The 144,179-nt window shown below is 44.3% G+C and overlaps 1 protein-coding gene across 2 annotated transcripts; it reads left to right on the top strand.

Moving 5' to 3' along the window:
• The first annotated feature begins 56,022 nt into the window (after positions 1–56,022).
• GMFG (glia maturation factor gamma) lies at positions 56,023–116,073 on the top strand. Of its 2 annotated transcripts, none has more exons than XM_086938874.1 (8): positions 56,023–56,122; positions 56,575–56,677; positions 76,098–76,194; positions 77,597–77,646; positions 97,002–97,051; positions 98,228–98,310; positions 106,014–106,087; positions 115,378–116,073. In XM_086938874.1, the coding sequence occupies exons 2-8, from the start codon at positions 56,675–56,677 to the stop codon at positions 115,447–115,449; spliced, it is 429 nt and encodes a 142-aa protein (XP_086795000.1). In that variant the 5' UTR covers positions 56,023–56,122; positions 56,575–56,674; the 3' UTR covers positions 115,450–116,073. The 2 variants fall into 2 exon arrangements, with proteins under 2 accessions (XP_086795000.1, XP_086795001.1); XM_086938875.1 differs by lacking the exon at positions 56,023–56,122 and adding an exon at positions 56,239–56,376.
• Positions 116,074–144,179: the final 28,106 nt, after the last annotated feature.

A 144,179-nucleotide genomic window follows, 5' to 3' on the forward strand; every position in this document is an offset into this window, starting at 1 on the left:
TGCCAGGGGTAGTGAGTCTTGCATGGGCCTAGTATTTCTGTGGGTTGTCTTGAATTTAAACATCATGGAGGCCATGGATGGAATGGGATTGTGCTGATTTTGCAGTGTTTTTCGATTTTTGGGGGTGTTCATGGGGAGGGACATGCCATGTGGCTGGTGGCCATTTTGAGTGCAGCTACAGGCACTTGCCATGTGCTGGCAGGCAAGTGGCCATTTTGAATGCAGGCTTTGTTGTTAGGCCTCCAACCATTTTCCCTACTTTTCAACCTTTATTTATGCCAGGGGTAGTGAGTCTTGCATGGGCCTAGTATTTCTGTGGGTTGTCTTGAATTTAAACATCATGGAGGCCATAGATGAATTGGGATTGTGCTGATTTTTCTGTGTTTTTCGATTTTTTTTTTTTTGTAAAATTTTGTGTTTTTCGATTTTTGACCTGTTGTTGGGGCCTTGACCAGGGGTAGTGAGTGGTGCATGGGGCCTAGTCTTTCTGTGGGCTGTCTTGAATTTAAACATCATGGATGGAATGGGATTGTGCTGATTTTGCAGTGTTTTTCGATTTTTGGGGGTGTTCATGGGGAGGGACATGCCATGTGGCTGGTGGCCATTTTGAGTGCAGCTACAGGCACTTGCCATGTGCTGGCAGGCAAGTGGCCATTTTGAATGCAGGCTTTGTTGTTAGGCCTCCAACCATTTTGCCTACTTTTCAACCTTTATTTATGCCAGGGGTAGTGAGTCTTGCATGGGCCTAGTATTTCTGTGGGTTGTCTTGAATTTAAACATCATGGAGGCCATAGATGAATTGGGATTGTGCTGATTTTTCTGTGTTTTTCGATTTTTTTTTTTTGTAAAATTTTGTGTTTTTCGATTTTTGACCTGTTGTTGGGGCCTTGACCAGGGGTAGTGAGTGGTGCATGGGGCCTAGTCTTTCTGTGGGCTGTCTTGAATTTAAACATCATGGATGGAATGGGATTGTGCTGATTTTGCAGTGTTTTTCGATTTTTGGGGGTGTTCATGGGGAGGGACATGCCATGTGGCTGGTGGCCATTTTGAGTGCAGCTACAGGCACTGGCCATGTGCTTGGCAGGCAAGTGGCCATTTTGAATGCAGGCTTTGTTGTTAGGCCTCCAACCATTTTGCCTACTTTTCAACCTTTATTTATGCCCAGGGGTAGTGAGTCTTGCATGGGCCTAGTCTTTCTGTGGGTTGTCTTGAATTTAAACATTATGGAGGGCATGGATGTATTGGGATTGTGCTGATTTTGCAGTGTTTTTCGATTTTTTTGTGCTCTATAACTGAACTGATGTTCCTCTGTCTTCCATTTTTTTTAGGTGCACAAGACTCAAGAGAACCACCAGTGCCAGGAAGAAGTCCTGCAGCGGTGTGTGTGTGCAGCATAACGTCACGCGACGTCACGTCTGGCCTCAGACAACTCTACAATTCGTGCAACTGCGGCCTGCTGTCTGACCTGCTCTGAAGAAGATGGCCCCAAAAAAAGGTCTCCGTAGCTCCTCTAGCAAGAAAGTTGCTAGTAAGGAGCAGAAGAAGCAAGTTACCAAGGAGGCTGGTGTGCCAACCGCCACGTTTTTTGGGAGCAAAAAAAAAAGTACGCCTGCAGCAGCAGGATCTGCTGGGGACCAAGCTGGGAGCAGCACCCCCGCTCCATTGGGTTCAGTGCCTCCACCACCACGCCAACTTAAGTCAAAGCCCTTGAGTGCTTCAGAGGCAGTCAGTGTACTTCTCCAATCACCATCGACCAGTGATGTTGGCTCATCGCAAGAAAGTAGCAGCAATGTCCCTGAATCAACACAGGTTGTTGTAACTCATCTGACAAGTGTTGAACAACCACAGCCGCAACAACAACACCATGTGCAAGTACACGCCCAAGTACATGTGGAAGGAGAGGCAGCAAAAGGAGATGCGCAAGCAAAGGTGCATGGACGTTCACAAGTGCCCACAATAGTTGTTCCTCCCGAAGTAGGGGCACATTTGGAAATCGACAATGAAGCTGAGGTATCATTGGAAGCCACTCCTCCTGATGATCATTCATTGTCTTCCACATCCCTAGCAAGGAAAAGATCAAGGGGGGTGTCTACATCTTCTTCAAGCCCACCTCGTTCTGGTGCAAGTGATCTGTCTTGGGAACCACGACAACTGCGGTCTGACAGTGAGGCAGAGGCACACCATGATCTGCCACCGGTACCTAAGCGTAAAAGGAAGGTCGTCCAAAAACTCAAACCTATGGAGTGTGATGAGGCTCAACAAGAAGTGACAGATACTGCTGGTGATGAAGCCTCTCACGATGACGACGAGGCAGTCATCACAAAGGTCACTGCAGCCCCACCGGGCATGCAGCAAAGAGACATTTTGACCCTATCCCGAGAAGCTGCTGAGCGTGATGATGATGTCGGCGAGGAGGCAATGGAAATGGAATCATTAGATTTGGAGTTAAGTAGTACACCAAAACCTACCGCTTCCATATTTCTTCCTCGCAAGAAGGTACCCACCTCGTCCTCGACCTCAATTCGTGGTGGTGAAAGTGCAAAACGTACTGAAGTTCGGCAATCCACATCCTCCACTTCATCTGTCATTAGCAGCAGGACCACCACCACCAGTATCGCCGCCTCCTCCGGCCCCCGAAGACATTTCAAGTCTCCAGTTTGGGACTTCTTTAGTGTTTGCCCAAAAAAGGAAAACGTAGCCATTTGTAGCCTTTGTAAGCTTCGATATAGTCGTGGTAAGCTTGGTTCTAACTATGGTACCGGAGGCCAGAGAGGTCATCTTGAGAGAAGGCACCCTGTCGAATGGTTTCCGCACCTAGAGGCGGTCAAGAAAGCCGGAATTGCACGTAATGAAAACGTTGATTTGTCATCTGCTGATGACGAGGAGGTAGAAGAAGACGATTCAAACACTTCACTTACACCCAGTTCCCATGTCAGCAGCACACCCCATGGGAGCCACACTAAGAGTGTGGGAGAGAGTGAGACATCAATGCGGAAAAGTTCATCAGCGAGCGTAACTGGGTCGAAGAGATCATCATCATCCCGTAAATCATTGGTCCAGGGCAACATTAAAAAGATGTTGTTTACAGAAGCGCAATATGAACGCAACCACCCAATGACCCGTCTGTATAACACTAAGCTGGCTAAAATGCTAGCTCTGGACCTTCTCCCTTTTTCTTTTGTAGAAGGGGTTGGTTTTCTAGAATTAGTGACAGTGCTCTGCCCTAAATGGAAGGTTCCTAGCCGGTTCTATTTTGCCCGAGTTGCGGTTCCAGCACTACATGAAGATGTTCTGAAGGTGATTGGGGCAGCTTTGCAGAAGAGTGCTGTTCACACTATACATCTGACAACAGACATGTGGACCAGTGGCGCAGGCGCAGATTACATGTGCATCACTGCACACTGGGTCTCTTTTTCAGGGGCTAAAGCAAAGCTAAACTCAGGTGTTGACACTAACATTGTTTTTAAAGGTGCTCGGAAACATGCAACACTAGCCATGTTTGGTTTGGAGAAACGTCACACAGCAGAAAACATTTTGGATGTCTTTAACACAAAGGTCCTTAACTGTCTGTCCCCACTAAAACGCAAGGTTGGTTATGTTTCCACAGACAATGGCTCCAATATAGTTAAGGCCATGAGGGACGGTTACTATTTCAGAGTGCCGTGTTTGGCGCACTGTATAAACCTGGTTGTCCAAAAATTCTTGGGTAATAAACGCAGTGCAGCGTACAGTGTATTGGAGAACTGCCGAAAAATTTGCAAGCATTTCAGGCATTCTTTTAAGGCCCGCAAGCAGCTGAGGAGCATGCTATATCAAAGTCAAATGCCAGTGAAAGCACTCATCCAGGAGGTGGTAACACGTTGGAACTCAACCTTCTACATGCTTGAGCGTCTGTATGAGCAGTATACGCAACTCGATCAATTTTTCTTGAAAGAGGGTATAGAGGAGCTGAGGATGGGTGGGCCGCAATGGAACATAGTTGAAAGCCTAACACGCATGCTTCGTCCTTTTGAGGTCTTCACACGTGCAGTCAGCAAGGAGGACTCTAATTTGGGAAAAGCTATCCCATTGTTGTACATGCTGGAGGACCAACTGAAGGAGGTGTGTTCTGTGTTTCGAAAAGATGACAAAAAGAAAGACTCTTTGCTTCTGGCTGAGACATTATTAGAGCTCCTACAAGGTGATGAACGTCTTCAAAAGATCCACTCAGAACAGCATTACATTTGTGCTACTATTCTGGATCCACGCTACAAAAAGGCGCTGGCAGGCAGAGCATTCTTTCCTTTTGCTGATGAAGATGTTACAAAGTACAAACGTTGGCTAGCCTTGTCAGCCAAGAAGTTTGAAACAGAACGGCTGGAAATTGAAGGAAATGGCAGTACATCAGCAGGCCATCCCCAGTCAAAACAATCCACTTCTGCACCTGTGGCTGTGGCACAAGTGACCTCTCAGCCGTTAAAGACACCGGCAACCGCATCATCTGCACGAAAGGCAGCAGAAACATTGGAGGCTGAAGAGGATTGGCTAGCTCTGCGTGGGTTTGGTTCTCAAAAGGCCAGAGGCACAGCAAGAGCTACGCAAAGTGGAGGAACCTTGGAGGAGGACCTTGAGTCGATGGTGAAGGACTATCTGAATGACTCCACAGAGGTCTATGTTAATTCTGACCCATTGGCGTATTGGCATGGGAAAAAAGAATTGTGGCCACAGCTCACCAACCTGGCTTTAAACTACTTGTCTTGCCCACTCGCAAGTGTGTCTTCTGAACGGGTTTTCAGTGCGGCTGGTGGGATTGTAACTCCCAAACGGAGCCGCCTCTCGCCCAAAAATGTGGAGAGGTTAACAATGATCAAGATGAATCAGCACCTCATACCACCAGATATAAGAGTACGAGAGAGCGTGCCGGATGAAGAGGAGGTGGCCAGCACCATAGATGAGGGAATTTCTACTCTGTCAGGTGGCACTGACCTCACCCGGGCTGAATTCGCAGAGTATGATGACGAAGCCTTATTCTTATTCCTGGACCGTGATTCCGACTTCGAGCCCTGAAAATGAGACAACGAATCAATAACTTTCTTTTTCATCCTTATTCACTTTTATTCCTGTGTGTCTGTCTTTCTTTGTTGTGCACAGTTAATATAATTCAAACTTTAATCAGATAATCACAAAGACAAGCCCATCAGCAGAACTGTCTTCACTTGTTTGCTAATTTATTTGAAGGTGCCGCAGTCTGCATTCCTCAGGTTCACAAGTTCAGAAGAACATGCTCCTCTATCCTCCTCCTCCAGACTCCTATTTCCATCAAAGCAGAGGGCTGGTTTACGCCCAATGAAGAAAGACTCAGCACTTGTGGGGGTGTTGTTCTACCTCTTTGCAGGTGAGTTGACGGGTCTGGGGCCATTGCTGGGAAGCACTAAAAGTGGTTTGTGCCAAATCCGAGGCGGAAATTTTTTGTGTTTTTGATGACTTGCTTGCCTTTGAGGTGCTCTTAGGGGGGGTTCCGTCTGTTTGTGGGTGAGTTTCATGGTCTGAGAGCATTGCTGGGACACTCTAATCTTGATTGCATTTGCTTTTCAGGAAATCCGTCGTGCCAACCCCGACTTATGGCCCAGCTACGCAGCGCGTTTGGACCGAAGGCCCAGAAATATTGCAAGTATTAGAGTTTGCTTTTGGCCTGTTTGGGGGTGTTATACTTCTTGGCGGGTGGGTTGCCGGGTCTTGGGGCATTCCTGGGAAGGTCTAATACCGGGTAGAAGTGGTTGGGACTAAATCCAGGCCGATTTTTTTTTGGGCTATTTCTGACATTTTGCTCTATGTAGCGTTTTCGGGGGCCTGTTTGGGGGGCTTCCTGGTGTTTGCGGGTGAGTTTCGTGGTCTGGGAGCACTGCTGGGACACTCTAATCTTGATTGCATTTGCTTTTCAGGAAATCCGTCGTGCCAACCCCGACTTATGGCCCAGCTACGCAGCGCGTTTGGACCGAAGGCCCAGAAATATTGCAAGTATGAGAGTTTGCTTTTGGCCTGTTTGGGGGTGTTATACTTCTTGGCGGGTGGGTTGCCGGGTCTTGGGGCATTCCTGGGAAGGTCTAATACCGGGTAGAAGTGGTTGGGACTAAATCCAGGCCGATTTTTTTTTGGGCTATTTCTGACATTTTGCTCTATGTAGCGTTTTCGGGGGCCTGTTTGGGGGGCTTCCTGGTGTTTGCGGGTGAGTTTCGTGGTCTGGGAGCACTGCTGGGACACTCTAATCTTGATTGCATTTGCTTTTCAGGAAATCCGTCGTGCCAACCCCGACTTATGGCCCAGCTACGCAGCGCGTTTGGACCGAAGGCCCAGAAATATTGCAAGTATGAGAGTTTGCTTTTGGCCTGTTTGGGGGTGTTATACTTCTTGGCGGGTGGGTTGCCGGGTCTTGGGGCATTCCTGGGAAGGTCTAATACCGGGTAGAAGTGGTTGGGACTAAATCCAGGCCGATTTTTTTTTGGGCTATTTCTGACATTTTGCTCTATGTAGCGTTTTCGGGGGCCTGTTTGGGGGGCTTCCTGGTGTTTGCGGGTGAGTTTCGTGGTCTGGGAGCACTGCTGGGACACTCTAATCTTGATTGCATTTGCTTTTCAGGAAATCCGTCGTGCCAACCCCGACTTATGGCCCAGCTACGCAGCGCGTTTGGACCGAAGGCCCAGAAATATTGCAAGTATGAGAGTTTGCTTTTGGCCTGTTTGGGGGTGTTATACTTCTTGGCGGGTGGGTTGCCGGGTCTTGGGGCATTCCTGGGAAGGTCTAATACCGGGTAGAAGTGGTTGGGACAAAATCCAGGCCGATTTTTTTTTGGGCTATTTCTGACATTTTGCTCTATGTAGCGTTTTCGGGGGCCTGTTTGGGGGGCTTCCTGGTGTTTCTGGGTGAGTTTCGTGGTCTGGGAGCACTGCTGGGACACTCTAATCTTGATTGCATTTGCTTTTCAGGAAATCCGTCGTGCCAACCCCGACTTATGGCCTAGCTACGCAGCGCGTTTGGACCGAAGGCCCAGAAATATTGCAAGTATGAGATTTTGCTTTTGGCCTGTTTGGGGGTGTTATGCTTCTTGGCGGGTGGGTTGCCGGGTCTTGGGGCATTCCTGGGAAGGTCTAATACCGGGTAGAAGTGGTTGGGACTAAATCCAGGCCGATTTTTTTTTGGGCTATTTCTGACATTTTGCTCTATGTAGCGTTTTCGGGGGCCTGTTTGGGGGGCTTCCTGGTGTTTGCGGGTGAGTTTCGTGGTCTGGGAGCACTGCTGGGACACTCTAATCTTGATTGCATTTGCTTTTCAGGAAATCCGTCGTGCCAACCCCGACTTATGGCCTAGCTACGCAGCGCGTTTGGACCGAAGGCCCAGAAATATTGCAAGTATGAGATTTTGCTTTTGGCCTGTTTGGGGGTGTTATGCTTCTTGGCGGGTGGGTTGCCGGGTCTTGGGGCATTCCTGGGAAGGTCTAATACCGGGTAGAAGTGGTTGGGACAAAATCCAGGCCGATTTTTTTTTGGGCTATTTCTGACATTTTGCTCTATGTAGCGTTTTCGGGGGCCTGTTTGGGGGGCTTCCTGGTGTTTGCGGGTGAGTTTCGTGGTGTGGGAGCACTGCTGGCTATATATACTTTACTTTGCAAGAGGTTTGAAGCAAATCCATGGTGGCTGAGGGGACTTAGGGCCTAGCTGCAGAGCGCGCGCGGAGTGATTAGGGAAATTTGTGAAAAAGTGACTAAGTCCCCATTTTTGTACTTTTGCTCTTTGGCTGTTTGGGGGTCTTCTACTCGTTTTCTCCTGGGTTGACGGCTCTGGGGCCATTGCTGGGAAGCTCTAATACCGGATAAAAGTGTTTTGGACCAAATCCCAGGCGGAATTTTTTTTGTGTTTTTGATGACTTGCTTGCCTTTGAGGTGCTCTTAGGGGGGGTTCCGTCTGTTTGCGGGTGAGTTTCGTGGTCTGGGAGCACTGCTGGGACACTCTAATCTTGATTGCATTTGCTTTTCAGGAAATCCGTCGTGCCAACCCCGACTTATGGCCCAGCTACGCAGCGCGTTTGGACCGAAGGCCCAGAAATATTGCAAGTATGAGAGTTTGCTTTTGGCCTGTTTGGGGGTGTTATACTTCTTGGCGGGTGGGTTGCCGGGTCTTGGGGCATTCCTGGGAAGGTCTAATACCGGGTAGAAGTGGTTGGGACAAAATCCAGGCCGATTTTTTTTTGGGCTATTTCTGACATTTTGCTCTATGTAGCGTTTTCGGGGGCCTGTTTGGGGGGCTTCCTGGTGTTTGCGGGTGAGTTTTGTGGTCTGGGAGCACTGCTGGCTATATATACTTTACTTTGCAAGAGGTTTGAAGCAAATCCATGGTGGCTGAGGGGACTTAGGGCCTAGCTGCAGAGCGCGCGCGGAGTGATTAGGGAAATTTGTGAAAAAGTGACTAAGTCCCCATTTTTGTACTTTTGCTCTTTGGCTGTTTGGGGGTCTTCTACTCGTTTTCTCCTGGGTTGACGGCTCTGGGGCCATTGCTGGGAAGCTCTAATACCGGATAAAAGTGTTTTGGACCAAATCCCAGGCGGAATTTTTTTTGTGTTTTTGATGACTTGCTTGCCTTTGAGGTGCTCTTAGGGGGGGTTCCGTCTGTTTGCGGGTGAGTTTCGTGGTCTGGGAGCACTGCTGGGACACTCTAATCTTGATTGCATTTGCTTTTCAGGAAATCCGTCGTGCCAACCCCGACTTATGGCCTAGCTACGCAGCGCGTTTGGACCGAAGGCCCAGAAATATTGCAAGTATGAGATTTTGCTTTTGGCCTGTTTGGGGGTGTTACGCTTCTTGGCGGGTGGGTTGCCGGGTCTTGGGGCATTCCTGGGAAGGTCTTATACCGGGTAGAAGTGGTTGGGACAAAATCCGCGCGGAAAAGCCTTTAGTTTTGGCACTTTTTGTAACTTAGGGTTCGTTAGGGTTAGCCCTAGCAGCAGGATTGCATGTGTTTCGGGGTGTTCTAGATTTTTCAAACTGAGTTCTGGGGTCTTAGAGCACTCGTGAGAATGTGTAATTTTGGTTGCAAGTCATTTGAAGAAAATCCATGGTGGGAAAGGGGGGATTTGGCATAGTTAAAGAAAGCCTTTGCCACTATTCTTAACTTAGGGTTCGTTAGGGTTAGCAGTATTTCTATTGCATGTGTTTGAGTGGGGGGGATTTCGAGTCTTGGAGCGATGCTGGCTATGGCTACTTTTGCTTGGTTGCTTGCAAGTGGTTTGAATGCAATCCACGGTGGGTAATGGGTAATTAGGGTACTTCGGCCTACTTTTACTTTCAAAGTAAGTTTTGTCACCAGTTTTCTGCTAGGCCTCGTTTTTTGAGATTTGATTGGGGGTCTTCTACATTTTTGCGACTGGCTTTAGTAAGGGTCTGGGTGGGAGCACTGCTAGGAAGATCTAATTTTGTTCTAAAACACAGTTTACAGTACACCTAGCTTGAGGGGCAAGATCCGATACATTAATTTGCCCATACATCCTTCAAAAGGTGACTCAGAGTACGCACTTTCAAAAACATTGTACTGTCTACTAGGAAAAACAAATTGTGACTTTTTGCACTCCACAGCCTACATGCCTTATATTTATTTATCAGTGGTGTTGTAATATTATATCACTTCCTGTTTTTCGTTGAATAATTACAGGCCGGGTTTCAGTCTCTGCAATGGGGAAAAAAGGATGGAGTCAGGCTTCACAGTAGCGAGCCACAATTCAGCATCAGGCAGGCAGTGGACAGGGTGTCTTCTGGTGACCAACATCGATGGACGAAGCGTCGGCTGCAATGGAGGAGTGCCGCTAATAGGAGGATTTTTTTTCTGCGGGCAACTTACTTACCACTTCCAACAGGACCACTACAACCACATAGATACAGTATCCCTTGCCTTTTTCTCTGACTGTGACTGCATTTCTTGGCTCTCTCTCTGCTTCTACATTGATCCCTTAACACATCACTTAGTCCACTCCACTATCACATCTGCACCACACATAGTCATTTGTAAGTGCTCCTACGTAATTCGCAAGTCGCAGCACGCCCCAGGCCGTAGAGGACTGGGATGGCCCCAATGATGAAGCATGTCACCAAGGGGCAACCCTGGTGAGTGAGGGGACACCTAGAAAAAAAGCAATTTCTCCTTTTCTATCTACTATACCTTCTGTCAGGTTACGCAGCCCCTAAGCGCCTACCGTACTATGAAACTACATTTCCCATGAGTAGGCGGGAGACTTGCAGACTATTTAGTGAGACTATATGAGAGTACCCTTGTATGTTAGGACAGCACTTCACTGATGCCTGTCTTGTCTTCTGTTACAGGTATCCTTTCCCTGCTGACCCTACCTTTACCCATCCCACATTTTTTATTTTAGTTTGTTATTTTTCTCCCCCGCCTAATGCCTCGAACACCCTGTGTTTACACTTCTGGGTGTTGGTGACATTTGGAAGTGGAACCATATTTGCATCGACTGGATCACGGGGAGTAAACCTGACACCTTCCAGACCAACCCCATTGAGTGTTGTTGTGAATGGATTTATAGTGACCAGCAAGGCTCTCAGGTATCTGGCTACAGAGACCTTATGTTGAATATAGTTATCAATATTTCCACCCACGCCCTGTACTGTCGCATTCTTTCTTCCACAGTTGTCGAAAGTACTAATTACTTTTAACTGACATGCATGCAGTTACAGTAGTGTATGCACTTTCAAAGATTGATGGATAGGTTTGTACCCAAAGATTTGTTTATGTTCACAATTGTTCGTCCATGCTGTGCTACTTTTTCTTGTCTCCCAAAACCTTTCCCAAAAACCCCCGTACCCATCCATTTTTCAAACCCTAACCCTCTTCCCCCGGGCTGTGTGGTTTTGATTGATGTGTGACTAAATTACAGCAATAAATCCACACACTTGCTGGGGAGGATAAGGTGATAGCAACAGGCTGGTGAAGAAATCCGATGATATATTCTTACTCTGCTTGACAAAGACCCATGGCTAATGTCAAAGAACTTCAACCGAATTAGTTATACTTTAACATTTGTTAGGCTACAACGTGGCACTGTTCTAGTGTACTTCTGTCACCTGCTATATTCTGTATTGTACCTTTGTATTGCTCAGGAGCACAAACCAGATTTCATTTTCTTTTTTTCATAGGCAAGCAACTGCCACTGTGTCACACCACAAGTACCACCGCTATGAGGAAATTTTATCCGCCCAGGATTGCCAACCTTATTTGCTGTTTCCCGTGGAGCCAGCCCTGGGCCTAGCCCTACTTGCAAACAGAAATTACAGGTAAGATAGGCGTTTGGTTGGAGGTAGTATAATGGAGTATTAGGAGAGACGAGAGATTTGATTGACGGTAGTACTACTAAAGTCCTAGGACTATTCAGGAAAACAAACTTACTGTTATGTTAAACCCCCACCCACCAGACTCAAAAGCAGTAAAAAACAGGTATGGTCAGATAAAGTTTCAAAAAGTATATTTTTATAGCCCTAACAAAAGAATCTCCCGCAAGACCCTCCCTAACCCCAACGATTGTCCTTCAAAAGTCCCCAAAAATCACAACTCCCAATTCCCACCCCCCAAAAGTCTCTAAAAAAGGGGCAAGGGACACTATGGCAGGGTGCTGTTGGAATTAGCAGCCAGGGCATCATGCTCCTTGCGGAGGGTGGCAAGTTCGAAGCGGAGGCCCTCCACCACGTTCTTATAATTATGGACCTCCTGCTCCAGGTAGGACAGTCTGAGGGATAAGCGGCGCCGGTGTGCCTTGCAATTCCTGTGAGGGGCAGCTGCTTTCTTTGCTGCTGGGCGGTGGCGTTTGGCTTTGGTAGCCCGGCTCCGTACCGCTGGAGCACTGCGCTGGCTGGCAGCCCGCACGGAGGAGGAGGCAGCTGTCCCAGTGGACGTTGTTGTTGTTCCAGACTGCGTCTCCTCCTCCTCCAGGGCCACCAGCCGCCGATATTCAGCAACAGTGGCATCCAGCCTCCGTTGCCGGGCCATTCGAGCCTGCTCCTTCCTCCTTGATGGTGTCTTGGATTTGGAAGGAGCAACTACATGAAAAAAGAAAGACATAGTCTGTAACCAATGCTCCTTAAGATTAACACAAAATGATTGAGCAGAAAGTTGTCACAGTACAAGTAGCAAATTGAAAGCACAGTGCATAACTATTGAGGACAGTATCTATGTAACCTCCGACTTCTTCATCCTTGCTCTAACATTAGTGGGAGTTTAAGGAACAAATTCTACGAGCACTATGGACTTCTATTACAGTCGACTATGACAGTACACCACTCTTATTCTTCTTCTTCTCTTGTTTAGGACAATTGGTACGTTATCTTATGCAAGCCGGCATAATGCCAGCGCAGTGAACTTGCACCCGAGAAAAACAGACGCACACCATGGTGAGTGAGACAGACTTGCGTTACTGTACCGGTCCAGTACATGCAGGTGGTGAAGCTCTTACTTTTCTATTACGGGTGGCACTGAGAATACTCTGTTAAAAGGGCTAATGCTTAATTAATTTAGCTTTCACCCTACAGTGCAAATGAGTATTAGAAAAGGAAAATGAAGAAGCTAAATTATCTGATTATCTATCACTTCACATGGGATGTATTTGATGACATATGGGATGACTTTAGGTGCTTTGCTTATTATTGAGTGAACAGTGATACCCCCACACATGAATGACGTACTACTACTAAACTAAAGTTATTAAGGGAGGTAGGGAGTGCCCACCGTAATAACTGGATATATGCTGTGCTTGCAGTTGCAATACAAACTACTGCTACTATTCATGGTAGTCTTTGGACAACGTTACAACTTCTTTTCCTTGCCTTTCCTACACTGGAACGGACGTGCGGGTGCGGTGTTACATGCTCTTCAAAGTAACACTTAGTTCATCCAGTGACCGTCTACTCTCTCTAGATTCACATATGCTATCTAAGAGTCAGATAGTACCATGAATGATCCAGGCATCCATCCATTCAAAGTATATTGCACACATACAGTTTCTGTCTCACCCACCCAGGCTGTTCTCCTTCCACCCATCCTTGCTTCATCATTCACCCAGCCATGCACCATACCATTTTCTTACCTTCCCAGCCACCTCGGGGACCAAGCAAACACATATCATTCTTCTTTGCCAGTCATCATTACATTTCTCGTGCTTCCACACTTACTTACACCCTTCTTTCGCTTTTCGTTCATCCCATCCATCAAGTTCACCTCAGATCTGATTGGGATTCTTCTCGCCAAAAACTTCACAGCTAAGTCGAAGTACATTTAGAGGAGGCTACTACCTGCTTTTTTTATAATACACCCGTGCAGAAAGCACACTCTGCAGTCTTCAATCTCAATGACTAAGGAATGTATAGCTTACCTCTGCCCGCCACCACCGTGTGAACCCTCACAGGCATGTCCTTTTCCGGCACTTGCACCGCCTCCTCCCCAGAGTTGTCCTCCTCGTCCAATGCCACCACCTCCGCGCTGGCCCCGTCTCCAGATGTTCCACCTACAAAGTACATTTAATAATGTTAGAATACACCACTCACTACTATATAATATTTGGTCTAGGAGGAAGAAAGAAATGTGAAAAAAAGTGTACAATTTAATAATTTTTGACTGTCTACTCTAGAGTAAAAAGGTCCCTTTTTCCAGGGAAGGCTGTTGTCTTGCTGCACTTTTTGGCACAACTGATGAATGTTTGCTTTTTACTTTTTAACACGCACCACTTTTTCTCCTAACAGACAGAACCTTGACTTCTAAGAACACGAGCAGGATCAAGTTCAAACCAGGTGAGAGCTCGGCTCGACCACAAGAAATGTGTCCAATTAATCGTCAGCACTAAGCACTTTTCCATTTTCAGTTACACGTTCACTTTTATGACAAACTTGAATTTAATAAATGTGTTTACTTTTAATAAAGCTTTTAAACTTAAATAGAGTCTGTGGTTTTTGGTCCTCCAGACTAGAGTGGATGAGCTAAAGGTTTTCGAATTTTTGCAAGCATGAGTCCGTGCCTCTGCCATCGGTGACTTTGGGAGCTAAATGACTCTGCCACACTATCTAGTCAGTAAGGAGATTGGGGCCGGGGTTCAACTACAAAGTCTGTTATCACTGAGGTATGTGGAAAGTCTAACAGTTACAGCACCTATTATAATTGATAAGCTAAGGGATGCATTATTTAGTGTCCATAGTTCTGTTTGTGCAGATTTGTCCCTGCAACAGTAGTAGAATGGATTGTCCTATCCAAACCAAAAGTAAAGTAGTATCTTATTATTTCTTGGTGGTGGTCATTCACCTTTTTATTGTTGGCAATGGTCAAAGCATAAACATTTAGAATACTTGAAAAGACAATATGGACAATCCCAGAGGACTACACTCAGTGCATAGAGCTATTGCTGACTAGAATGGGAGTCCAATGGAAATGCCAAATGTGCAATCTTAGTTAGCTACACAGACAGACTAATAAGAATAATCTAGTAATACCACACGGAGTCATAGGGATAAGAATTTAGATCCTGTCTACAAGAAGATCAAAGACGATTTAGAAAAAATCGAATGAGGAACGCTAGGAAAAAATAAGTACTCTATATTAAAATTAAAACTTACTGGGGCCAGCAAAGGAGCCCTCGACTGCCCGGTCCTGGCCTGCATCGACAACAGCACCCTCCTCCTCCTCCTCCTGTGTCCTCCTCTTGCCCCTGGGGGAAGCTGATGTACAACATGAAAGAAAGAAAAACAGAAAACATGGATGATATTTATTTCTCAACCAAATCAAACATTTAAAAAAGAACTAACAAAGTAACAAAATATTTTTGCGAAATAGCAAATAGGGAACGACTCTACGGGATATATTATTGACCAATCTCATGTGGTCGACTACGTCATTACTTTAGTATTGCTTGATTTGCGGACCGTCGAATTGGAAACTACCCTATGTAACTCACTAAACAAAGTACTAAAAAGGTTTGCCTAGGATTGGCAGGCAGCAGTCCGCAGCACGCAAAGTGACAGCCAAAGTCCATTGTGATTGAAGATCAGCGACAACACTAAAGTTTCCTACTACATTCACCAGTCATTAAAATACTCAAACTATTAATCCACCACCACTATTTCTTCTTATCGCCATGTGTACAAAGGAAGGACTGGACTTGAGTCTGTAGGGGCTGATTTATAAGGCCCTTGCGGCTCTTTTGCTCCATTGTTGCGTGACTTTTGTGACGCAGCGACAGCACATAAGAGGCGCAATGGTGCGGCGTATATTAACAACGTGACGCATCTGGGAGATGCATCACGTTGTAAAGCCCTGCGCCAATAGGGGTGTTCCGGCGCAAGGGAGGGCGTTCCTGCGCAGGAACGCATCCTAAAAGTGGCTGAGGGAAATCTACAAGATTTCAATCAGTCACTTTGAGGACAATGATGCGTGACTCAAACCCTGCGCCTGCTTGAAGCAGACGTACGGCTTGACGCAGCATTGGGGAGATAGGGCACCCCAGAGAATTGATGGAGCTGCACCATCGTTGCGACGCAACTCCAGCAATGCGCCACCTTTACGGCACAGATGCGTAACGCTTTGGTGACGTTTTGGGCCCATGGCGCGCCGCATTGTAATACGGCGCACCATGGGTGATGGTGGCGTGACGCACAATTACTGGCGCATCCCTGCAACTTTGCAGGGATGCGCCGGTAATTAAAAATCTGAACCTTAGTGTGTAGCATTGCGCAGTTCTTTCAACTACACTCATACATAATTTCACAGGCCAATGAAATGAACACAAAATCTAAAACAAATAAGCATAGTAGCAACACTACTGAGAAGGAGAGCAGTGTACCTGAAATGCACAGAAGATTTTGAAATAAAATGTACCTACAATGTAATGAGCAGCATTATTGCTCTTGTAAAAAAAACAAAAATTTGCAATATAATAACACAGCAGGAGAAAACATAGTAGTAAAGACATAGCTACTACTACTCACCAAGCCCGGGGATCTCAAGGCCAAGGAGGTCGAGCAGATCTCGCTCACGGGTCAGGACATCCGTCCAGCGGTGGGTGGCCTGGTTGTAGGTGCGCCAGACCCGAGAGTGGTGGTAAATGGCCTGGCACACCTTCTCCCACCGCTTCCGGCGCTCCCGGGCCCCGTACCCGGCACTGATCTTGCCGCCTCCCATGATGGTCCTGGGGAGGCGGCGCTGAACATAAAAAATGAGCTGGCCCACCTCCTCCGGGGTAAAGATCTCCCGTGGCATCACTAGCTCCCCCCTCAAACGCCCGCACGGGAGCCGGACACGGGGTGCGGGACCCTTCCCCTTCTCGGGATGCTTCCCGGCTCCCTTCACCATGGTCTGGGCGGAAAGGAATAAAGAAAATAGAATAGGGAAGAGAAGAAAAGAAAAGAGTTTACAAAAGTAGTTTAAAATTAACCAAAAGTAGCAGTAAACACAAAAATATAGGGCTAGAAAAATAGAGGGATAGATAATAAGTAAAATAGATAAAAAAAAACTTCAAACAAGCAAAGGATGGCAGAGATTGACAGAGGATACAAAGACCATGCCCAGAACCATAGCAATGAATGAGAAACAAGATGGCCGCGCCCGTTCACGACCGCGCGGGTAAGTTCGCGCGAGATTTTCCTTGCGAACACGCGCGAGACTGTACTGGCAAACCGCGGACTTTGCGAGATTACACTTCGCGCCCGGAAACGGAAATACGTCAGGCAAACAAGATGGCTGCGCCCTTGCACGACCGCGAGGGTAACTTCGCGTCTTGCGCTACGAGCGGCTCGCAAAAACGCACAAAACCTTGCCAACTAACACGCTGCAAAAAAAACAAATTGCATATTCGCACGAATTTGCGGCTTCCGAATCCGATCTTGCGCGTGTTCGCACCCCGCGAACCCCGCGAAATTGCAGAAAAACGAGTTTTTCAAAAGTGAAAGCACTCGGCAGGGGCAAGAGTTCAAACTCATCATTAGTAACAATTCCCGGTAGTGCTTCCTGACTGGGGCCCCTCCAGAATTCAGTTGCTAGTTGCAACAATTGTATGACCCTGCTCTGACCCTCACAGCAGGCTCATACAATAGCTACAAGTAGGCCACAAAGAAGGTCCTGGGGAAAAAAAATGCACTGCAACAGAAAGCAAAATTACAGATAAGGAAGCAGGTGCCAGACTGGAATTTTAAAACAGTGACACATTAATAAACTAACCCCAAATTAATTCATCTGAGTTGAAGCAGGGATGGTGTGCTTGCTTTTCCCCCCCATAATCTACAGTAATGATGAACCAGAGGGTGGCATTGATGTAACAGAGGGTTGCAGTGGTGAAACAGAGGGTGCTGGGAACCTGTGATGATGAACCAGACGTAGAAACAACATAATTCGCGACCGTTGCGCGACGAAATGTAAGTTCGCAATTGCGAACTGGTACGAAACCCTCGCGAACTGGCAGAAATCCTTGCGAACACAAAAAAAAAAAAAATCCGCAAATTCGCAAGAATTCGCGGATTTTGCGGATTGCGAGTTCAAAAATCCGCAAATTCGCGAACGCGAGATCCGCAAAATTCGCTCATGCTTAGTCTCCAGACATTCAGCTGAAATAATAACCAAACTCAAAACCCTAAAATACCAATATAATAACTAATAAGCGAAAGAGCGCATGTTTGGCTACACACAAACAAGGTGAAAAAATATGAGAGTTCAACAAGACTCAGAATTTCCATGCCAACTACCTAAAAATGAAAAGCCAGAGCTCCTCAATGATGACAATCAAGAACAAATCAGGGAAAACAGTAACTGAGACTACGAAAAAAGCAAACTGTTTTGCACAATGCTGTAAAGAACTTTACAATCCAAATGTGCACCCCAATCTCGCAGATTGCAGAAAATACCTCAGAGACAAAAATCTACCTGCAAACAAAGAAGCAGACCAACTTCTCCTAAACAAACCTTTCAAAAGGGAAGAGATAGAGAAAGCTATCAAAACTCTTAAAAACAAATAAGCCCCAGGGCTGGACGGCTTCATAAGTATCTTCTACAAATCTTGTCAACCCTTACTTACTCCACACCTGATATCAGTCTTTGAATTTTTTGCATCCAAAGGCACAATGGGACCAAACTTCACAGAAGCGATAATAACAGTCATCCACAAAGATAACTTTAGACACAAACACACTACAGACCAATATCACTACTCAACGTAGATTGTAAATTATATGCAAAAGTTTTAGCCAGCAGATTAGAAAACGTCTCCCATCAATAATACATCCTTCCCAAACTGGCTTCCTAAAGGAAGACTAGCCGCTAACAACATCACAGTATTTGTGCATTCCCTAGAAAAAGCTCCTCTACTCCACTCTTCGACTATGGTCATGGCCTTAGACGTTGCAAAGGCATTTTGGTAAGGTGTCCTAGGCCTTTCTGAGAGCGGTAATCTGCAAATTCAACCTAGGATCCTCTTTTGAACAGATGGTTTTCGTATTATACGATAACCCCTCAGCCATAGTTAGAGTAAATGGTTCCCTCTCTGATACATTCAAGCTATCCCAAGGCAGGAGGCAAGGATGACCCCTTTCCCCACTACTCTATCTCTTAGATATAGAAGCCCTCCTCTTCAAACTAAGACACAACTCTATCACCAAAGGTATCCCATTTGCCCTTTCAAACCATAAGGTAGCAGCGTATGTGGACAATGTCCTCATCTTCATTGAGGATGCAGAATCAGCCATCCCTGAAATCCTTAACCTGATAAACACCTTTTCTAAGGTATTGGGCTACTCATTAAACTTCAATTAGGTAAGTCATTGTCTGAGTCGTGCACACACATCAAAAACACACTCCTCAAAAAAATACAAGACCTCATTGAGACATGGTCACCTAAACATATGACCTGGTGGAGCAGATTAGAATGCACCAAAATGCTAAAAGCTCCAGTGGGTAATTTCATAATCAGCATGTTCCCTCTCCAACTTCTCAACATAAACATTATCCAGTTCATCTGGTGTAGAAAAAACCCTGAATTGCAAGTAAAGTCTTACTGCTAGACAAAGAGAAAGGCGGAGTAGGTTTTCCTAATTCCAGAATACTTCAAATGGCTTTTATTTTTAGAAAAGCCATATAATGGTTTCACCCAAACGCACTGCTCCCACCGCCCATATGGACAGACATTGGGAGAAAAAAAAATTCCCCTTCACCCCCCTAGCTGCCATTTCAATAAATCATTTCAAGCCCCTACACTCCGCAACAATATTCAGAAACACAATACTATCAGTAAAATATCTAGAAAACAAACGCATCACTCTGGCACAATCCTCTAATAAAAATTTACAGTAAGACCATTAACTGATCATCCTGCTTGACACTCAAAGTCCTGTACATCAAGGAAGTAATTGATAGAACCAACCCCATTCCTTAATTCCTTTTACAAGCAGCCTTTAATCTGCCCAATTAAGAATTCTACAACATCCTAAAACTCAAAGTTGCAATCAATTCTTCCAGAACCCACAGATCCCAAGCATCCTAAAGAAAATAACCCTTCATGCAGCACAAGACCACCAAGCCTCTAGAATCTACAAAATCTGCCAGGAATACACTCCTAGCCCTACACAGAAACACCAAAATAAATGGACTGACTCAGGCATTAGGGAAGGTTATACTCACCTAACCAACATAAACTGGTCCCTTGTCTGGAAACACGCTACCAAGCTCAAAATTTCCCCGACATTTTACAATATAAATATTGGTTACTGTACAGATGCTTCTGGACTTTGGTAAGACTAGGCAAATTGGGGTTATCAGACTCAAACAAGAGTGATACTGCTTATCCGAGGTTGATGACCTTGAACACATCATCTTTCACTGCCCTAGGCTCTGTACCTACTAGGAAGCAATTAGCGATACCATTAACAACATCTTATACTGTAAAGTGATTTTGGACCCAGTGCTAATCTGCCATGGGCCCTGGATCCTTCCCACTCCTCCAACACTCAATGAAACAGAACTATTACTTCTCAAACTACTCCTTACACTAAGTGTCAAAAAGATCCTCTGTGATTGGTGAGGCTTCAAATCAATTTCTTTCAACACTTGGTGGGCCTGGGTGTGCTTCCTCAGAACTGCAGATAATACTATCTTTAATCTAAACTTCAACCATAATAAATCTAGATGACTTTGGTTACCTCTAGATACATACACACTACCTCCTCTCCTACAGATAAGGAGATAAGGCCACTGCTCCATAATATCCAGACTAATTAGGTTCTCCCCTTCACTAGATAGATGGGATACCCCTCCCCCATTACTAAATTAAAATGTCTTTCTCTCGTCTCTTTTCCTCTCTTTCCTCAATTTCCACGAGAAGCTGACCCCCATCTGACCATACTAGACAATGAACAGATGTAATACCCGATTACGTCGACATCCGGTCTCATTTACTGAACAATAATGTCTTCACTGCATACTGATGCCACACACTATTATACGAATCTTGCAATGTTGTTATCTATGGGACAAGATGTTGTCATATAAAAAATATCAATGTAATGCCTGTGCTTCTCGATTGCACTATTTTGTTTTCTTTTTTTATTCGCTGCTCTTTATTACCTCATTTTTCTTGTATTATGAAAGTACCTAATAAAATGTTTACAAAATAAAAGCTGATTGAACACTTTTTGGCAGATATATTTAAATTTGGTACACATTCCTGGACAACAAAATCTTACTCAGTTATATAATTATTAAATTGGAGAGCAAGGTATTCCAGATTTGTGGCGCAGATCAATCTTCCACCCAATTTATAAAGAGGGCCTTGCAATAAATTCACTAATCTATAGGCCTATTGCTTATTAGGTATAGAGGCAAAGTACTCCAAAAATGGGAAAGATGGCAGTAAGGGATGATTAAAGCTGCACTACCTAGCTATACAACGTTTCCAAAATTGCACAAAGTCACTGTTGCCCACCTCCCTGGTCCGCTGACAAAGGCCCACACCACTGTAATATACAACAAAAAGCACAGAGAGGCAACATAGGTGTTTTAAGATGCACAAATGCAAAACAAGAGAATCAATCCAGACTCTTCAGTGATATTATATCTGATCCTTTAATGGATACTCGAACCACACACGACGTAAGGTGATGAAATAATGCAGCCAAAGTGCAGCCGATGCGTTTTGCCCTGAATAGGGCTTCCTCGGGGCTGCAAGCATAACATAAGTACAATCATATAATCAATTGGTAACAAGATATACACACATCATAGACATTAACATAAACTATTTTTTTGAAACATGCCATGATTCTCATTGTTACCAATAGTGGAATTCATGTCTCCATGTGATATTTTTTAACAGTGATTTTTGAGTATGCCATTTGGTATTGTAACGTACTACATCCTAGATGCAATGTTCAGATTTTTCTATTAGTGACAAGAGCCGGAAATAAAAAAGAAAAAGTTCACAGACACCCATTGAAGTCTTGAAAGAATTCAAGGGAAAAGCCCAACAAGGAAACCAGTGTCATACAAGGACCTCAATTTCAAACCATCTAATAATGATCAGCAATTAACACACACAAATTAGGTCTTAATATATAAGAGATAAAAAATTACTACAAGAAAAAATCACACATAATATCAGTGATATGGCCTAAAGCCATACAGTAACTTTGCGATCAATTCCTATCCTTGAGGAAGCATCACTACACATTACCTTCAATTTAATGAAGTTTCGTTTCACAAATGAAAACACTCCCAGACACACGCTTTGCTTTGTACTCAAATGTTCACAAAATCCGTAATTGCTACAATAAAATACAACCAGTATCACTATTTCGTCCTAAATCATTAGAGAGGCTCAACTGGCAATCATTTATTAGCGAAACGGGCACCGACTATCATTACCTCAAAACGATGAAGTTGAATTCCAGGATACACGGTCAAATCCAATTTATGGTCTTTATATTCAAACAGACTGTCAAGTGCTCACTATGATAGGTGAGGCATCTATGGCTGTAAAAAGTAAGCATAACGTAATGCTATAAACATTTTTCTGATTGTCAACTGTTACCATAACCTGCATATTAAAAATGGTCGAAAACATTTACACCAGTATGCCCACATTACATCATCTCAACTATTTCAAGACATATCCGCAGAGTAGATTGGCGTAGAGTACAATGGCGTAGAGTACATTTGCTTTGAGTAAAGTGGTGTAAAGTACATTGGCATAGAGTGCAGAAATGCAGAGTAGACTGCAGTGGTGCAGAGTGGAGTGTCACAGAGTAGAGTGGAATGGCACTGAGTATATTGGAGATGAGTGTAGTGGCGTAGAATAGATTGTTCCAGAGTAGAGAAGAGTGGTGCATGGTAGAGTACAGTGGCGTAGAGTGCAGAATACATTAGAGTGGTGTAGAGTGCAATAACATAGAGTGCACTGGCGTAGAGTGGAGTGGTACAGAGTAGAGTGCATTGGCATACAGTTTAGTGGCATAAAGTGCAGTGGAGCATAGTGTTGTAGTATAGAGTGCACAGGAGTGTCATGGGGATGAGCCTTGCATTTACAATGTGTTAAGTTGGCATGAGCTTATTAGAAGTTTAAACAGCATTTTTCCTTTCTGCTGCCTTTGCACACGGCACACATTATTATAAATGTTTAGAGTTTAGCAGAGTGTTTTGCTTCACACAAGAATAATATGTATTTCTATATTAGCAGACTTGCTTGGTAAGCTTTGTCTGAACAGTGAGTGCGGAGAGCTTCAAGGTTATTTTAACACAGCGGTTGTTGTTCACACTGATCAGCGCACGTTCTAGACATAACATATATGCAGCTGTGGCCACCTCTGAGTTTGGTGCGTTTTAATAATGCACTGCGTAGGCACGATCACACACACTTGGAGAACATTTGCATGCAGAGAGCTGGTGCAGACACTGATGTGATCCATTTCTGCTAGGACCAGAGATATGGGGACGCCCTTGTAATCCCAAGAGACCTTCTGTAGATATAAAATAACCTACTAGCAAGAGAGGGTGAGATATAGGTATATTCTAACCTGTTTCTATTTTGCATTGTAACATGCTTCTCCCTTTGTATTTTATGGAATAGTAACTATGTTGATAATCTTGTTGATTATAATATGTAAAGATGTATTAGCTAAAATACTGCGCATGAGAACACGGCATTAGAAATAAATATTTCAAACTTGCACATGTCTCAATTTGCTCCCTGTTTTGGACTGGTATGAGAGTATAACGAAAGAGTGTTCATGTGTTCCACATTGCCTGAGGTATTCTAAGTTCCATGTTCTGGGTTGTCTAATCATTGGTGTTATGGAAGAACCAATGAGACACTTAAACTTACTACAGTTTTGGTATTCACAGAAGGCACTTACTCATTTTAGTATTCACACAAGGAACTTACTCATTTAGATATTCACAGAAGTTAGGAGTCCTAACTTTAGGACTTCTTAACTGAGAAAAATCCTAACTTTAAGACTTTCGGTATTCACAGAAGGCATTTAGGAGTCCTAACTTTAAAAGTGAGAAAAATCCTAACTTTAAGACCTTCGGTATTCACAGAAGGCATTTAGGAGTCCTAAAGTTAGGAGTCCTAACTTTACTACTCCTAAACTGAGAAAAATCCTAACTTTAAGACTTTTGGTATTCACTGAAGGCATTTAGGAGTCCTAAAGTTAGGAGTCCTAACTTCTGTGAATACTGAAATGAGTAAGTGCCTTCTGTGAATACGAAAATGGTAGTAAGTTTAGGATTTTGTCTTAAGTTAGTTCTGTGAATCGGGCCCTCAGACTTAGCATTGACATCTTGATTCAGCTAATTGTTACATGCACCAGTTATTTTCTATGCACAATAAAAACATCTAAAAGTCAATGTATTTTCATGCACAATTCAATATCCAAATGTTGAATCCAAAAGGAATCCGGATTGCTGATTATACAAGGCGTGGAAAAAAATCCCACAAAGATAGTCTTATTTTTAAGAGTTAAAACAAATCCATAAAGCAAAACATGCCCCGGAATATTCAAAAATGCAATAGGCACCACACTAAATTGTCCAAGAGTAGGTTACCGGTACCCGGCTCAACGTGCGGCAGATGCTGTTGGAAAACTAATATCCATTCAGAAACTGGAGGCATAGAGCATGTCTCTACAAGTTGGACAGAAACAATCCCAGAGTGGGCCGCCCTAGATTGACTCCACCATTGAGTTCTGAACAGCAAACCCACGTGTAAAACTCATCCAGCCTTTCTTCCTACCTGACTTTCAGTATTGTAAAAACAACTGAGGTGGCATGGTGGGCATAAAGGATGTATTGGGATGCGGCCAGAGCGGATGCTAGTGGCTAAGAATAATTCAAGCATTGCATCCATCAACTTGTTATTTTTGCATTTGATGCCCCGAGTACACCGGATATGCCAGGACATGGGTTTTAGGTTCACTGTGCCACTGGAACAGCCATGCCCGGCTGAAGAGCCCATAACAAGGGCCAAACCGATCCTGTGTTGCTTATGTTTCTGTTCAGGGAGGGGCTGGGGTGGCAGTTCGGGTGGACTATTCCCATGAGGAACAATGTAAAGACTGATTTGCATACAGCAGTGTCCAAACTGAGGTGGCATGGTGGGAGAAAAACAATGGCTTGGGATGCGGCCCAAGCAATTGCCAGTAGCTAAAATTAATTCAAGCATTCCATCTATCACCTTGTTGTTTTTTGCATTTGACTATCAGTATTGGCTGGCTTAAGCAGGACGCCACCCAAGTCCACATCTAACCAATCATGATCCAGCAATTGCTAAATTAATATTTTACATGCTGGTGCCCGAATGGAAGTAAAAAAGCCAGCATTAGCTGGCAGCTCATGACAGACAAGCTTATTTTGGTAAATATTTTTCTACCAATATAAAACTTAAGTTAATACATTACCGATTTGGCACTTTTCCTACAAAAGTCCAACCTCTACTGTGTGATCTGCCTTTTGCCACATTAACGTGATTATAAGTGTCATTTCATCTTGTGCATTTTCTGTGCTTGTCCTTCACTTTTGAAAGAACATAATAAGCTTACCCATAATCTCCTCCATTTATTAAAGATGTTGACATGTAGCCAAGCACGTTTTCACTCCATGGATGGTGAGTTCATACAGTTAAACTAGTTTAACTAAACCAAGCTCCAAGAAAACAACAGCAAATTACCTTTTGACAATTGATGACTCTGTTTTACCTTTTATCGTCTTAAATTGACCCTTTTATGTATGATTATATCTTTTCTCATTTTTAGGTCGAGCCTGGGCAGCGCATGAGCTGCTCTGCGACCCATGCTATATTGGAGTATATACTTGAATTCCGGGCCACTCTCCGCCCATTTTTGTCATTGGCTTGTGTCATTGTCCTTCGCAAAATGCTAGCTTCTGATTCGTTTTTGGGCTTATTAGACCCTCCTTAGTACCCCCTTGTCTTCATGGGTAACCTCCCATGAGTACAGGCCCTTTTACTTTGGTTGTTACATGGTACGTCTTCTTTAGAATGTAAGCACTATTTTCTTTAATGAGTTTCTCTTACTACAGGAGGGTCTCTCATGAGTACTTGTGACCACTGGCCTGTTTATTTAACTCTTAGCAAATGGGGAGCTCTTCAGGGGCCATGGGAGACAGAAGGGGCCAACTCAGCGATGCCTTCAAGCATTTGGAATGCAATTGGTCTCGCATTTGCGAGAGTTTAAGCTATTGGCATTGTAAATGACAATGCCTTTTATTTATGTTTTAAAAACTAAAACATAAATAAAAGGCATTGTCATTGCAGATGCTTGTTACTATTTGATACCACTACAGCTCTTTTTATGTATGATTTGTCAATTATAGTTTAAATTAACTTTGCAATTAAGATCATTATTATTGTTGTTACTATAATAACGGGTATACAAAATGGCTGCAATTAAAAAATATGGTGTTTGCATTAAAAGCAATAGAAATCAACAGAAATGAAAAGAGCAAAACAAGTTCTCAAACTCTGCCAATAATGGTTATTTACTTTGAAAAGTAAATATCATTTATCAAATTTAAAAACACATTTCTTATCCATTTTCATTGAAAACTATTAAAATCAGAAGTCTTTCCTAGCCCAAAACCATTGCTTTTAAATTTTCCTACCACACACCTCTTATGAAAATGAAGAACCTTTACTGCACTCACACCTACATGTAAACTTTTTGAAATTAACAAAATGTCTTAAATAAGACTATTGTTTCTTTTCCCTATTCCTAGACAATATGTTTTGACGAAAATGTTTACTGTTCACACCAATCCGAGTGGCACATGCTTCCCATTTCAAATGAGTTGTATGGGAAGGGCAGCTTGCAGGATCAAAAACTGAATATCAGAACCATCTAGAGCAATTAGAACTGATCCAGCGCCACTAAAGACATTCTGTCTCATTAACACTACCCAATACCACAATACTCACCTTTAATCATAAACTCTCACAAGGCCCATAAGAAACCGAGACAGATATTTAGCGACTGAATCATGTGACCTAATTAATCAAACCTAACTATATATTATATACACATTATATACAACTGCAGTTTATCATCATTAACCATGGTAAGATAACAGAAACATTTAATTAAGCTACACAGGTCGATAGAATCAAACTGATGGTAACTTACACAAATAATCAAGACCAGCTTGACATTTTAAAATCTATTTTATTTTTTTCAAAGAATGAGCATTTTAATAGGAATCTTTTTTATTAGCATTCGCTGTTTGCAGTTTTATTAAGAAAAGACACATGAACATGGCAATTCATAATCATCAGAAGCATGAATAATAATTAAATTATTTTCATTCCCTAAATCTATTTCCCTAACTGACTCACTTCACCTAGGAGGGGTAAATATAAAGTCATTAGCCCTGTTAATGCTTACATGAATAAAAAGTACATCAGCATGTCATTGTCTCTCAGGATTCTGGAAATGTGGACACGCTCACTTGTCAAGGGGTCAGTTTTTATACCTTTTCTAACTAACTAAGTAACTAAATTCTAAAAGACACCATAAATCCAGCTTCATAATTGGCTGTCCGGGGCACATCATAAGCCCTTATTGTTCTTAGATTCCATCCTTCCAGTTTCCTTAAGTTTGCAACAATAAACTAGGCAGAAAAACGTTTACTTCCTGAACTTGGCAAGCAAAGCAGGCTCACTGTCCTTGGTGCACTCCAAGAAACACGAAAACTCAACCGACAACAGTCCCGCACATTATTCTTTTGTCTTTGGCAGGAAACATTCTTTTTAGCATGTGAGTGAAAGCTTCACTCTGGTCAAGTCATCTTTTTTGCTCTGCCAGGCAATGGTCTCTCTGAGGCCCACTTGAAAAACTAGTATTTAAACAAACACAAGACAGCAATTAATTAGAGAATTGAGACCCACTCTGTTACCCACCCACCATTGCTAATGTTAACCCATTAATTTATGTTATCTAGCATAAAGCCCACTTATGCAGCGAATATATCTACCATTCTCCTTTTAGGACAGCAGGATTTTTCACAAACCTGTATAAAAATAAAAAGACACGACACAGACAAAAGCACATATAAAATAAGCACATGCCATTAATAAAACAGCCGCATTAATGTAGACGAAGACAATAGACAAGGTTAACAAATAATTTTTTAACGTACTTGCAGATGCAACATAAAGCAGGTAATATTAGTCCCACGTGTTTTTGTTCACATTTTATTCTAGGTTGGTTAATAAAAACCACGCACAAACACATTAATATAATTAATAGTTATGGAAGTATAACTTCACGAGTCAGAATAAAATTATTTCTGAAACTCGCTCCATCAGAACTCAAACGTTTGTTTTAAGTTATGTAGCATATAAATCACACCAATGGTCTTTTTAGCCATACCCAAAAATCAATGGGGGATGGATCACTTGTCCTGCATAACTTAGGGTATCATTATTATGCTCTGTGGCAGTAAAAAACCCTCATTCACGTACGGAGGCTGGTGGTCGCGGTATATCTTGGTTCTCCGCCTTACCCCTTAAGGTCGTGATAGCATCATCATCGGGTTAGTGGTCATGCTTCATCCACCAGGAAGTAACCCTTGGTTAAGGCAGTAGTGATCAGCGATTTTTTTTTTTTTGTAGATCTCACAAAAAAGGATTTCTATAAAAAAAACTCATATATCCAGAAACACAAATAACTTTAATTTATCTGGTCTCAGAGTTAATGTTAAAATCTGTTCCATGCTTAGGGAGATATATTAGAAATCACCCGCACTTGTAAATGTCCATAAAAAGGTCGACATGTTTCAGACCTAATGGTTGCCCATATGGGTCAGGTGGGCTTTCTTCAGGACCTGGTGTGTAAAGAAAAAGAAAAAGGGAGGTATGTGCTTGAGATCAGTGTGTCTCTGTGATTCAAGACCAATAGCGTCTTAGGTTCTTACTAGGATCATGGTGTTTTGACCTGATTCCTTAGTTGTACCTGAAAAATGGAAGAGAAAAAAGGGAGAGGGAGGGTGGGGGAAAAAACACAATTGTATGATCTCACTAAGATCAAATATGAACGACATATAAGAAACTAGAAAACGGCAATGCTTTCGATTCAAGACTATGTCCTATTACAGATTCACTGGCAAATTTCTCTCTTTGTTCTTTTTTTGAGGTGGTGTGCTGTACTGTGCTCTCTAAGTTCGTCTGTGGGGGATCAAGGAGCCAGTGTTATTATTAAACTTATAATTTCTCCTAATTATAGTCAGTTTGTGTGCAAAGGTGGTTTATAGTTCCTTCGTCGATGTAAACTGTCTCCATTGTTTTTGACTATTTGCGTTAACAGCGCTATCTTTATGTGTCTATGGGAGTGTCAGCCCATTTGAAATTCCTTGTCTGTTGCCGGATGTTGCTACTTAGTATGCACAGCGCTTTGCAATGTTCTTTTAGTATGTAAATTAGACAATCAACAGTGGCAATGTGGTAGATCAAACAATAACCAGCACCTCTGTCTCAATGTAAGCAATGAAGTAGTTTTGAAATTCTTTTAGTATGTGTTTGTTTGTATTATTTATCAGCCCGTAGTAGAGCTTGTACAGTGCGCCTGTTGTGGGTATAATAGTAAGCATATTTGTGCGGTGCATTCAGTGACTCTTTTAGTGTATGTTTCTCTGTTTTTAATGTGGTAATCACAGTAAACATGCCGTGCGGCTCCTTAAGGGTCTGACTATTTCTTACATTTACTCTTACTATACATTGCTGTTAGCGTCTGCTTTCTAATCTCACATCCACTCGTAAACTCAAATGATGCGGAGACTGCACATTAAGGCTCTGTTGTATGCTGTTTATATTAGTCGTTTCATTAGCATGTCTTTACTTATTCTTAAACGGTATGATAACCACAACCTGATTCGCGTACCTCATTGTACCTATACAGAAATGTGGGGGTGATCTGTCTCAATCTCATTCACTCTTAAGTGTATTTTCGCGTACCTCATGTATTAAATTCCGGACTTCAACGGGTCAGCCTGGGGCTCTTCAATACACTGGGGGTGAGGTGTGAGGAACAAAATAAGTATACATTATTCGTATTATACGTCACGGTTTTGGCGGTAGTCTTCTCTCCTCCAGGCTCTTCTCTACCTGATTGACGCTCTAGCACGACTTGTGCTAACTCTGCCACAGGCGTCCAGGATTACCTTTCCTCTTCCTGGTAGTGTAATTTATGGAGCTAGGGTTTCTCTACAGAGCTCATAGCTTTATTTATCCCAGGAGGGTATTCAGAGCACTAATCGGTATTCTGGATTCTGTCCTGTTTTTTCAGTTATAAACATGTTATAAACATGTATAGGCTTGTTGGTATACTTAAAAAGGGGGGCGGGGGAATCATTAGTTATAGGAGATTTTATTTTCTGCCTGTCAAATTAAGGGAGATGTTTGGAGGTGTAAATCACTGGTGTTAAGTGATAGCTTTATTTCGGATTTCCCAATTTTTATGGACAGATATCGATTGGCAGTTCTTGGACCTTAAGTTGTAGGCTCATCATCGTGTAGCGGATATGACTTTTGGATCATTTAGTTCATTTTCTGGACCTTAATCTGTTTAGGCTAAGCCAGGGTATGTTATTGTTAAGTCCTTTTTCGTGTGTTTTGAGGCGATGCACCCACGTCTGTTCCTTTTCAAATAGTACTCTTTCTGCATTGTGATCTTTTTTTGTCAAGATTTCCAAGATGACCCATTGTAGGTCGTCAACCGTCTGTTTGGCCTCGATGCAATGATTGCTCATTTTTGTTGTGTTGTTTTTACACTTCACGTTGCTTTTATGTTCGCCAATCCTTTGTTTGACTTTACGGCATGTCATCCCTATGTAGCGGAGACAACAGGGACAGGTAATCATGTAAATTACATGGGTTGTGTTGCAATTTGTGTGGTTTCTTATTGTCCACTCTAAGTCAGGTTGTATTTGTATACTTTTTGTCGCAGTTGTCAGATTGCAAACGGAGCAAGAACCACATGGGTAGTGTCCCTGTACTGGGGGGCTGTTCCAAAGTCTTGGGGTTATTCCTTCCCTTGTTCTAGGGGCCGGTCTCGTGTGGACTAAGATGTCCTTGAGATTTCTTCTTCTTTTGTTTGCGAATCTAGGCTTCGGCCATGAGAGCGAACCTGATGTTATAATTCTCCAGTTTTTATTGATGATCTTTTTCACGTTGTTAGAGGCTGCGTTGGATGTTGTTACACTGGTAACTAGGTCACTTTCCGGTTATTTCGGGGTGGTTTCTAGAAGACTGTCCCGTGGTTGGTTTCTCGCTCGCTTTTTGCATTTATTTATGTTTTTTTCAGGGTACTCTTTTTGTCTCAACTTATCGCATAGTTCTTCTGCTTGTTTTTTGTAAACTTGGGTTTTGCTGCAATTGAATCGCAATCAAAAACCACCACTGGGTCTGGGCCCCCAACAGTAAGGCTGAGCCACGTAATACCAATGAACAACAGAATGCCAATACTGTCACAATTCTCCCTTATAAATCACAAAACCATAAGAATTATTCACTATGGTAAAATGCCATACTGATGTCAAAAAATGAATCTTTTTATTTTATTTTGAATTTTTCTTTTTCAAGGATAATTGGTTATTCTTTTACCAATTTGTTAAACATTACAAGACCTCAACATATATATATATACAATATTCACAAAACTATTTTGTACAATATCAACAATGTCACAATTAACACAAACTGTTCATAAACACTCATACCTTCACTCATTCACATCCATACATATCATCATGTATTTACACAAAACCTGGAATCGAAATATTCACAGTAAGCCATATACATTTTTTTTTTAAATGATAAGACTTTTTCACTAAAGTTTTACTATTCCTCCTTTTTAGATGGCAAAAAGTTGTCTACGCGTTTCGAACTCACACCATTCGCGGAGTTCTCATCAGGACAAAAAGCTGTGAAGAAAGGAGAACAAAAACCTTCCTTTTGGGTCATATCAAGAAATGATGGTAACCTTGCTTGCAAACTCCATTACTCTAGCTACCTTGTCTTACCTCTAAGTTTTTATAGAGTTGACTGGGGTTAAGGAAATCACCCGCCGGAGACAATTATCCAATGCAACCATCAATCTATGCGGGAAAAGACAATCAATCAACAATCCGTGCAACTGACATTATTTTTCTAAACGAACACTAATGTGTGCGCACTTACTTTTATCTATAGTGGAGGTCAAGAAAGTGGTGAAACACAAAGATGTAGTTCCCTTAGGATATTCACAAGACGCGGATTCTCCCTGAAAATAGGAGAGGTGGGCAAACAGTTAGTTCTGTCTGATCACTGCCGGTAGCTAGGCCAGATTAATAGATGTTTCCTTTGTTTTTGTATCATGGTTCCTACCGGATCGCTATGGGTTGCAGATTTCCCGCTTGGTTTTTCGGTGCTGTAGTCCGTGCCAGCGCTGGTCCCGTGGTCTGTGCGGCCGCTGTGATTTATAAGGGAGAATTGTGACAGTATTGGCATTCTGTTGTTCATTGCAATTGAGTCGCAGGCGTAAAAATTTACTGTAGAGAAGGTTTTCCATTAGTGGTAGCGGGTGGAAACTTTTATATGAGAGAAGGCTGTTCTTAGCAGTTGTTTTGAAAAAGGTTTTCGTTTGCAGTGTGTCATTTTCCACGTAGATGGTGATTTCCAAGAAGTCAAGTGTTTTCTTGTCTGCTGTATACGTGAATTTGAGGCATGCATCCCTGGTATTGATCCATCTGTGGAATTCTCTGAGGGTTTCTATGTCCCCTTCCCATATCAGGATGATGTCGTCGATGCTTCGTTTCCAAAATAGAATCTTTTGGTGGTAGGGATTCAGATTGGTCTGTATATGGGTCTTTTCCAATTCACTCACGTAGATCCCGGCCACACTGGGGGAAAATGTGCTGCCCATTGAAGTTCCGTGGCATTGTTGGATAGGGCATTATTGTACTCAAAACAGTTCTCGGTGAGAGCCAGTCGGCAGCATTCCAAAATGAAGTGTCTTGGTGTTTTGAAGTTCCATTCTCTGTTAAAAAGAAGACCCTGAAGAGTATCTATTGTCTTTTGTTGGAGGAGGCTAGTGTACAAGCTCTCTACATCTAGCCCCACCAGTAGCATGTTTATTTCTGAATATCTCAGGTCTCTTAGGAGGTTTAAAAGGTCTCTTGTGTCCTTGAGATATGTTGGAGTCGCCTGGACCATTGGTCTTAGATATTGGTCCGCGAACTGTGGTAGAGGCTCAAGTACTGACCCTATTCTAGAGACAATTGGTCGTCCTGAGGGTGGTCGCCGCTCTTTGTAAATCTTTGGTAATGAATAGAAATATGGTACTCTGTGTTTCTGGGTCTGGAGGAAAGCCGCCTCATTGCTTGAGATCCAGTCATTCAGGACATCCTCGTCGACCATTAGTTTGATCGTCCTTTGTAGTCTCTTCGTGGGGTCAATTGTGATTCTTTTGTAGAATTTTTCATCAGTGAGCAATTCTAAGCATTGTTGGTCATATCCTTCTCTGCTCACCAGAACTAGCCCTCCGCCTTTGTCTGCAGGCTTAACCACTATTTCTCCATCCGGGCGTAGTTCGTCCAGTGCTCATTGTTCCTTCTTGGAAATGTTCATAAAGGGCTTTTTAGTGTTGTTTTGTAGGTCATTTACCTCTTTCATTACCGCCACCACCAGCCTCCGTACATGAATGGAGGTTTTTTACTGCTACAGAGCATAATAATGATACCCTAAGTTACGCAGGACAAGTGATCCACCCCCCCCCCCCCCCATTGATTTTTGGATACTTGAATAAGGAAGCTGTGTGGATCACAATTCCTTCCTTCTCCCCCCTTCTGATTTAAAGAAGACTTTTTAGCCATACCCCACTCCCCAGTACAGGACTTGAGGTTGTACAAAAGGGCATCTATTGAAAAGATACCACCCCCACTCTATCTCACATACAGGGTGAGAATCCTGCAGTCATGCAAAGTGAAAGTGAAAGTTGTGGCATAATAAGGATGAGGATAGTACACAAGCACAAGATGCCTGATTAAGATTGAGCCACGCATGCTTCATGGCGTTAAGTCATTACCTACCTAGTAGCACACAGGGATTATTTTCTTGGAAAATATTTTAAAATGTATCCACAATTTCAAGTTACCCTGAGCACTCTAAAATGTTACAAAATAACATTGTTCAAATTCAATGATGTATTTGGGTTCCAGTCTCCTTATTGAATAAAGAGGCTCCTTATTATCTTTAGGCCCACTCTTCACAACATCAGTAAATAAAAATAATGTTTTCTCGACATGAATACATCCAATAAAAGTTACGTTTTCTTTGCCATCAACACAGCCAACATGTGTTTATTTGTTATGGCATATTCACCTCCAACTTCATTATGGCTGTAAACAAATACAACACAAATCAAATAATTCCAAAACAAAACACTGTTAGTTCCATCACCCACCCACAATTAGGTGCACAGGGCATAACATTTCTGTATACAAGCAAATTAAATACATTATGAATCCAAACAATACGGGCAACCGTATACCCAGACATGTGAACCACAATGTCACAGATGTCATATACAACTAATTTACCTATATCACAAGAGTGATAAGCGTGCTATATTAGAACCATAGTAATAGGCCTCAAACTGCCTTCCCATCCACCTGTGCCAATTTAGTATAACAAGCCCCCAAGTGATCAGAACCTATGTACATAATTTAACAAAAATAACCTTCAAACGTTTAAAGTGGTATCCTTGTAGTCACATCTAATCTTATCACATACAGTACAGGGAAAGGTTTCTCAAAAGAATCTTCCCCAATAATGGATATAATTACTCCAGTTTGCATTGCCCTGGCCTCAAATCTGCTCTGCTTCAAACCAGCCCATAAACAAGTTGGCATAAGACGGAGCAAATATAATACAATACTCCACAACTGTTTGTATCAATCACCATTAAACAGGAAAACATGATTTTCAAGAATCAATCTGGTCATAGTAAGTAACATATCTGTATGCTCCAATAGCTCTATGAACTATGTTCAGCTAGTATTTCAGTTAAGTATCAATGGGGTGACCCAGTATCCCTATGAACCTGTGCAATACAGCAAAATTTACACACAGTTGGTTCATTCGGGCGCACTATATTTCTTCATATATCTCTTATTTGAAACAGTTGATTCATTCATTACAGAGGAACAAATCAAAATGCGAAGTGCAGAAGGAGCAAATCAGCATTGTATATATTATACATTGCACTGGCACTATTCCACAGAGCACCAATTGTCACAATATACTCACTATTGTTCGCCATTTTATAAAATTGACAGCCTATAGAATGTAAGTACTTATAAATGAATACAATTTATAAAATATCTAGTAAAAACTACAGTCAGTTTGGATTCCTTGTTTTCACTTTCGTGAATTTGCATTTTGATTTGCTCCTTCTGCACTTCGCATTTTGATTTGTTCCTCTGTAATGAATGAATCAACTGTATCAAATAAGAGATATATGAAGAAATATAGTGCGCCTGAATGAACCAACTATGTGTACATTTTGCAGCTAGTATTTCAGAGCAACAATCCCATTAACAAGTGTAATATTGATATATAAAGATACCACATACATAGTGACTAAAATCATACCTGGTTCCCATGTAACATTACTCAGTATGTTTAAGATGTGTTTGGTTTCGCAAATGTAGGACTAGAGAATAATCACATAAGGCCGCAAAAAGACTTCCACAAATTCTGAAATTCTTTCAGTGGGGCCACCAATGATAGGTCTACCTGGTGGAAATTGTAAGTCCTTATGAGTCTTAGGGAGAGCATACAGGCTTGGGTACCTGGGACAATCAATTCATAAATATTAATATTCATCATCATTTATCATTAAGCACCCCTAAACTGTGCCATTCTTTCAACTTGGCATTAATCTTCTTTGTAAGAGCCATAACCAGATTAGTTACTCAATTGATTTTAAACCTCATTGTCATAGTCAACCTTGTTCATGACAACTGTTTTACTTTCTTTGTCTGTATCTCTAATAATCAAAACCTTATTATTCTTTAATTGCTGCAAGGCTAAACGTTTAGGCCTGGTAAGGTTATCACCATGACGACTTTTATATTGAACCTGTGATCTTGAGTTCCAATTCTCTAGATTCAGATTGTTAGCTTATTAATGCCACTGGCCAATTTTGGAGTCCACTTGGACTTCAAATTAAGACCACTACATATACTCAGGTTAGTACACAATTCCAGATCAGAGAGTAACCTTGTCATACTGACGGAATCTTTCTCACAGTTAGAGATAGACAGCACTGTAGTGGTATCATGAATATCCTGGATTGTAAATTCATTCAATATAGGCATGTGTAAGTGCATTTTATTCTTCGTAGGATGTAAACAAAATTACTTTTTCAACTTCAACATTCTCACAAAATTGTATACATCAATCTTTTTTTTCAATTTCTTTATTGGCATTTAAGAATAAACACATTGCTGCAACATCAGCAAAAGGTGGATGGGGGAGGCACAGCACAAATCGATCACAGGTACAGTATTGCAGAAAACATTAGTGCATCCTTGAGGGTCCCCAAATTCGACATGGGCAACTGAAATACGACCCTGATTATATATTCATTGTAGTCTGACCATTATTCTTTGAAGTGTACACCTGCAAGATGTTCAGTAACCTATTCACAAGCATTGGGTGCGAACGTGCGGAATTGGTCTCGGCCCTAGGGGCAAGAATGTTTGGCGCTGGTGTGGGGGGGTTGGGTTTCCCAAGTTGAGATCCCTGGCTTCCAGCGGAGGGGGGGTGGGTCTCTTTGTCATAGAATAGTTAATACAGGTTCCCAGTTATCCTTGGGAGGAATGTGTAGTGGCATTAGCTACCAGTAGTGTGATAGTAGCTCCATGCAGTATGTTGCGTCTTGCAACCATGCCTCTATGGTTGGGGGCACCTATCTTCCCCAGTGCATGGTCATGCATCATTTGGCCAGGAGTAGGAGCATGGCTGTTAGCTGGCAATCCTCGTGGGGGATGTCCTTACCTTACCAGTAAGCCAACTATGGGAGTCAGAGGTAGGGAGTGACCTGTGATGGTGTGTATTGCGGAGAAGTCCCTGACCCAGAAATCTACCATCTGTGCCACTCCCATGCCAGACCTAAGAAAGAGGTCTGAGAGGCAGCACAACAGAGACAATGTGCGTACATCACTAGGCCCATGTGCAAAAGGTGCATTGGTTGCGATAGAGCTGATGGAAGAACTGAAGTGTTTAAGCCACAGTTTATAGTTAGGAGAGATGGCCATCAACTGGCCTCAGCAGTAGGACCATTGGGGCTCTGTGATGGGGGTATAGGTCTGTTTCTGAGGCTGCATGTGCATTGTTAGTATTATATAGTAGAGTTGAATTACCAATTTGTGCAGTGAGGGAGTAGAGAGGATGTGCTCTAGTGCTTGTATTGTGGGAGGTGGCGTAAACGGGTGTGTATCGTGTTGCAAGCGGCCCAAACTTGATGGTAGAGTAGGATCTCCAGCGTAGTGGGATGTTCCGGATCGGTGGCTGCAAATGGGGGTAAGATGTCGTCTTTCCGGTATAGAACAGCAAAGGAAGCGCATGCACCCACGTCCTGGCACCCTCGTCTTGCATGGGCGGCAGGAGAGGATTGTTCCTGATGGACATAGAATGTGCGCAGAGGCAGCGGAGTACGGCGCACCATCTTATGTCATCCCACGCCCAGCACACACACACTCCACTGGGTCTATTACAGCTTGCGGAGGATTGTGGGGTGCATAAAGTGCTGTGGCCAGAATAGAGGGAGCTGCATGGTCCACTTCAATGGCAGCATGTTATTGGAATTGCGTAGGGGATAGCCAGAAGTGAATGCATAGTGCCTGAGCACTTAGTGCGTAGAGAGCCATGTTAGGTGCTGCAATCCCCCCGGTTCAACTGGTAAGGTTAGAAATTCCCATGAAATCTAGGGCTGTCTGATGGCTCAGATCAGTGGCACAAGGTTAGAGCACAACCGGTGCAGGAACTGGGCCATGAGAGGGAGGAGTATGTACAGCAACTTGACAAATCAGTCAGTCAGTCAGTAAAAATACGTTTATTAGACCATTGGTCTCCAAACAGCATGATACATATTACAATAAATAGTTTAAAACATATGCAAAACATTTTCACGAATACTTTAAAAGGGCGATACCTTCAAGGGGCAGTTCCTGCCTCCCTCCCACAACTTAAAAATTTCGTATAACAATACTCATAACATTGCAGTCAGCAACACAGTCAATCTATAACATAAGTATGGTATTCCAACCTAAACACAATTTACTTTGAGCATGTCCCACTATAAGTCCATGCCAATTTCTATCCAATCATATTTGGTTCCAATAGGGTCCTTTTTACCGCCTTCATATATTTTGCCATGGCGATTGGTATGTCAAGGTTTGGCATGTCAGTAAATAAACTTGACCATCTTTGCAATAGCTATTCATCCCACCATGGGTAGTGGCTGTCCGGTCCAGATCGGGACCCTGTTCTTCAGCATGGTGCAGCCATAGTTAGCCCTCCAGAGTTCATCCAGATTGCGGCTGAGCCAGATGACCAAGTAGCGAGCCGGATCAACAGGCCACTGCAGCAGGTATTTGGAAGAGAAGGGCTGTGTACAATCGGTAAGTGGGAAAAGTACAGACTTGGTCCAATTAATTTGGATGCGGGAATAGCCCCCGAAGCGTATTACCTTGCAAATGACTGTGCCATAAATCGGAGACCGCAGTGGGTGTAGTGCTCCCATAATCAGTGCACTCTATCACCACGGCAAACAAGATCGGGGATAGTGGGCACTCTTCCTGTGTCCCGCGAGTAATTTGGAAGGGGTTGGACAACATACCATTGAGTCGTATACGGGCAATAGGGGAGGTGTACAAAAGCTGGATCTGTTGAAGAAAATGAGGGCTGGAGGCTAAGTCATGCAAGTAACATGAATAGAAAAACAGATATGCCCATTCGAGAAAATCATGGCCTTCGTGACATCATAAAATGCGGCTGCACACTGAGGGTGTATGGTGTGCCTGAGGGCGAATATTGTACGAGGTTGTGCGGGTTAGACAGGCCCAATACAAAGTCCAACTAATCTGGATGCACAATAGTGGGCATCAAAGGGAGGAGGTGGTTTGCTATCAATTTGGTGCAGATTTTGTTGTCCAAATTTATCATGGAGAGCGGCCGGTAGGAGTCGCATCAACCTGCTGGCTTATCCGGTTTTGGAAGCGACACTATGACCGCCTCGAGGAAAGACGGCGGCAGTGCCTCGACCTGCAAAGACCTAGTATGTGAGGAGCTAGTGTAGAGGCAAATGTTTTGTAGAAAGTGGTCAGCCCTTGCAACCCTGGTGCTTTGTCTCGCGGTGTTGTGAGGCACTCACCTGAACTTCAGGATGTTCCGATGGGGTGACATTAGTCTCCAAATCCCAGTAGGATCTAAATGTGGTAGCAGTGATAAAGCACTCAGCACCCTCGTGAGTTCCCAAGGGGAAGGGGGCTGAGACGAGAAAGAAAGAAATATACCAGCTTCTTTCAATGGTGTGGATTTTCTATGGCAGAACTGCTGGGCTCAGAACAAAGTAGAACCCTTTGTCTGGATGCTAGGCCACCGAATCTGGATTATTGTTTTGAAGGGTGACTTTTCCTGTAATGAAAAGCACTGTAATCAGCATCGCTTTTGTGATGATAACATAGCATACTAGTATACATAAGTCTGCGATGTACACTAGATACACAGAGTAGTGAATATACCATCTCTCACTCAAGAAGGGTTTCACTATAGGTTCAATGCCAAGAGTAACAATGGTTTTGCTTGAGAGCCAAGGAAAAACAAGGTTCACAATACAAAAAACACTCTGCCTTGTGCTCTTACTGATTGAGTCTCAATGTATTTTACCACTTCACAAACGTCCAGTCTCTAGAGGCCTAAAAGTCTCAATGTTCTTTTGTGCAGGTGCGCCTAATAGAGGCAATATGTCTGTCCTAGATCTTGTGCACCTCTGCTTTTTACTGTCTCTCAAGCGAAACAATGTTGTCCACCAAAAAAGAGTTAAACACGAGGTAAACACTCTTGCAATTCATAAATAATGAAGTCTGCTCACTGTAAAATAAAACAGTTTTACCTTGTTCTTGGCTTTGTGAGGCACGTTTGCCTAAAGGAGAGGTGCATGGTTGAACTTCACCTTTCTTTGTGTCCTTCTTGCGGATGGCGCAGGGGAAGCCTGGGGACTAGCACCAGAACACGACTGGACTCCATTGTTGCTGCAGAGGAATGGAGCCGGAATAGCGGAGTCCACCACGAGACTCAGCTGGGGCGGGTAAGTAGGAGCAGATGCCTCCATGAGACTCAGCTGGAGAAGGCAAGTGCATGTGTAGAATCAAACAAAGCCACGCACTGATTTCAGGTGTAGGGCGCTTAATAAATGGGAAGAATTAAGGAGTATGTGGCTGTGCTGTGGCATGTATGGTATGATGTGGTGCAACACTCATGACACCCGAGAGGCTTTGAATGACCTGCTTGATCTCCTCCACTGTAAAAGGAGAGTCTAGGTGTGCCCAGTGCGTCGGGTCCAACCATAGTAGGTGGATGGAGTCCAGATATGCGTTTTGCTCCACAGCATCATGTACTGGCGTAGCCTTGCAGAGCTTAAAAGTAAAAGGTCATTGTTTGCGTGAGCCCGATAGGAGTGGTTTGGTGCCTCTGCCGTTCATCCAGCAACTCCACCACAAAGGGAGAGGCTCGTGGCTTGTGGTGCATGCCAGCCAAAGTTTTGCCAGTGCGGTCACCCTCCCATATATTTGCGTCATTGCCTCGCAGCCCAGATGTTTTGTCTTGATGTGGCCTCCTTGTTGTACTCGGTTACTTTTACCCTAATAGCTGTCATAGTGGCTGTGCTTTTTCAGGGGTAGTGTTCCAACTCCAGGGAGCAGAGTTCCCTTTCCAGCTTGGTGAGTTGCCCTCGTATCGACCTGAGGATGCCTGATTGTGTCTAGATACATGTGCCATGGATAACTACCTCCCAGAGTGTTGAGGGGGAGGTCACGTATCCCTTGTTAATCGTAAAGTAGTCCACTATCACAGTGCGGATTTCATTGCAGAAGATCGTGTCTTGGAGTGCCCCAGGGGCAGATACCAGGTGAAGGCCCACGGGACTGCTTTCAGCAGAGGGACCGCCAATAAAACGCAGGAGTGGTCCGAGAGTGTGCGGGGCAGGTATGCCACTGAGGTGGCCCAGGTGTGTGTCTCGTGATAATAGTCTGTACTCAATTTGTGAACACTTGCTGTGGAAAGCTGTAATGCAAGTGCCCTCATTGTAAGCCACCATATGTCGCTGAGGTAGTTGTCCTGTAGGAGCATGTTGAGTTGGGACGCACTATTGGAATTAGAGCATCCAGAGGAGCCCAATCGGTCCACCTAGTTGTCTTGTGACACAATGATCTTCACCCCCCACAGGATGGTTCCTGGGCCCAGACTGTCAATTTGCCTCCAGGCACAGAGAAAATGTCAGGCCGTCTGTGTTGGGGCCATAGATTGCGGCTTGTATGACAGGGTGTCTGTGTTATGTGCCAGCAAGGAGTATGTATTGTCCTTTATTGTTGCAAATGGCTGGTCTCAATTGCCACAGTAGGCCTTTGTGAACCAATATTGCTACCCCCATGCCTAGTTAGAGTATAGGTGTGTGTAGGCACCTCCACACCAGCCTGCGTGGAGCCTAGGCGCTGTATGCTGTGTTAGGTGTAGTTCCTGGAGTTACCAAATGTCTATGTGGGGCCTATTGAGGTAAGTGTTGATCAGTCGGTCCTTTTTGGAGTCCTTGTGCCCTCGGATATTCCAAGTCATACATCTAGTTGTGGTCAAAGTTCATAGTGGTGCGTGTATGGGATGTTGTGGTATTCCTAGGGAGGACCAATGACGTCTTCCTCTAGGGTGTCTAAGGTGTGATGGGGCTGTGCAGGGGGCATGCTAAGAGGAGAAAGAAACACCAAACATTTGAACACAATCAAAACCCACATACACCACCCACTCCAACCATCAAACATGGTTGAATGCAACTAACCCACCCTCAAACCATACACCTGTCCAAAAAACATTTTGATGGCATGAAATCCATCCATGAGGATGGTAGCAAGCTAGGGAAACTTTGCAATTAGGAATTAACTGGGTGGCCGATGGGGCTCAAAGCTTCCAACATGAGTTCAGGGTTCCCAGTATAGTTCATCTTAGTCAATGGCAATGGCAGTCATGAGCTTATGTGACTTCACCTGCTGCACAGCCCAGCTGCCCGGGAACCACAGGCCGGCCCCTGTTGGTCAGGGAGCTTGTGGCTCCATTGACCCCACACTTGTGCCTCCCCGGCCACACAGAGCAAATCATTGTCGCTGAGGTGGTAATGCACATCCATCTTACTGTCTGGCTATGCTCCCCCCTTGTATATATCAATATTAAAATCAAATATTTTACAGTATTGCATTGGACAAAAACTCATGCCTTTCTTAAGTAACAAATACATCTCTTGTGTCCGAATCTGATCAGATAAGTTAATTACAAGAGATGTCTTCATTACTTAAGAAAGGCATGAGTTTTTTCCAACGCAATACTGTGCAATATTTGCTGTGAGGATTGATGTATACAAGTTTGTGAGAATGCTGAAGTGAAGTTGGAGAAGTTTTTTTGTTTACATCCTAAGAAGAATAAAAAAAACACTCACACATGCCTATACTGAATGAACTTAAAATCCAGGATATACATAACATCAGTACATTGCAGTCTATCTCTAGCTGTGAGGAAGATCCTGTGACTATGAAAAGGTTACTCTCTGATCTGGAATTGTGTACCAACATGAGTATTTATAGTAGGCTTAAATTGAAGTCCAAGTGGACACCACAATTGGCCAGTGGCAATAATATTGATCTATTTTATAAGCTATCAATCTGGAACTGGAGAATTGGAACACAAGATCACAGGTTCAATTTATAAGCTAACATTGTGATAACCTCACCAGGCCTAAGTGTTTAGCTTTGCAGTAATTACAGAATAATAAGGATTTAATCATTAGAGAGGCAGACAAAGGAGGTAACATGGTTGTTATGAACAAGATTGACTACGACAATGAGATCTATAATCAATTGAGTGACATGACATGTTATCTCAAACTAGATTCTAATCCGGTTGTGGATCTTACAAAGAAGATTAATGCGAAGTTGAAAGAATGGCACAGCTAAGGGCTGCTTAACAATGATGAATATTACTATTTATTAATTGATCATCCCAGGTATCCAAGTCGGTATACTCTCCCTAAGATTCATAAGGGCTTACTGTTTCTACCAGGTAGACCTATCAATGCAAGCACTACTGAAAGAAATCCAGAATTTGTGGATGTCTTTTTGCGGCGTTATGTGATTAACCTTCCGTCCTATATTTGTGATACCAAACACGTCTTAAACATACTGAGTGATGTTACACGGGAACGAGGTATGAATTTAGTCACTATGTATGTGGTATCTTTATATATCAAGATTACGGCGGCCCATCCGTGGATATTTACTGCGGAATGGGTCCAAGAAGACTACTGTTTTCATCCTGGGCCCAGGAGCGGAGTTCGGGCAGCCCTGTTGAGCCAGTAAACCACGCCGGACGGTGCATCGCGACTGCAAGATGGTGGCTGGCATACTTGGGGCCAGAGTTAATAAGGACCTGTGAGGGTGCGGGTGGGTCCCTGGCCGGGGGCAATGGCGGACCGCGACCCCCCTGCCGGTACTGGGAGCTGTCGGTGCTTGCCTAATGAAAGCACTGGGCGAAAGCGCAATAGCTGCAGCTAACGTAAGCCCGATCCATGTATGCAAAACAGGAGCAGCGGCGGAGCTGCCTGTCCTGGTCAGGAGCTCGAGAATGCTTACAGCTGAGAACGGAGGTGAGCAGTTGATGTTCCGCCACAGCTATGCAATGGCGATTTTGCCGTTGCCAGCGAGCATTGTTTGGGCGGCCTGACCCTTAGATGGTGACCATTTGTGAGGTACGAGGAGAGCCTCACCTTCCGCTGCAGGGCTGCGCAATGTAGGCTTGTAGGACAAGTGTTTCTGATACGGTGGCTGTTGTTTATTACGGATTGAACTATTGCTGGGCCAATTCTCGCTAACACCGCTTTTTCTCGTGGGTGCTGAGCCTGTCCCTAAGATGGCGCCTGTGTTTTAATAACTTGCCGTTTTTTACAAATTATATGATCGTCCATAACTGTTTCGCTGCTGTTTACTGCCCATTGCAGATGCGTTGACTGCTGATGGGGAGGTGCGTTTCATTGGAATGACTTTCTCCTCCACGGCGATCTTTGTGGGAGGGCTGCCTCCGCAGCTATGCAACGGTGATCTTGCCGTTGCCAGCGAGCATTGTTTGGGCGGCCTGACCCTAAGATGGCGACCATTTGTGAGGTACGAGGAGTGCTTCACCTTCCCCTGCGGGGCTGCGCTATGGAGTCTTGTAGCCTGGACAAGTGTTTCTGATGCGGTGCCTGTTGTTTATTAGGGATTGAACTGTTGCTGGGCCAATTCTCGCAAACACCGCTTTTTTTCTCATTGGTGCTGAGCCTGTCCCTAAGATGGTGCCTGTGTTTTAATAACATGGCGTGTTTTACAAATTATATGATCGTCCATAACTGTTTTGCGGCTGTTCACTAGCAATTGCGGATGCGTTGACTGCTGATGGGGTGGTGCACTTCATTGGAATGACCTTCTCCTCCACGGCGATCTTTGTGGGAGGGGTGCCTGTCCCTAAGATGGTGCACGTGACTCTGTTCTTGGCGCTTGCAAATCAGGGCTGTGGCCATCTGGTGGTGCTGTGGTATTGATATCGGGCGTTTCACTTCCCTGTTGCTCCAGGCTGGGGGACTCTTTCATCTACACTGCCAGTTTCTTGGTAGACTAGCCTGCAGAGTTTTTGCCGTTCCCCTGAAATAGGGGCCGGAGTCTGCATGCTCCTCGCGCGAGTGAGCTTCGACCAGCTGGGGGGAGATGAGTACCGGAATGCTGGATGTTGAGTCGGGTGGCGTTCCCTAATACCACCTGAGATTGGTGTGGCTGATGGAACTTGACTATGCCCTCTGGCAGAAACTTTATGTGTTATGCTGACCACGGTGCCCGAGCAACATGGCTGATGCCTGTGGTGCTGTTTGGCAGCTATAGGGGAGATTGACTTTGGTTTCACCCCCTTAGCCGTCACCTACCCAGCCGGACATTGGACATTGTTTTTCCTCATCTCTTCGCTGTCTTCTCCCTCCGTGAGCCTGCGGATGACTTCCCTTGTTAATGGGATTGTTGCTCTGAAACACTATCTGAACACCAGGTCCATAGAGTAGTTGGAGCATAAGGATATGTTACTTACTATGACCAGATTGATTCTAGAAGATGTTTTCCTTTTTCATGGGGATTAGTACAGACAGTATCAGGGTACTGCAACAGGCCCCAGATTTGCTCCATTTTAGGCCAATTTGTTTATGGGCTGGTTTGAGGCAGAGCAGGTTTGGGGCATGCGAGGTGCAAATTGGAGTAATTACATCTATTACTGGAGAAGATTTATTGATTCAAGTCAACACAAGAAATCCTTGGGTCTGGGTAAACATCTATTGACAGAAAGAGACAACAAAAATGATCTCAGGGTGCTTTTGAAGGAGTCCTTTAATTAGGACATAATCCCATCACCCACCGAGGTGGCATGCTTCATCATCTGGCAGGGACCCTTAGCCCTGCAAAGGGCTACAACCCCCTCACTGTGAATGAGGACCTCAGGAATGTTTTTATTCCTATGCTCTTTAGGATATACTAAATACTGTGGATGAGAAGACACTAGATTGGTTAGGTAACGGGCGCAGTGCAATACATAAATTGGTTATAATGTGAGGGAGTGATGCTAAAACTACCTAATGAGAGCGACAGGAACTTCATTGATTCGTTCCTGGTGCCAGGATTAAAAACAGAGCAAGTGCAGTCTGAAATAATAACTGCATGCGGTGGACGCAAACAGGTATACATGTTTCAGCCGAGGGGACCCTGGAAGGTGTCACGGCTTTACTCAGAACAATCAAAATGTATGCTACTGTGTAGAAAAGTGAATAGTGATAAATAAAGAATATGGATACAAAACCAGTAATCCCACAGTTTGTGTTCGATTTACTGGTCGTACCCCTTAATTACGGATTAAGAACCTCACCTCAACCTGGCCACAGCTCTGGGGAGAGGCACCCTCTGTCCGTTAGTACCCTGGACATTCCTGGAGCTGGAACCTGACACCAGACTACCGCTCCCGGTAGCTAGTTTTAGCATCACTTCCCTCACATTACAACTGTGTCATTCTAAAGGGAAAAATACATTCTCCGCAAGGTAAAGGACCTACTGACAAGCATTGAAGGGTGGCATAGGTTCACCAAGCTGGAACCTCAATGCAGAGTACCTCCGCCCCAGAGGGAACTATTCCTAATAGTATTACATAATTGCATTCTCAATCGTGTTCATTTTGATAGGTGAATCTCCATGTATTCATTATGGGCTCCAGTACGACGCCGGGCTTCTCAGCCCGCCACCAGCCTTCGAAAAACCAACATTGGTTTTTCGAAGGCTGGTGGCAGGCTGAGAAGCACGGCGTCGTACTGGAGCCCATAATGAAGTAACGTTTAATACATGGAGATTCACCTATCAAAGTGAACACAAGATAACTGAATTTGGATTACGACATACAGTATGAGGATTTGACGTTTCTTAAGCAATTGTGGACTACTAATAGAAAGTGTGGGAGATACTGAGGACTTTCCGTGATTACTACTGGTTTCGAAAGAGAGACTACATATTGGCGCTAAGTATAAAATATAGTGATCCAGCTACGCCAGGAATCACCATAAGATTGGAAGATTCTAGTAACTGCCCTGAGGAAGCCCCATTGGGGCGAAACGCGTTGGATGCATTTTTTGCTGCTCTGTTCAATCATCTTACACCATGCATGATTCAAGAATCCATTAAAAGGAACATAGCTCACACTACTGAAGAGTCTGGATTGAGTCACCTACTGTGCAATTGTGCATTTTTTGTAATATATTATGTTGCCTCTCTGTGTGCTCTAAATTATATTATATTTGTGTGGTCCTGTGGCAGTGAACCAGTGAGGTGGGCAACATTGACCTGTTTACAATGTGTGTATAGTAAGGTAGTGCAGCCTTTATTCAGTACTGCCTTTTGGTCTGTGTTTGTGCCACTGGGTTCAAGCTAGCCTGGCTGATGAGGGGTCTACCCCAAAATCAGTCAGAGGATGCTTTTTTCCGGTCCAGGGATGACCTGGCCTGCAGTTCGGGCTGGACTGTTCCCGCTAAGGAACAGGGTCAAGACTGATTTGCATATGCTGGGTCCAAACTGGGGTGGTGCGGTGAGCAAACAAAAGGTGGATTAAAGCCAGATCTGTGACTGAGGGTGAATGTTTGATTTGTTCAGCATTTCGTCCATTATCCGTTCTTTTTCCTTTTGTTAGACTAAGCGGGAAGGGTATGCCCAGAAGTGGGTCCCGTGCTCACTGTGCCACTAGATTCAAGCTAGCCTAGCTGATGAGGAGTTATACCCTGAAACTGGTCCCAGGATGCTTGTTTCCGGTCCAGTGATGACCTGGCCTGCAGTTCAGGCTAGACTGTTCCCATTGGGAGCTGGGCCAAGATTGATTTGCATTTGGATGGATCCAAATTGGGATGGTGAGCAAAAAAACAATGGATTAAACCCAGGTCTGTGACTGGGGATGAATGTTTGCTTTGTTCAGCATTCCGTCAATCATCTGTTCTTTAAGCTCTGCATCAATGAACAAAAATGCATGTCAACACTTCTCCCCATTAACTTGCATTGATTTGAGGCAATTACAGATAAGTTCAAAAAAGCCATTTTTTACTTAAATAATAAAAAGTCTTCTTTCTGAATCAGGGGTGTTGACATGTATGAACTGAGGCCAAGGAATTGGTGAGCTTGCTTTATAAACCAATAATCAGATCAGCCAATAGTTCTCTCGCCTTTGTGACTTATTGGCCTTGCCCAAGATTTTTAGACAGGCTACACAGAATACCAATGATGTGAAACGTGGCACAAGTAAAAAAAGAACAAAAGCCTATGAGGCCGCAGCGTGCATCATTTTTTAAGAAAGCATCTCTACAAAATGACACAGGAGCTTTTTTTTCTTTTTAGTTACCAATCCTAACGAGAACGGTAACCAAAGAAAAGAAAATGTGCAAAAGAGTTTTTGTTTTTTAACTGCAGGCAACCGGGGGACAGAAAGAACATGGGGGAACGGGGGAGGGGGCAGGGAATGTCAAAGCAACACAGAGTTTGAGGTGGAACAACATGGGAGGGGACAAGAAATCAGTGGTGGGGCAGAGCTGGAGGGACAGTGAAAGCCACGGGGAGGGCAGGAGCGAAAGCAACACAAAGGTTTGGGGGAAAGCAACATGGAGGGCATAGGTGGGGCAAAGCAAATGGGCAAATTCAAGACGAAGAGGCCGGGGAAGCAGTCAGGAAACAGAGAGCAACATAGAGTGTAGAGGAGAGATGTGCACTAGGAAGGCAGATCGAAAACGATTCAACTCTAATGGAGTGCATCACACAACAGAAAAAAATAGTGCTTGAAAAGCAAGCAGTGAAAGGAACAATGTCAACTATTCAGGGACAGTAAACTGGAAATGCTCCATGGGCAGGACAAACACATGATTGACAATCTAGCATACCAATAAGAAGCAGACAAAAAGCCAGATGTAATGGTGCACGTTAGCACTCTAGCAGTTGGGGGGTGGAGACGTGGGAGGGACAGGAAAAGGAGGGGTCGGGGAAAAGGATAAGGGCAGATTAAAGTAGGGACATTAGGGGAATGGATGCAGGAATAAACCACCTAAAAGAATATTCGAGTCCGCGTCATTATTATTAGCTAGGACTTGACAACTGGTGAGGAGGGTGGGATGCATCGCGTTGCCTGAACGCGTTGCTCCCTGAGACCGGTGGATCTATTCCGGTGGCGCCGTGTGTGTGTGTGTGGCGTCGCGACGAACGCGACCATCTGGGTGCCCCCCTTGGCAAAACCTAAGCCGACGGCCTCTCCTGACCCGGTCCTGAGTTCCCCGGCCCGTAAGCTGTGAGGAGAAATAGTTACAAGCGTGGACGTGCGCTGAGAGCTGGGTGTCCACCCCAGCCACGTGTGCTGCCCACGACGAACTGCTGACGCTGGGAGCTCACCCCAGTATTACCTTCTGCTTTGGAAGTCACTGCCCGATGCCGGGTGGCCACCCCGGTTTTCTGTGCTGTGCACAATTTATCGCTGCCGTCATCTGCCCGGTGAGTGCCTGCCTGTATGTGCGGAGGCCCCGGGGTACAGAGAAATGAGCCAAATCTCGTGAGAAACAAGACTTCGATGACGGCGGCCATCTTAAGGTCAGGCTTTTCTACCTATCCCCTGTCAGGATTGGTTGGCGGCCATTTTTGAGGTAGGTGACCGTTGCCCTGCATTGAAGTCTTTCGCAAAAGTCACGGCATACAGCAGCGGGACGGACTGCCTCTGAAACAAGCTTTACCGCCTCATAGAGTCTCTCTCGATCTGCTTCCCCACGTTGACTTTCATTTACCTAGGGGAAACCAAATTGCAGAAATTGTTCTTTTCCTTTTCCTTTTTTCTTTGACAATTAACAACGAGCTACTTGGCAGACTGCGGCGAGGGCAGTAAAGCTGTGGAGCGTCGATCACCGTGCCTGCCCTGCCTTGAGCCCTGTAGACCTACTGATTTACAGGGCTCGTGGATGAGAGACTGCTCGGCCTTCGGACTTTTTGGCTTCCTGCCCCAAACGACTTTCACTCTTTTGTTTGTTTGGCGTTTTGAGTGAGTCCTTTCTCACGTTGATAGAATTCCTGGGAGCCTGCCGAGTTTGCTGTTCGGCATTTCTGAAGGGATTTCGGACTTAGGAAGATTACTGCAGACCACTGCGGGGGCTCACGGAGATGGGGCTCACGGAGACGATAACGGAGCCTCTCTCTTACTGCGAGGTGAGCGGAAACCACATCAGCTGCCAGGACGGGTGATTTTCGGACCCCTACCTGCTTCTTGGGTGGTTTCTACAGCTTGTTGGTGCCCTCCGTTCCCCTTCCGCTGCCGCAGAACTCCAGCTTGCGACCGCAGTGGGGGGGGACTACATCCCCAGACTCCTTTGCCGGCAGCAACACGCCCGGAGGCGCTTCATAAGGGAGGGCAGCCCCAGTGGAGCGGGGGCTACCAGGACACTTGGGCGGGTGATTTTCGGACCCCCTACCTGCTTCTTGGGGAGTTTCTACAGCCTGTTGGTGCCTTCCGTTCCCCCCTCGCCGCTGCAGAGTTCCAGCAGAACTACATCCCCCAGACTTCTTTGCCGGCAGCACCACGCCCAGAGGCGCTTCATAGGGGAGGGCAGCCCCCGCGTCGCGGGCTAAGAGAGGCCAGAAGAGGCCGGGACGGGGCACGATTCTTGGATTACCGAAGAACCAAGGTAGGATCTTCACAGTGCATTGCCCAGAGCCTACCTAACCTCTCCCCGGACACAAAAAGGAAGTAGTCTAATAAACTGTCTGTTCACTTGCATGGGTGTGTGAATTTAGCTGCCCCATGACGACTAAAGTACTCTACAATCAAACTCCTGCCCAGGGTGGATCCCTGAAAGGGACACTGGACCTGTACCTAACCAGGGTGACTTCGGCCATTGCTACTATCGAACACAGCCTTCCCAAAGATGTCACATGCTGTGAAGGATCCCCCTCAACTTCACTTGATTCGCCGAACACTGTATTGTTGAAAGAGCTTAATGGGATTTGTAACACTAAGTATAACATTATATCAAAGGAAGATTAACAGACTGGTCCCTATTTATGCCCTGTGGGTTCTGGAAGTCCTAAGCCCAGAAAACCGCAGCAAGTTATTAACAGTTCCCTGGTAAACCCGGATGTTGCTTTAGTAGAAATTCCCACCGTCCAACCGATAGAATGTCCACAGGTTCTTGCTCAGGGTATTAAACGTAAAAGTGTAGCTTGCAACGGGAGACCCTCGAAACACCCAAAAACCACCTTAAAACCAGTTATGGTTACAGATGCCATCACCCCTGAGAGCCCCAATCAACTACTGGAAAACCCTGTATCCCTCCTTCCAGCCACCCTGCTAGCTAGCTTAGAAGAACTGCTTAAAAACCTGCTTGTCCCGATAATCGACAGGATAGAGAGAATTGGGGTAAAGCTTGCAGAACTAGAGGTAAACAACCTGACAAACAACCAATCTCAGAGCATAGCTGCTTTAAATACCCATGACACCGTTGTCCATCATAAAACCCCCCTGGGTCAACCATCGGACCCTGAATCCCGAGCACCCAAAAGAAAGGAGCCTTTTAATAAATGCATTACAGCCAACAGCTCTATCTTTAGAGCACGGCCGTCCCAACTAGGTAAGCTTCCCGAGGGTCTAGTAAAAACCAACAACTGCACACATTTACCACCAGAGGCAGGACCCTATGTGTGCGTCCTATCGGGAGTGCCGGAGCTCACTGTTGGGAAAACTGAAAGACATCAGGGCCTTAAAAACAAAGTTCAGTATTGGCTGACGAAAAACTGACCACTCCCAACTAGTATCAATGGCAGAATTTTGAGTGTGAGAAGGGTGGGGTGGATAGGGTTTCGGCCTAAGAACATGGTAGGTGATTTGGTAATTGTCAATTTTAAGGATAGACAGGTCGTTCCATATTTGCGCAGCTGGGAGCCACAAAGAGGAGATGGGCAAATAAAAACACGAGAATTGTATCACTTCTACCCCCGTACCGCATATACGTTGAACTCTGTTTATCATCATTAACTAAGGACAGAACGCTATAGCCATGATGCAGTCTATTTGCCCCACTTCTCCCGTTTATAACCGGTTAATGTACTTTTGTTCTTGTTTTTAATTGTAAAAATCTCTCTTAACGTAATATATTTTGCGCAATCTTGTGTATATTTTAATGTAATGAATTTTGTAATCTGTATGCTTTTATGGTTATCGATTGTAACCGAATAAAGTACCTTTGAGTGACTGACTGAGTAAGGCAGCAGAGATTTCTATCAACAAGCACGAGCAAATGCAAAGAGGAAAATACTAATAAGCGCCAAAAAACGTATGCTGAGACGGTTGGCATATAACGGAAAAGGGAATAAATGGCATTCAACGAGCCCCCCGTCCCTACTAGTGGATACGTGCAGTGAAAACCCCCACAAAGTCAGCAAAGTGACTGTAAGAAAAATACAAATACGCAACAAAACAAGTCTTGAAGATGTCGGGGTCACCATCACGGAGAGCCCAAGCCCCAGTTGACACCAGCAGACCAAGAATGATGGGCGTTTCTTTCCTACGCCCTCCTGAACCGCTCGCACTTGTGGCTGGAGGAGGAATGGGCCTCCGATGGCAAGAATGGCTCGAAGACTTTGAAGACTTTATGCAAGGGTCACATGTAACAGAAGAGGATCAGAAATTAATTGCTTTGCGTAATCTCGTAGGAAAAGAGATTAGTCAGCTCATAAAAGAACTGCCCACTGGAGATGCCGGATCATACACTTAAGTGCGTGACGCACTGAACAGGAAGTTCCTACACAAAAAGAATGTCGACTACGAAAGGTACACTTTCAATCTAGCGTCACAGGAGAAGGAAGAACCAATGAGCACGTACATCACACGGCTTCGACGGCTGGCCAGATACTGTGAATTCAACGCATTCTCCACGGAAGATGCTCTCAGGTTACGCATCGTAGAAGGCTGTCAATCAGAGTCCTTAAGACGTAGACTGCTGAAGAAAAGCTATACCTTAGATGAGATTGAGGAGATGACTAGAGTCCATGACCAGGCGGAAGAACACGCCACGAAGATGGAGGCGGGACGTACGGAGAAGCGTGAACAAGCTTTCCGACTCAATCACGCACCACCCGCAGGTCTTCTCGTGACAGACAAAGAACGTCGAGGACAAAAACTCATCAACACACAGGTCGCCGACGTCACGACTCAAGTAGAAGGGACAAAAGACGGGAACGTCCACTCAAGTGTTACCGGTGCGGCTATGATTTTCCCCACACGGAGGCCTGTCCCGCCCTTGGACAACAGTGCCGTAAATGCGGGTGAGACAATCATTTTGAAAATGTCTGCGGAGAATATCGAAGAAATAAACAGAAAGAACATAGACGGCCTTCGCATCCAACGGCCATGCGCCATCACGCCAAAGCAGTCCGAGATCACCGAGGATCATTCACAGGATCCTCACAGTCGAGTAGGACATCACACAAATCATACTGGTCGAGAAGGTCGCCGTCACGAGAATTAAGATCACCATCACCTGCGTCACAGGACAGTGATGAATACATCTGCATGGTGGCCGACCCTGATCAACTTAAGAAATACCCGCGACTTGATATCCGTGTAGGTGACCACGCTCCTAAATTTGTGCTTGACAGTGGTGCAACCCTGAACTACATTCCAGTGACAGAATATTGGAGAATGAATCCAACTCCTCCACTAAGCCCCGCGCATGCGAGAGTGTACACGTGGATGTCAAAGAAACCACTCCCTTGTTTAGGAAAGTTCGCAACCTCTCTCACCTTCAAGGATCACACGGTGCCTGCTCACATACATGTGATCAAGGGACCAGAAGCGGACTGCCTTCTCAGCCTCCCCACAGCTGAACGACTCCGGCTGTTTGAGGTCCTATATCGAGTCAGCGATGACCCAAACATCATCGACAAATTTCCCAAACTGTTCACTGGGCTCGGGAAAATGGCTCGCTGTCAAATGCGCTTACACATCAATGAGCAGGTGACTCCGGTAGCTCAGCATCACAGAAGGGTCCCCTTTCACCTCCAAAGGGCCGTTGAAGTGGATCTACAAGAGCTCTTGCAAGCTGACATTATCGAGAGAACAGATGGACCCACTCCATGGGTTTCACTGGTAGTGATTGTGCCAAAAAAGGGTACCCCAGATAAAGTGCGCCTCTGTGTTGACATGAGGGTACCCAATATTGCCATTGAGCGAGAACGACATCCTGGGCCGCATCTGAGTGATATGATCGCGTCCCTCAATGGAGCCCAAGTCTTCTCCAAGTTGGACCTTAATAAAGTATACCATCAACTTGAGTTACATGAAAAATCACGGTACATCACCACGTTTGCTACTCATCTTGGACTTTTCAGATATAAGCGGCTCAGTTTTGGAGTTTCCTCTGCAGCGGAGATATTTCAAGAAGCCATAAAAGAGGCAATTCACCACATTCCCAATGCACTAAATTACAGTGACGATATCTTAGTCTACGGTGCAACAGTGCAGGAGCATGACACTGCACTAGATAGAGTTTGTCATGCCCTTCTAGACGCGAACCTCACGTTGAACAAGGACAAATGTGAATTTCACAAGTCCACTTTGAAATTCTTTGGACATATATTCTCCGGAGCAGGGATGAAGCCAGACCCTGAGAAGATAGAAGCGTTGAATGACACAAAGAGCCCTCAGGACGTAGGGGATGTGAGATCCTTTCTGGGAATGGCGAGTTATTGTGCTAGATATATAAGAGACTATGCCACCATCAGCTATCCATTGCGCAACCTCACCAAACAAGGGCAGCCGTTAAAATGGACACCACAATGAGAACAAGCCTTTCAGGAGATCAAAAAGGCAGTTGAACCTGCAAACAACATGGCATACTTTAACCCCAAGAGAAAAACGTAAATTACAGTTGATGCTAGCCCTGTTGGCTTAGGAGCCATCTTAGCCCAGTTCGATCATGACACTGACCAACGACACGTGGTCGCATATGCCAGCAGGAGTCTTACAGACACGGAAAGAGCTTATTCTCAGTCCGAGAAGGAGAGCCTGCCCGTTGTTTGGGCCTACGAACGCTTTCACATCTTTGTGTATGGCAAACATTTCACGTTGGTCACGGACCACCAAGCCTTGGTCACCATCTTTGGCAATCCACGAGCTAAGATGCCTACCAGGATAGAACGATGGGGCCTCCGTCTTCAAGAATACACATACACCATCATACACAAACCCGGAAAGGCCGCCAATCCTGCTGACTACATGTCGAGGCATCCTAAAGTCACAAACACATCTGAGCCCTCCCTAGCTGAGGAATATATTCACTTTGTGGTTGACCAGGCCATGCCACCCGCTGTCCCACTGGAAGCTATCCGTGATGCCACCATTCAAGATGCTGTTCTGCAACAAGTGAAGCATCGTCTCCGAACAAACACGTGGCGGCATTCAGACGAAGATGAATCAAGAGATCCGAGCAAGAGGCAAGAACTGAATGCGTTCAAACATGTAAGAGATGAACTATCGGTCGCGGCAGATGAAATTGTGCTCCGAGATCAGAGAATCGTCCTCCCCATGCAACTTCGCCAAGGAGTGATCAATCTGGCCCATGAAGGTCATCGCGGAATGGTGGCAACCAAAAGAGCTCTCAGCAAAAACAATCAAAACAGACAATGGACCGCCATTCAACAGTCAAGAGTTTGGGGAATTTGCCAAACACCTAAATTTCAAACATCGCAAGATCACCCCTCTTTGGCCGCAGGCAAATGGGATGGTTGAACGATTTATGGCCACTCTGAAAAAGACACTCCAACAAGCTACAAGTGACAAGAAAGATCCCCAAGTTGCATTAAATGAAGTCTTGCGAGCTTCCCAAACAACTCCACATGCAACCACTGGCATATGCCCTGCTACTTTAATGTTGGGACGATCCATAAGAACCAGAATACCCACTTTGGATGAGGCGCTACGGCCTGACATGCATGGACTTAAACATGACGAGATTACCACCACTGAACGCAAAAGTAAAGAGAAGATGAAATCATTTGAGATGCTCGGAGGAGAGCAAAAACTTTGTCCATTCATGAAGGAGACAGGGTGCTAGTTAAACAAGAGCAACAGAGGAAAACGAACTGTCGCTATCGAGATGAGCCCTTAATGGTCACCCAGCAAAAAGGAACTATGATCACTGCGGAGTCTGAAAACAAAAGGATCACAAGAAATGTGTTGCACTTTCAAAGGTGCCCCTCTGCAATCAAGGATGCCCTTGACAGTCCAAAAAGAATCGTGGACAGTGAGGGTGCCACAGCCAGCAGTGTTTTGCCAAGGCCCGAGACTCACATTGAGTCTGAAAGTGAGAACTCAGAGATCCATCTGAGACCGCGACGAACCATCCGAAGACCTGTACGGCTGATTGAGGAACTGTAAACATGTTCACCGTGACATTGAGGTAACGAGCCGTTGCCAGCATGATTGACTTCGTTTTTGTTCAAGAAGAGGGGAGATGTAATGGTGCACGTTAGCACTCTAGCAGTTGGGGAGTGGAGACGTGGGAGGGACAGGAAAAGGAGGGTTGGGGGAAAAGGATAAGGGCAGATTAGAATAGGGACATTAGGGGAACGGACGCAGGAATAAACCACCTAAAAGAATATTCGAGTCTGCGTCATTATTATTAGCTAGGAATTGACACCAACTAATGGTAAGCAATGTCCTGAGGCCACTTGACAAGTATGCAGAGGAAACGGCCTATGTAGCTTAAAAGCTGGTCCGTGTACATAGTGCCACCTTCAGTCAGTCCTGTTTTTTTTTTTTTAGCGGATAGCAGTTTGCAGGCTGGGATTTTAGAACACATGCTAACAACTTTAACATAAATGTATGACCCATAATCATTAATCTCTTGAATACAAAACCACAGCTGACTGAGGTTAAGTCATTACATAAGCAGCGTGACAGGTATGTGCAACCTGCTGCAGAGTGGCGATTGAATATTTATTTTTGACTATGTGTTGGCTAGGAGGTAATATGAAAAAACAATTGGTATGGGAGGATATCTTCTTTCGGCGGCCTCTTTGTACAGTGATATGTCTGAATATACTGGGGCGAGCGTATTTCTGTGCTTCTGATTTCTTTCCCTCCCACTTCCTCCCACAGCTGCAGGCATCATTTCGAAGCAGGGAAGTGAAAGCGCTGCGCACTCTCCATTCCGCCCAGAGAGCAGCTACAGCACAGGAAGAAGGAACCACCCTGCAGGATGGTAAGTGTCTCTGCTTCAGATGAAGGAAAGCCCGGCCCCCCTCTAGGAACCTCTAAAGTCTGAACAGGCGCATTTTGTGACCAAAACACGAAGGTTGTTTCCCCCAATCGAAACGCGGGCATTTTGCAACTTCCCATTGAAAGACGCCGTGGGGGGAAAATGGACGCGATAATAATGGCGAATGTTGGATGCCAGAACAGGGGACTTAGCGGAGCCCCATTGCCTAGGGACGGGCGAAACTCCCGCGTGGCACTCAGCTCGGAGGTGTGCAGTTCCGCTCTGTGTCCGCTGACTTTTGGGTCCGGCTGGTTAAACGGGAGAAAGTGTCACTGTCAAAAGAGCCCCCCTCCCCCGGCTTCCAACTTGACCGTTGGTGCAGGGCTGACGCGTCCAGTGGGAATTGTGGCAAACACCCCAACCCCCGTCTCACCCCGGCTCCCTCCGCCCCCAACGGAGGTGCGGAGAATGCGGGAAAATGGGGTGACAGCGCCTTTAACTGTACATTACACACAGGAAGTCTTCCTTAGCGGTACTTGGTTTACGTGGTGCGGTTTGACATTCCGTTTTGTTTCTAAACGGAGCTCCCAATGTTCCTAGGTCCATGCGTGAGGGATAGCCCAGTCCAATTTTTTTTGCTTTGCCTTCTGGGGCTTGGAGTCCTTTTCTGTACTGAGGAGTGGAACCTGGGAAACGTTTCTGTGACGTATTACCGCTCACTCACAGAGTGGCCCAGGCCAGCATCTCAGTAGAAGCGGGTGAGATGATTGCAAGTACCGGATCACGTTACTTCCGGTTCGAGAGTTCGTTCCAATGAATGCGACTCTTTTCAAAACATCATGAATAAATTAGTGCTGACATGACACGACGCCAACCTCTGCTACATTTGTAGGAAATGGCCCTTGGCCCTCCACATACTGTAGATTCTGCATGACAAATCGTACACTCGTCTCGACTCTCTTAATGAAGGTTGCGTTTTTTCTTAAGTTCTGCGTATGACATATCCTGTAAACAAACTCTTTGCTCTGAGGAGATGCAGGGTGTTTTAGGGCCTGGAATTTCAAATATGCTTTCCTTTTAAATACTTTTGGCCAGGTTGCGTACATTCCTGTCCCTGGAAGAGTTGGTGTCTAGAAGTACTGGATGATTAGTTTCCCTAAGTTCAGTTATTGTGTTGTTTTTTATGTACCTTTAGGTTTTCCCTAAGGCAGTGGATGTCCTGTCTGTTGCAAGACCTATTGTTATTTTACAGTTGGCTTTCAGCCCTTGTATTGCTTACGGTTGGCTTCATAGTCATTCTCATTTCCTGTTTTTTCATTCGTTAGTTGTGGGCTTGCTGCTTTGCTGTCTTTGCTTTTATTTGTCCCGCCCCTGGATCATTGAAGCATTACTATTCCCCCCCCCCCTCCCACTGCTCACTTTTTCAGGTTCTACTTTTTTCTTTTTATTTAACACTCTGACAGTGCATATGTTTTCTTAGTCTCCCCACTCCACTCATAGTTCCTCTCTCTCGCCTGTGTGCCTTCTCCACTCCAATTTTGATCTCTCCACCGTGCCCCGTGTCCAGCTTCATGTTACTGTTTCTCCAATGGCGATGTCTCCACCTGGGCCCCCGTGTTACTTCTGCCCCTCCTCCCTTTGCTGCTTCCACAGACACCCTGTGTTGTGTCTGCCCCTCATCCCTGTGTTGTCAGCCCCCAACTACACCCCCTTATTGCTTTCCCCCACCAGCCTAAAACAAATAACCACTGACCGAAACTCAGGTGCTTTATTTAGTGCCAATGAGTTTCGATGGTCGTCGTCACAGCCCACAATGCAAGCACACTATCCCCTTCCAAAAACATGATTCATGACAAACATAGAAACAAGACTTTGGGGGAGGGGCTATTGTATAGGGAATATAGAAACTCTTAGCAGTATATTGTAAAATCCAATTTGTCGGCAATGCATTTGCATTTACTATAATTCCACATAATTTGATGTTACTTATTACTTTTCATTATGTATCTTGGGACACAGTTTTGGGAAAAAGTGTTTTCCGCCTTTAGTCTTGGGTTTCGGACTAGGGTTGATCCGGAGGCCAGTGTGGCACTCTTTTTGGTTTGTTAAGCCTGAGGCAGAACATTTACATGGGTAAAGGAGTGTCTGGCATTTGTGATAGCCTCTTTAATTGCTCACTCATCGATCCAGAGTACCAACACATCGAGTAGCATAATAAAATTAATACAATGGGGGGCCGCTGCTGACACGGGGGTCATTCTAACAAAAATTTACCAGCATTGGCACAGCAGCAGGGCTGCTGCTCTTCGCCCTGTCTCCCTCCCGCTGCCGCTGCAGAGTCTAACGCGGCCGCCGAGCGGAGGGAGACTCCATATCCCAGCTGCCCCAGGACCGGAAGGGACGGCGGAGCGCCAGGAGGCGGCCACAAAACCACAGTCGGCCCCGGTGGAGCGGGGGCCGCTGCTGACACGGGGGTCATTCTAACAAACATTTACCAGCATTGGCACAGCAGCAGGGCTGCTGCTCTTCGCCCTGTCTCCCTCCCGCTGCCGCTGCAGAGTCCAACGCGGCCGCCGAGCGGAGGGAGACTCCATATCCCAGCTGCCCCAGGACCGGAAGGGACGGCGGAGCGCCAGGAGGCGGCCACAAAACCACAGTCGGCCCCGGTGGAGCGGGGGCCGCTGCTGACACGGGGGTCATTCTAACAAAAATTTACCAGCATTGGCACAGCAGCAGGGCTGCTGCTCTTCGCCCTGTCTCCCTCCCGCCGCCGCTGCAGAGTCCAACGCGGCCGCCGAGCGGAGGGAGACTCCATATCCCAGCTGCCCCAGGACCGGAAGGGACGGCGGAGCGCCGGGAGGCGGCCACAAAACCACAGTCGGCCCCAGCGTCGCGGAAGCGCGCAGAAGCGCCCGGGGCTAAGCCCGGGCAAAGGGCGGGCCCTCTACGGCCCTCATCGGACGGAAGAGGACGGGGACGGGCCACCCCCTTTGTGTGTTCAGCACCAATACTGGAGGTAAATTCCTGATTTGTATTTTCCCTAACTATGCCTAAGCCCCAACCAGGGGATATGTTCGACAAAACCCCCCTTACCACTACTAGCCAACTGTACCCCCTGTTCAGAGACGTGGGTAAAAATGCACCTCGTCTATTCTCAGTTGGGTCTTCCAGGGATGATTGGGTGGAACTAAATACTTTTTGCAGGACTAACCCAACTCAAACACTCCTACAAACCTCTGTCAGTCTGAAAAAATTGACTTATTGGGAGGAATTAAATGCTTTGTGCGGGACTAACTTTCTTCCTGTTATAGCCCCTTCCCCCGTAAAAGGCTCTACTATCGACCCCCGCATAGATAGACCTTGCCACCCACCCCTACCACCTAAGGAGGATAGCAGCCAAGCTAGTGGACTGTCACAAGGCCAAAATGCGAAAAGGAAGCATGACGGGGTTAATGATCAGGAAACAGAAGCCAAAATACAAAGACTCTGTACTGATTCCTCATCGCCTGCTACAAACCCTACCTTATCCAAGATGCACACTGAAACTCTGGCTGACGAAGTAGCATCCCCCCATTTGCAACTATTGCCCCAGTTTGAATTGATGTTAAGATCTGTAATAGAACCCCTGCTTGACCAAATCAACATCTTAGGGGACAGGTTGACAAGCCTAGAGACTATAATTAAAGCCAATTCTTTCTCTCCCCCAATGATTGTTAGATCTAATTGTTCCACTCTCTCTATTGCTCCCAAAGTGCCTCACACTACTAATACTGTCCCAACTGTAAACCAATCCCCCAACTGCCTACCTCACACTGCTACCAAAATCGCCCATACATCTGTGATCAATACCACAAAAAATGTCCTAACCGATAGACAACCTCCCAAGAGACTACCTTCAACTGCCACCAAAATTGCCCGTAAACCCGAGTTACCTAGATACTCTGCTATTAGAGCAGAATCTAACAGAGTAGCTTGTATAGAATTGCCTCCAGAAGCCGCCTCTTTTGTGCTCGTTCTTGCAGGAGTACCTGCACCCATCCACGGGAGACCTGAAAGGCATCAGGACCTATTGCACAAGGTCCTGTTTTGGTTATCAAAAAATAGACCCCTCCCACCCAACAAAGACGGTGGTATCCTGAGTTTTAGGAGGGTGGGTTGGTTAGGGTCATCACCTAAAGAAATTCCCAGGGACTTAGTTCTAGTCAAATTTAGGGACAGGCACACAGTCCCCTACTTACGATCCTCCCAGCCCCATGAAAATGACGGCTCCATCTCCGTTTGGGATCTGTATGATTTTTATCCGAGTACCCCACCTATCCCCCCACCAAGACCAACAGCCCTACACAAACATGTGCTAGGTAGGGGTACCATGAATTTTCCTACCCCTATTAGATCAGCTCTTGCTATTAGAAACCGATAGTGAATGTTTATGAAAATCAGCATTATGTAAATATGTACCGTGGTTTTACTGTAGCTTGTGTTTTTATAATGATATATACTTTTATGATTTCTTTGTGGAATCGAAATAAAGTTATTTGATTGATTGATAATACAATGAAACATTTTGAATAGACATGTGCAAGGAGAGGTGGGGGGGTATAAAAAGTTTTAACACTTCGTGGCAGTTTATGGAGGTAATAGAAAATGCTACACACTTGGCTAGTTATCTAAGGCCCAATAGCATTTTAGTTTTGATATTACTGTCTATGCACTGTATAATATCTTCTTTATCCTGATGGCAGTTATATAATGACATTTTTCAGAGGCACAGCTGCACTATCAGTGGCAGATATTCCTCGATATGTACTGTGAATATCTTTTGTATTACTGCATATGTACTGTATAATATCTTTGTATTTATTCTGATTGTAGTTTTATTATGACATTTGCCAGAGGCACGATTACACTATCAGTTGCGAAGAATTCCTTGATAAACATCTTTTATTTCCTGATGGCTGCTATATTTTGAATGCCAAGGCATGATCGCACTTTTTTGAGAGATGGCTGCTAATTTGTCTATTTTAGGCAGATTTGCATTTAGGTTTGATTGCTGCTAAATAAGTATCATATGAAAACTGTGTTGTATTTAGAGAACAGTTTCTTCGCTCTTCATACTTTATATCTATGAACTTTGCTTCGGCAGTTTTTTTAAAGGTAAGGGACTGGCGAGACAGCTAATTTCGTTTGGCACAAAGGCACTTTATTTGCTGGCAAGATTTTGGAAGTTTGAAACTATTAGCCTCTTGGAAACAATGTTTGATGCCAATGTTGTAATTCAACGAGTATGTTACTATTCGCTATTCATTTGTATCTAATGTCATTGAATTGTCCTCTCTGTATTTGTATGTTATATGAATCCGCTCAATATTTTTTTTAATACTCTCCAAAAGCCTCAGGCCTCTGTGACCTTTTACAGTGTTGAGTCTTAAAAAAGGAACCTTATATTAAGCACAGGAAGTCCCATGAAGCAGCCATACATCACAAGGAGATGGCCAGGCAGTACCTACGTTTAATGGGGCCATCCACTGTATAAGAACAAGCATTGGTATAGCCAATTGGTCTCACCTATGCGAGAACTATTGGCTTTGCCAATATGTTTTTGTAATGCTGTACACCGGAGGGGCCACTGTTCAGCATGGCTAAAAGTTAGTGGTCTAAAGGAGATTGGCGTGGAGTGGTGTCCTGTAAAGTAGAGAAGAGTGAAGTGTTATGGTGTGGTGTCCAGTAGATTTGAGTGTTGGGGAGTGGAGTCTCGTGGAGTAATGGAGTGTTGTAGAGAGAGTAGAGTGTCGCAGAGTTGAAGGGCATAGAGTTGAATATCGTAGAGTGGAGTACAGTGTCAGAGTTGAGTAGAGTGTCATAGATTGGAGTGGCATAGAGTGTCTGGAGTGCTGAAGAGCAAGGTGGAATGGCATAGAGAGTGTTTCATGGAGGAGAGTGGTGTAGAGTGGAGTACATTGTGATAGAGTGGAATGGCATAGAGTTGAGTAGTGTGTCATTGAATAGAGTGGAGTAAAGTGGCATGGAGTTGCATAAAGGGAGTTATGTAGAGCATCATAGAGTGGAGTAGTATGGAAGAATGGCATAGAGTGCAATAGGGTGCTCTAGAGTGGTTTGGTATAATGTGCAGTAGTGTGCCAGTGGAGCAGAGGTTAATGGAGTAGGGCATTGTGGAGTGCCATGTCGTAGAATGGCCTAGAGTGAAGTGGCATAAAGTAGAGTGGTACACAGTAGACTGGCGTAGAGTGCATTAGTTAAGAGTAAAGGGGTGTATAATACAGTGACATAGGGTTGCGTAGAGTGCAGTGGCATAGAGTAGAGCGGGGCAAAGAAGATTGCATTGGCATAGAGTGTGATGGCATGGAGTGGCACAGAGTAGAGTTAAGTGGCATAGAGTGGAAGGCAGTGGCATGTAGTGGCGTAAACTTGTGTTGTAAAGTGCAGTGGCATAGAGTGAAGTCAATTAGAGTAGAGTGTCAGAGTGCAGGGTCACAGAGTGACACAGTGCAGTGGTGTAGAGTATGGTTGTATAAAGTGCAATGGTTCAAAGTAGTTGGCATAAGTGCAATGGCGTAGGGTGCATTGGTTTTGAGTAAAGGGGTGTAGAGTGCGTTGGCGTAGAGTGCAGCTGTTTAGAGTACAGTGGCATAGTGTACACTGCAGAGGCGTAGAGCGCAGTGGCGTGGAGTAGAGTGGAATGGTGCAGGGTATAGCACAGTGGCATAGAATAGAGTGGTATAGAGTAGAGTGGTGTACCGTTGATTGCAGTGGCGCAGAGTGGCATAGAGTGCAGTAGCGTGCAGTGGCGTAGAGTAGATTGGATTGGTGCTTGATAGAATTGAGTGGTGTAGAGTAGTGGCTTAGTGTACAGTGTTGTGGAGTGGTGCAGAGTGGAGTGGCCTAGACCGGAGTGGTGTCGGATGCAGTGGCGAAGAGTACAGTGGTGTATAGTAACGTGGGGTAGAGTCCACTGATATAGAGCAGAGTGGTGCAGAGAGAGTAGAGAGGTGTAGAGTTAAGTGGCGCAGAGTGCAGTGTCCTAGAGTGTAGTGGTGCACACTTGATTACAGTTGCAAAAACAACAAGTGATGGACTGAATGTGGATCAATGTCACACACTCCCCCAGTCAAAAGATCTGGGCCCAAATCCATCGTTTTTTTGCACTCCACACCACCCTGGGTTAGACAATGGCGATATGCAAATCAGCTCTGACCCTGTTGCCCCATGGGAACAGTCCAGTCCGAACTACAAAAGCCATGTCCTTCCCAGAACGGAATCAAGCATCCGAGGACCGGACCGGTTTCGAGGTAACACCTCTCATCAGCCCGGCTAGCTTGACTCCAAGTGGTGTGGAGTGCCTGGGACACACGTCTGGGCATCCCCAGCGCACTTAGGGTGGCAATTGCAAAAACAACAAGTGATGGACTGAATGTGGATCAATGTCACACACTCCCCCAGTCAAAAGATCTGGGCCCAAATCCATTGTTTTTTTGCACTCCACACCACCCTGGGTTAGACAACGGCGATATGCAAATCAGCTCTGACCCTGTTGCCCATGGGAACAGTCCAGTCCGAACTACAAAAGCCATGTCCTTCCCAGAACGGAATCAAGCATCCGAGGACCGGACCGGTTTCGAGGTAACACCTCTCATCAGCCCGGCTAGCTTGACTGCAAGTGGTGTGGAGTGCCTGGGACACACGTCTGGGCATCCCCAGCGCACTTAGGGCGGCAATTGCAAAAACAACAAGTGATGGACTGAATGTGGATCAATGTCACACACTCCCCCAGTCAAAAGATCTGGGCCCAAATCCATCGTTTTTTTGCACTCCACACCACCCTGGGTTAGACAATGGCGATATGCAAATCAGCTCTGACCCTGTTGCCCCATGGGAACAGTCCAGTCCGAACTACAAAAGCCATGTCCTTCCCAGAACGGAATCAAGCATCCGAGGACCGGACCGGTTTCGAGGTAACACCTCATCAGCCCGGCTAGCAGTTGATTACAGTGGCATAGAGTATTGGCGAAGAGTGCAGTGGAGTGGTGCAGAGTAAAGTTGAGCAGAGTAGAGTGGCTAAAAATGTAGTGGCAGGGAGTGCAGTGCTACAGGGTAGAGTGTCATAGAGTGCAGTGGTGTAGAGTGCATTGGTGTAGAATGCAGTGGCGTAGAGTGGTGCAGAGTAAAGTGACAGAGTGCAATGTTGTGGAGTGGAGTAGAGTTCAGAGGTGCACAGATTGTCATAGATTGCAGTGACTTAGAGTCTATTGTTTTAAGTAAAGTGCTGTAGAGTACAGTGGTGTAGAGTGAAGTGGCGTTAAGTGCAGGGGTGTAGAATAGAGTGGCATAGTATGGCGTGGTATAGAGTGGACTAGAGTGGCATAGACTGCAGTGGCATAGAGTAGATTGTTTCAGATTAGAGTGAAGTGGTGTAGAGTGTTGTAGGGGGCAGTGGTGCAGAGTGGATTAGAGAGGTTTAGAGTGGATTGACGTAGAGTGGAGGTAGAATGACATGGAATTCAGTGGAGTGGTGCACGGTAGAGTGCAGTTGCATAGAGTTGTGTAGAGTGTTGTAGTGGTGTAGAGTGGTGAAGAGAGCAATGACCTGGAGTACAGTGGTGCAGAGTACAATAGAGTGGCGTAGAGTGCAATAGTGTAGAGTGACTCAACATGTAGTGGTGTAGAGTGCAGTGTTCTAGAGTAGAGTGTTGCAGAGTATAGTGCCGTAAAGTACAGTGGTGCAAAGTAGTTGGCGTAGGTACAGTAGCATAGGGTGTATTGATTTTTAGCAAAGTGGTGTAGAGTGAATTGGCATAGATTGCAGTGGTTTAGAGTAGGGTAACATAGAGTGGAGTGGTGTAGAGTGCAGTGGCATAGACTACAGTGGTGCACATAAAATTGTTTTAGAATGGAGTGGTGCAGGCTAGAGTGCAGTGGGATAGAGTAGTGACGTAGCGTGCAGTGGCGTAGAGTAGTGCAGGGTTGATTGCAGTGGCATAGAGTGGAGTGATGCAGCATGGAGTAGAGTGGCGTAAAGGGCAGTGCCATAGAGTGCAGAGGCATAGCGTAGATTGTTTCAGAGTAGAGTGAAGTGGCGTAGAGTGGAATGGTGCAGGGTAGAGCGGAGTGGTATAGAGTGGCGTATAGTGCAGTGTTGCGGAGTGGAGTAGTGGAGAGGTGCGGAGTGGAGTGGCCTCGACCGTAGTAGTGCAGAGTGCAGTTGAGAAGAGTGAAGTGGCATAGAGTACAGTGGTGCAGAGTAGAGTAGGGTGGGGTAGAGTGCAGTAAAGTGGTACAGAGTAGAGTTCAGTGGCGCTGAGTTCAGTACTGCAGAGTGTTGTAGAGTGCAGTGGTGTTCAGTGGTGCAGATGAAAGTGCTGAGTGCAGTGGTGTAGAGCAGAGTGCAGTGGCATAGAGTATAGTGGCGTACAGTGCAATGGTGCAGAGTAGATTGGCGCAGAGTGTATTGGCTTTGAGTAAAGTGGCTTAGAGTGCAGTGGCGTAGAGTGGCATAAAGTAGAATGGCAGAGTGCAATGTTGTAGAGTATACTGTCGTAGAGAGCAGTGGCGTAGAGTAGAGTCCAGTAACTCAGAGTAGAAGAGTGCTATGGTGCAGAGTAATTGGTGTAGAGTGCATTGGTTTTGAGTAAAGTGGCACTAAGTGCATAGGCGCCAAGTGCATTAGCATAGAGTAAACTGTTTCAGAGTAGAGTGCAGTAGGGCAGAGTAGATTAGAGTGGCGTATAGGGGATTGGCCTAGAGTGCACCTGCGAACAGGGGATTGGCACAGGGCATTGGAGTAGCGTGGTGGCATAAAGTGCAGTGTTGCAGAGTAGGGTGGCATACAGTGAAGTGGCGTGGAGTTATGTAGAGTCCAGTGGTGCATGGTAGAGTAGTGTGGAGTAGAGTGCATTAACATAAAGTAGAGTAGGGACCAGTGGCAGCTCCTCCGCTTTGGTGGAGGAGCATCGCCCCACTGCTTTCATGCAGTGCAAGAAGAGGAAACATAACATGATTATAACTTTCAGTTATTATCAATTTTATGTTTTCTTTGCGGGCGGGAGGGTGGGCGGGGCTGCTCTGCTCGTGGAGCAAGGCAGGGGCGGCGTAGTTTGCCCACTCACATGCGCAGTGACTGTTTAGTCTGCCTCCTCGGGACCCCCAAAGCAGTCATGCCCACTTTCCTGTTCTCCATGCAGGCTGCATTACAGCCTGCATGGAGAACATGTCCACCCCTACAGCCACTGGCTGAGGGCAGTGTCACAGCGCTCAGACCAATCGCAACGCTACACTGCAGCATTGTGATTCACTTAGGGAAGGAAGCCTGGCTGCCTGCTTCCTGTTCCTGGCAGCATACTCGGGAGAGCAGGAGCACAGAAGGCCTCTAGGTAACTTTTTAATTTCCAAACCCTGCTTCACCGGTGTCACCCCGAACAGCCCCAGTGGCCCCCCTCCTGTGAGTCATGCCGGGAGCCCCTGGTAGAGAGGCATGGAGAGGTGCAGAGAAGTGAAGTGACGCAGTGTGGAGTGTAGTGACGTAGAGTGGAGTGGTGCAGACTAGAGTGCAGTGGCTCAGAGTAGTGTAGAGTGGAGAGCAGTGGCTTGGAGTAGTGTAGAGTGGAGTGGGATAACGTGGCGTATGCATGGCATGGTAGCGTACTGCCATTACAAATGACACAATTAAATTTTTTTTTTTTTTAATACAGATTTTATTGATTACATAGAAAACACATGTTACACAATGCTCTGATATCCAGAGACCATCACCAGTATCAATGTATCAATTACAAATGTGTTCAGTTCCTGTCAAGAAGCAAACATACAAGCAAAAAAAGTGAAACGGAAGAACCCCCCCCGTGCGCCGCTGCTTGCTCCGCCTGTATCATGCACGTCTAGTATAACGCCTGCCATGTGCACCAACGTGTCTGTAGTACAGTCTTGGCTGTTGAGCTGTCAGGGGGGCTGGATAGCATTGTCCTCAGGTGGCGGATCCAGCTCCAGACCACGATAGTCTGCCCACCTCTTCCATATCCTGAAGTGCTTTTGAGTGCAACCCCTAGCTACGTAAATGGGCTGCTCCAGCCCCATACAAAAGTCCATCCCATTTTTCCAGGCTATGAGCGACGGGGCCTGGGGCTCCTTCCATGATCGTGCAATGTCTCTTTTGGCCAGCGTTGGCCCCAGTAACAATGTGGCGCTTATACCTATTGCCCCCTACCCCAGCCATGACGTGTAGCAGAGCCAGCTTAGGATCCCTCTGAAGCACCCAAGCCAGGACCTCATCTAGGCACCGGAACACCCCATTCCAGAACTTCCGTAACACCCTACAGTCCCACACCGTTTGCATTAACGTCCCCACCTCCGACCCACACCTAAGGCAATCTGGGGATGCAACCAAGCCCGCCCTCCACAAGCGCTGTCTGGTATAGTATGTACGATGAAGGTATCTAAATTGGATGAGTCGCAGGCGCGTGGAAATTGCAGCTCCCCTGGGGCCCTCCAGTGCCTCCACCCAATCCTCCTCATCTAATTCCCCAACGTCCTACTCCCATGTGGTCTTAAGTCGTTGCAGGTCCGTGGAGGAGTGTCGTACTAGGGTTTGGTAGATGCAGGACAATTTCTTATCGGGCAACTCCCCCCATGAAAACTTTAGCCTCCAGTGGGCTGAACTCAGGCAGACTCTCCAACCCCGCAATGTATGGTGTAAGGGCATGACTAAATTGGAGATATTTATAGAATTGGGTACGTGGCATCTCAAATTCTTCCCGCAGAGTATCAAAGGACTTGAGTACACACCCGGACATAATGTCCCCTAGGGCAGAGATGCCAATCGCATCCCAGCCCCGGAAGCCCATCAAGATGGCCAGCCGGGGCAACCTACCATTTCGCCACAATGGGGTTTCTTGAGTAAGGACATTCCACCAGCCCATCCTTCGTAAAGCTTGCCGCCATATCTGAAAGACCACCTGCGTAATGGACGGCAGGGACCTCCTGACAAACTACACATCTTTAATTGAAATGAACATTACATTTGCACTCACATACAGTTTTACTGATACAAGTATACAGTGCACAAACGATAATGTAATGTGTGGATATGTCATCACCCAATGTATTAATTTGATCGTTAGCATAGTTAATTTACAGACATTTACATTTTGTTGTTTGCTAGAAAATATCATTGTACAGCCTTCCTCAAGCAGACCCCAAGTAGCCAGCAAGATTGTCACATAAATCCTTTCACTTTGAAGTCAGAGAAAGAAAAATAAACCCCAGGCTCCCTGAAAGACACAGCCTGACATTTGACCTCTGTCTTTTAATGCACAGGAAATGTGACAAGATAAGAACAAGACTTAAAGGCCTCTTTACAGAAAGCGAGTTTGTATAAGAATACAGTAAATGAAATTAGGGCAACGGGATGGACACACTTGAGCTGGACAGCCTAAAGTAAAACAAAATGAGCAAATAGAAAGCTAGAAAATGTGAGTTACAAACCACAAAGCCAATGGTAAGCAATGGGCGGAATGCATTTCTAGGTCAACTTTCTGAATGTCCCCAAGATGTCTTTAGCAAACCAGACGGCTGTGCTGTCTGGTATGCTGCGACCTGAAATCATTTCTTTACCCAGCCCTGCGTTGGTACCAGTCGCCAACCACTGACATTCTACAGTGTTGGTTTGTCATATGTCAGCTGTGGTTTTTGACACCTATTGGTACATCATTCACTGGATGGCCAATTTAAAATCCAGGCAGGCCTCCTCTAGTGAGCAAGTCATTTCATATTCATTTGCTACAGACAGACTGTGAACCAAGATAAATCGTGTTTTGCGGTGTTGGGGTCTCATACTCTCCGTACTGGTTTTGTCCTGTATTCCGTCCGTGGAAACGTTGCACCAAACATATACACGTTTATGGTGCCTGATGGCACTGCCAGGGGACGCAGTCACAAAAACATATAGTAAACAGTAGCCTTGCCAAGCCACCAGCCATACGAGATCTATGCATTTACGGTGGTTGTTTCAAACCCCTTGTATGGTGGTAGCAGTCGAGGTGAAGGCTTACAAAGTTGGATAACAACTTTGGTGCTTCAGGGGTGCCAAAATACACAAACATGGGGAAATGTGCATATTTGTGGAGAGCGAGCACTCCACAGGCAAAATATTATTTCTCGTGACCGTTCTTTTAACTGTTTCAGAATATAAATGTAAATTGATACTTGTATAGCGCACTACTCACCCGCAAGGGTCTCAAGGCGCTTGTACGAATACCGCTGTGGAACCCATCCTGGCTTTCCCTGTGAGGCGTCCACTCCTGGGCACCCCCAAGGTGGAGGCCAGGCATCCTTAGCGTTGTGGGGGCCGTTGTGGAGATTAAGCAAGCTATTGCCCAGAGTTGCAGAGTGGGACTCCATTATTGGAATAGGCACCGAGGTGAGAATTATCAGGTCCGTGGAATTTTTGAGCCCAAGACCCGCCGAGGCGTGGAATTGAACCCTGGTCCCGGGCTAGACCTCTGCATCAGGGTCTGCCGCTCTAATCATTGAGCCACACTTCTCCGAATGCACTCAGAGTGGACTCAAGTCAGCGGCCGTTTTTCCTCACTTTTTCAGGACAACAAAACCTGTAGGGGCTGGTCCATCAGCTGCGTACGAGCTGAGGGCATAGCGGGGTCAGTGCTCCCCAGTGGTTAAAGTGCATTAAAGAAAAGTATGGGAACTGTGATGGTGCGCGCGATGGGGAAAGGTCAGTGAACGTGGGGGCAAGGTCAAAGTTGTGGCTAAACAAATCAAAATATTCTGTAACTTTTTTTGGTCTTTCACATTCAGGTAACTACATATAAAATAAAACACAGTATAAATGAAAAATACTAGTTAAATGAATCAGTGGGAAATGGACTATTGAACATTATGAAACCTCTATTGGTTAATGCACTGCAGATGTCTGTGTGTGAACCAGCGAGCCACAGATTTGAAGCCTGGTTGGTGCAGTGGACAGTAGTGTCTTGTGTATTTTAACTGCTACGAGGTCCCAGCCTGTGACAGAAAGCACTGTGAATATGTAAGTCATTATTTTAAACTTGTATTACACACAATATAAGATCTGCTGCTACAAAATGTCAAAAAAGGTTTAGATAATGTGTTTAGAAAATATAGATTGCAAAGTTCTGACTGTAGTGCAATTCTTTTATAAATGTCCTTTAAAAGCATCCACCTCACAGCTCATATAATAACTCCCATGCAATACCACACAAAAAGCAGAAATCCGTCATCAGGAAGCTTCAAGTGATACCATCAGCTAAAGCAAATAACTGCTTCCTATCAGCCTTTACTTTTGCAGATTAACCAGTTGCACATATTTACATACATTTCTTTTAGGCCACAGAAAGCAAAAAGGTTTGTTTCTTGTTCAACTGTCTGTCCATCCCATGCTTCACAGCACAAGAAACTCTGTCCTTCAAACGTTGCATCTCAAATGTCGGAATTAACCGTCCTGGGACGGCTGACGTTCAACAAAATGTAGGGAAACTGTTTTTCTGAAATTAAAAAAGTGTGCGCACGTTGCCCCACAGATCCCACCCACTTTGCTATCTTGTACTCTCCCACACACTTTTCTCAACCGGATGCTAAGGTGGAAATACACTCTGCTATGTGTACACGTTTCATTGGACCAGGAAGCTCCTCCTCCTGCCTCCCATAGATAGGGTCTCTCCTTTGATTGGTGCCATAACCAGAAACCCATTAAAGATGGAACAGGAAGTTAACACCTAAATATAGAATCATGTTTTCCATTGTATGTCAAGTTGTAATCCTACAGGTTTAAGGCCCGTGGCATTGTCAGGTGCCTCACATTGTTAGCGCTCTAGCTTGTGTGCTTTGTAAAGGAGAGATGAAAGCATGACTAAAAATAAAAAAACACTGGCAAAGCCAATACGTCTTGCCTCTGTGTGGTCTATTGGCCTTGTCAATGTTTCTAAAACATGTTCAGAAGTGCAAACTGCAATAAAACATGGCTTATAGTCAAGATGCGCTATGATGTGGCAAGCATTAACAACGACATAGCCCTTTTTGTTTTTTTTTAAGCCATGTTGCACAGCAGTCCATGCACACTTATTAAGTTGAATCAAACTGAGCTTGATCCACGCTCTACAGAAAGGACACCTGGCCTGCGCTGGCCAATTAGGAGGCTCCAAAGAAGAGCAACATTGAAGCAAACAAATTAGTAAGGAATGGGCAAGCTCCAAGCATTTTTTGCAAGCATTAGTGCCTCACAAGTGAGAATGCATACACTGTCACAGGCCCCACCTAAAAAGAGGTTATCTTCAAAGTACCCCTGAAATCATAAATATGTTAAGTATCTATGCACCGTCTTGGTCCTCAATGTAAAAAATAAACCGGTTTAATCATTGCTTATGGAGGTATAACATTTGTGCAAATTAAGCATATCTTTACAACAGTATGTATTATACTGCCTATGAACAAAAAATATTAACCACCCTACAAAAAAGGCGTTTCCTAAGGCACTTATACAATCTTGCAAAAATAAAGTCTCCGATTCACATACTTTTGTGCATACAAATGGGACCTGCACACGCAAATCACTTATTTTTTTCTTTACTTCTGTCAAAGTCTTCATCGCCGTGAGATGTGATTCACTACTGTACATCTATCTCTACCAAACCCACGAGTAAATGTACATCTAGGATACTTTGTAGATATTTTAGGGTTACCCATGACATTCGACCTCTGCTGCGATGTAATCCTGGGACTGCCATATTATATTATTTAGGAAATCAGCGCAGAACCCTTCTCTCAATTCCATCCAACAGTAAACGGTTGCCAAATAACATTTTTTTCTAGCACATTGTTTATCTAAGTTGTAGGTAGAGGGAGCCCTGCTCAACCATTCTGTTACCACAGGCGAAGTCGGTGATAACCATTTTGTATGGATTTCAAGTCTGTCCAGCAAGATGTAGTTAAATAGAAGTTTTCTCTTCTGTACATCAAAGTAGAAATTTTGCAGTTCCTTCCATCTCAATACCAAAAATAATAAGTGAGAGACTTACCTTGATTGTTTGTTCAAGAAACTTGGAGAGGGCCTCACTTCGTCTTTCCAGAAAATTTCCAAAGTTGGGCAACATACATATGGAATCCATCTACTGCAAGGGCATTACATTTCTTGAATGTAATCACCCAGGTTTCCCACATATTTGTTAGCTTTTGAGGGGGGTCAAATACAACCTAGTCAATGTGGAAAAATGGTTCTTTTTAGTATAGCAGATTTCAAAATGGAGTATTGTTACATGCTTAAGAATACTTGCAATAGAGTCAGCAAGTCTTGGTAAGCATCTTTCCCAATTCGATGAGGACAATCTCCTCTTGCCTTCATCCCCGCACATAATGAGTTGTGCCACACAGAGACCTTCCTCCCTTTAGTTCCTTGAATCACTCACAATTCAACGACCTCGAAATCTTCTTAATTCTACTTTTGAGTGTGCAACTGTAAGATCGCTGTATATATTTAAACTTTGATACGTTTGTCAATTTTCTCCACCAAAGTGTCCCAAGGTTGTAGCCGGTAATATTTATTTATTTTTTAGGTTTTGTAAAGTGCAGACAGCACTAGAGTTTCGTTTTGCATGCATTCTCCAATCACACCACAAACCCAAGTCTTGTATTATGTTTTTTAAGTCGGTTTGATAATTTCATTGAGTTTGTGTTCTTGTTTAGTCGATCTATCCAGCTCATTCTCAAGAAGCGTATAATACCCAATGGCTTTTTTTAACAAGTGCAAAATAAATTTAGTAATTCACAGAAGTTATTTTTGCAGGTGTGCCAGTAGAGTGGGAATTTTTGTATTACAGGCTCTCGGAGCTCTTCCTGACCCTCCAACAGTCAGATATGTACTCCTGCTGCTGAGAAAGAGTACTTTATTTCTGGGCGGATCATTGGTGTGAGGGCAGAGACAGTTGCAGGAGTCTAAACCACTGCTAATAGCAAGGTTGGATTTTAGAAAGTGAATGCGTATTCTCAAATTATTGGCACACTTGCAGTCCTCTTGAGGATGTCTGGGCCATTTTGGAAACCAGCATTGGCATAGCCAATAGGTCTCGCCTTTGGAACCTTATAAGTATTTAGTTATGCAGTACAATATCCATGGTGCAACAACATCAACTGTTGCATGTCTAAACACTTCTAAGGAGGTCCCAAAGGCGAGACCTTTTGGCTATGCCAATGCTTGTTTATTTTGAGAGGGAGAGTGCAGGCACTTCTCAAGAGCTAGGTAATACTTTTAATTGGAAAGTACCGGCACTTCTCAGAAACAAGCAGGTACTCTGCTACAAAGTACCTGCACTTCTATTTTTCCATTTCAAGCACTGCCCCACTTCTAAACGTCGGTTCATTTATGATGCAACATCAAATGTGCATAAATGGTAATTGCCAAAATCAATAAAACTTGTGGTATACGAGAATAAGGCATCGCTAGTAAAGGTAGACACTATCACAGTTGAAGGAGGCTACACACAGCTAGCACCCGAGGTAGAAAGCCTCCGTAGGACCGAACAATAGTAAATGCTTGAAAGAGATCTCAAATGAGTCACCATGAATAGTAGTGAAATTAGAAGCCTTACAGCGAATAAAGTGATATTTCACATCTTCTCTTTTTTAAAAAAATATATACTTTTTAAAGACGGCAGAGGTGGAGTGCAAAGGAGGAGCGGGTGGGGAAGTAGGCTGGAGAAATCAAAGGGGAGCAGGTGAGGACACGAGGGAGAGAACATTACAAGGGCAGGGAAGGAACATACGAAGAAGACAGCAACATGGAGTGAAGATAAGCACACAAGGGATAATGTAACACGGGATAGAGGTTGAAGCCCACGAGGGAAACAGCTACATGGGGGTGTGGGAGAAGTAAACAACAAGGAGACATCAGTTTGAAGAGCAGGGCGGGGTGGGGGGACATGTACACCGAAGAGAGCAAACAGCCAAGAAATTCAGCAAACAGAGCACATGGGGGCATTTCTTTTTCTTTAGGTGTGGGAGAGATACAAAAGAGTACTGAAAAACAGGCTCTCTGAGGGAATGCTAAACCAAGCAGCAAAAAAAAAAGCGGTCTTCACTGTCTTCACTTTTCAAGCACTGCACTCGTGCTTGTAGCGGCATCCACCTTGCGGGAGCGAGAAGAGGCCATATGTTTGTAATTAACTTGGCCACGCGGCTGCTCGCTCCTGCAAGGTGGATGCCGGCACATGTGAAGTGCTTGAAAAGTGAAGACCGATGGCTAAAGGCCTCCTAGAGCAGCACATGCGCGCTGCCTAGGCAATACCTAAAAACGGATAGAAAGGGCTGGAGTGTGAAAAGGGCCAGAATGACGCAACCTTATATACCTAGGGGGACTATTGCAGTTGTAGATTCACCTCAACCTGTCTTAACTCACTTAAAATATCTTGATGTTGACTATGAGATGCCTACTAATATATACGTTTCATATATGGTTTTGGCCGAACAATAGAATGAGTAAATGGAACGATGAACATTCATTAAACAATTATTGCACTTGATATTGCATTAAACAATTATTGCACTTGATATTGCATATTATGTTCATGTATGCAGTAGTAATATGGTGCCATGAATATGTATTTTTAGTATATAAAGTCTGATTTATGAATTTTTCTTTATATTTGTAGTGGGTCAACATTTTTACTTGCCACCACCTACTCCTAAGACACAGTTGAAGATGTGGAGCGATTACGCTGAAAATGGACAAATTTAATTTGGGTTCAGATGTAAACAGCTCATGATGAGATTAAAATATATCAATGACTTTTCTGAATCCGGTGTAATTCTTCTGATGTTGCGAGTGTTCTCCATCAGCTGAATTACCCCTCCTTGGCTGGTCTGATTTTGGATTTGTAGATCCCCTTCTTTGACCAGCCAGCCTCTTAATTTCCCCATCTTGGGCAAGTAATACACAATTTGTGCATGCACAAAGCATTGATGCTTGTTTGAGAATAGTTTACATTTTGTGAGTAGGCACAGTGAAAGGTTTTACCCCAGCTAATCCACTATGTGCTAAAATATCCTTTTGTGAGTCTGATGCTTAGTGCCACGAAATTTGCAAAAGTAGTGTGCAGAAAAAGTGTGTGAATATATATATATATATATATCTATATATATATATATATATATATATATATATATATATATATATATATATATATAATTAGTTTGTCCACATGAAGTGCCCAACAAACCAGTAGTGCAAACATCTTTCTACTCATGTCTCTGAAAATAGCACTTGGCAAACTGTACATGCAGGAGTCCAGTGCAGGGCAGATCATTACACAGGTACAAAGGAAACTGTGATGGTGCAGGGAATACACATTTATTTTTTCATATCATTAATGCTCTCTGCCTCTCTCCCCAGTCGGACTCTCTGGTTGTGTGCGAAGTGGATCCTGAGTTGAAGGAGAAGCTGAAGAAGTTTCGCTTCCGCAAAGAGACTAACAATGCTGCTATCCTGAGTAAGTTCAGCCAATCACGTGACCCACACCACTGAACCCTGAGCTTATTTGAGGGATTGTATTACCCTGTATGCTGCTCCCTTTATCTCCTGGAGTACCTTCTCGCATCCCTTTGAGGAGACCCTTGCAGGCAGAAGAGTAAAGTTGGGACGTCCAGACTACGATATAAGATCAGCTGGAGGCTGGTGTGTCTTGCAGGCCATTCGGGCTATGATTGTTGCGTGATAACTACTGATTTCATGAACCCACAGTTAACTACCTTATGTATTATGTCCCTAAGCCTTGGGAGGGGCACATTCCCCTTTTGTTGACTAGATCCACTTCCTATGTGCTGTATGTGCACTTCCAGTTATTGCATATCTGTTGCAGTGGTGCAAGAGATTACATGAATTGCAGGTCCACAAAGTGGTAGAGCACACCTCTACTGTAGCTACCCACAGTGTTGTGGCAGACTGGTTTTACGGCAGGACACCACTTTTTTGTGTCCCCTGACAGTGTGAACAGGATCCTACCATATTTTCTTTTTTTCTCTCCATTCAGTTCTGGAATGCAGGCCATTAGAGTGCTGTGATTCCCATGCATTGTAGCCCCCACAGTGATTCATATAATCTTCTGCCATCAACTAATCTCCATCATAGGTCACCAGAATGCTAGGGCTTCTCCCCTCCTGTGGAAAGAACACTCGTTGGACATAACTCTTCCTCGGAATGCATGGTCCCAGATAGTTTATTTATTATATGATAGAGTCCCTTTATTGTTGAGAAAAGAGCCAAACTGGGGAGGCTTCATCTGCCTATTGTAAACCCCCAAAGAGCTGGGATCACTTGGTGGTTCTCACAGATCTGGAGAACCTATTCCCTTTATTAAAAGTTGCCACAAGTGCTGAGGCATTCTTTCAGGATCCTGAATCCCACAGCCCTTTATTTGCAGGACCTTCTGGCCTTGGGATATAGCACACATCTCTGATATAGACCCTAGAAAGCTGGTACGGAACGTCCTATGGAGGTCCAGAGAGACCCATTGCTGATATTGTTAATTTGCACGGTTCTCGGGAAGACCTTATTTCTTTTGCAAGTCCATGAAGTTCTGGTACAGCCCCCCACTTCTGACCTCACCAGTGCTGAGATTAAACATCTATATTACATCCAGGTATCGGTCAAAGGAATCCACCCCCTTTTTAGAGATCATACCAAGGACATTGTATCAGTCTACATGTATGCTGTGTTGGCACATGACTGTTCTTGCACATTATACCTTTGCTGTAAGCTCCCAATGATAATGTACTGCCAACAGCTCCTTTTACTGGGTCATGACCCTTCAACCTTGGGCAGTGCCCCCCTTTATTCAGCACTCTCACAGCTCCTATTGATGGTTTTAATCTGTTCTTTGATTGATTCCCCAGTGAAAATTGACAAGGACAAACAGCTTGTGATTTTGGAGGAAGAGTATGAGGTCAGTCTTTCAGCCTTCTTCCCTGCCTCCACTCCTCTCCCACCACAGTTTCGTCATGTATTACCTTTCAATCGTTTCTTCCTGTTTTTATTTCTTCCTCATTGCCATGTAAAACTTTCCCTTCATCTCTCTTCACTAACCCACAGTGAGCGCTGCCTGTTGCCTGCTAGGAGTGGTGACTGGTAACTTTATGAGAACTGCATTGTTTGCTGGCAGGGCCCTTCACTGGTGGGTTGTTGCTGTCTGTGTCGGAGATGTGTTGGAAGTCACACCATTTACCTCTAGAGCTGTACTGGTTGTTTGCAAGGGGTTCGTCAGGTTGCCTGTAGATAGATGCACTGCTACCTCTTTTTGCCATGATCACCTTTGTCTCCTTATGCTTGGTGCATGTGGCACGGATGTTCCTACTGCATTGTTTGTCCAGATGGTCTATTGTCCTCCATCCTACAAATGAGACTGACCTTTAAATGTTTGCCGTTTGTCTATGAAAGTGTTTCACTGTCTTTGGACTCTATTTTGTAAGGGGTATTCTGACTGTTTCTTCAGATTTTCATTGTTCATAGTCTCACATGCTTCTTAAATTAGTTCCTGACATCAAGCAGAAGAATCCCAGACAATGTTTGATTTCTCAGTCCTACTTAAGTAAGGTCTTGTGGGGTTTTGTATGTCACACTTCTGGCGGCCTTGTCACTGCCCACGATGCAATGTGCTGCCTGAAGGGTATTTTGTTGCATGTCTCCAGCAGCGCAGTGTCTCTCTCTCTTCTTAGCTGTTGTGTAGCCCAAAAGACATTATGTCCAATCACTGACTTCCAATTTGTGTTGGCTAGAAATGCTTGCCTTTAAGGCAGTAATGGAATCCATTTCAGCATGTCATTCTCAGGTGTCTGTAAAGAAAACCTTTGCACTTGCCACTATTTGCACCTTCAATCTTAATTTATTGTATTTTGAAAATATAATACCCCAGTTTCCTCTGTTGGACTTGGCGAATAAGAAATGTCCAGTGAGCAGTGCTGGTTTTTCATGTGGGTGAGTCTCTTTGTCACGGTGGGAATAACCTAGGTTGTCCATACAGTGGGGATGTGCAAGTGATGGTATCCTTCCAGGGGTCCTGGACCAGAGGGGAAGAATTCAAGAAAGGTGTAGGTGTGCCATGCTTAAAAATTAGCCTTTAGGGCTAGAATGGACTCTTTCTCGAGAATCCTGGAATTGGGGAAAACAAGCTTTTTGAAGAACTAAAAAAAGTTCTTCTCACACCGGAGTGTTTTGAGGCGAATTAAAAATATACCTACATTTTGAAACCTGGGTATTTATGGTGCCTCAATACTTTGTGTAGCTACTAATTCAATTACATTCAAATATTTATTTTATGTTAAAGAACCACAGTAGAACAGCATCTCCTTGTAACACAGAGCTGCTGATGCCACTGAATCGAGCACCAAGCCGATCACTGCAGTGAAATCTGAGGCAGTCTCCTGTTCCTTAAAATTTTGGACATATTTTATACGATTTTAAAGTGTACACCTGACCCACCGGCAACTTACCTAAAATCTGATAGAGGTTATTAAGAAAATGTGAGCACAGAACACACTTTGTCTTTTTTTTTTTAAGCTTGAGTTTATTGAAACCAGAGTAAATAGAACAACAATATAATAAACAATTTAGGGCATAGTTAACAATAAGGTTCATATTAAGGGATAGGAAGTGCAATGGTTACAATAAACATTTTATCCAAGAGTAAAGAGAGGGAAAGAGGAAAGGAGGGGGTAGTGGAAATAATAGAACTATCATCATGAAAAGATTCAAAGAAAAATGAACTTTGAATTAAACATTGCATGCAAATAAATATCCAATTAAGATATGATTATACAAGTATGAATGTGTAAGATATAAGAAGATTTAAGAAAAGACAACGAGGCATTTTCATGGCGGTTTACGGACATCATCTGATGTATTTACAATAGTAGCAATAGAAGAAGTTGAAGAGGCAGGCTTAGATAAATATGTAGTGAGAGGGAGCCACAATAAATCTTATAATTGTTAACGAAATAGGGGTGACATAATTAGTATTGAGTCTATAATGAAAGCATATGGCGTTCCACCAGGCTTAATAAGTGACTTTGTCTGCTTGTTTCCAATTGGAGGTTATTAAATGCAGGGCTATAGCTAGTAATAAATCTAACAGCTTAAAATGTAATGGGGATTTAGGCCAGTAAGGGGTCAGGGAACCTAGGAAAATATTTGACAGGGAAGGAAGTAAAATATATTGTTTTTTGAAAGAATTAGGAAGAGCAAAATTAGATTGGAGATCAGTAAAAGATAAATGTTTATTGTCAAGTAGAAGTTGAGAAATCCATATCAAACCTTTAGATCTCCATGATTTCCAATAGAAAGCACGATTTTTGATGCGTAATAGCTTGTTATGCCAAATGGGTTGTTGCGATAGCGGAGCAAAGGAAGGATAAGAAGATGGTAGGAGTGGAGTTAAAAGTTTACGAGTATGAGAAATAACAGAGGAACGCAAAGAGGAGGTGTTAGTGGTGAATGCAAGAGTCTCCAGAAAATCAAAGGGGGAAGTGAAGAATTTTTCGATGGACAACCATACCAGGGGGTGTGTAGGGGAATCTGAAGAAAGCCATCAGGAGGCTTGTTTTAGGGAAAACGAGTAATGAGAAGATTTATAGTCTGGAAATGTAAGTCCTCCATGAGGTTTATCCTTTTTAAGAGAGGATAAGGCTATTCAAGAGGGTTTGTTTTTCCAAAGAAATTTTAATAAAAGTGAGTCTATTTTTTTAAAATAATATCCAGTTATATGTACAGGAATAATTGAAAGAGAATATAGGATAAGGGGGGAAAGCATCATCTTGATCGAATCTAATCTACCCCACCAAGAGAGAATAAGAGGGTCATCTAGTAATTGTGTCATTTAGTGTTTTGGTAATGTAGTCAAAATGTAATTTTAAGGTTTCTGAGATAGTTGCGGAAAACCATAATCCTAAGTATTTCAGTTTAAAGGGCTGCCAGGAAAATCCCGTCTGAAGGAAATATTGTTTAAGGCATAAGACATTAAGGGGCAACACTTCACATTTATCCCGATTGAGGCGATATCCTGATAATTGCGAAAAAGTATCAACCTGATGAAGGAAAGGGGAAGAGAAGTGTCTGGGTTGGAGCAATATAAAAGAATATCATCTGCATAAACAGACATTTTAACTTGATGGGAACCCAGTTGGAGACCCGTGATTTGAGTATCCTGTCTGATTTTAGTTAAGAAAGGTTCTAGTGCTACTACAAACAGTAAGGGACAACCCTGATGTACTCCTCTAGAAAAGTTTGGGACCAGAATATAGTAAAGACATCAAGGAAATTAATTTGGGACGAAACCCTCTCCATTTTAGAGCATGAAACATAAATTCCCATCCAATCCTATGAAATGCTTTTTCCAGCATCTAGAGGTATAGCAGCAAGCGGGTAATCTAGGGAAGAGGCCTTGCTAAGAGCATTGAAAAAGACTCTAGAATTATCAGAGGATAGTCTACCTTTTACAAAGCCAGATTGTTCTGGCCCATTGAGTTCAGGTAAGATGGGATCAATGTGTAGGGCAAGGATTTTTGCAAAAATCTTGTAATCTATATTACCTAAAGAAATGGGACGATCATTTTTACACAAAGAAGGGTCTTTATTGTCTTTGGGGATTAAACAATTCATAGCTTCGTGAAAAGTGCCTTGGGATGATCCGTTCGCAATAAAGGAGTTGACTAAGAGAAGAAGATTTGGGAGAAGAAGTTTCGAGAAGTGTTCATAAAATTCAATGGTGAATCCATCAGGTCAAGGCGTTTTACCTCTTCTTAGTACCGAAACAGCGTGAGAAATTTCTGTCAAGGTAATATCTGTTTCTAGCGAATCAAAATCAATATGTTGAGAAGGGGGGGGAGAGCTAATTGATTAAAAATAAGAGGATATATCAGCTTGAAGTGGTTGGGTCGCAGGAGTATAAAGATTCTTGTTAAAAGGAGACAAATTTGTTTAGTATATCTTCGTCTTTAAAAAGAGCGTCTCCAGTAGAATTTGTCAGGGAGTGTATTCCAGTTCTGTCTCAGCGTTTTTTAAAAATAATTAGCTAATCATTTTCCCATCTTATTTTGACCTCCATAGTAACGGGCACTACTCTTTAGGCGATAAGAAGAAGCTGCTCCTTTGGATAATTTATTAAAAGTAATCTTAGCAGCAGTAAGATTATTTAAAGAGGTTTCAGTGGAAGAATGATAATAAGCATATTCTAGTTTTTTAATTTTAGCAAGTAATTGAGTGAACTGTTTTTCAAAACTTTTTTTCTTCTGAGAGACAAAATTGATTATGAAGCCTCTCGCAGCTGCTTTGAAAGAATCCCATATCATAGTAGGAGAGGACTCGGGAGTTGTATTAATATTGAAAAATTCTGAAGCAAAGGAACTGACTTGGCTAGAGAAATTAGGATCTACAAGTAACGAGTTAATAAATCGCCATCTACCAGCAGATGGGCTAAGAGGTACTTAGTCAAAATCAACAAAAACCGGGGAATGGTCCGAAATTAAAATAGAACCTATCTCAGAGTGGAGGACATGTTGAGTTAGAGATTTACTTAAAAACAGAGGGTCAATACGGGATTGTAATTTATGTGGGGTAGAAAAATAGGTGTATTCCCGAAGGTCTGGGTGACAGTCTCCAGATATCAACTAAGGGTTTTCGACGCATGGTAGAGGTAAATTCTGAGTGCATTTTAGTATTTACAAATTTGACTGGGGAATTTCTGTCCAAAATGGGGTCATTAATTTGAATGCTGTCACCGCCATAAATAATATAATCATCATCAAACGAAAGTAATTTATCAGAGATTTGTAACCAGAAAGTATTGTCAACAGAACCTGGACCATATACATTAAAGAGAACTAAGAGTAGTTTATCTATAAGTAATTTAACAATAACCCAGCGACCATCTGGGTCAAGTTTTTGATGAACAACTGAAGCATGAAACTTTTTATGACAAAGAACTAGAACACCATTTTCTTACCCAAAGCTGGGGAAGAAAATACATTGCCTACCCAGCACTTCTTTAATTTAGAGGCTTCAGTATCAGACAAATGGGTTTCTTGGAGCAGAGCAATGTCAGTTTTTAACCTAGCCAAATGGGACAGTACTCGTTGTCTTTTTTAATAGGGTTACTTAATCCCTTAATATTCCATGTAGTAACTCTGAATTTAACTGGAGGGGAATAAAATCATTAAGCATTGAGCATACAATGTAATAATTAATCTTAGATTCAAGAATGTTCACTAAATGAGTCAATGAATTTAACAACAAAGAGACATTGAAAAATATTTCTAAAATTACTAGCAACGATAAAAGCAATAGGAGAGTAGATAGGTGAAAAAAGAGAAGAGAGTTGCAGATAAACGGATAAAGAGAAGAAACAAGAAAAAGAAGGGAAAAAAAGAGTTTGAGGAAGAAGAAAAGGAGGAGAAGGTAAAAGAGATAAGGTCGGGAAGAACAATGAAAAAAGTCAGCAAAATAAAAACAAGAAGAGGATGTGAACATAGAACATACCTACAAAGAGAAGATTCAGGGATACAAGGGGAGGGATGAAGCCACATGGAACAGACAGTACATCCAGGTTCGACCAAACGGAGGACTAGGGGGTAGCATGCCATAGGGGTGAGACATCTGTGGAAGTGAAAAATAATAAAAACGTTGAAATGTTTAATGTGACATGCAGTGAACACAACAACAATGAAATGAAACCGGGCAACTTAACATACTGAGAATTTAGTTCAAAACCATAAGCTTATCTACGTCTAAAAAATAGCACTTATTATATGAACAATGCTAGAAAGGAGAATAGAATATGAAAAACCTGTGAGAAAATACATCGAGTTAAACAGTATTTGAAGATGAAGGTCCTGAAGAATCCATAGCATCTGTTTTGTTCGAGTTTATGAAACTTTGTAATCACAGCAGATCTTCATATGTTGTTCTGTTATTGTACTTGATTTTAAAGAGACAAGGATGAAAAAGGCCATAACTGGAACCTCTCGCCCGAAGATCAGGTCTCATGTTAAGAAAAGCCTTAGGTCTGTTGGCAGTAGTCTTGGTGTAATCTTGTACGAAAAATTAGGTTGAGCCTGACCAAGGGATTCGTTGAGAAGATTTATCCGCTGACAAAACTTTTAACAAATCTGTGTACTCTAGGAAGTATAAAATAACACCTCTTGGTCGTTTTGAAGGTGAGGCAGTTGAGGAAGGGCGACCTAATCTATGTGCTCTTTGAATGTTAAGTATGGTGCTCTCTGGCATATGGAGTAATTTGGGGAGGAAAGATTTAAAGAAGGTAAGAGGATCGATCCTTCCACTCCCTCCGCCAATCCATAAATATGTAGAATATTCCGTCTATTGCGTTTTTCAAGGTCTTCAACTTGCTGCTGGAGTACCAAGACTTGAGATGGAAGTTGAGAGACACTGGTACTGATATCTTTAAAGAGGACACACTGTGTTCTACTGCAGTAATACTTGTGTCTAGTTGAGACCAATTATCAGTGAGGATTTGTAGTTTGGTGTTGGTTTTTTCCATAAAGGGTCGAAGGGCCCTAATTTCTTCCAGGAGCATTTCCATGGAAACAGGTGAGATTGATTTAGGTGGAGGAGGATTTTGTTTTAGGTGTTTAGTAATGGATTTCCCTGAGGGTGCTGGTGAGGGATCCATGTTTGTCGTAGAGTCTTGAGGTGGAGATAACAAAGAATCCTCTAACTTGGAAAACGCACTAAAAATTTACGAATTTTTGACAAAAACATGCTTTGGTTGCGTAGAAAGAGTGCCTTTTGATCTGCCCATAAATCTCAAAACAAGCGCAACTTTCAGACAGAATATGCGTAAGATTGATCAAAATAAGATGAAAGTCACTGAGCAGGAAGAAAGCAAGCACTTAAAAAAAATTATGCATAATACAGAATTGTGTCAGTTAAGGCCATTAACCTAGCATCATCCTTATATCAAGCATAGGTGCCAATTCCGCAAAAGTTAGAAATAATGAAACAAATGATGAGCGGATGAATATATCTGCGAATGGTTACCTTCTTTCAATGAACAAGAAATCACGTCAGCCTGGTATGTGCATCAGTATAAGACATAAAGATGAGGAGGAATCTTCAAAATGGCTGCCATAATTGCTTTCTCTCAGGCGATTTAACCAAATGCTGGGAAATTAAGTATTACAGCATTGTGAGGAATTTCTGAGGAGATGCAGTGTAAAAACACTGGTCTGAATAGGCTTAGGAAGATTCTCGGCATCAGTGTGACAGTGCCATCACAGGTTAGAAGAGCTCCGTAGCGCGAACGAAAAAACAATATGGCGGCCGCGTCTCCACTAAGAAGAACTCACTGCTCTGAAGAATCCATTATTCCGCTGTGAAACAGGAACAGGGAGGGTCATGTGGCAGTCAGCAGACCTTTAGACGTCCTCAGCCGGTATTCACTTCCCGGGAAACATCAGAGTAGCCAAAACCACCAGGTCGCACCGGAGAGCCTCACCCGGGCGCCGTGATGCTCCTCGGGCGCCAAGCCACGCCGGCACTTTTTACTACAGCAGGTGGGCCAGAGTTGTTGTCCACTTTACCACCACAATCACTTCGACAAACGGAGAAACTCTCTCCGTTCATGAGAGCAACAGGAGACCTTCCAGCCTTGGCCACAACTGATCTCCACTTCTGCAGAGCATGGCAGAGATAAGGGAGTGTATGGGAAGACACTGGGTTACGCTCGGTGCCAAAAGACTGCAGTGTTGGTAGCTGGTTGGAACACTCCTTTTGGCCTTCTAAATGTGTACCTGTCCTGACTTATCTCGCATTGACTGAAGTCTGGAAATCAAACTTTACACTAACTTTAAAATTAATGCCACAAGGCATATCCTCTCTAACCACATTTCCAGCCGGGCTTCTCCTCTTAAGCATCTGTTTTGGCTCCAATTTAAACAATGATCTCTTTTAACATCTAGTGTCTAGATCTTCACTTGCTCTGGGGTCCGCCTCTCCAGTTGTGTTCTATTATTTCCATGCGTTTGTAAGTTCCTTGCTTTCTCAAAACCAGGACCGGGGTCACTCTTTTAGTGTCCTTGCCCCTCCGCTTTAGAATTCCTCACCCATGGATATTATTTTGCTTCTCAATAAAAACATGTAAAACCTCACTATATGTGTAGTTCAGCTGTTTTCTTCGGTCCTCCTTCCCAGTGCTAAGGGCTCCCATTGCTGACCTTTGTGTGACTCATTTCTAACCTCTCCTCATGTTTGTTGTTGGTGACGTTGATGCTCAAGAAAGATGGGCCCAGAACTCAAATTCTCCAAGTGTTCTTTCAGATCCTCATAATTGTGGTCTTCAATAAGTGTAAATAACAATTCAATTTCCTAGCTAAGGAAATTGCATCACACGGAGAGCTCCTATTGACCAGACATACAACGTAGTTGAGATTAAGGAATACTGATCTACGATATTGAGTGGTTTATGTTTCTTCTCTTAGATTGTGTAAGCACATGGAGAAACACTTTTTTGGTCACACCCAGGAACCTATCAGGATCATCTTACAAGACCTATTATACTAAGAAGCACAAAGCTGCACCCCTTCATAAAGATGTTACAACACGTAACCGATCACACCTTTATGACCTGAAAACCTTGGCTCCCTAATGCCACTTAAGCCTTTGCAGTTAGCAGCTGGGTATGACATTGCAGAACACAAAGATGTTTCCTTCTTCTTTGCAAAACTAGAACAGCTTGTCAATTCTGAATTACACATACCAATTCTTGACAAGTTAAAGCATCCTGAACATGGGTTTACTATTTATTTTATTGCAAAATACATGAGTTAGTTCGTGGCGAGTCATAACAACACAGTACATATATAATAGAACACAATCATTGGAGAAATACACCAGGAGCAAATAAATACAGCACTACAAAAAGGATCAATTATCAAAGAAAGCTTAAACATACCCGAATTAATAAGTCGACCGGGTAATTACATAGACCGGACTATGATGGGTACAGTACAATCACAAAGAGAGGAAAACATAACATGAAACCAACAGTCAGGTTACAGACTCTAAATAGTTAGTAACACTACCCTAAATTTGTTGACCGAGCTTCTTTTTTTTTTTATGCCCCTTAAGGGCATATAAACTAAACTCCATGTTATATACTGCAAAAAAGCGTGCCCTCCATAATTCAAAGGAAGGCGGTTCTTGCTGTAGCCAACAAGAGGCTATTACTAATCGGTAAACAGCTGTTACTAAAAATATCAACTTTTCATGTTGTTGTACTAGGCCTGGACCTATTGGCCCCATTTCTACTCCTAACAATACCTGGGTTGCACTTAATTGTAATGGATTACCCACAATGACCGATAAGCATTTCTCGACCTGTGTTAATAAAGATATCAGCCGTAGGCAGCCAAAAAAGATATGAAGGTCATCCGCTGATAGATAACCACATCGAAAACATTTCCCCACAGATTCCCCCTTCCATTTCGAAATCTTATCGGGTGTGTAATATAAATTAAAAATTGACTTGTAATGCTGTGCAGATAGCTTTGCGGACATGAATAAATGTATGGCCATCTCCAGCGAGGTTTCTATTCGTATATCCTGCCTCCCTAATTTGTTCCCCCATTTAGAATTTTGTTGCTCTAAATCATGCCTCTTGGAACCTAACATATGGCCATATAACACTCCTATCTTTACTACTTTTGTATTATCTTCTATCAGTAAGTTAGGTTGGAAAATTATTCCTTTTTGAGACAAAAAATTCCTTATTTGCAAGTACTTCACAAAGTTTTCCCTGGGAAGCTGATACTGCTCCTGAAGCTGCTGAAACGATTTCAAACAGCCATCCCTGTATAGATCTCCAACCAGCCTTAAACCTTTCTGCTGCCATTGATACACCACCTGATCCCTTAAGTCAATTGGCAAGAATATAGGAGATGCCAATGGAGTGTACCAGGAAATTTTCTCAATACCGAACATTTTCCTCAATATTCTCCAAGTCTTAAATGCCGCCATTAAGACCTTAAAACGTGTACGTTTGTAATAACTCCATTCTTGGTGTAAAAACAAACAATTTTTAGCCTTCACCCCCAATAACATCTGGTATATTGATGGACTTTCCGCCATATTCGATGGGTCCAACCCGGTTAACAAAACATTCATACCTTTGACCATGCATGCATAATAATAAAATGTGAAATCTGGTACCGACCAACCTCCTAAAATTCTTGGCAGAATCATATACCTCCCAGCCCTACGGGCCTTGCCCCCAGACCACATAAAACGCATACATAGAGCCTGAAGTTGTCCCAAGCAAGCTTTAGGAATTTCAAGGGGGACACACCTAAAAAAATACAGAATTTGCGGGAGTATCATCATTTTTAATAAACTACACCACCCCACTAAGGAAAGGCGTAGACATTCTGCCTGGCCCAGTTGTTTCCTGACCCCTACTGTTAAATCCTCCCAGTTAGACTTGACCAAGGCCGTTGTAGAGGCCCTTAACTTAATCCCCAGATAAGTAACCTCCTCACAAACCCGAGGATCCGAATACTTTGCCAAATTGGCACATAATAGCTGGGTTTTAGCTGCCTTCAGCTTGTAACCAGCGACTGCACCAAAGTTCATAGCTAACTGTTCAATCTCTTCCAACGCTACTGTAGGGTTCGGCGTGACGATCGTCCGCATAAGCGAGGACCTTAAACTGGTAGTTTTGTATAGCCACAGGGAGTATCCTAGCACTAGCTTCAAGCATTCTTAGGTATGGCTCGATATATAATGAGAATAAAAGAGGAGAGCAAGGGCACCCTTGCCTAGTGCCCCTTTGTATTTCAACTACCTAAGACACAAGACCCTTGGTACTAATACGAGCGATAGGTTGGCAATAGAGTGTTTGGAGTGCTGTTATAAACTCTGGACCAAACCCCCTACGCCTCATTACATCCCACAGAAAACACCACGAGACCCGGTCAAAGGCCTTTTCGGCGTCTAATAAAATTAAACATAATGGTTCTGGAGTAACCTTAACATAATCAAATAAAGTAATCACCCGCCGGACATGGTCCGCCGTTCCCCGCTGTGGAATGAATCCATGTTGTATAGTGGAAACTAATGTAGTAATAACACCAGACAACCTATTCGCCAGAATCTTCGAATAGATTTTCCCATCCGCATTTAACAGCGAAATGGGACGATAGGACCCCGGAAGATTCGCAGGTTTCCCTTGTTTATGAAATACAACAATGCATGCCTCATTCCAGCTCCTTGAAGGGGCACCTTGCTGAGCAGTTCTCATCGTCGCAAGGAGGTCCGTTTTTAAAACTGAAAAAAAAGTCTTGTAAATTCCAAAGGTAGTTTATCTGGGCCTGCGGCCTTGCCCCTGGCCAACCCATTTACTGCCAGTTCTAATTTTTCAAGTGAGATTGCTGCTTCTAGGATTTCTCTTTCTTCATCAGGGAGATCTATTGAGCAATATTGTTCAATAAGACTAACCGCCCTATCCGCGTCATACTCATCTCGCTGATACAATAATTAATAAAATTGCCTAAGCACCTCCAATATACCAGTTTCATCGTCTACCGACTTCCCCCTTGAATCTAGTATATTGTCAATCCGCTGTGCAGCTTCCCTCAACAGTAATTTCTGGGCAAGGCATCTACCACTTGCCTCCCCGTACTCATATTGAATGTGTTGTTTAACAAAAAATGTCTTTGCGTTTTCCTCCAACCATCTAAGATTTAACCTTGCTTTAATTCCTGCCACTGCTGTCATCCGATCAGATATATCCACCCCAGACCACCGTATATCCTGCGCCAGTAACTCCTCAGCTTTTGCAAGCTCTCGATAAAGCTCCTGAAGTTTTGCCGCCTGTTGTTTTTGATTATATAAACCAAAACTCAGGGCCTCTCCTCTGAATGCAGCTTTAAAACTATCCCAAACATTACCAACACTACTAGTGCCAACATGGGTTTACTATAATGATCTAAATTTCATGTGCACATAGTGTTCTGTGCTAGCAAGTCTCAAATTAGTTTTCTATAAAATAGAGCCAACTATGCAGTGCAAGGCCCGTGCACACCCTTTCGCCACTGATGTGTGATTCAAAACTCGGGTAACCCTTTGTTATACGTCAAATTAAACCAATGCACCCACTGTGCAGTTAATGATTCAAAAATAGAGTGGTACAATTCTGTCTTGGAAGCATTTTTAGCTACTTAAGACTGAACTTTTGCCAATACCTGTAGTCCAACTTGATAAAGTTAATCTGAGACTAGATCATATCTAGTTCAACCATGAGCATTTAAATAGTGCTAAGTACCCGACTACATCAAAGTGGCAAACAAAAGGTTAGAAAAGGACTATATGTACATCCGTAGAAAGGAATACTTTTTTTTATATCAGAGTTACGTTCATATATTGGTCATATTTCATAAACTTGATTTTTCAATTATCTTGTTCCATGTACAGGGGTTAAACATTGAATCTGCAACCCCCTATCCTTTGTCATATTTAGTAAAGCGTTATCAAGTGAACAGTGGGTTCTTGATTGAACACAACTTTTATATTCAACTTTTAGGAAGGCAAGCTCTGGTCCATGCTTCGCACAATATAGAATACACAGTACTTTTAAATGTTTCGTGCATGCGGAGGCCAACAGGTTAGTTGGGATCCAACTTTAATTTGAGTGACAATGCAAGCTGTTTGTTTTTTTAACTATTTGGAGTCACTACAGCATGCCTTTAGAAAGTTAGCCAAAAAGGCACTGTCCTAGGCCACCTTGCACTTTCGATTGCCTGCATGAATGTAGCCAAGTGGTGCTGGCATATAATTGGACTAATGTGCTGGAAAAGCCCGGGTAATATCAACTAGAGTTTACCGTGAAGCTGATTTAATCTTTCTTGGACAATGAGGAGTTAAAATAGAATATAATAGTTTAACTTTGTAAACATTTTAGCTGTCAAAACTGAAACAATGGGACGTATACTCCGATGCACACAAAAAATCGTCAGTCTCTTGCAATTTAAGTTTAGCCGGTTTATCTTCATCCTGATCCGAATTATCTTCCTAATAAACTGCAGCTTCTCCATCTACTTGAGCAGGTGTGTAGGGTCTGCATATTTTAGACACCACAGCCCTAGACCCTAAATAAATCCTCTTGTGTAGTGGCATTGCATATGCCTTAATGGATGCCGCTGACAAATTTGGATCCCTGGGCACCCCGCACTTCACTTTCAATCAGCCTGATTGAAGTCCTTCAGCGTACCCTGCAATAGATCATATATTTCAAGGAAGGAAAGTGGAGAAGTGCTTTACACCATGAAAATGAAAACTAACATAACCAGGCACATATGCACTCTGGGTCTTAGTCCTGTTTAATCGTCCTTTCAATAGGCCCCAACATTGAGGCACCTTCAGTGTCGCAATGACCAATGGATCACAGGAGAGAAATGCCTCTCTGATGCGAAGCAATCATAGTCCTCAAGGGCTCGCTCTCGACTTAGAAAGTATGAAGTCCTAGCCAAGGATGAATACAGCTAGCAAGAGCATGTGCCCCCGCCTATTGCCAGGGAAGGATTACTGTACAGATTGAATATGACACTTTACAACGCACGCATTACAAGGCGTGTCATTACAATGCATTTTTTACATCACAAAATCCATTACAACGCATGTTGTTACAACATGTTACAGCGCATAATCCATAAAAACTCAATTACTATTCCAATTTTGCTGGGGCGTTACTTTGGGGAATGTGCTGTAATGGATTATGCGATGTAATGACATGCATTGTAATGGATTTTGCGATTTAAAACATTTGTTGCAATCACTCACGTTGTAACACGTGTGTTGTAAATTATGTGTCCCGTTCAGGTTATATGGCCATAGGAATGAATACGGATTTAGTGTGCATTGTGGAAAGGAAGAAGTTCTTAGGTCATAGTCCTGTTTTGGACCTGAGAGTTAATATATTTTTTTAAATGAGAATTTGAATTAGGCAATGCCACAAACCAATATGATTGTACTTAGAGCTTCAGTGCATTCTAGTAAGCATCTGTAGCACCTAGAGCCAGAGATAGCGTATTTGTACTTTCCCATCTGTGTAAAACCATAAACTATTTTGTTTGTGTCAAAGATAAACCCTGTCACTCAAAGGTGTTTTTGGCTGACTCCATTTAGTGCTGCGTCGTGTCCATGATCATGAAATGCTTGGACTCTGTTGTGGTTCATTATGGAAACCAAAGAAAGTCAGGCGTTTTGACGGAGACAACACAGGGGCACACTACTGGCATGTTGGCCCCATCATGAGTTTGAACGTTGAAGAACTGTGGTGATGAATGCGCCCCAACACGATCTGGGAGTTCCCTCAGGAGAACTGTCCATTAAGGGGCAAAATTACCACTCATCGAATGCATTATAGAGGAAAGCTGTAAAACTTAACTTTTTGACAGTTCCCTGCACTTCCTGATCTAGGAAAAATTGAATAATGAAACTGTCCAACAAAAGAGAGAAACGGCCACAGACTCTCTTGCTCGATGTACAACATCTGTGGGTGTGGCACACAAAAATCAAGCGACCCTTAAAGTACAATATATTCCTGAGGTAAGGAGTACAAGGGCAATATATTAGCAAATCTCTAATCTGAGTTGGTGCAACATCAGCGGAAGCAGACTTTTTTTGCAAATTGGGGTTGCTCCTTTTTGCACTTGTAGACCTGTAGGCACAGCTTAACACAAATTGTTAGCATTTCACATTCATTAAATTGGATGTGAATTAGTTTAATTCTTTCCTACCTTTAAGATTGAGCATTTAGTGCTAGAGAGATTGAGTAAAATCAGCTGCAAAATGTGTGATTGCGCCAACCTATGTAAATCACATGTTTTACAGATATGCGTAATGTGTTTGTGGCACTGCACTGGACGCCTTCATTCTCCTTTAAAGATTTATGAGTGAAAATCTAGCCTTATCCATCAGCGACTGCTTTAAGTTTTACTTTATTAAACTGGGCTTAAAATCCACCCTAGACTTGTACCCAAAGTTGATACTGGATTTAGATGTAAATACACTTACAATGTTCTCCGTAATCCTCTTGGATTACAGGTTGCATGCTTACAGCAGTACGCCCTGTTGTGTAGAACTCGCCTATGCAGGGACTTGTTTGAAGTCTTTGGAATTGTGGCAAAGCAACTTTGTCGAAAGCACATCACCAGATAGATTGTTTTCTGCAGCCAGGACCTCCTAGGAAATCCATAAGGCAGAGACTTGGTGGTCTTTCCATATGTTCTACTAGCACTACTCTCTGGAAGTTTACACAGGGAAATACACCCCGAGTTGGCCAGGCTGTGTTGAAGGATGATAGCAGAGCTTTACCTCTTACCTTTTGAGAAGGGACTGCTTGGTAATCCTGTGGATCCATGCGAGACTCCTTACCTTCAACCCTGATCCTGCTACTGTCTGTTACAGGCTCGGACGCACTTCTCCTGATTCCCCCTGCAAGGCGTAAGAGGTTACGTCTGTGCATGTATGTTTCTGTGGATCCTGAAAACTGCCAAATATGGGCTTCCTTACAGCTTTTATGCCGGTTTTCAACATTTTAACTTTCTCTGTTTGAGTGATACATGAGAACCTGCAACATTTAAAAAATTGTGTGGTATTCTACAAACTCACTTCAAGATGTGCTAAAAAAGCTAAGAACATCTATGAAAGGACCAAAGCTGGAGACCAGCGGCTAAATCCTGGCGCGCTGAATAAATAGAGGACAAAGGCAGACTGGAAGGCTCCTTTATTGTGGTATCATTGAGACACCTGGAGGCCACGGCGTTTGAGACTTATAATGTTTAAGTGCTAGTCTCATTGGCACACTCCATCTTTCTCAACCCATACCTCCAGCATGACTATTCCCTGCGCTTGGTAATTGTTTTTTTGTTTCATTACTCATTTCCCTGTAGTTTCCTGCCCTGTTCTAGCCCAACGACCTGCGCTTTCTGCTGATGCACCTCAATCTTGTCCTAATGGCATCCACTTACAGATGCAATTGCATGTGCCTCTTGGATTCTAGCTACCATCAAACTTTGCCATGACTGTGTTATGACCATCACAAGCACTGCCTTCAAGCCTTTACCCAGCCCTGCCACACCTGTTGCACACAAACCTACATGTACAGATTTCCACACAACCTTTTCATGCTGCCCCATTCACGGTGTGCAAGTCAGTACACTCTCTGAGACATCGCCCCCCCCCCCCTCGTGTAGTACTGGGGCCCCAGTAGGTGCCCTTCTATCCGATAGTAGACTCCACTCCACTGGGCTGTATTTGGAATAGTAGTGCATAGGAAATCAAAGGGTTCACTTTCTGTGTGTTTGCATGTATATATTATGTTTGTTCTTTTGACTGTAAGCAATCAAATTAGCAAAACCTATTGAAAATAATCCATAACCTCAACAGTGCTCTAGCTCGTCGGCCCTATCGTTTCCCTAGTGACCTCTTTTAACTCCCTTTGTATTCTTTTTTCCTTTTAGATCTACCCTTTCTTCTCTGCTTCTATTTACATCCTTCTCACAGGCTTTCCTTTAATTCTCCTATCTTTTACTTGCGACTCACCTGTAGTAGCTTCCTGCCTTTTTTTTTATTCCATCTTTCCTTTCAGGCCTCCCTAACCCTCAGTCTTCCACTTGTCGGTATAGTGGGCCTTTTGACCAATGTATAAGTTGGCCTCCAGAGGAGGACAATAGTCATTAGAAGCCAATCTCTGGAACTGCGTCCCCCTCCAACTCTGGTTGCAAGTGTTCATGACTCTTTACGGTGCTGCACTCTCTCCTTCCAACCATTGCCTGTGGCCCATGTGCGCTATAATGCTCTCACGATCTCTGACCCATTGATTATCACTTGAATGATAAGCTAGCCTTACCTGGGAATGCTTTAAAACCTCTGTGAAGTGCTGTGGGCACTATACAAAACTCTGTGTAAAATAAGTGAAACAAATATAATTGTACAGGAGTAAATATGGAAAGGTAAAACTAATGACCACATTAATCATTAGAGAGGGGAAATGTTGAGGTGTTTGATATTGGCAGGAAGAATGGAGAAATGGAAAGAAGGATAGCTGAAGTCCTAGTCTGGAAAACACATGCAGAGAAGGGCATAAAGAAGAGTTGGTGCTTTGCTATTCATTACATACAGAGATGGCAGTGGGCAGGAGGGAGGTAGGTTCAAGAACAAGTGTGAAGTGGGGCGCTGTTAAGCTAGAGAATGATGAGTTTTATTTGGCAAGTTTATTGGCAAGCAAGATTGTGTTTCGTTATGCATGAAGTGTTGCATAGTTTTGCGAGTACCAAACAAAACCCATTTCTGCCACGTCAATTGGCTTTCTGACCATATGAATCTGAAAGGTTCATTATACATGTTGGAACAGGTATCATAGTCGTAGACGGGTCGTTGGACTGTTGTTCGGTTTTTGTTGGTCAAGGTTCTGTTACAGTGGGTATTAGGCAGTGGTTGGTGTGGAGAATACTAAGTAGTCTTAGTCCTTCTTCCTTCTTACTGTGTCCCTGGTCAGCAGTTGTCTGGGGAATAGTTGTGGTGATTGGTTCATATGGCTGCAGATTCTGGTAGCTGCTGGACTCGAGCTAATGCACGCGAATAACATTAAGCATTCAGAAGTTTCCTGAGATGTTGGTGGTCTTGTTATGTTTCCTTGTCTGACTGGGTTAGCTCCAATTTCTGGGATGATGGGCTCCAATGGATCTGCCCTCATGCTTCTTGACTATTGATTGGCTGATTGTACATTAGTTGACTATCCCTATGACTCTGGGTTGTTTGTAAAGGGGAGTTCGTTTTTATAGAGTGCCTGGTCCTTTTAACTGATGTTTTGTGTAGTAATGCCTTATTACGTTTAGATTCAATGTAAATGTCTGATTTTTAACCCATTGAACTCTGTATTTTTGGGGAGGAGGTGGGATGGGCAGTCATCAAGCTGTCCTAGCAACAAAGCTCTTGTTTGTTACATTGGATGGCTTGTTTGAAGATGCAGCAGAATGTTTCTGAGCAAGAGAGCTGAAAATATGCGTTCTTGACTACTTGAGGTGTGGGTGAAGGCTGACACCTGTATTTTTAACCTTCTGGTTTGTGGTTTGTGGTTGAGGTAGTCTCACGTGAGGAGTTCTAATTGAAAGAGATGGATCTGCCCTCGTTTCACCCACTACAGCAGTCTTTGATGTAGTACCAAATGGGTATTTTGTTTTCATCGATAACTATATATGGTTTAGGCACTTCCTCTCTTGACACATTAACATATTTTTCTTACTTTCTACCTTTTCTTCCTCCGCTCAAATTTCATCCTTCTCTTCCTTTCTTGTTTTCTTCTCTCATAAGGTACATCGTTTTTTCTCTTTTTCTCTTTTAATGTTATTTCATTCTTCATTTCATCCGCTCTGTTCAGTCTTCAGTGTTATAAATACTGCTGTTTTTCTTCTGAAAAAGCCTCTACATCCTACATGTACCATCATTATTACCCTACTGCTTTCTTCTGCCTTAGCTGCCACCTTCCTCCGAGCCGCTGCCACCTTCCTCTCTAAATTCACCTTTCTTCTCCTTTTGTTGTGCTGTTCTCAACCCCGCTACCGCCACCCTACCTGATCGCCTATGTTCTCGGCCTAGTTACTCCCACTTTCTCCCTTTCACTACCTTCCCGCAGGGATCATCCTATGGCCATGGCCACTACCCTTACTTTTTCCTTCCTATCTCACCTCATTCACAGCCACCGTAGCTGCTTTGACTTCCTCCGGAAGTGCCATTTTCCTCAGCCATTGTCCTGTCCTTTCGCTGCATCCTCCAGCTTGGCCACCTCTGCCCTTTTCCTTGAGGAGCTCCACGTCACAGCCCCGCACTGCTGGACAGGATACCTTTCTTTAAAATTCACAGAGGTGCGCCAGAAAGGGAATTTAATCATTTTGTTTTCAAGCCTGTTTTCTTTTCCTTTCCTGAAACAAATATGTGTCTCACCTGCCATTGTTTATATCTTGGAGGAGTCCTGTTGAATGATTCCTGTCTGGGTGAACGTTGTATCTTTTAGCAAAAATAAATCACTGCACCTCTATAGCTCACTCATTTTATCCTACTAGTGCACTCCTTTTATCCCTCCCTCCTCATCTTTGTGCATTTCCTTAACATTCTTTTACTCGTGTGTATTTTTCTACCCTTTTGTCTAGATTTTCCATTTTGTGTCTGGCATTCATCACTCGGTTTCATTTTTTCACAATACCTTAATATTTTTCCACTCTTTTAATTTTTTTTTAGGATATCTCCCCCGAGGACCTGAAAAATGAACTGCCAGAAAGACAGCCCAGATATCCTTAAATTGTGTATGCTAATATGTGTATACAGTGCAGTCGCTTTATTTGCAGCCCAATTCTAGGGAATAGGGGATGCATTACCCTGGAACGCCAGGGAGCAAAAGTTGTGATAGCCTAGCACTACTGGTACCACGAGGTGCAGTAGGTGATACTTTTGAACACCAAGGGCACAATATACACTTGGATAGCAGAGCACAGAGTTATAGAAAACACCTGCTTTTGGGACAGCAAGGCATGATCCTATGGAGTAACTGGGAAATCGAGTGCATGGCGCCCAGGGCATTCGGCTATGGAATCTTGAGCTGCCTGAGGTGTATGGTTTCCAGAGGCTGTGGTTCATAAAGCAGGTAATGATACTTCTGACAGGGGCGGCCTTAGGCATGTGCAAGCTGTGCACCTGCACAGGGCCACCAAACCCCAGGGGCCACCACGCCAATATATATCCTTAATATAATAATCCTCTGAGGATGGATACATATTTGTGTGGCGGCCCCTGGCAGGGATTTGGCGGCCTCTGTTCCACTTCCAAACACCCTGACCCCCCCCCCTCTTCACTGGCCTCCGTGCTCCGCCTGGACCCCCTCTCCCAGGGCCCCCTCCCTACCTACGCTCCCTGCCCAGCGCCGCCATAAGCCTAGAGCCGCCCCTGCTTCTGACAAGGCAGTGCTGATGAGTGCTGTACCATGACCGTGCCAAGGGCTTTACTAACAATTCCTAAGAACTTTCACAAACCTAAAAATTCCACATTCTTAAGTCTTCCAAGCACATACATGTGATTGTGTTCTAAGCATGCTCTAGGTCAAACATCTGGACACCATTGGACCTTCAGATGCTTGGAGGAGGAACACTGATTTGGAAATATAAGCTATTCGGTGACTGTATTGTGCATTATGTAGGATGTATAAAATAAAGTGTAATGGCAGGCCAAAGGCGAATACTATAGTCTGGGAGGGATATTCTTAGGCGATACTGTAAGGAGGAATACAAAATATGCAAGGTTACCATGGGACAACTTGAGTTCCATACCTTGCAGGTGACATCGCGTTTCTGGAATAGTACAGTGCAGCAGGTGTGCTACCACTCAAGGAGTGTGTATCCGGGTACTGCTGCAGGCTTCTTGGAAAAGTTGATGAAGGATCTGGTGTAGCTTCCTTGACTGCGCTGTTTTACATTTCTGGTTTACAGTTATAAATATGACCACAGCGATGGCCGTGTGTCTTACCCTCTCTGCTTCATCTTCTCCAGCCCCGTGGGTAAGTGACCGTCTTGTTTTGCTTCACTCTTGCACTGTATTTCTGTGGCTGTGTTACTGAGAGATATATGGGTGTTTATGATGCTTCAGCCTGGATAAAAAAAGACAGCAGTTGAACAAAAAAAATCTGATTATTAGTGTTGATAAACGTACTAGCTCCGGTATCATTGACGGTCACATGTCATGAGACATTTTCAGAACGTCATGTGACTTTATTCAAGATGGCATTGAATTTGAAAACAGTCCTGATTACTTGGGCCCTTTTCAAGTATTTCTTGGCCTTACCAGGTATTCAAAACCAGAAGCCATGTGTTGAATCTCAAAGCTCAGTGATGGCACAGGAGATTTTCTTTACAGGGCCTGGGGTAGCCCAGCCTCTTGGTTCTCTGATGTTCAGTGTTCTGCTGAATTTTGTATTGCTCTGGAGTCCTCTGGGTATTTTCAGAGTTCTACAAGTCTCCGAGGCCTATAGTAATTCGAAGGGTAGCAAATCAATGATTTTTTTGAATTGCCTATTAGAATCTTGTTCACACCTGTCCTCGCTGTAGAGATGTAATAATTCTTTTAATCTACAAAATGTTTTCACACACTTATATCACAGTTTCTAGTGTTATCAAGATGTGTCTGCTTATTTCACTATTGTAGTCCTGTTTACCTCGTTGTCCCTACCACTTCATATACCATTGCCTTCATAAACTCTGAGCAAATTCTCCTTTTCCTGTAAAAATGTTTCATGATCTTCGGCTTTTCGACAAAGTGCATACTGTTGAAATATAGAGCATCTTGTTTTGTGATGCCAATTTGCAAGTTTGTCTTGGTTTTTTTTTCTGACATGATCATGGTTACTCCCAAATGTTCTCCTGTGCTTGCTTTTCTTGTTTCATCTGGGTTCTCCATTCATAGAGCTCAGAATCTTAATGAGAGTAGATGATCTTGGCATTATTTTCTGCTAAGGATATCTTAGGCTTGTGAAAACATGGTTGAAGAGAAGCGCTGCCCCTGTGTACGAAGGAGTTAAGGATCCTGTAGTATCCCCTACAGCCCTAATCTGCTCTCTCGAGTAAAAGTCCACCACTACTCCCTTTTTGATGCAGCCCATTATTCCTTCTTATGATCTCCTGTTAAAATTCGCGAAAATTAACTGAAGTGGCTCTGGAAAGAAGGTGGTGTTGGAGCACCCAAAGGTTGTGCGAGTGGTCTGATAAAAACTTCATCCAAGCTCTAAATGCAAACATTTAAAGACACAGAAGGCCACTGTGTTTGGTTACCCTAACACCTTATTGTTGCTGTACATGTTTTGGAACACTTTCAGGAAATGCTGGAAAGTCTCTAGTTCATGGTTCGAATTTACCACCTTCCACAATGCAACTGCATGTGGCACTTGCACGTCACCTACGCAGAGAAAATCCACCCGAGCCCTGGTAGTTGAAAAAATACCATTAGGTCACAGAAAACTTCCTGTGGACCCAACAGAAAATGTAAACGCCACCCATTCTCTCAGTTCCCTCCTCTGCCCCATTGTCCTCTCTCTGTATATCCACAGGCGGTGCACTATGAATTCAACTCCGGGGAGAGTATGTAACCTTACGGCTAGAGCGGTGGACCTTGAAGCTGGGAAACCGGGTTCTAGTCTTGGCAACGACGCTCGATATCCTGTGATACTGGGCAAATCACTTAATCTCCCCGTGCCTAACAAAAATTAATGTGTCCTTCTGTAAAGAAACTGGTGCTCATGTAAAGCGCTCTGATACCCGATGTCTCGTGTCTAGTTCGCGCTATATAAAATTCTCTTAAAAAAAAACAACTCGGAACTGCACAAACATTGCCATGAAAGCATTCCCTCAATTTAACTATCTGTCTGCTGCCATTACTAAATGTATTTGAAGAGACCACGATGTTGTGTCACACACAGTTATGTTATCTTATGAAATATATCCTACTATTGTGGTTCACATCAACTCTCCCACCCCCACACCCTGTTTGTGTCCACCCTAAATCCATTATTGGATATTAAGATAAATTGTTGATTTCCATTTTGTTTATTATTGCTGATTCTGTCTCGTTAGAAGCTTCACTAGATATCCTCTATCCCTCTCCATGTCTTAAAAATACGGGTGGCTGTGAAGGGCAAACCCATAGTTATCTTGGCAGCAATGGAGCCCCCCTCTCACAAAACAGATATGAAAGTGTTATCCACAGAAGCCTTGCACCAAAAGAGCCAACAACATAACTTCCCAGTAACTTTATACCTCGGATCTCCTCTTCCGTTCACGTTTTCCTTTCAAATATCCACAACCCCTTAAACAAGCATCTGTAATGTCAATTGGTCTCAGCCATGAAAGCTGTTGGCTTTGCATGCACACATTCAGGTTGCCATCTTGGAATGGTCAGATACCCAATTTAAGATAGTGCAGTGAATGCCAAAACAAAGTATAAAAAAGTAAAAAAATCAAATGGTGGTGAAAAAAGGGAGAGAAAGTTGAGGATATAGTCCTTCCAATAGACAACAAACAAGGGGCCTGAAGTCAGCTGTGTAAAGCTACATAATCCAATCAAGCTCATGCGAAACCGAAATGCTCCTGGAAAGGACCCAGTGGGCAAACACAAGAATTGGGAGGAAAGCCATCAAATCAGAAGCAGGGAAGGGAAGCAGACAAACAAGCTATCCAACCATGATCAAAGGACTGATCCAAAGCCCATACATAAATAATGTCGATTGGAAACAATAGGTCTTGCCAACAGACCGCTAAAGCTGCCTGTAACTGTGACTGAGAAGAGGTGTGGTGCTGCAGCCAGGGCGACTGACACCGGACGCTGGGGCTCACGGTTTGATCTTTGGCACCGGTGGCAGGTCAGCCCAGCACCATGTGACGCTGGGCAATAGCTTACTTAATCTTCCCGACGACCCCCAGCGCCGGGATGCCTCCGGGTAGCTGTGCGCTTCACAAATACTGGATTTACATTTATTTATTTTTACTTAAAAAGGAAACCAGATTATTTGTCTTTTGATTCTTCGTTATATTTGATGTAGATTGCCATCCACTGCCACTGACGCGCAGCTTTGTTTCCCTGTTTGTAACAACTTCCAAAATGACTTAACATCGTAAATCAAGTTGCTTAGCAGGGGAGCCGGAGGGGGGGGGGGGGACTACCTATAACATGAAAGATTTTGGAGAGTTTACTAAATGTATGCAAGTCTGTTTCCCTTACCAAGAGTTCAGCCATGAAAGTGCAGTAAGATTATAATAGATAAGCCACCAATGACCATCCTGATAGTATGAACGATCAAGGCCTGTTCAAGCAAATAATTTGATTGCCAGAAAGAATGGCATGGGCCAGAAAAGCGTCCAATGGGAAAATCTTTTCATGCAAGATATTCTGTTTATTTTAGCATATACTAAAATAAGGAGACACTCCAGGGTAAGAAAAGGCTTATCAGCTTTTTTTTTTTATAAACACATTTTTATTGATTTTAACAAAAAACACTATTGATTTTAACAAAAAATACCGGCCAATCATCAAGGTTCCATGAGAACAAAGGACTGCATACAATGGTCTGGACAATCCAAAGGTCAAGTACATACGAATCCTAAGGACAGCATCTGGAGAATCCCCTAAAAAGCTAAACAAAGCCCCCCAACCACCTACCCCAAACCCTACAATGCTTCTTGGGGCAACCACGCGCTGAATACATTTTTTTCTCTTCTGCAACGCACTAGTCGACCCGCCACTTCCCCACATTGGGAGGGTAAGGACTTTTCCAAACAGAGGCTATATCCCTCTTCGCCACCACCATTGCTGTAGTGTAAAACAATTTTTCATGTCTGGACCCGTCCAACCCATCTGTGATGCCCAAGATCGCATGCTTTGGATCGTGAGGAATCTCCCACCGCAGCACCTCAGTGAGCTCCCCCTCAATGTCTTCCTAGAAGCGGCCAAGCGTGGGCACGACCACACCACATGGAAAAAGTCGGCTGGCTCGTGGCCACACCTCGCGCAAGTGGGGGATGGCTGGAACCGCACGCGAGTGAAGACGTCCTGGTGTCAAATGCAAAAACAACAGTTTATGGACAGAATGCCGAACAGTGTCATACATTCACCCCAGTACAGAGATCTGGGCCTAAATCCATCGTTTTTTTGCTCACCATGCCATTCCAGTTTGAACCCAGCCATATTCAAATCAGTCCTGACCCTGTGCCCCATGGGAACAGTCCAGCCCGAACTGCCAATCCATGTCCTCCTTGGACTGGAAACAAGCTTCCTAGGACCGGTTTCGGGCTTTCAGCCCTCATCGGCCAGGATAGCTTGATTCCAGTGGCATGGACTCACGTCTGAGTATACCTGTCCCTCTCGGGGTGACAAATGCAAAAACAACAGTTGATGGACAGAATGCACAGCAATGTCATACATTCACCCCAGTACAGAGATCTGGGCCTAAATCCATTTTTGTTTTTGCAGGTGTCAAATAGGCAGCATCTAAGAAGTAGAGCTGTATCATACGGAGTCTGGCTGAGGTCGTGACTGTCCTGGGCGCTATACGGGCGTCGCGCCAGACCTCCTCTTCCAGGGAGCCCACCCAATCTTCCCATTGGGTCCGCAGCCGCTCAAGTGAGGTGGAGGTATTGTTAATGAGTGTCCGATAGATGCAGGAGATGCCCCCCCTTCTCAGGTCCCCCAGCATGATCTGTGCCTCAGGCGGGCTGTGGTTCGGGAGACGAGTGCCAGTCATGAGTTTCATCTGAAGGGCGTGACGCAGCTGTAAATTTCTGTAAAACTGTGAGTGATGTAAGGAATATCTTGCCTGGAGGTCCTGAAAGGAGCGCATATGATCACCCACCCAAACATTGCCCAGCTGTGAGATACCTATCAGGTCCCACGACCGGAAGCCCGGTAGCCCGTTGATTCACGGAGCCAGTTCCCCTGCCACAAGTGTGTGCATTGGGTCAGAGTGCGGGTCCATTTAGTGTGGCGGAGCGCAGCCCACTATGCCAGGAACGCAGAGCGAGTCATGTCGGGCAAACAAGACTGGACAGGTGCCCCATACATCATCGATTGGAGGTTGGATAAGCCCAACTCACTAAGTTCCAATCTGTATGCCGGATCAGACCAACCCCCGTTGAACCAGTCGTGCAGCACAGGTAAGCACGTTGCCAGGTAATACAGGTATAAATGTGTCATCCCTAGACCCCCGTCAAAGGAAGGTATCTGACAGACGCCCAGGGCCAATCGGGACCTGCCCCTCCCCCAAAGGAATTTGGAAGCCATGCTGTCAAGATCCCGGAACCACGCTCTCGAAAAATTAAGTGGAGTGTTTTGTAGCATATAAAGGAACCTGGGAAGAATCCTCATTTTAAAAAGCGTGATTCTTCCCATGGGATTCGGAGGCAGTGGCTGCCATTTTGACAAATCAGACCTGACCCGCTTCCCCAGGGGAGTGACATTAAGAGCCCAGCTGAGTTCGGGAGTGAAGACACCCATATCCTTAAGTACCTAAACGACTGGTGGCGGAGCGGTATGGTGGACTGCCACTCAAAACACTCCCTGGAGATGTGGAGGGGGACCAAGACCGACTTACCAGGATTAAGCCGGAGGCTGGAGGCTTGCTCAAAAGACCGGAGGATCCGGAGGCAGAGGGGGCCCGAACTCGCTGGGTCCGCCAGATAAATCAAGACGTCATCCGCGTTGAGGGCGATTTTGTCTGCCTCTGTATTGGGATATTCCCAACCCCGCACCTGTCTGCTGGAGCGTATCAGGACCGCCAGGGGCTCCATCACCAGCGAAAGAGCAGAGGAGAGAGGGGACAACCCTGCCTCTTTCCCCTCCAGATCTGGAAGGGTTCGGATAGAACCCAGTTTACCAGGATGCGAGCCCTCGGGTGAGCATATAGTACGCGGACGAGACCACGACAGCGGGGTCTGAAGCCCATCTCCGCCAGAATGTTGTCCAACAACCCCCAATCAACCGAGTTGAAGGCTTTCTCAAAATCTACCAGGAGAAGTGTGAGGTAAGGGGTGAGTAAATTGCGATGAGCCAGGGCTGAGTGAAGCCTCCGCAAACAGTGACTGGTACCACAGGAAGGCATGAACCCACATTGGTCTGGATGGATCAGCGTGTGTAAGTGGGGTTTGAGGCGCTGAGCGAGTATCGTGGCATACAGTTTTAGCTCAGTGTTAATAAGTGAGATGGGACGATAGTCCACGCACCGAGGCGAGGGTGGCTGGGATTTAGGCAGCACCACAATGGTGGCCATGCCAGTCTCTGGCGGGAAGGAGCCCTTCTCCACTGCTTCAAGGAATAGCTGGGCAAGGTGTGGAGTCAACATCTCGCGGAACAGGGCGTAATACTCTTGGGGGAGGCCGTCCGGACCTGGCGTTTTGCCGGACGAGACAAGGGCAATCGCCTCTCCAATCTCATCACGTGTGATGGGCGATCCAGGTCCACCTGCACTGCTAAATCCAGGTGAGGGAGCCGACCGTCTCCAACTCGCAGCATGTCTGAGAGACAGGGAGGGAGTCCGGGCCGTATAGAGCTGGCAATAATATCGAGCAAAGGCCTAAGCCATGCCGGCGGAGGAGTTGCATACCGAGCCGTCTTGATATATGATTTCAGGGATTATACGGTTTTCTCTGCGGTATGTGGCCAATCTGTGGAGGAGGGAGCCGTTCTTGTCTCCCCATCCGTACATGCTAGCAATAGAAGAGCTCCAGAGGAGTCTAGCTGCGTCCATCGACAATTGTCGAATCTCTTTGCGTATGTGGGTGAGGAGTCTCACGTCTGAGGCGTCAGGGTTTTAGGCAGTGGACCGTTCAAGAGGTAAGGCCTGTGCCTCGCGTGAAGTGAGCTGGTCCAACTGCGCACGCCGCTGGGTTTTGAGTTGCCCCATGGCCACTCCACGGATCGTGGCCTTGCCAGCCTCCCACAGAGTACCCGGCGACGACACCGACCCCTCATTAGTCTGGAAGTAATGTTGGAGTTCCTGTCCCACAACTTTCCGGAAGTCCCTATCTTGGAGGAACCACACAGTCAACCTCCAGGTCTGACGCATTGAGGCAGGAGGGGGCCCACGGTGAGCATTACCGGAGAGTGGTCAGATATACTCCGCAGGAGGATTGCGACATCCTGGAGCCGAAGACAGTCAGTCGGGGGAACGTAAATTATATCAGGCCCATCATCTTTTAAGTGCAGACTTAGGAATGTTTTAACTCCTAAATACCCTTTCTAAAAAAAGATCTGCCTGTCCGAAGTTGGGAATTATTGTCTGAAATTATGCTCATGACACTAACGAATACCAATGCATGCAAAACCTTTTCCGCATTTGCTCCACCATGCATAAATACCATGCTCTTTTATTCTCATTCAAGGGTGCACCGGTTTTGCACACACCACTATTTTTTTTTCTCAGTGTCTCATATGTATACCTCAGTGTGTCCTCCTCCCTGGTTCTGCAGCTGATGTATACATGTGTTCTGACAAACACGTCTTAGACAGGCATACATCAACCCCTGTCTCCCTTGCCTCTTGCCACACTTCTGTTTCATTCAAAACCCATTTCATTTCTTAAGCAAACACATGCTCACTATAAATTACTCCTTCGTTATTTGAGTTTACCTCATAGGCCACATTCACAGATCCCCCCCCCCCCCCCCCCTCCCCAACCGCTTACACCGTCAGAATAAATAAACTTTGACTTTCTTTCCTTTCTAGGCTGCAAGCCAGAGCAGCAGATGATGTACGCTGGCAGCAAGAACCGGCTGGTGCAGACAGCAGAGTTAACAAAGGTACACAGGGTCACTTCATCAGTTTCCAAGATTCGCCACAACCTCTAGCCATTACATTAATTTGTGGCCCTTCTGTCTGGCTCTTGTCTAAGATACGGTCCTCGCTCTCATTGTTTCTCAGTGATTCACTCCTGTTTTCTTTTGATGCTACGCTTTCTGCACCCTCTCTCTTCGCCATATTTTACTGTCCCTCTATTTGGTTAAATTCACTATGCTAATACACCTGAGGTTGTAGTGCTCCTGTTGCGTTGCTGCAGAATCGTGCTGCGCTGCTGCTGGAGAAAATTAAAGTGGCCCTATATATGTGACTTGTATCCTTTGGATTTCGAGACCTGTTCGATATGATGATACATCTTGTAAATTAATAGTGAGAGAGGCTTGCCAAATATGAACTCTTTGTTGGAGCTAAAATTAGAAGTGAGTTTTTCACTCTTATCTTTTTGGTCCAGTTTGACCTTTTATTTTTTGGCTAGATAGAACAAATGGACGTTTTACCCTGGGCGTAGCTATAGATGTGAAATGTGACTTCCAAGAATAGCAAAACGTGCCCTTCTCCTGTAACCTTTTCGAAATTCCTGGACTGGGCCTTCCCCATGTGGGGCCTTAAGGAAGCCTCTCGTTTTTTTCCCAGAACTTAACCACGAAATGGCAGGATGATTACCACGAGAGAGCACTTTCCTCTCTGTTGCCCCCAAATCCCAAAGAATGCTGCACATACTTACAGGGAATCGTATTTTAAATTTCTGCCTTTCTGATGACTGCGTGTATCTGCATGACTTGACCTGAATGCCGCTGGGCTTCAATATATCTTTTTATTGAGCTCGGGATATTCCCTTTCCGACCACTGGGTTTAATTTCCTGTTTAGCACTTATGCTCGCTCCTGTGCCATCAAAACCATCTTCATTGGAAGTTGAAGTGACCAAGTCTTCAATTACTGTATTATCCTATCAACCTGATGACATTTGGAAAGTGCTGATTAATTTGGGGCACAGAAATTCCAAAAGGGTCCTGCTGCAGCCAGTGAATGAAATGTGTTGTTTTTGGCTCCAACTTTGTTTTTCCTTTCCCTTCGTGTTCACAATTGACCTTTCTTAACAAATAGTAATTTTCTGTTCTTGCCAGTCCTTGTTTTGCACATCTTAAGCTATGTCTCATAAATAGACCACAAGGCGTTCTTCTATGCATTTGTTTCTTCCCCTTCTTTGTGAGTTAATACCATTGATCCTTGCCATTCGTCTCTGATGCTCAGAAGAGCTATATTGGGAGCCAGTGAAATACGCTGACCAATGGCATCCCTGAGGGACCCATGTATCCTTTCCTAGTACTGTATAATTGTCTCACATTCCCAGATTACGCGCATGAGTGTGGCTTCAAGGTGTCAATATTTTAAGGCAGACAGGAAGCAAATCTAATCACCCTCCCATCTCTGTCGCAGTTTGTCAAATATACTGGGCACATTGACTATCAAGGCTACACCTTTGTTCCCAAGCTTTCGATCTTGAATTTAGCTTTGAGTGGATTAAATACAGGCACTTGTGTCGGCTTCTCTTTGTAAGCCCCAAGAGCACCCCAGACCTAGGAAAATGTGCACTTCGAGATTTCAAAATCGATTGAAAGTTGTTGGAAAGATTTAATAAGGGTCGAAGACCCCCAACCGGGAGAGTCATATGATGTTCAAGGCTCGCAAACCCTCCAGCAGGAACCCGGGCAACCATGATCCACACAGAAGATAGTTTTATTTGGAAGAGGCCTTCAGCGACTGGGGCTTTGTTGCACCTCGCTCCAGCGACGCAGAGGCAACGTCATACCCGAGGAAGCTCAATGGGCAGTGGAGAGCCATACAGCAGGAAAAGGGGTGGGTGGGAAATTGGGTTCTAACGGGTCCAATTGCAGTCTTCCTGCTGGATAAGACCTTTCCCCAAAAAGATAACCATTAAGTGAAACCACTTACAAAGCCAGTGCTTAATTTGAGTCAGTCGTTGCTGGTCGGACCCACGAGCACTAATTTTTGGGGAATGACCCTTATTTTTCCTCATTGGACATTTTCTGAGAGCAAAAGAGAAGAAAACAACTAAAGGGGAAAGAAAAAGGCGGAAACCCGTCACAAAGATAGAAGACAGCAATGGGTGAGGTAAAGGGGCATAGAGTATCAAATACAGAGGCATGATGTGCATTTCAGAATAGGCAGCTTTGGTATTTGTTGTGCTTCGGAGTAGAGCTTCAGCCACCAGCACTCATTCCTTTATAAATTAAGCACTGTGTGCTGCCCAGTAGTATGCCCATATGTCTGAGATCTTAAGCGCCAGCCCTCCTAGCCCAGTTATGCCTGTTTTGTGTCCATTTTATCAGGTAACCCTCGGTGGCTTGCCCCCGCCACAAGAAAGCATGTAGCTGCGACAATGGATGCTGGATGAATTGCAGTTGTAAAGAAAAGAGAACATTCTGCAATATATACAGAAACCACGGTAGGGAAGCCAAGTTAAGGATTTCGCTGTGACCTATGAAGTTTAGCGGCAGGGTGGACCAGTTCTACAACTGTCAAAGTTCGCCTGATGAGTGGGGCAATGTTTAAATCCTTGGCTCTGTCTGGGCGTTCCGTAACCCACCCCAAGGTATTTAAAGTGGCCGCCCACTACTTTGAGCGGCAGGCAATGGAGAGTAGAGGTGGATGAGCCAACAAATTAACAGGGAGAGCTGAGCCAGAGCCAAGGGAAAGGGTTTGGCTCGGATCTTAGAGTTTGTGCACGAGCCAAGCCCTGGAAATATTTGCTATGTAAATCATACAACAAACATCATGTAAAATATGATGAAGTATCTTCAAAATTTAAAAACCTGTATTTCTTTAACACATGGACGCTTTGACATTAATAGAGCACATAATATCACTGCAGTGAGAAGTACTCATTCAAATATATGAATTCAGACTACCAGTTGTATAAAATTATCACATTTGAAGTGTTTTCACAGGTGATAAATGAAGTTTTGGCGAAATAAAATATTTGCCTAAGACCACACCATTTAAGCAGAGAAGATGTGATTTATCCAGGTTATCTGGTTTTGTTTTGTACATATTAGCCAGTAAATGGGTACCTATTTGTCTTCCCTTATGTTAAGATTTTGCTTTTACCTCCTAGTGCATTTTTCAGTTTTTTAATAGTGTAAATTCAATAAGAGGGTATTGGAGCGCTTAACATGAGCACCAGTTAATTTACACAAGGTCACATGCTTTCTTTATAGGCATGGGGAGATTAAGTGATTTGCCCAGAATCGCAGGAGGTTGATCGATGCTGAAACTCGAAAGTGATTCCCCTGCAACACAGTCTGCAGCTTTGCCCTTAACCCCAGATCCTGGGCTGAGGGAGGAAGGCTGGGAGAAGCCATATGGAACTGTGGCAATTTATGCGCACAAGGTTCCAACAGAACCGCAAGCTGAGCCCGAGCCAAGCTTCAGGCTCGAGCCTGGATTGAGCTTTAAGTGGCCTGCCCACCTCTAATGGAGAGCCTCAGAGAGGGCTTCCTTCACTAGAACGTATATTGTTGGATCCATTTCACTCTCAATCCTGAGGCCTCATCGTAGACTTTCAGAATCTGTTCTATTTTAGGCAGGTAAGCACTTGGGGGCTGGACATATAACAAGAATGAATTAATTGTATGATATGTGAAGTGCACAACTACTCTGAAGAGTGTTCTGATGCTAAAATCAGAGGGGTAAGAGGAGCAAGAGACCTATCAGCTTAAGCTTAAGGCACAAATAGATGAGTTTTAAGGTACTTATGAAAGGCTATCTCCTGAGGATTTATGCATAGAAAAGGGGTAAACTGATTCCAAGCAGCCCCGGCTTGCACACAAAAAGAGCAGCCTCCACATCTTAAACTGCTAAATCTGTGAATGGAGAGAAGCATTGCAGAAGAAGCGCAAGTCAATTCAAATTCAATTCAAAGAATCTTTATTCGAATTTTTCAATTCATAAAAGTAAATGTCATAATGCATATCCCATAAAATACTGTTGTCCATGAAATACAATTTAAAAAAGTACAGGTTAAATTACAGTTTAAACATTTTCCATCATTTTGCGCGCTCCAACAGCAATTTTTAAAAAGGTACTGATACGGCAAATTATTTCTTCATTATCTAGATTTAGCAGTGCCTGATAGGATTGTTCCAAGGTAATTGGTCTGTGTTTTTAAAAAAACGGAATTAGTAACCATTTAGTGTATTTAACATAAAATTTACAACAAAAGAGAAAGTGCAGATCGTTTTGTATGCTTTGTCCATCACAAAGGGCAGCTAATTTTAACTGTGCTTTGCTGATAACCCAAAGGAAAATTTAACAGATACCTCACAGTGCCAGCCCTTAGACGAAATAATAGACTTCTTTCCCAGCTAGTCAGTGGTAATGTTAAGTACAATGCCAACGTACATTTAGGCGACACAGATTTCAAATACTTAGCAACTGTGTTTTTCCCTGATTCAATCTTCAGCCTTTTCTGTAAATAAAGTGCTCTTAGTGCTTCTTTTAATTCAGATTTCTTAATATTACTAGCTTCAGTTGGGTTAACAAAAATATTTCTCAAACCTACTTCCTCCAGGCTAGTATACACATATTGAAGCCACAGGATCTTCCTCCCTCTTTTGCAGTTTAAACAGTCAGTTATTATCTCCTGTGAAAGTTTTGCTGACTGGTTCGTCCAAACCGAGTGCCAAAATAAAGCTCGGCAGGTATTAACAAAATCTGATACAAATGGACGGTTTAATTCGCTATGTGTGATAAAATTAGATGAATAAATAGGGACACTTAGCAATTTCCTACGGAACCTGTTCTCTATTTGCTGGATAGTGGTACTTTTCCCAATGCCCCATACTTCTGCCCCGTAGGTCGCTACCGGGACACACTGTAATTTAAAAATTTTTTACAATCGATTTAATTGCATCATATCTCTTTGGTCTTGGGATACTTAAAATTGAGTTAGTGGCCTTTGAGAATTTGCCCGTGGCCTGGGCCAAATGCCCAGTCCACGAGCCATTCGCAGCAAAGGTCACTCCCAAATATGGAAAGTTATGAGTTCCAATAAGTTTTCCTTCTCCAACCTGTATGGAGTTCATCTGCCGCTTACCTGGCCCACAAGACATTATAAAAGATTTTTTTAAATTTACCCTCAAATCCAATTTATCCATAAAATCTGTAAAATTTAAAACCAGAGTACGGAGTGAGTTAGGTGTACGTCCCAATAACACTGCATCGTCTGCATACAGAAGAGTAGGTACCGGTTTGCCATTTATTAGCGGGACGTCAGGGGTTGATTTAGCAAGACACTTACTCAGGCCATTAATATAGATTATGAAGAGCGAGGGTGCTAAAACGCACCCCTGCCTGACTCCTCTACCTATATTAATTATTCCTGATAATTCTCCACTCATACCTATTCTCACTCTGGATTTTGAATCTGTATGTAAAAAAGCTAAAAAGTGAACCAGGGCAGCATCCAGACCATACTCCAATAAAATAGACCAAAGTTTGGACCTATTAACAAAATCAAAAGCTGAGGATTGGTCCATAAATGCTAAATAAATGGGAACCGACCGTGCAATATTATATTTATCAATAATTAGTTTCAAGTTGACATTGTTCAACTGTACCAACCCTATTTCTAAATCCTAGTTGGCATGGGGACAGGATCCCACTATCTTCTAACCATGTAGTGAGCCTGTTATAGATAACACGCCCCAACATTTTTAGGGAATTATCTAACAATGAAATGGGCCTATAATTCATGGGGTCAGACCTGTCTCCTTTCTTATGGATGGGAACTATTATACTGGTACCCCAGGTTTCCGGCATTTTGGTTTTAGGAAGACTATTAAAGACATTCACCAGTATAGTAGCCCATAGACCCAGTTGCCATTTAATGAGGTCTATGGGTAACCCTTCTGGGCCAGGGGCTATATTTCCCAAACTCTGGTCGATGGCTTCTTCCACTTCCCCCAAATTAAAATTTAGGTTTTTAGATGCCTCAAAATCATTTATCTCCTTGCTATTCTCACTATTCAGTGGAGAGGCATACATTTTAGAGAAGTGGCATTCCCAAGTTTCGCTGGAGATAATACAGCTAATCGGGGTAAGTTGTTGGCCCATATTTCGGAATTATTTAACTGCGGGCCAGAATAGTTTACTTAACTTCCCTTCCGCAGTTACAGCCAGGGACTCCCAGCGTTCACCCAGAAGTGTGGCTCTCCATTTCTCTACAGCTAATTTATAAATTGTCCTTGCTGCACTCACGTTCGCCTTAATTCTGGGAATCTCTGTAAGGACCTTACGTAAGTTTCTATTCGCCACAGAGCAGTTATTATCAAACCACCTAGGTTCTTTTGGGCCCCGGCCTGCTGGTACAGCTAATAGGGTTCTAACTGTAGAGCATATTTTACTAAAGCAAGAAATAATAACTTGGCCATCAGCAGTAGAATCTAAGCAACCATCAATTGAAGTGCAAGTCTCTCCTAGACACATAATAGCACAAGAGGTCGTCAGTATACCGGTAGAGCCTGTCTTCCTGATCGCCTTCCCAGGATAAACCACACAGTGGGGCATCACATCTTATCCAGTGGGCTAGGGTCCTCCATTACTTTGACTAAAGGAGGAAAATAGACAAGCTTGACACATTCCATGCTATATGTCAAAAGACGAGGAGAGTACCCCGTTGACTATGACCCTTGCAAATGAGCTTGTATAGAGTTTGTACACATTTACGAATATAAGGGCCAAAATCTGTCCTCTACAGCAACACACATAGGAAGGGCAAGTGCACTGTATTGAAAGCTGTTTTAAAGTCTAGCCATGTATGCCTCTCCTTTAAGCACATGCTCAAGAGCTAGTGCAAATTAGAGCATGAAACTGTTCTGGTCTACGTGGACAAGCCAAAGTATGACCTTGGATAGTTCAGTCGCCAGATTCTGGGCCAGGATATTCACCTCTGCGTTTGAGGGAGATCGGGTGATAAGTGTTACATTCCTGGGTTTCTTTTTTTTTCAGTATTATTGCACCTCCACAAGTCTTGGGGAAGGGAGCCTGCCTGACTTGTCCATTTGAAGACAGAGAGGAGGTGCGGTATGAGAAGTGAGGCAAATTAATAAAAAAAAAAAGAATCTCTTGGTAATCAATTAGGGCTAGGCATTTTGCCTGAGGTCAGTTCAGAGATTTCCTGCCGAATCTCTTCCTGGTGATGGGAAGAGCCAGTTCTAGACAGTTTGCTACTAAAAGACCAGGAAGTGGGGGTAATTCAGTATCGGGAAGTCCAGCTCCACCGTTTGGGGGCGGTCTAGCAAATAGGTTTCAGTAGTAATGTGCAACGACTGGAGTGCCACCTTGTTTGTGATAGATGGAACTATCCACTCCTCCAGCTCCTGATTTACCAGCCAGTTTACGATTTTCTTCATTTTTTCCACCTCGTTCGTAGAATCTGTGATGTGAAAGTAGCCATTACCATTATGTGCAAGACCAGTTCAACAGCGTCTGCGTCAGCATAGATTGGATTTGTTCAAGCTGTCTAAGGACCTCCTCTGTGGTGGAGTTGGCAAAGCACAACTCTAGGTCGCTGAACTCCTGTTCCAGGGAAGTATCCTCCTTCTCTGTAATGTATGACACAGCCTTTCCTCTTATCACCACCTTATAGACCTCCCACAACATCAAAATGGAGGAAACTGGCAGTTACTGAGCTCAAATTGCTCAGCAGTGGCCTCCCTGAGTAGATCAATCAATCAATCAATCAAGAATTTGTAGAGCGCACTGCTTACCCGTGAGGGTCTCAAGGCGCTGGGGGGAAAAGGGGGGGGGGGGTGCTACTGGTCGAACAGCCAGATCTGAGTAGATCTGAGAAAGGGTCATCCTGGTGCCACCAGGCATTGAGTTTCTGGAGAACTCCTAAGCCTCTGTCCACACTGTGGACCACCATTTCAGGAGTATCTTATTAAACTTCCTACCTATGCGCTTTATTAACAATACTGTAATAAAGTATTTTATTTAAAAATTGGAGAGTGTTGGTGCCTGGATACACTTCATGATGCTCTCTGGTAGTTTATCCTCCACTTTGCCAAGCCATCATTATATCCTTAACTTGGTTCACGTCTTTTCCGAATACAAAGATCGAAGGGTTGGGTACCTGCCTAGGTCAGGCAACATAGACTAATGCTTCTGCTTAATGACACTGTAAAATGCCGGACACGAACCATAAAGGTAGTAGGAGGCTTGTCCTCTCTGCCTTCACATAAATTAGCACACAGATGTAAAGGCATACACAGTGGTCCACCGTGCCAGTCCTTACTGAAGTCCTGCCTTGCTAAATGCTGTACAAAAAAGCTAACCCTGTATTCCGAATGCATTAACTGGGTTCATATACTCAAAATATTGTTATTTTGTTGCCATCTCCAGTTACGTGTTGTGCTCCTGCTTCTCCTGAACCTCTTTTTATCAATATAACTTTGCTGAATACCTTTATGTACAGTGTGAAGCAGATTGGTCTGCAGCATGAAGCATCCAACCTGTTTTAACTTTCAAACATCAGTCCCCTCCTCGTCTTCTTCTGCAGGAAGATTGTAGCACCACCATTCGGGATTCCGCTGACCATTTTCACCAGAAACGCCTTCTATACTTCTCAGCTGTCTTGGGCTCTATCGTGTTTGATGTGACGTTACTCTTTTTATTTGGGGTTCATGGCTGTTATTTCCGCAGATTAAACAGGGGCAGTGTCTAATAAACAGCGGCAGAAGGTCCATATTGGAGCTCCACAGTCTACAACCCTTTCTATCATTTTATATAATTTAAAGCATAATGTGAAGAAGAATTTGTGGGGGAAATGTGCTTGACAAGCTTCTCGACCTTCTGGCAAGCTTCTCGCTAACGCTTCAGTTAAGCTTCTACATTAAGATCGTGATTGCACTGAACCCCTTTGTTTAAGTCCCCCATCATCCAAAAGTTTCTATCGTCTGTGCCTTTAATAGTCTTGTGTTTCTTCCATAACCTCATGCCTTCTGGCACGAGGTAACTTCCTCTTTTCTTCTCAGGGCTATGACTGTTCTAAATTGTGCCTTTTAGTGGTTTGCACAAAAATGCTATTGCTTTGTTTTTCAGAAATGAGCATTTTCGAACCTTGTATATATACTCAAAGTACAGATTATGGCGTATTATTTAAATAGATCACTTTAGAATATGCCCCTCTACCCTTCGCTTCTTTGCTGCCTTCCACAGTTCACAGAGAACCATCTCTGAAGTTCCCTCTTTCTCTGTTCTCCCCCCCAGGTGTTCGAAATCCGGAATACCGATGACCTGACGGAGTCGTGGCTGAAGGAGAAGCTGTCTTTCTTCCGCTGAACGACCGGAAGTCAGATTACAGATGCACTGATCAATTACTCTGGGAGGTTTCGCAGTCAGAGTAGTTTCAAACCATCTTTAATAAATAACTGGATGTATTGGATTTTGTGTTGTATTTGCTCGTGATTAAGTCTTGGTCCTGGGCAACAGCATTCTTGGAATATGGACAATCCCAACAGGCAGAATCTGTTTTCTGAGAAATTTGAGCTTTCTGATGCTGGAGGACTTTATTACATTTTTATTCCATCAAGATGATACTTACAGAGTAAAAACTCACAATGTTTTAACAGCTGAGACGAAGAAAGGGAAGTACATTTAAATAAAGTTTGATAACATTAACTTTAAATTAAATTGCATCTTATTTCTGTGTATATATCCAAACGGCATTTTGTCTACAGCACTTACTAATAGAATAAATGGTTCTTAGAATGTAATGCTATAGAGAGTAAATTTCATATTGGAGCTCACTTATTAAAAAAGAAATGCACCCCTTTTCCTAGAAATAGTCAGCTCAGTGCAAAATGCATCTGCTCCGATAAACGACTATCATTTCTCAGTGGAGAGGAGTTGACTGTGTCCACTGTTTCACAATAAAAAAAGAAAAACATTCTACCTCATTAGTAACTAAGTTTAATATATTTAATTACGTGTGTGTGCCCAGTAAACCGTTAAGTGTGGGAATGTGAAGAAAATGTGATGACTGCCGCTCTCATCATGTTAGCAACACCAACACTTCCAAAAGATTAGACTACTTAAAAACTGATTACATTTTATTTGGGTATAATCTAGGTTGCATATAGTTATAGAGTGATGAACCCTGAGGTTAGTTGGCATAAAAATTGATGTAATGTAATTATTCCCTGACTTTTCCTATATGTGTATCTTTTTGCGTTTTCTCTTTCCATCCTTTTGAGAAAATGGCTGTTGGCTTGTTCTTTTAATACAGCGGTACACTTTTGGCTAGTCAACCTTTGGGTGAGGAAGGCCTTTGTTATGAGGTCGATCTAACAGTACCTCTTGATTAATCGAATCGCCCCTTGACAGTAGAAGTTAGGTGTGTTCAAGGGTTATCATCACCCTATACCCATTTCAGGCTACTGAAAGCTCCCGATTGTAGATGCTCGACTACATAGTGTTGAATATACGCACCAAAGTTTTGACCTACGGGTGGTAATTATTTAACTCCGTTGTCAAATCTGATCCGAGCTGTATCAAGGACGTATTTTTGGGAGTGGATAGTTGTATGGGGTGGAACACTCCTGCTAATATATATTTTTTCTGTCGGACAGTCGGGTCCAGTCATTGCTTCATTGTAGTTGGGTGCATATAGTGTTCGCTTGGGCAGTGACCTGTAACCTACTGCAGCTGGCAAGGTGCGGAGTCGGTTTAAATTTGCCTCCCAGCAGCCCCCGGTCACACTGACTGTCACTTAATAGACTAAGCCACGGTGGTGGACTTGGGAGTCTTATAGGCTGGTAATGTTTTGAGGCAACTTTTTTTTTTTATTTATTGGCATTTCAAAAAAATAACTTACAAAGTCATCAACATTTAGCGAACTCTAACATGGCTCTACAGCATCCACCTCCAGTGTCAAATACAGTACATTAGACTTCCGAAATAATACATATTTAAAGTAAATGTTTCTTAGATCAAGTTAAGACATGGAATTAGTCATTCTGGTACGTTTTCAGAAATTCCACTAAATATGTCCAATAATCCTTAGGTCTAGAGCGGGCAGGCAATTCCTCTTCAGATGTTAGTAACGTATCTTTACAGTATGTCATGTCCAGAATCCATTGTTTGGTAGTTGGTGACTTATTGCCATTCCATCCCATGGACACTCTACGTTTTGCCAAAAGTAGTGCTACTACACAGTATTTACGCCTCAGGGCTTTCACTTGGGGTAGCAGACCTAGTAGACACGTGCGCACCGTGCAATCAATGCTAACCTCAACCATTTTGCTCAGGAATGTGGTGACCCTATACCAGTAGTCCGCTATCTTCGGGCCACTCCATGCTAAGTGTATAAAATCGGCGTCATTCGCACAACATCTCTTACATTTGGAGTCAGCACTGATTCCATATTTATGGAGTCCAGCAGGTGTGTAATAAACCTGGTGGAGGTACTTGTAGTGTATGATTTGCAGGTTGCCGTTAGGTGTAAGTAGCCCCGTAAGGGAACATGCCGTGGCCCATTCCTCCGGTGTCAATGGAACCTCCATTATGGCATTCCACTTATCTAACATGCGTTGTGTGTTGTCAGCGATGTCAGTCTGCAATGCGCTGTATAATTTGGACACCATATGATTCGCCGTGGGGGTGGTGAGAATTAGTTGTAGAGGTGCCGATTGTAGCGGTTCTGCAGGGTAGGACGGGTACAGTTTCTTCATCACTTTCTGCAGCCTATGGTATGTGAAGTGGAATAATGGGGTTGGGTTACTTATATACGTGAGGTCTTTAAAGGCAGCAAATTCTCCATTTTTGTATAGATCGCCCATAGTAACTATAACAACTTTGTGGAGCAGTCCCAATCCCACCTTCTCCTGAGTGACAGGCAGTTCAGGGTGATAGTGTATTGGGAGCGCCGCTGCATACAGCGGTAGCTTTTTTGCCCTTTTAACCCTTAATGTGCCATGCTTCGTTCGTTGCATCAATAGTATTGATGTCTCTACTATGTAGGGGGGGTCATTTGTGGGTGATAGCCGACAGTGGGATAGGTTGCGCATCTCCTTCTTCGACTGCCACATGAGTGAGAAATGGGATTTCATGATACCAGTAGTGTGCAAATTGTGCCTTTGCACATAAAAAGTAGAGGAAGAAATCTGGTACTCTGTATCCTCCCTGTGAGAACGGTAGTGTTAATGAACGCATTTCTATTCTGGCTTGCTTGCCAGCCCATATTAGTGTTAGCACCATGGATGTTATTCTACGAAATACCTCCATCGGTGGTTTGATCGGAATATTATTGAATAAATACAGTAGTTTGGGCAGAATTACCATTTTGACTATGGCTGTGCGGTCAGCCAGTGACAGTGGTAAGCAATTCCAAAGTTTGATTTTGCCTTCTATGGCACTGATCGTCCTACCATAGTTTGTACGAATTACAGTCTCTGGGTCTCTATGAAACCATACCCCCAAGTATCTTACGGGTTCGGACTGCCACTCAAGCGGATAGTCCAGCGGCTGCGGGGTTGTGGTGTCCATCAGTGGGATAATTTGTGACTTTGCCCAATTAATCGCGAGTCCTGAATGTTGACCAAATTTGATATATTCTCGTAGCAGTGGGTGTAAATTCAGGGTCGGGTCGCGGACGTATAGCATCATATCGTCTGCGTATAATGATATGTGTAGTGGTCGACCAGGGAATTGTAGAGCAGAATAGTGGTGGTGTTGCCTAATTTTGCATGCTAGTGGTTCCAACGCTAGTGCAAATAATAAGGGGACAGGGGACATCCCTGCCTCGTCCCTCTGCTGATTCGGATTGGGTCAGATACATACTTATTCACCTTCATGCATGCTGTGGGGGCGGAATATAATAATGTTATCCATTGTATGTATATAATCGGGAATCCCATTCTGTGTAGTACCGCATATAGGTATGGCCATTCAATGGAATCGAAGGCCTTGGCCTCATCTAGTAATACCGCTGCCGCCTTTGTGTTAGGCTCTAGATAGTGCGATACTGCAAACAGCGTTCTAGTATTGTGCGCTGTGGATCTTTCCGGGATGAAACCTGATTGGTCTGGCCGAACCAGTAATGGCATTAAAGGCTGTAGTCGGGTGGCAATAATTTTCGCAATTATTTTTGTATCTACATTTATAAGGGAGAGTGGCCTGTAAGAGACACAATATTCTGGGTCCTTTCCTGGTTTCAATAGCGTGATCAGCATGGCCTCACGGAGTGATGGAGGGAGTTTCTGTTTCTCATGCGCATCACCATACATGCGTACTAGATGTGGAGCCAACAAGTCTGCAAATGTTTTGTAAAATTCGCATGTGAAGCAGTCTGGGCCCGGGGCTTTGCCATTCGGCAATGATTTGATAATAGTTGTAACCTCCTCAACTGTTACAGGTAGCAAGAGGTATTCCCTATGTGTGTTTGATAACCAAGCTATCTCCACATCTGCCAGGTATGCCATAATGTCATCCGTATCCGGGGTGGGATGTGACGTATAGAGTTTCGTATGTGTGCATAAATTCACGTATTATGTTATGAGTGTCATATCGTGGGGTATCTGTGGCATCTCTGATCATTTGCACCATTCGAGGCGCCCGTGTTTTGCAGATTTTGTTTCCCAGAGTCCTTCCAGGTCGGCCTCCCTCACCATAGGCCCTAGCAGTATGTCGTTTTGAGATGTAATTTAGTTCATCCTTTGCAAATGTTTGCTATTCCGTTAATGTTGTTCTGAATTCCCCCAGTACTTCTGGGTTTTGATTGCGTGTATACTCCCTCTCTAGGTCCCGCAATTTATCCTCCCGCATCGCTAGTTGCCTCCTTATGTCTTTGAGTATGCCAGCAGTGGTGTTAATGCAGATCCCCCTTATTGTTGCATTGAATGCTTCCCATAATATACTCTGGTCTTCCATCGTGGGAGGGTTAAGTTGGAAATATTCGATAATTGCATTGTGTATAGTATCCATGTATACCGAATCTAGTAGGGCGGCGCATTAAACCTCCAGCTAAAGGGGGGGGGGTGTAATGTGGTATGGTGAGCGAGAGAAACACTGGGTTGTGATCAGATACCGTCCTAGGCAGGTGTCCAATATCAGTCGTCCACAACGCTATGTCCTCTGTGCCTAGCCAGTAATCAATACGGGACCAGCTATTATACGCAGCCGTTATATGAGTGGCTTCTGCACTGGTCATGTTTCGTACTCTCCATAAGTCAGAAAGGTGGATATCTATCATGATGTCTTGTAGTGTAAGCAGAGCTCATGTGTGTGGTTCAGACGTGTTGCCTGATCTGTTCAACCCATCCTGCAACGCAATATTAAAATCTCCTCCCCATAAAATCTGCACGTCTCGTAGTTCTGACAGCACTCGCCAGATTTCACAATAAAAGTCTGGGTCATCTATATTCGGGCCATAAATATTGACCAGTGCTATGTTCTGTCCTCGTATATTTCCCAGTACCACTACATAATGGCCTGCTTCATCTTTAAGAACTTTGGTGACACTGTAATTTAGTCCTTTTTGTATTAAAGTGATGACCCCTCTAGAATATGTGGAGTAATTAGAACTATGGATCGATTCTGCCCACCTATGGCCAATGGTGTGGTGCATGTGTGGGGCCAGGTGTGTTTCCTGTAGTAAAGTGATGTTGACTTTGTCTATCTAAATAAGCAAAGATTTGGCGAATCTTCTTTGGATTATTCAACCCGCGGACATTCCAAGTTAAGAAATATATATGCTTAGGTGCTAACCGTTCAGCGAATCTGCAGTATTTCTTATATCATACCAGTAAGTGACAAACAGTTGATATGTACATATTCTTTTGATCATTTTGGCGTTGAAGTCCTAATGTTACAACCTTCGATAGGGTACTGAAGTGCTACGATGCTTCTCAAGAGCCAAAGTTTGTGATACAAAACCCAACAACCCTCCCCCCACCCCCCACCCACTTTGGCACCCCAATTATGCCAAAGACATACCCTCAACAGAGCAACTTTAGAGATAAACTGTTAGTGGGGAGCACCCATATGGGGGGTCCGCCCGGTGCACATGTCTCCATCCAATAGAACATGGATGTGACCAGGAATACGTGAGTCATACGAATAAAATGATTCTAGTAAGTTTTGGTACAGAACAACAGACTTTAGGGATGCCCAATGCATCAATATTGCCATTATGAATTGCTCACCAGTATCACATTGTCAGTACAAATAATATGCATGATGATCATATGCAAGTATGATATCTAGAATTAAGACAATGGAAGTACTGTTTGGCGTCCTATTTCAGGGTGTGTGCACCATGTGTTCGATCCACCGTTACAACTAGCATTGTCATTACAGCTGCATTCTGAAATAAAGACACTGGCAGTATGTGTCTACAACAGCAATCCACAGCGCAACAGATTGTTGACCTTAAAAGTGTTCCCTATGGCGCCAAGTACTTGAGTCTCCACCTGTCCGCTGGTGATAACATAGTGGTAAAGAAGCGGAGTTGCCCCCGGCACAAAACGCAACACACTATGTGTATGAACCAGTAATTACATTTGACAACACCCATGTGGGCCATATATGTCCAGCCGGTTCGTCAACAATGTGCAACCTCGTAGCATCGGCGCGATATAGCTAGACTACAAATAGTGCTCACAGTGTGGCGAGCACATGTCTGTTCCATACTATAGCGCCAAAGTTCTAGAAATCTGCAAACTTATTATATCAGCAATGTTAATTATATATGGCTTACTAGTATTGAGTGCTTGACTAATACGTGCCGGCATGTCATGCTGCTTTCAGTCTGAATCGTGTTGTAGATCCGCGTGTTGCTTTTCCTTTCGTTTACGGTGCAGTTTCTTCAGGAATTCGTGTGCAGCTTGTGGGGTATGGAGAACGAGAGGGCAGCCATCTTGTGATATCTTGAGTCGCGCCGGGTATAACATTGCGTACTTGATACCCAGCTCTCGTAGTTTCTGTTTCGCTGGGTTAAATTCTTTCTGCGCGAGTTGCACAGTCATTGTGAAATCAGGGTAGAATTCCAACTTATTTCCTTGATAGTTAATGTTGCGTTTCTCTCGAGCCAACCGTAGGATAGTGTCTCTATCTCTGTAGTTGAGGATGCGGGCAACTATTGGACGCGGAGGTGCGCCAGGTTTCGGTCTTGGCGCCAGAGATCTGTGGGCCCTTTCTACCAGCATCACAGAGGAGAAGGAGTCTGCGCCAAATATTGTGCGACATAGTTCTTCCACGTATGTTTCCATTTTGCCGGTGTTTGTGGATTCTGGTATGCCCATGATACGTACGTTATTCCGGCGCGATCTAGCTTCCAAATCCTTTGTCTTGTTGCGGAGAACTTCCAGCAGTTTCCCCATTTCCGAGCATGTCTTGGTGGTAGCCTGAGATTCGTCCTCCGCTGCTGAGATCCTAGTTTCGGCCTCCACCAGGCGCTCACCATGTTTATCCAACTTGGCCGCCATATTATCCACTCTTTGCGTGAGGGTGTCTAGTTTACCATTGATGTCCTGGAGACTTTGTTGAATAGCATGTAGAACTTTTTCCATACCTCTGTTTGTAGGCTCTTCGGGATCATGTTCAATATCTGACTGCGCTGTGGCACCTGCGCTGCCTTTCCCTTGTTTTTTGGCCTCGAATTGGAGCTTAGTTTGTTACTTTTCTGGTTTTCCCATGGCGCTGTTGGGTGATTGATAGAGATGCAGATCCGTACCTCGTCGTGCCATAACGGGTCCACCATATATTGTGGCAGGGCACTGTTTCACTGTTCCAGTGTAGCTGCAGTCCCCAATTTTGCGGCGGTGTATGTAAAAGCAGTCGCTCACCGATGGCAGTACCCGGACTCGCGTCGTTAGCCTGCCAGCAGAACACCGATCCGCTAACGCTGGTTATTGCCGGCTCCGAAGAGTACTGAGCATAACATGTCTTATTTAGCAGGCATCCCAGTGGCAGTTCACCGCATGATCCATGTCGTACAGTTAGTTGCGATGTTATACCTTTGGCGCATGATATCGCATAGGTATGGAGCGCTTGTTGTGCCGGCAGTTTTGATCGTCATATAGTGCCCCAGTTAATCATGGTGTAGTGCCCCTGGGTTTCTCCTATACAGAAAGTCGCTGTGTAGCCATATAAGGTTTAGTGCACATAGCCCGGGGCAGTAGTATCACGTTCGCCATCTTGGTGTAGTACAGAGCGCATTTGCATGCAGTAGAGATTGGTAGCCTGTGTACTTGACTGCAGCCAACACGATTTTCTAAGGCGATGTGCTTCATGCTGGGATCGCTTGGTATTACCTTGGGTGTTGCGTGCTGATGTCAGCCTTCTGGAGTTAGCTGGGGAGTTGCAGCCTCCATTCTCTGTTGGGCGCCGCCATTTTGGATTGCGCGGTTCGTGCCCATGTCTGTGGTTGTTGGCAGTGAATTTGGTACCTTGCTGTCCAGCTATCTTTTTCGTTTCAATCCCCCTGCATGGCCCATGCGCTCCGATATCGTCTGCCGTCTGTGGATGTCAATTTTGCATTTGTTAGCGGCAGTTATTCAACGCGGGACGGACCTGGTCGGCGGAGCTGTCGTATCAGGCAGCCATTCCGCTGTGCGCCCTCTAGCGCCCCCTCCATGTTTTGAGGCAACCTTGAAATGCCACAACCACTGTTTTTCTGCAGATCTAATAATTAATTTCATATTTCTCTGTAATAATTCACCACTAATCCTTTTTGGGTTCCGGAGTTGTGCTCTACTCGCCAAATAACGATTAGACGCCTCTCCAAGGGTAATAAGCGCTATATAATTATAATTACTTACGATTGGTCATTTGTACAACGTGGTTCACAAATTGAATTGTGACTGGAATCAACCTAGGAAGGAAACAAGACCGAGTCGACCATCCCTGGATGAGGAAACCACCCATACAGACTGCTCATGGATGTCTGAAGCAGGAACTCATCCTACAATCTACCTTCGGTGCTGAAAGTGGCAATACAATATAATTAAACTTTTAGACAGCTGCGACAACAAAAAGAAGTTAAGCTCCTTTAGCAAGTGCATTTAAAATACAAGTTTTTAAAACTTGCTTTTTAATAAACAGGGATGCCCATGGGCGTTGGGCTGTTTTGCATGAAGTGCTTGGGTACCAATAATGTAGAAACTGCCCCATTGCTGTTGAAATCAAGTATTTTTTACCCTGCTCATATATGTTGTGTTACAGTAGGGCAGCCTTGCTTCTTCACCTGCAATGCATAATGATGAGGGCAAAGTGCTGACACTTTCTCCTAGAGTTTGGTTCTCTGATTTTCATGAAAAAAACCTGTGCAAGGGCAGAAATCCTTGCTAGGGAGCCGCATATGCATACCACTGTTTTCCATTGTCAATGAGACATTGGGGCACACTTACCCAGACCCTGGGAATGCGAGAAACTGACACTGTGACAGGAGGCAAGGATACTGTCACAGGGAAACCTGGACTCGTGAGTCAGAGAGACAGAACACAGAGATTGAGAACCAGAGCAGAGACCCAACAAGAGTGCAAGACACTAACTTAGGTGCAGCAGGAATAGGCACTGTGAAAAGAAATCCAGACGATTTTTTTCTGAGTGTTGATCTGAGGCAGAGGTGGAAGTGGATGGGATCTGAGGGGCACGATTTGCCCATACTTTTTACTTTTTCAAACACAGTTCCCCTACTTTTTCTTAGAAGACCACCTCCTGGACAGTTAACTCCGACACTTGAGATGCATCGGCTTTAACCAAAGCGAAGTCTCCTGTGCTGTGAAGCCGAGGGAGCGACAGACAGCTAAAAAAAACAAGAAATAATCCTTCTTGCCAGTGTGCCTGCTGCCTGAAAGAAATGTAAATGTGTGCAATTGGTTAATCTGAAAATGTAAAGACTGCTTTTAAGATAGTATTGGCTATAACTGATGGAGTCACTTGAAGATTCACGAAGACAAAAAAGTACTTTATTAATAATTTTTCTATTTTAGATGCTTTGTAACGGTGTTACCAGTTGAGCTGTGGAGTGCATGCTTTTAATGGGCGGTTATTACAATTTTTGCCACTAGATACAGTCTGCATATTACTAAAATCTATATTTTGGAAGCACTTTCATTTATCTTAAGCCTAATTCTTTTTGTACTTTTTGTGGCAGCCTGTAATACTGTGTGCAATGCAAGTTTAAAATAATGACTTGTATATTCACAGTGCTTTCTGTCACAGACTGGGACCTTGTAGCACTGAAATGCACAAGTCAATACTCCTCCCTGCACCAACCAGGACTCAGTTCTGTCATTTTCTGGTTACACACGCAGACCTATGCAGTGATTATATCAACCAGTAGTGGTTTCAGAACATGAAATAATGCATTTCGCACTGATTAGTTTAACTTTCATATATTCTAGCCTAATAGCCTGCTGCCAAGGGCTATACCGGTTCATAAATTTGTATTTGTATTTGTAATTGTTATTGGTAGAGTGCATTATCACCTAAGGTCTCTAAACGCTATGAGAGAGAGCACCTATCCAAGCAAGTGGGGAGATGTGAGCTGTTAGATAATGCCCAGGCTTCCGAAAAAAGAACTGTCTTCAACTTCTTCCTAAATGGGAGGAGGGCCTTTCCTTACATACATTCTCCGGCAGGTTGTTCCAGATTTGGGGGATGGATGTTGAGAAGGCTCTTCCTCCAATGGAAGACGAGCTGAAGAAAGGGGAGACCAGTAAGCTGGCCTCCGCAGATCGATGCACCCTACTAGGAATGTAGTTGGCTAAGCGGTCTTTGATGTATCTCAGGGCTTGCCCATAGATGGCTTTGTGTGCAATGCAGAGGCCTTTATGCGCAAAAAAGGTAAAGTGCAACAGTGTCTGGTTGGAGGTGCCATCGCATGGGCAAATACCAATATCTGCCATGCCATGTATTGTCCTAGAGCGTATCAGAATAAGCTACATACAGCGCGGGCTTAAATCAAAAAAAGTAATGCTCTATCCCAAGTTCAAATAAGGCTCAATAAAGCAGTGTGACTGTAAGATCTTGTGCTGCCTTATGGTTGACTTTTCAATTCTGTATCTTCTCTCTTTGGTCATAAGAATTCCAAGAAATTCCTGATTTACCCAGAGTTTATCCTCTTTCACAACAATTGATGGATTCTCAAATAACGATGGACGGACCAGTTTCACATATTTTATTTTAACGTACATCGACCAAGGGATAGAGAACACTTTATCGCCGGTTTTACAGTTCATAGTGGTTGTTGGACACATAGGAGTTTAGCCAAAAAGAGATCCACAACAGTAACGGTTACTATTTAATAAAATCCTCAAGGTAATTTATTCCAAGATCCCCATGGCAGAGACAATGTGCAGTGCATGGTGGCATAGACTCAGTTAGTCAGTCATGCTGCCTCTTTTGTAAATGTTTAAAACCAGCATTGTTTCTTCATTCTAGCCACTCTACTGCGTACTAATAGGTTGTCCCTGTTGGTGCATAAGAGGACTGGAACACTTTTTCCAATAAATGTTATTTATGGAAGGCCGAAAGCCAACGCACCCATTTTCTTCCCATATCTCTAGTCTCATTCTTGCTCTTAGGGAATATTTGTTAATTTGGACAACACCTTAGGACCCCTTTCGAGTTCTTTTGTTCAGTACTTTAGAACTTGTTTTTCTAATACTTGTCTGCTTCCTCAATTAGTCCCATATCTCCATCATTTGCCTCTGGATGCAGGTTGTACCGAAAGAGGTTCCTGCAGATCTAATGTCTCCGAATCCACCCCCAAACATTATACCCCGAATTCAGAATGCACCCTACAGCATATCTAGCAAGCCACCTCCAACCTCTTTTATCACCTTCAGGCTAGCAAGTTCTAGTGTACTCCCAGACACAGCACTCTCAGTAGGGCGCTAGGTCACAGTCATATCAAATATACACCCCCTTTATTTCTGAGGGTTTTAATTGCCATTGTGTGTTTTCCATCCCCTTTTTTCCTCCCTCCCTTTTTTCCCTTACAGGTCTTACGTTACTGCCCAGTATAAGTCTACTAGGGCGTTACTCTTTTTGTCTGGTTACCACCCCGCTATTCAGGAGCCAGGCATCTAGTAGTGCACCACACCATTTACTTAGGTCCTGATGAAGTGCCATATGACTCGTTAGGAGCAACAGAGGCACGAAACATGTTGACCCCTTCCACGGAGATAGCCCTCTAGGAACATTATGTCCATATAGGGCATCCATTTACTTTTAACCAAGCTGGGACTACCTTGAACATTAAAATAGTTTTGATTAGGACTGCTCCAGACTTATTTTAACTTTCACCGTCCATGCACTACCCTTGCCCTCTCACCCACACACTCCCTACGACTTCTTAAAAAAAAGTTCGCCACCAAAGAGCCCCGTTTACAGTGAGCCCGTCGGGCATTGCAGCGCCGGCCCGATGAGGAGCAAAGCCCAATGATAAAGCATGACATCCTTCGGGGTGTGTGAGGGCATCACGAAGAAAGACTTGTCTTCCCCATCCCACCTAGGAACTGTATACCCCTTGTAGCACAACTTACTAGGAGCCCTGTATACAGGACCTGCTTAGATAACGGCTCCCGTGTCCCAAACCTCCCCTGTTTTTGATACATGGTGGCATAGACTCAGTCAGTCAGTCATGCTGCCTCTTTTGTAAATGTTAAAAACAAGCATTGTTTCTTCATCCTAGCCACTCTACTGTGTACTAATAGGTTGTCCATGTTGGTGCATAAGAGGACTGGAACACTTTTTCAAATACATTTTATTTATGGAAGGCCAAAAGCCAACGCACCCATTGGCTTCCCATAACTCTAGTCTCATTCTTGCTCTTAGGGAATATTTGTTAATTTGGACAAAACCTTAGGACCCCTCTAGTTTATTTGCTCAGTACTTTAGAACTTGTTTTTCTAAGACTTGTCTACTTCCTCAATTAGTCCCATATCTCCAACATTTGCCTCTGGATACAGGTTGTACCGAAAGATGTTCCTGTAGATCCGATGTCTTGATAATCCACCCCCAAACATTATACCCCGAATTCAGAATGCACCCTACAGCATATCTAGCAAGCCATCCAAATCTTTGTGATATTCCACATTTGGATGGGAAAACCACATGATTGATGTTGTCATTCCATTTAAATATTGAATTATGTGGTATATTGAGGCTGATAACTATATCATCCCTCACCAGGCTACCTATGACGATTGCCCAATCATGCTCCACTGGCATTATTCCCAATTAGAACTGGTCAACATAATCAATACCTGACAATTTACAGGTATCTATCCAATCCAATTCAAAGTCTTCTAATCCAGTGGTTTAAATTGAAACGTTTAAACTGTTCAATGTATAAACTTGTGACTAAAGTTTCCAGTAGGATGCATTTAATAAACTCACTAACAAATGAAAAAAAATACTGAAGCAGCAGTAGCATACTATTACCTATTAGAGCCAGGAGTGGCGTTGAGAACCTTCCTTGTTAGCTTAAGTGGGGGTGTTGTTGACACTAGAAACACTGATTACTTGTTTATGAGCCTGTTCTCTGCAACTCCGCAGATAAAAGCTCTTAACACAAAGTAAGGGAAATCCATTATCGGGAAATGCACAGCCAGTCATACTAAAGGAGGCCCAGAAGGCGAAATGATGAGAAAAGACTGAAAGGAAGTGTGAAGGGAAGGACATATGAACAGAAGAAAGAACCCGTGAAAAGGAACAGTCACAATAATGGATACAAGGATGAAAAGTCTTATGGATGGAAGGATTAAACTATATTTTCATGTATGAGTAAAAAGCAAGAATTGATGGGATGAGAAAATACTGGATGAATGTGTGGATGGATGGAAGCCTAGTGGGAAGGGTGAAAGGTGGATTGATAAACGGAGCGTGTAATGATGGGTGGATGAGAAAAAATGGCTCATCAAATTAATGATTGCAAATGTTAGTGGAAGGATGGACTGAAGATTAATGATTAAATGGTAGATAGATAGGATGATAAAGGAAAGATAGAATGGTGAAAGGACTGATGGACATTTCAAAATATGGGTGAAAAGATGGATGGATGATAGATGAAAAGCTTAAAGGATGGAGATATGTGTGAACGGAAGGAGGGATGAACAGACCTCTTTTAGGGTGGATGGGGCTTAGGTGCTGACTTGCCTAGTAACATTTGAGGTATAGATCTAAGTGGCGGGTATTTTAATTTTCTCGGTACTGCCTACAAATCCGGACACATATAGGCATACCAAAACAAATTCTAAAAATACGAATTGTACAAAAATGTAAAGAACAGTGCTCTTTTTAGCTAAACCAGAAAACATTTGGGTATTGGCATCTCCTGCAGGAAAAGTGACTCATGAAAAGAATACATCTGTTTTGTACGCTTTGTGAACTTCAACCACGAAGGTGACATCTCCCCTTGTAAGTAAGAGCCCTTGTTGGAATAGCTGCTGCATATGCCATATTTAATTAATGGAATTCAAAGACGGTAAATACTATATTTGGGTGATCCATTCAAGGGTTCAAGCTTGAACAAACTACAGGCAAAAATGAGATTCCTATTTAGCGGAGGAGGATTGCTCCCCAACACCACGTTCGGCCCTGTATATGGTGAGTAGGGGCCTTGGGCACACGTAAGAACTACTCAGTAGACCCATTAAATAAGTACCTGACCTTGAAGATTGGAGGCAACATGACATATGGTTCCTACGAATCAAGTAGGAGTATGCATCCGTCCAACATAACCATCAGACTGTGGTCCACACATAGCACAGAGTATGTTGGCCCAATTCCTTGCTAGCCTACCGTGTGCCATCTGAACCCCTGATCTTCCAGGGTACCAGATGGTATTTGCAAACTCAGAACATGACCACTCTAATTCCCCAGAGAAATCTTGGAATCAGATCAACCGTTTCATTGTTATTCAGACATGCCCAATGGAGACACAAGCATACATGCCAACCCTACCTATTCAGGTGGGAGACAACAGATTTCATGGCTAGTCTCCAACCTCCTAATTCCTATATCCAGAAACCTGATTCCTCTGCAGTCTTCTGGCTCCAGGGACTTGTCTTGTGTGACTCTGAGCGTGCACTGCCAGTAACCTGCTCCTTTGTCACACTCTTACTGCCTTCCATAGGCTTTATCCGTACTCCTGACAGGCAAGGGAAAAAAACATGTCTCTCTGCATTTCTATTATCCGATCCTGCAGCAGCACAGTTGCAAGTCCCATAAATGACACTAGACCTAATTCCGGCCTCAACGTAAGTCGATGGGAGAAATACAGTCTTCCGATTCTTTTTTGTAAATCTCTAACTTTCCTCTTCTAAAATGTTGGCATATATGCACAAGAATAATACAAATTGGTTTTTCAAACATTTATTGAAACAATTGTATTCTTGTGTAAAAAAACAAAAACGTGAGCAGCAGTTATTAGGATTAAACAAAGCATTGTAACCAGCATTACAAGAATGGTGAAAATGATAAACTGTTCAACCATTATAGCATTACAGTGTGATTATGATGATATTTATACTCTTACCTAATGCTGCCTACACCATCAAGAGCATAGTGGGAGTACCCTCTGCCAGATCTCTTAGGACAACACAACCCCCCATACCTGTGTATGATGCCTCAGGAAGCAGATCTAGAGTAGAGCAGGCTACCATCATTTGCAGGATGAAAGGTTCGCGTCAGCAGGGCTGCATCTCACTCACAGGTTCCAGGATAATCAATAGAAGGGCCCATTACAAAATTTGGCTCAGAGGCGGTTTATATAAGAAAAGCACTGAAGTGATTGTTTGTCTTGTGACTCAGAGCTGTCTCCAACCGGATAACCAAATGCAAAGGCATTGCTTTCAGTGTTCCTTGGACAGAGTGTACGAACAACATGAAAAAATGCTTATTAAGAAATGGGCTGCAAGGAGAATAATTTCTAAGTATGTTATTGTGCAAGTGCAAGGCTTATAAAAAGTCACTGTTTGGCAAAAGATGCCAAGTTTAAACGTGTAACTAAAATGGAGACTTGTGCGCGGACTCTGTTGAACCTTACAATTCCATATGTCAAATTTATGCAACAGCTTGTGTCAGTGTTGTTGCTTCATTTTCACACAGCTTTGCACTTTCCTTAGAATCTGATGCTTCCATCAGGAGCACCTTCAGAATCTTTTTATGTCACCAGTGATGTTATGTCCATGGGAATCTAGTTAGGGCATTGCTTTTCCGGTTATTCATTGGCTGATCCATTATAATACTACAGATTCACCTGCAATCCATCTCTTCATTTCTGTATCATACCACACAATTCATCAATAAGTAGCAGTTCTAAAAGGATCAACTAAGATGCTTAATCCAATGGGTATGAATGATTTTTTTCTTCTTTTTAAAAAAAAGTGTTTTACAGTTTCATATTTTTTAATCTATGCTTTTTGTGACTTTGTTTATTCCTCCAGAAAGGGCAGCGGAAGCCAATAAATCATTTTGGAAATGGCACAAGGATCTTTAATGTAAATACCTCCAGGCTTTTTATGCTACGCTGCTACATGAGTCATATGATCTTAAATTCAGTTACATTTTATTGACATAATCATTATTCAGTTTAAAAAAAATGCAAGAATTCAGTACACTAAATAAAGAAATTTCTATCTATCTATCTTTCAGTACACTAAAATCACATACATTAACAATGTAATAAATAAAAATATTTCGTTATTAATTACCTTACACATTTTACTCACTCAAGACTTTTTTTTTTTTATAAACTTTATTTTTGTAGGCGAGGAGAATAAAGCGGCACAAATTATACAATTTACAGGTCAGTTGACACGTACAAATCAGATAGGCCAGATCCAAAAATACAAAAAAAAAAAAAAAAGGAGGTACCCAGCCAGGAGTGGCCCACATCCCGGAGGCAGGGCGGCATCTCGTTAAACCTGCGAGACTATGACAGGAATATGTTCTTGTGCTCCCAGAATCCCGTGAACAATCTCAATATCGTCGCCAATTTACTTTTTATGAAGCTGCACCAACACAAACAACAGCATAACAATAACAAAAAACCCTCCCCCCATGAATGGCATTTGTGGCATTGATGTAATCTCATAAGGAGATGTAGGCAAGGGCCCACTACAAAGCGATCCTCATAGTAGAATGTGGTCGATGGTAATCACAATGACAGATAAGTGTACGCAACAAGGAATGTCGGCATGGCCCACGGAACAGCTACACTACCTCATGACAGTCCACCCCGGACCCCTCCCCACCATCATCAGATTCCGAGGAAGCGGGGGAAAACAGCTCCGCACTAGTAGCGTCAGAGTCATCCTCCTCCATCCCCTCGATGCACATGGTCCTCCAAGCAAGTAAGTCATCCTGGAGTTTGCCATCCTTGCGTGTGCTCTGCATATGTGTCTCCTCCGCTAAGGCCCATTCCCTAGCGTCCCGCAACCAACTAGTGACTTCAGGCGCCCCCCGTCCCATCCAGGTAATGGCCACCCGCCTCCTCGCCAGAACCAATAGGAGTTGGAGCAATTTGTAGGACAGTCCCCTCTTCCTGGGCTTGGGTACCAGGGCAAGTAGACAGTGAAGCAGTTCCAGTGTGATGGTAAGGTGTGTAATCCGGGCAATATGTGCCACCACCTCCACCCAAAAGGCATGCACCAAGGGGCATTCCCAGGCTAGGTGAAGGAATCCCGCCCGTGCTGCAGTACACCTCGGGCATTATGGCTTCTATCCGAGGAGATGCGGTGGAGGGAGGCAGGTGCCATATATGTGCGATGGAGAAAATTAAAATGTATCAATTTGAAACGCGCATTGCAGGACACTTTACGAGTCAACAGCCCTATTCGCTTCCTCTGGGCCGGGTCTAATGCTATCCCCAGGTCCGCCTCCCAAGCCCTCCAAGCAGGCATCAATGGGGGAGTCGAGTCCCTGCGCATCGCTGAGTAAAGAAGGGAGATTAGTCTCCTACCCCTGCCACAGGACAAGATGATGTCTAGGGTGTTAGTGAGTTCGGGCGCCTCTGGGAATTGGGGCCATGTCGTCCTGGCCACATCCCGGAGACATCCATAATGCAGGTACTGGCCCTCACTCAGTCCAAAGGAGTCCGCTGCTCTCTCAAAGGACACAAACGAGTCGTCCGGGTAAAGATCCGCAAGAGTTTCGCAACCGCCCAGGCGCCACTCCCGGAAAGACATACTCGTCTCCATCGTGAGTATTGGGGCCAGGATCCAAAGGGGGAGCTCCCTATGGAATGGCGCCCGCCGCAACACTCGCTCAACGAACTGCTGCCAGATATGAGCCGTATGCCTGACGACATAGGGCAGTGCTTCATCAGCGCCCCGGCCCTGCATCAGAGCTTCCTGTAGCACCCTTTCCGAGGCCACTCCCGCCAATAATGCCAACTCCCAGTTCTCGGTGTCAGCAAACCTTCTGGCCGCCGGAAGAAGTTGTGCAGCATAATAGTATAAATCAAACCTTGGGGCCTCAAGGCCTCCCGCATCCCAACACTGCGTCACCGTGCGCAACGCAACTCTGCTGCGACCACCCGCCCAGAGAAGAGACGTAAGGAGCGAATTCAGTGTACGGAACACCCGGGAGGGCAACGGGCATAGGGTATTCTGCAATACGTAGAGGACTCTAGGGAGCATCACCATCTTGGCAACAGCTAGACGGCCCATAAGGGAGAGAGGAAGCGTATTCCAGAATACAACGGACTTGCGGAGGGCAACAAGAATCTTGTCTATATTATGAGTTAAGAGAGCCTCATCAGAAGCGGCCACCTGAATACCCAGGTACCGGAACGCCAGAGATTCACACCGGAGGCCCGCACAGTAAGAATCCGCCGTCGGGGCGAGATCCTCAGGAGTCAGTGGGAACACCAGGGACTTTTTAACATTCATGCGCAGGCCTGAGGCCGCACCAAAGCGGTCCAAGAGGCGCAACAGAGCGGGGAGGGCCTCCACCGGGGAGGTCAGGTAGAAAAGCGCATCGTCGGCGTAAAGGGAGATGACATTAGTGGTGTCCCCCACCACAATACCCCATTCATGCAACTCCTTGCGGGCGGATATGGCCAGGGGCTCAATCGCGAGAGCAAATAAAAGGGGGGACAATGGGCAACATTGTCGGGTGCCCCTCCCTAACGTCCACTCATCAGAGCGGGCCGAACCCAGTCGCACTCTGGCTCGAGGCGTTCTATAGAGGACCCGTATCCATTCCCGAAAGCTGGGACCAAATCCCATCTTGACGAGTACATGCATCAGGTAACCCCAATGCACTGTATCAAAGGCTTTAGCCAGGTCAACAGAGACCAGCACATGGGGAGTGTCCCGCCCCCGGACCTCGTGCAAAATGTGGTTCAAGCGGTGCAGGTTCATCGCAGTATTACGACCAGGGACAAAGCCACATTGGTCCGGGTGGACGAGCTGAGCTACGTGTGGGGCAAGGCGATTGGCCAACAGCTTGGTCAGAATTTTCGCGTCCGAGTTAATCAAAGTGATAGGACGATACGAAGCCGGGTCCGTGCTGTCACCACCCGGTTTCAGGATCATACAAACTTCACCCTGATTCAAGGTGGGCGGGAGGTCACCCGTGCATAAGGCTTCATTGTAAACCTGTAAAAGGAGGGGGGCCAGGGTGTGCCCGAATGTATGATAAAACTCTGCAGGGAATCCATCCCCGCCAGGGGTTTTGGCTCGTGGGAGGGCGGCTATCGCCGCAGAAATCTCACCTAACGCGAGTTTGACATCGAGGTCTTTCGCTGCTGCCTCAGGGAGGGTCGGCAAGTCGAGGTTTTCGAGGTATAGGTGGTAAGCCTCCTCAGATATAGCCCGATCAGCCTCATACACAGTCCGCAGGTGATCCCGTAGAACTGTGAGTACAGCAGCCTCCGAATGGACCATCTCGCCATCGGGCGCCCGCAGGGCCACTATACGCTCAGCTGTAAACTCCCGGCGAAGTATCCAGGCCAACAAACGGCCAGATTTATCCCCCTCTCGATGCAGTCTCTGTCTATATTGGCCCAGCGTAAATCTATCGAGCCGCGTGAGTATATCGTGGATCGACCCAAGGGCTAGGCCCTCTACGCGTTGATCCGATGAGTCCGGATCAGGGCGGGCCTGGACTCGCAGGAGCTCAGCCTCCGCAGTTTGCAAGTCTGAAAGCAGTTGTTTCCTGACCCCGTACGTCAGGCCCATGCACGCACCGCGGACAACCGCTTTCAATGCCTCCCATTTAGTGGAATAAGACAGGTCATTTCCCGCCCAGTTAAGGTCCAGATAATCGGACAGGGACGTTGCCACATGGTCCCGGGCTACCTGGTCTTGGAGCAGATCAGTCGGGAGTCTCCACGAGCGGGGACGTTCCCCCTGGTCAGGCCAATGCGCCACACACGTGACCGGAGCATGGTCCGATAGGTATCGGGCCTGGTGTGTGACCGTCAACGTGAGGGAGGAGGGGAGATTGGCCGCCAACACCCTATCTAGCCTACTGTGAGTGCCATGGGTCGGGGAATAACAGGTGTAAAGCTTCTGTGTGGGGTGACACGCGCGCCAGACATCAATCGCCCCGATATTATGCATCACGTCTCGCAAACACGCCGTCATACGGGGCTTAGTTCCCGCCCGAGGCGGATTACGATCCAGTTCATGGTGTAGGACACAGTTAAAGTCCCCGCACCAAAGGAGGGGCGCGTCGAGGCTAGGGGCTACCAGATCCTGCATCCGGGAGAAAAATGCCGGGTCATCCACGTTCGGCGCGTACGTATTAAAGACCAGAAGGACCTTATCGTCCAGTCTGAACTTCGCCAATATGTACCTGCCTTCCACATCCACATCAATATATTGGACAGTGCATGGGACCCCAGGGGCCACCCAGATTAGGACCCCCCTAGCGTATGTAGAGTAGGAGGAGTGAAAAAGCTGGCCTCTCCACTTCTTGGCCAGTCGCTGCGCACCATCATCATCTAAGTGGGTTTCCTGTAAACAAGCAACTGAAATCCCATGTCGTTTCCGGAAGGTGAGGATCCTGTGTCTCTTAGTGCACGTACCCAGGCCACGCACATTCCACGTCAAAAATTTAAACCCCATGACCACCATTCGTGCCCAGCCGGGCAGTAGCATACACACAGCCTAAGCTGCCGCCAGGAGACCCTTGCCACAGGGAACTTCAAAAATGCATCACATAAAGCAGACGCCCCGGTAAGTAGGGGCAACATGCGCCAAATGCCAGTGCCATCATTGTCACATCCAAAATCCCACCCCCCAACAATCCCAACATACGAAATTCTGACTGGAACCCCCTTAATCCCTCCACCCACGAGCAAAAGGATAGCAACAACCAAAAACGCCACCCCGCCCTTCCCCCGCCAGTGCCAGGACGTGCACAGCCACCCCATTCAACACTCTCCACTCACACTCACACACAACAGAACAACCCAACCCACCCTCCCTCCCAGCTCCCCAAAAGACCCAATGAATCCGATCAGTGGACCCGGACAGCTCTCCCCCCCTAAGTCAGCAACGTGGGAGGAGCAGCCCATACACACAGCTGCCAGCACTCGGTGCACACCCAATCCAGACTCCAAGTGCGTGGTATCGAGCAGTAAACAATTACTCGCAACATTCATGCTGCATGAGCAGAGGACTAAAGAGCTGGCGGGCCATAGGGACCCACACAATAACAGCAACAGCACAGCAGAGTCAGTGTAGACAGGGCAAGGATCATTCCAAGTCTAGGGTCTGCAAGGCAGTCTCCGGGACCACTGGGGCCGCAGAGTCCACGTTCACCGGCGTCTCCTGCAATGTATCCGGCACCAATATGTCACCAGGTGCAGCCTCACTGTGCAAACGTTCCCCAGATCCCCCAGGCGATTTTTCCATCATGATGGCCCCGTCCGGACCCACCGTAGGCCGAGTCTCAGGAGGACCACGGGATCCAGAGCGCCGATTCCTCCTGCCACGCCGTCGTCTCTGCGGCCTGGTCCCCCACACATCTCGCGATCCCCCTCTCTCACCCGGGGGTAGATCATCTCCTCTGATCTCGAGCCACTCCCATAGCTCTGCTGGCGTCTCAAAGAAGTGTGCCCGGCCCTGGGAGAGCACCTTGAGCTTAGCGGGGTATAAAAGCATATACTGCAGCTGCATGTCGCGCAACTTCTGTTTGACCCCCAAGTAGGACTTCCTTTGCTCCTGCACCTGCTGGGTGTAGTCGGGGTAAATTGAGATTCGACTGTTTTCAATCATGTGGGGCCCCAATTCTCTCGCCGCCTTGAGGATGCAGTCTCGGTCTTTATAGTTGAGGATTTTTGCAATGAGGGCTCTAGGGGCTTCTCCAGGACGCGGAGGGGGCACCAGGGCCCTGTGGGCCCACTCCACAATAAAGACATTTGACAATCCACTCGGACAGAGACTCTCACGTATCCAAGTCTCCAGGAATCGTTCAGGGTTGCCTGCCTCCAGCCGCTCCGGGACCCCCAGGACTCGTATGTTACTTCGGCGCACCCTACCTTCTGCATCCTCGGCCCGTCTCTCCAATGCTCGGGTAGTAGAGGCAAGTTGAGAGAGTGACTTCTGTAGTGACGCTACCTCCCCCTGCAGTTGAGTGATGTTGCCCTCTGCGTCCGAGACTTTATCCGCCACCTTGCGAAGGTCAGTTCTTAACAGGTTCACATCCACGGACACCGTCTCAATCTGGCGTTCCAGGGCAGTGTGTGAACCCTGGATAGCCTGAAGAAGTTCCGCTCTAGACGGCTCCGGCGGCTCCCCGTCCCCATCACCTGCGCCCGTTTGCACTCAAGACTTAAATGTACTATGTAATTGAGATATACCTCTAGCAATTTCCTTATTTTAACCGCTTGTTGTATGAAATAAACCACAGCTACAAATATAGCGACAGAACGTAACTGCTCTAGAAACAGATGTGCTGGTCTAATCTGTCAAAATTTTAACTCATGAAAAACGGTGTAAAAACATTGTGCTCTTGAGGCCTAATATTTTTTTTTAATTCATAATATGAAGAGAAACTTGCATCAAGGCACCATCACGTGTACAAAAAGGAAGATCCATGTCCAATGATCTATCCTGGCAAGGAAATGTGTGTCATTCAGTAGAACGCATGGCACAACAAATCTATGTTGTGAGTTTGCCACCTTTTAACAAAGGGCTGCATACCATTCTTGAGTAACAGCAAGGAGTGTGAAATAATGGTATCTTTTTTTAAATCTCATTCTGTTCTACTATCTTCACAAATTTTTATAAAATAAGGACTTTATTTTGACTTTAGAAACGGCTTTGATAGATTCTGGGTCCTTAAATATCTCAGGTTTACCCAGGCTCCCACTTAATTTAAAAAAATATATATATATCCTTCCCAAGGAATAGTTAAGGCACAGTCAAGTGATGGACAGTCACGTAAAACAGCCTTGTTGAAAATTGCCTTTGGCTTAGTCCAAATTGAATGCCTCAACATGAGTGGGCGAAGTCTAATTAGATCCTCTCGGTAAGTCATATATAAGTAGATCCGCTTTGCAGGGCGACAAGATTCCTTCTTAAAAAGGCATTTTCGGATCTTTGTAAAGTCCTGATACCAGAGTCGCCGCACCATAACTTGCAACAAAGAGATACTGCCCTAATAAATGGACCTCCTCTCTCTAAGGGGTTTCAAACCCAGCTTAGATGTGAATCTAAAATCTGCCTCGATAGCTTTATCAAACTTCTGTTTCTGAATATTTCTCAAATAGACCACTTTCTGAGAAAATCAATTTGAATTTCCACATAAGAGAAAGTGCGTATTTTGCCAATCAGTATGAGGATGAGACTTTACTGAGACAATATTCCATACACGGTAACCAATTTGCTTAAATGTATTTTAAATTGAATTCATCCATAATGAGCATAATAGAATCCTGAAGCTATTAATGTCCATTTGCCATTCTCGCTCTCATGACCGCGTCATCTGCAAATAATTAAACTGGAATTGGGCAGGCACCTCTATCTGTGGCAAATCATTCTCTTTAGCAACTGAAAACATCCCTAAATCATTCATATAAAGTGTAAATAAAAATGGAGCAAGCACACAACCCTGCCTAACACCTTCTAATCTTAAAGGAATTTGAGCACTCGCCATTAGCACCAATGCAAACCTTAGCTGTAGCATCTGTGTACAATTGACTCAAAAGACACACTATTGCTTCATCTGACCTGGTGGCCTTATAATCGGCCATAGCTTTGTATTTGTAACACAGTAGAATGCACTGCTAAGCTCCATAAATGACAGGTGAATAGTCCCTCAAGGCGCCATCACATGGACAAAAAGGAAGTTCCATGTCCAATGACCTATCCTGGCAAGGAAATGTGTCATTCAGTAGAACGCGTGGCACAACAAATCTTTGTGGGTTTGCCACCTTTTAACAAAGGGCTGCATACCATTCTTGAGTAACAGCAAGGAGTGTGAAATAACGGTATTTTTTTTAAAATCTCATTCTGAGTCCTACTATCTTCACAATTTTTTTTTTATAAAATAAGGACTTTATTTTGACCTTAGAAAGGTTTTTGATAGATTCTGAGTCCTTAAATATCTCAGATTTACCCAGCTCAACTTTCTCGTGTACTCAATCAAACGTTCCCCATCACTTTTACTGAATTCACCAATGATATATGGCAATTACATTTAGGGTCAATTCTATTTCCCTTTTGAAATCCGTATATTGATTGACTGAAACTAATCGCACAATTCTAGGGACCATTAAAAGAAGCAACACAACCAGATGAGAAAGGCTCCAAGGGGTAGCAATATTTATAGACCACTAACAGCCTAAACCCCCAACTTAAAACGTTATCAATAAGAAAGGCTATATAGGGTCTGTATAATGGACTGAGCTTCTCAGAGTAGTGAGAATGAAAAAAGATGAAATAAGAGTTAGATATGAAGGTGCAGATAAATGGAAATGAATCCCATCAGCCCACCCATATGGCGGAGCCTCGTCATCTGGGATTGGTTTGAAAGGTCCTGGTTCAGATAAGGAGGCACACCTGATGAATTGTGTGTTCACTCCAATTCTCTAGGACCACCCAGGCGGATCCGACCTCACATACAGAGAGTGGGTAAATGGTGTGAGAAATCAGGACAAATTTGCAGTGCAACAAAAAATGTGTAAACAAAAATTCATAATAGAATGTGAACTAAAATTGACTACCATGATAAAAGGAACAATTTTTATTGGGGAGTAAATCATGGGGTCAAGGTTAAAAATGGAGTGTAAGACAGTGCAACCTAATAACTGCCCTAAGAAGATGATATAATGGTCGACATGTTTCTGCTATCTCAGGGGCGTCTCCCCTGCTCAGCTTTCATCAGGACCAAGTCTTAGTTATACACTACTGCAAATGAAAAAAAAGAATTTTAACCAAAAAATGGGAAAAAATTAGGTAACATAATTATTGCATTATGAATGTTACCTAATGATTTTTCTGACTATAGTTCTCTACGCAATGTACTCACTGCACCTATTTCGCCAGATTTAGTCTTAAGGGATTCTTTCCTGTGAAGAAATAAGAATAAGACACACAATGTCTATTATGCACCTCAAACTAACTCTAATAACACAAACTGAAAAATCAAGTACAGTATCTCAGTCCACTTACAACAGCGGTAAAGAAAAATGATAAATTATATCAAGTGATTCATTTACTTACCCCAGTAATCTAGGGAGTAAGCCTCACCTCTCCTGGCACCGGCTCAGGGATAGGAGGCCCGCTCTAAATCATGTGAAAACAACAAGTGACAATAAGGATTTTATTATTTACAATTAAAATCCCTTAACTGTGTATCCAACTTATGTGCATTTAGATATAGAACACAGAACAAACGTTGGTATAATGACAGGGTTTGAGCAAAAAGGCTGAAAACAACAGGATAGTGAATAGTCAGTTATCCTTTCTATAGTAGCCTATCAGTTATTAGTACTCTGTAGACTGGTCAACAGGGTTTCCCTACATCCAATATTAAGGCAGCATAACGGAGCAGAACGATGTTGAAATGCCCTTACCTGTCCGTCGGTACCTCTGGCCTCTTCCTGAGGCTAGGGGGGAGGTACCGATAGGACAACATGTTTGTGCTAATATACTCGCTGTGAGCCGCCATTGGTTGAATTAGCTGGCGGACCAGAGCGAGAGCATACAAAGTTAAAAATGGAAAGCTACGCGCATGCGCGATGTCGCGAGTTTCCGTTGGTTATTTAGGCAAACTGATTCTTCAATCTCTTGTAGAATGGCATTAGCGCATATATTTTGTGCTTACTCCCGTGTGTGTTAATTCGGTAACCGATAGAGTGGTTACGTCTCAAAGAGAATTGTCCAGAGAGACGCACGACACGGAGCAAACTAATATAAAAAAAACTAATATAAAAAACGGCCTCCCATTGGGTTCCTAAGACTTAAACTGAGACCCATTGGTCAATAGTAGGCCAATCAGAATGCCGGAAACGCGATATCGTGGGTTTCATGGTTTATGAGTAGTTCGCAAGTTAGTATGTGAACAAACCGATTTGTTGGTCTCTTGTATTAATTCGGTATTGATATACATACTCTCCGCGTGTTAGTTAATTCGGGTAGACTCGTAAAAATAACAGCTCCACGGAGACGAACCCCCACATGACATGAGATAACTTCATACGGAACAAGCCCTCTCATTGGATTATCCCAACTTAAAGTGAAACACATTGGTCGATGGTAGGTCAATCATAATACAGAACGCCACCTTGCCGATGTCGGCGAGAAAAACGTCAAACATCGCTCATTTCTCAGAAGTAGTGTTTGAAGATATTATGATATTAAGCGATGAAGGCATGGCTCCACATAGTAAATGCCAAAAACAGTAGCAAGGCAGCACAACAATTTATTAGTGCAATAACCTAGTAACTATATGATGATGCACTAGGACATCAGGTATATAGCATGTCATGCCTAGTAGTGTAATCAGCTCGTGTCTATAAAGAGTGTCCCATTGTTGTAGATATCTGATTTACAAATGTGTGCGCAAGGGATAATTTGGTCACTAGTAACAGGTCAGGCTGGGCAATTGTGCGATTTTGTCATGAGCAAGTGAACTGCGAACTGCATATTAATGTGCTGCTGGAAGAGGTGCCACAGTAGAAGGACAGGAAATCATCTGATGGTTGAAATCTGTTCATTCCCAATTCTAAACCAAGATGAAGCAGTCTATGGTCATTAGATTGATGTCCAGGGAATGTCATCATTCAATCCTTCTACGTCACTCTTAAGGCGAAAAATCCATTTCTGTTCCTTCAGAAAGAGTAAACATGACACATCAGTGATATGGGGGGGCACAAGAGGTTTCTCCAAAACCGTCCAGCGAATGTCCTCTGGGGAATGTCTCATTTGCAAAAAATGCTTAGTGAGTCTGGTCGCCTGTTTGTTACATCGTATTGTACTCTTGTGCTCGTTGATCCGCATGATGACATTCCCTGGACATCAATCTAATGACCATAGACTGCTTCATCTTGGTTCAGAATTGGGAATGAACAGATTTCAACCATCAGATGATTTCCTGTCCTTCTACTGTGGCACCTCTTCCAGCAGCACATTAATATGCAGTTCGCAGTTCACTTGCTCATGACAAAATCGCACAATTGCCCAGCCTGACCTGTTACTGGTGACCAAATTATCCCTTGCGCACACATTTGTAAATCAGATATCTACAACAATGGGACACTCTTCATAGACTCGAGCTGATTACACTACTAGGCATGACATGCTATATACCTGATGTCCTAGTGCATCATCATATAGTTACTAGGTTATTGCACTAATAAATTGTTGTGCTGCCTTGCTACTGTTTTTGGCATTTACTATGTGGAGCCATGCCTTCATCGCTTAATATCATAATATCTTCAAACACTACTTCTGAGAAATGAGCGATGTTTGACGTTTTTCTCGCCGACACTGGCAAGGTGGCGTTCTGTATTATGATTGGCCTACCATCGACCAATGTGTTTCACTTTAAGTTGGGATAACCCAATGAGAGGGCTTGTTCCGTATGAAGTTATCTCATGTCATGTGGGGGTTCGTCTCCGTGGAGCTGTTATTTTTACGAGTCTACCCGAATTAACTAACACGCGGAGAGTATGTATATCAATACCGAATTAATAAAAGAGACCAACTAATCGGTTTGTTCACATACTAACTTGCGAACTACTCATAAACCATGAAACCCACGATATCGCGTTTCCGGCATTCTGATTGGCCTACTATTGACCAATGGGTCTCAGTTTAAGTCTTAGGAACCCAATGGGAGGCCGTTTTTTATATTAGTTTGCTCCGTGTCGTGCGTCTCTCTGGACAATTCTCTTTGAGACGTACCCACTCTATCGGTTACCGAATTAACACACACGGGACTAAGCACAAAATATATGCGCTAATGCCATTCTACAAGAGATTGAAGAATCAGTTTGCCTAAATAACCAATGGAAACTCGCGACATCGCGCATGCGCGTAGCTTTCCATTTTTAACTTTGTATGCTCTCGCTCTGGTCCGCCAGCTAATTCAACCAATGGCGGCTCACCAGCGAGTATATTAGCACAAACATGATGTCCTATCGGTACCTCCCCCCTAGCCTCAGGAAGAGGCCAGAGGTACCGACGGACAGGTAAGGGCATTTCAACATCGTTCTGCTCCGTTATGCTGCCTTAATATTGGATGTAGGGAAACCCTGTTGACCAGTCTACAGAGTACTAATAACTGATAGGCTACTATAGAAAGGATAACTGACTATCCACTATCCTGTTGTTTTCAGCCTTTTTGCTCAAACCCTGTCATTATACCAACGTTTGTTCTGTGTTCTATATCTAAATGCACATAAGTTGGATACACAGTCAAGGGATTTTAATTGTAAATAATAAAATCCTTATTGTTACTTGTTGTTTTCACATGATTTAGAGCGGGGCCTCCTATCCCTGAGCCGGTGCCAGGAGAGGTGAGGCTTACTCCCTAGATTACTGGGGTAAGTAAATGAATCACTTGATATAATTTATCATTTTTCTTTACCGCTGTTG

This window comes from Lissotriton vulgaris, chromosome 9 (genome assembly GCF_964263255.1).
Source record: "Lissotriton vulgaris chromosome 9, aLisVul1.2, whole genome shotgun sequence".
NCBI lineage: Eukaryota > Metazoa > Chordata > Amphibia > Caudata > Salamandridae > Lissotriton > Lissotriton vulgaris.

Bases quoted from the DNA above. Each gene is read 5' to 3' on its own strand.
- GMFG (XM_086938874.1), top strand. The intron at 77,647-97,001 runs GTCAGTCTTTCA...ATTTTTTTTTAG, and splicing joins TTTTGGAGGAAGAGTATGAG to GATATCTCCCCCGAGGACCT. The intron at 98,311-106,013 runs GTAAGTGACCGT...TTTCCTTTCTAG, and splicing joins CATCTTCTCCAGCCCCGTGG to GCTGCAAGCCAGAGCAGCAG.